At 43.2% G+C, this 142,111-nt stretch overlaps 6 protein-coding genes across 11 annotated transcripts in view; 3 read left to right on the forward strand and 3 right to left on the reverse strand.

Annotated features, from left to right (window-relative positions):
* TMEM114 (transmembrane protein 114) overlaps positions 1–11,849 on the reverse strand; it is a 13,834-nt gene extending 1,985 nt beyond the window's left edge. Inside the window, exons 1-3 of the mRNA XM_086622398.1 lie at positions 11,666–11,849; positions 10,449–10,529; positions 1,047–1,184 (exon numbers count right to left, since the gene is read on the reverse strand). Coding sequence (XP_086478524.1) covers positions 1,047–1,184; positions 10,449–10,529; positions 11,666–11,849 — 403 coding nt within the window. The remainder of the gene's footprint in view (positions 1–1,046; positions 1,185–10,448; positions 10,530–11,665) is intronic.
* A 12,956-nt stretch (positions 11,850–24,805) lies between these two features.
* METTL22 (methyltransferase 22, Kin17 lysine) lies at positions 24,806–33,711 on the forward strand. Its single transcript, XM_009984207.2, has 10 exons — positions 24,806–24,958; positions 27,472–27,822; positions 28,198–28,238; positions 28,324–28,468; positions 28,944–29,015; positions 29,627–29,680; positions 30,059–30,139; positions 31,126–31,228; positions 32,000–32,168; positions 33,673–33,711. The coding sequence occupies exons 1-10, from the start codon at positions 24,829–24,831 to the stop codon at positions 33,706–33,708; spliced, it is 1,182 nt and encodes a 393-aa protein (XP_009982509.2). The 5' UTR covers positions 24,806–24,828; the 3' UTR covers positions 33,709–33,711.
* Positions 33,712–64,224: 30,513 nt separating this feature from the next.
* Positions 64,225–96,482, forward strand: ABAT (4-aminobutyrate aminotransferase). 5 transcript variants are annotated; one of them, XM_086622028.1, is made up of 17 exons: positions 75,649–75,696; positions 76,011–76,040; positions 76,770–76,887; positions 80,568–80,593; positions 82,719–82,740; positions 83,344–83,359; positions 83,835–83,916; positions 86,598–86,678; positions 87,187–87,279; positions 87,673–87,735; positions 89,112–89,175; positions 89,874–90,022; positions 91,494–91,631; positions 92,990–93,157; positions 93,887–94,033; positions 95,003–95,114; positions 96,361–96,482. In XM_086622028.1, the coding sequence occupies exons 1-17, from the start codon at positions 75,664–75,666 to the stop codon at positions 96,480–96,482; spliced, it is 1,464 nt and encodes a 487-aa protein (XP_086478154.1). In that variant the 5' UTR covers positions 75,649–75,663. The 5 variants fall into 5 exon arrangements, with proteins under 5 accessions (XP_009980617.1, XP_086478154.1, XP_086478155.1 ...); XM_009982315.2 differs by lacking the exons at positions 80,568–80,593; positions 82,719–82,740; positions 83,344–83,359 and adding an exon at positions 64,225–64,294 and having other exon boundaries at positions 75,599–75,696; positions 83,867–83,916; XM_086622029.1 differs by lacking the exons at positions 80,568–80,593; positions 82,719–82,740; positions 83,344–83,359 and having other exon boundaries at positions 83,867–83,916; positions 91,533–91,631.
* A 2,961-nt stretch (positions 96,483–99,443) lies between these two features.
* Positions 99,444–101,567, reverse strand: TMEM186 (transmembrane protein 186). The gene has a single exon (XM_086622328.1). It carries the CDS (start codon positions 101,016–101,018, stop codon positions 100,317–100,319), a length of 702 nt encoding a protein of 233 aa, XP_086478454.1. The 5' UTR covers positions 101,019–101,567; the 3' UTR covers positions 99,444–100,316.
* A 703-nt stretch (positions 101,568–102,270) lies between these two features.
* PMM2 (phosphomannomutase 2) lies at positions 102,271–109,877 on the forward strand. Its single transcript, XM_086622025.1, has 8 exons — positions 102,271–102,339; positions 102,611–102,722; positions 103,682–103,758; positions 104,673–104,764; positions 105,471–105,570; positions 106,564–106,639; positions 107,816–107,931; positions 109,503–109,877. The coding sequence occupies exons 1-8, from the start codon at positions 102,271–102,273 to the stop codon at positions 109,605–109,607; spliced, it is 747 nt and encodes a 248-aa protein (XP_086478151.1). The 3' UTR covers positions 109,608–109,877.
* A 3,029-nt stretch (positions 109,878–112,906) lies between these two features.
* Positions 112,907–129,404, reverse strand: CARHSP1 (calcium regulated heat stable protein 1). 2 transcript variants are annotated; one of them, XM_086622303.1, is made up of 4 exons: positions 129,387–129,404; positions 127,271–127,452; positions 124,193–124,315; positions 112,907–113,147 (listed from the first exon to the last, which is right to left on the reverse strand). In XM_086622303.1, the coding sequence occupies exons 2-4, from the start codon at positions 127,441–127,443 to the stop codon at positions 112,985–112,987; spliced, it is 459 nt and encodes a 152-aa protein (XP_086478429.1). In that variant the 5' UTR covers positions 127,444–127,452; positions 129,387–129,404; the 3' UTR covers positions 112,907–112,984. The 2 variants fall into 2 exon arrangements, with proteins under 2 accessions (XP_086478429.1, XP_009981324.1); XM_009983022.2 differs by lacking the exon at positions 129,387–129,404 and having other exon boundaries at positions 127,271–127,443.
* Positions 129,405–142,111: the final 12,707 nt, after the last annotated feature.

The following is a 142,111-nucleotide window of genomic DNA, read 5'->3' on the forward strand; positions in this document are numbered from 1 at the left end:
TTTCACTTGCTATTTGGAGTAGTTTTCAAATAGCCTGTGCCTTTTCAGTGAATATAGCTTTCTGATGTTTCTAAGGAAACAGAACTTTCTTTTTCTTTGCAGAAGAAAATCATAATGGGAGATGATTTGTCTTTGTAAGAGCATTTCAGACTAAAAAGGTCAGTTAAGACTTTGAGACAGCAGCATTTGCTTCCAGCAATTTCTTAGCAATCTATTCTTAGAATAGGACTGTATGATCAGGTGATGAGGGCCAGTACTGAGGAACCCCTTTTCTATTGAGGAAAATTTCTGTTTCAAGTTACATTGTGAAATAGTACTGAAAATCTTTTGGAGAAGAAAATGGAGATGGACTTAAACCCCATTTTCCTACTTAGACAGAATGTTTTTAGTTTTAATTCATAAATTACTTTCTAAAACACAGAGGTTTTGGTTACAGCAAAAATGTAAAAATAATGTAAAAATTTTATTAGCTTCAAATTGAAATGCTACAGTTCACCTAAAATAACTCTTCGGGGTTTCTATTTGTGACCCACAGTTCGGGGACACCACTGTAGTTCCAATCAAGCAGTGAAGCTAACCCAGGAATGCCCAGCAAGACCCTTTTCATGAGCTCAACGCACACCCTTTGAAAAATGTCAGTTTTCTAATAGTTGTAAAATCTGTGCAAAGCTATCAAACTCTATGCTTTACTAATTCCAAAGTCACTTCTCCATTACTCCATTACCTTGTCTGTAAAGAATTTGGGCACTGTGCTGAGGAGGTATTAAATCTTTTGTGTTAAAGGGCACAGCGAACACGTGTTCAAAGCGTGACTCAGTCCACAAGGATGTATGGTTGTTGTGATTATCTGCTTTTCCTGATTCTTAAGTGGCAGCTTTCTATTCCAGAATCCTATGAGGAGCTGAGCAGACACCAAGTGAATGAACCCAGTGTTATTCTTAAAGAAAACACTTGCTCAGCTTCTTTCCCCTGAAAGACAAAGTGATGTTTCCCAGATATAACCTCCTATTATTGAACATCGTCAGGCCGGGAGTTTGATACAGTACCTCCAAAAAGAAAGAGCAGTCCTGTCATCAGAAGCAGCAGGTAGGCCCTGGCGATAATACTGATGAATCCAGTCATTCCTCCAAAAATCATCAATATCAGGCTGAGGGGCATCAGAATGACAAATGTTCCGTGCATATCTGAAGAAAAATGAAGAATGTTAGTATTTTAATATTTTATTATGATGTCATTGGATGTACTAACAATCATTGAGTGCAGAGACTCTGATCAGGATCAACTCTTTATTCTGTGCTGCACAAACAGGAGTTGGACAATCTCTTGGATTTTAAACTTATGTCAGCAGGACAAATATGGCATGGAGAAAAAGGTAACATACGAGCAAGCCCTTCACAGGATCACAGCTTGTGTTTCAAAGAGACCACGAATATAAAGGATATGTCTACAGGGGTATATTTAAGCAACTAAACTGTTCTCAGATTAAGCCTAGGTGATGCATTGCATATCAGGTAGTCACTGACAACTTTAATAAAAAGTAGTCCTGGTTATCTAAACCATACAGATGACAGTGAGTGGCACTGTTCTGTTTGGGTGGTGAAATCCAGCAGATGCTTTGGTTAAACACTTTATTTTCTGTCACATGTCCTCTGCTGAACTGATCTAGCAAATTGTTGACCTTTTCCTTTGTTGCAGCTGACCATCAACTAGAGGTAAATTTTCCCACACAGCTCTTACTCTGTGTCTGTCATTGTTTTCTACAGCAGCTTCACTAAGCACATTAACCTATGCTTGTTGCTTCCTCCCATGCTAAATGTTTTACATTAGTCTTTCTTGATGCCTACAACATTCTAATAGCTGTGTAAACAGAGGGTTGCTATGAATTTTTTCATATCACACTGCTTTTTCCATCATAAACCATCGTTGTGTCATTGTTCCCTCTCATACAATCTACCCACAACATTCAACCCAACCTTTTCTAGAATAATAACCAAAAGAAGGTAATTCCAGATTACAGTATGAATTTATTTCATACCAGAGTGAAGTGCAGAGTTAATGAGAAAGGAAAACTTAAAATCAATTTTCTCAAGGGCTCTAGGCTTCAGTGTCTCATTTAATTCCACAGAGGAACATTTAGTCCCATGTATGCCCACGGCAGGATCAGCTGATGCTCAGAAAGCACAAATTCAGCATTCTGCGTTGAAGCGAGTATTTTCTCTCCTTGCTTTTAAATCTGAGGATACTCCCTGGACTTTTCAGCAAAACTGGCCATGGCTGTTGCTGGCTAAGAAGCCCAAACCTATAGCAATTTTCAGATGCTAACAGTGAAATCAATCTTCGGCTCAACATGAATAACCAGTATGTCAAAACTGTTTGCAAATCTTAGTTGAATACCAAGAAGAGAAATAGCCATGGAACTCAGTTCAGGAGTTTTACATGGTTAGAAGTGGTTGCCAGGATGTGATGCGACATGATGTGACAGAAGAGAGAAGTGGCACACAATTTAGTTCTAATATTCTCGAGAGGCAGCAGGAACACGCTAGTCTTCCACCCCGCTTTTACTTCCTGAAGGTTATTAGGCCTGATTTGATCTCCCACCATTTTTCCATCTGTCTTGCATGTAGGAAGTGAAAGGCCTTGAGGGGATAAAATCTGATGCAATCAACATTTTAAAAGTAAGGATGTGAGAATGGTGCAACTCTGTCCTCAGACCTGGCTTTGCTGGGAGGGAAGAAACATAAACAAGCTCATCACTGAGCCTGGGCTTTGTGATTTTCCAGGTGTCCCTCGCTAGTCAAAGCTGCTGCTAACTATATCTCAAGACAGTAGCACCAAGAATTGCTATTTCTTTGACTTTCCTTTCACACTGCGATTTCAGCTACTGCAGCTAGGACCGTAACCTTAGCCAGGACCAGCATGGGTGGAGAAGATAAGGCTCTGATTGTAAGCTTTTGAAGTAAAGGGAAAACAAATCCATACCAGAGTATTTTCCTGGGGAGTGTCATAGATTACATTAATGACCTGTGACAGTTGTGCGCAACATCGGAATAACTCTGATTTTTACGCACTCATCATGAAAATTAAGGTTTTAGGGCTATCTCAGCTGAAACCCACAATCCCACTGTGACAGAGCCTTTCTTTTCCTACACACAGCTGGATCACATTTCTCATTAATCACCTGCAACTTTCTTAAAATCAATATTTAATGGATTGTATTTGGTTATACAGAACTTTCATCACCTCCAGTGTTCTAGTTCAATACCTAATACCCATTTGTCCTTCTTCTACGAAATCTGCAAATGCCTGGGAAACTTATTCTAAAATGCTGCCATGGAAACCACTCAGGAATCTGAATTCATGCTGTCTGGCGTATGATATTATGCCATTGTATTCCTTGATTAGAGGGATAGAATTAGTTTATAGAAGGACATGACTTAAAATATCTTTATTGTATTTCTGTCTTCAATAATCTGTCAAAGAAGTTAAAACATTAATTTTGCAGTCATTTTAGTGTCTTTTTGTTGTGTTGAAATATATATTTATGCATTACGTATTATACATATAACTGCCTAATTTTAATGAAATTACTATTGAAAAAAAACCTTAAGCACTTTGCACAGAAGAGGTACATGCCCTTTCTGTAAAACAGAATTCAGCTTCCCACATCTATTTCTCAATGCCTGAGTTCCCGGTCAGCCCAGCATGAAAGATCCAAGAGTTTAATCTTGAAAATACTGAAACAAACTGATGAACATTTAAAAAAACTTTTTTTTTTGTAGCAAAAATACTTTAATTGCCTGATCTGAGTTAATGAAGTTTTACATCAGCTAGCCAAAGCTATTTTACTAGAGGCCTGACCAAATGTCTGTAAGAATGACATCTGCAGTGCATGTCCCAGGTCTGTGAATTTAGCAGATGTTTCTAATTACCACCCAACACAGTTGTTGATAAGTTGTTTGCAACAGAAATCTGTGAATGAACTAGAAAAACTGAATGGTGTCACAAGTGACCAACTGCAGGTCTAGCAGTTTTTTTAATCATCTCCTGTTAATATGGTGGAGCTTAATTGTTTCAAACTAACTTTGGATTTGTTTGCACAGCTTATAATAGCAAATAGTCTCTAGAAATCTGTAATGGTCACCTCATGACAAATACTCCAAATGGCAGCAGCTCAGAAGAGCTTAATTAAGGACCTGTTTAACTTCCCCAGCAGTAACTAAATAGTCAGTTAGAAAGATAAAAGCTTTTAGCTGAAACAGAATGCTGGCAGTAGCTAAAACCAGTGGGGCTGCACTGGAAAGTCTTGGCAAAGCCAAGAAACAGTGCACTGAGAAAGTGTGACCTGCTTGCAAGGAAGGAAGGAAACAACTTAGAGAAACAACGAGCAACAGAAAATAACTGCTATCTGTAGCTAAATGTGCGACTTCTGGGCTTGAAGCCCAGGGACATGAAGGCCTGGATTCCCTCCTGTTCAGTAGAGAAAAGATCATGGCAGAGGAGAGCTCACAGGGTTAGGGTACCCCAGGATAATTAGCTAAGCCCCGGACTTTGTGTTACACCTTTTGGCTTTGGCTCTTCTCATGCAACAAGTCTCTGAGCTAAACTGGAAGACAAGTTGCAGATAGTAGAAATAAAATGATGCTAGACTTGGTACAGGTGGGCACTGACAAAAGCCATCAGCACTCGGAATGGGTAGAATGATAAACATAAGCTATGCACATTCTATTGCTACGACACCAATGAATTTGAAATGAGAACGTTTATCAGAAGTTGTCACTCAGTAGGCCTCAGCTACAGTGATGCTAAAGTTATCTTAGATTTCTGTATTTATTTATTGTAATATCTGCTCTAAGTACTGCAGCAAATGTTCACTGGAACCTCTTTGAAGGACCACTGCACTGTTGCTCAGAAACAAAGCAGATCCATTTAGGTATACATCTACCATGTAAATTAAGTTGGAATTTCTATGTACATCATTTGGGTCTTATTTCACTTGGCCTCTGAACTGGCTCTTGTCGGGTATTCCAGCCCTAGCTGTTTCCTTCTGATTAACTTAAAACCAAAAGGAAAAATTGTGAAGAACTGTAAATTCCCCAGGAAAAATGTAATGGCAGCCAAAGAATAAGGCATTCTGGGATTATATCATTATAAACATGTAACTTAGTAAAAATTAAGCAGGCCCAGAAAGAGTGGGGAGAAGTGTGAAAGCAGCTGCTCAGTGACTGTTACAGTGTCCACATGCTGCAAGGAAATCCAGTCTAGTTTAACCCTACAATTAAACAAATTTTGCTGAGGAAGAAACCAAGGCAGCTGTTACATTATAATAACTGAGGTATCAGTAACTGTCCCTACTGTTTCCCTACAGGAAGCACCAACTTGTCTGCAGCCTCATGGTTTCAGCTACATTGACATCTAAAAAAGGAAAAATAAAAATACTCTGGGGAGAATAATTTAAGCAGTTGTGCATGGGCAGCTGCACACTCCAGTCTTGGTTTATAACAAGAAAAACATTTTCTTCCAGCCATATATAAGTGGAAACCACATCCATTAACTGACCATCTCTGGATGGCTCAGGAATAGAGGAGAGCACTAAAAAGTGACTCGTAACAGGAAATCAATTGCTGCCATGATGTTCTTGTCACTAACAAAAAATTAGGATTGTCAGAGGTTAATCATACCTTGTAGGTACCTAATGCAGCTGGTTTGCCTGTCAGGGGCATTAGGACAGTAACTGTAATTCCTCTCATGTTATTTTTCATAACACCAGCTCCAGTTCTGTAGTGTAGATGGGACCCCACACCAGTTCGGGGTGCAAAGCTGAGATTCTGTTGGAGCAAGTCCAGAGGAGGCCACGAAGATGATCCGAGGGCTGAGCACCTCTGCTATGAAGAGAGGCTGAGAGAGTTGGGGCTGTTCAGCCTGGAGAAGAGAAGGCTCCGGGGTGATCTTATAGCAGCTTTCCAGTACCTGAAGGGGGCTTACAGGAAAAGCTGGAGAGGGGCTTTTTACAAGGGTGTGTAGTGATAGGACAAGGGGTAATGGCTTTAAACTGAAAGAGGGAGATTTAGATAAGAGATAAGGAAGAAATTTTTTACATTGAGGATGGTGAGGCAGTGGAACAGGTTGCCACAACACGAAGTTGTGGCTGCTCCATCCCTGGAAGTGTTCAAGGCCAGGTTGGATGAGGCTTTGGGCAACCTGGTGTAGTGAGGGTTTCCCTGGCCAGGGCAGGGGGGTGGGAACTAGATGATCTTTGATGTTCCTTCCAACCCTAACCATTCTATGATTCTATGATTTAAGACAAATGATCTGTTTTGTAATTTTGCATCTGTTTGCATCTTTGGGCCAAAATGACCTCCTATATTTTGGCCAAATAACACGTTATTGATGTTGCTTTGACGTGCCAAAAAAAAAAAAAAGCTTTGTGGCAATTTGGTTTTAAACTATTAAGAGGAGGGGGGGAAGTCACACAAAAAAAATTCTCCACATTTTAACAAATTTCACCATGCTTTGAAAAAAACTTAGCCACAGCTTTCTAGGATCAGCAAATCGTATATCATTTAGTTCAGAAGAATGCAGACGGAAGTAATTTTTATGATACCAAGCAGAGGGCACTATCCAGTTATAACTAAGGCACACAGGAACAGGTTACTTGAGTTTCCCAACAGTCAAGATCATAGAAGAGTTTTGACAGGATATATTAGTATCCAGCAAACACATTACTTTCTTCTTTTGAAAGCTCATCTGTCCTGCTAGAAGTACTTGACCCAAGTCCAGAGCACAAACTGCTTTTGATTAGAAATACTTACAAAACTGTTCATTTTGCAGGGATTACAGTGGTTCTATCTTAAACTAAATCTATACTGGTACTTATTAATTACTAACAATACAGACTTTGGTTTATGAAAAATATTTATATTACAGAAACACCCAAGAGTAACCTTTCCCCAGTGTAACTTGTCGGGTGTTTTTCTTTTTTTGAAAGACATTATTTTACAAAGCTGCAACTCTTGGGGAAAAGTTTTCAGTAGATTAAATCCTGCCATTCCTTCTACGCACCAGCTCCCCTCTCTCTGTATGTGATCCTCAATGTTTAGATGTGATTTTGAATGTTATGTTTCTTCTACTGGAAAGTGGCAAAGTTGCTCAGAATTCCTGATGCAGCTTCCTTTGAAGCCAGAGCAACATCCTTATTTTACCATTTCGTGAGAGAACGGATTCAGCTTGTCGTGAAAAAAGTTGCTCTTTCTGCTTGTCTCCCACAGCTGGCACAGGAGAATGCATGGCAAGACAAGATATCTGGCGTGTCTTTGCTGACAGATTTCAGTTTTAAAGGTGACTTTGAGAGAACTATCTTTAATCCTAGTGGTCACCAAGAGACCCTAATAACTGTCTGAATTGTGAAAAGTGACACTTTCGTTTTAATCCTGTATGGGACAGAGGAGAATGTAAATCTCCAGTAAAAAGTTGGGGTTTTTTTTGTAATTCAGAAATTTCAGAAAAGCTAGTGGTAGGTAGTCTAGTGGTATATTTCTTTAGACAGTGGCTGATGTTTTAAACAAATATATAACCATGCCATAAGGTAATACGTAGTAGGAAAACATTTTATACATTGTGGGTTTGAGGGAGAGATAGGGTATATGTCATATGTTCAGCTGGAGGGAGTGGTAAGAAAAGACATGGAAGCTTAATGTACAGAAGAAGACATGCTTGTGTCTAATCCGTTAGAGAAATTGCTCAAGAGTACTCCCGTGATGTAAAAATGCATCCTACTCCTAGGCTTAGCAAGGCCTACGTTGATTGCCTGAGTACTATTGCTGGTAGCAGAGAACTTTAGCTTGTACACTCAATTTTTTTTAATTTGCCAGGAGCTCTATTTGAAGTACACAATAAACCTAAAATGAATCTGCTGAGAATGAATAGGAGAGAGATTGGAAATGTGGAGGAAGGGAGTGCAAAGGCTTTTCATTCTCTAATGAAGAGTTTGTCTTCTGGCAGTGACCAGCACTTGTTTCCACTTAGACCCAGCTCTTCACACGGAAGTATAGACTTTCTCCCATCTTTTTTGCACTTCTGGTTAGTTAAGATATGCCAGGAAGAGAATGGGAACTCTAAAGAATGGGGGATGGGATTCACAATGTGATACTTAAGTGCCTGCCTTGGGAGACAGCCCTTCTAAATGTTTTTAGGAATAATCAGCAAGAAACGTGTTTGATCTTGCCAGAGCTCCTGAAATTCAGTCTGCCAATCAAACAGTGACAAATATGGTGTACAGCTAGACAGAATGAGATTAATTCCATGTGAATGTGCCTCACAGACACCTGCACAGGCACACATAGAGAAAAAAATAATTTTTTGAAGTAACTGATTAAGCTGAGCAATTAGCTTGTTTGCCTCATAGAGCAACACAAAGACTTTACTGTAACTGCACTGTAATCCACGATCCCAGAATTCTCCTCTAAAATTCTAGTTAAAATGTGTTGTAGATGAAGGTTTGTCCTGATCTGCCCAATCATGATAAAGTGACCACAGTCAGAAAATATTGAAGAACAAAATAGAAGGTGATTATCTCAGTACTTAACAAACCTACATATCACTGTATTTCCCAGAAGTAAGAAGTACTGACATGGCACTTCCCGCCTTCAGCTGCTGTTGCTGTGGGTCTGTAGCCTCATCACACTAAAACTGCATTGAAGCTGAACATCTAAAATATCAAAAACTTCACTCTGTAGGGCGTTCTAATCAAACCTAGTAGGTTCTTTCAGTGAAAGTATCTTTGATTTCTTATCTCATCATTTTTGGGCAGACTATGCCTGCTCATAATAAAATCTGCAAGTGTCTTTGCAGATCTGAAGACTTTGTCCAGGAACCTAAAAATAGCACTTGATATGACAGTGAGAGATAAAAAATTTCTCTGAGGCTCTGAAAAGTCTGTAAGCATAGTTATGCATCCAATTTTTATTCATATTCACTATTTTCTTACACTTCATGACTACCAAAGAGCTGTTCTTTGTCACCAAGCCAACATCATTTTTGCAACCAAAAGTTTCATATAGTGTCTGCTTTTGTTTTTGCAGAATTCAGCTTTCATTGAAGAGCTGTAATCTAAAGTCTCCTCACCTGAGAAAAATCACAGATGTATCTTCTGCAGATATGAACACAACTTTTGAAATGCGAATAATTTTATCCTGAAATTTTAGACGATCCCAAACATAATTGTTGAGGTGCCCACACTTAAAACGTGATCAGTCTGGTTAGGTTCAATTAACTGGGAACACTCAAAGGCTTAAGTGATCCGGTAGATGATCATTTTCACTGACCCTCACAGTCTTCAACAGTATCAAGCAGCTAAGGCCCCCTGTCTTAAGCAAAGAAAGTTAAAGAAATTATATCTTTCAATCTGAAAGCACAGAGAGACAATCTGTGCTGTTAGTTTTGAACCTGTCAATATGTCTGTACGGCTGTTTCAGCAGCCCACTGGGATCTTATTCCCATTTTAACTTCCCGGCTGCTGCTGCAACACAGCTACGTTAGCATCATTACCTCACCAGCTTTCTTCGACATGTTTGCTCTGCTTTTAGCTATATCATGAGATGCTTCTCCAAGAGACTAAAGACACTCTAAACCTCTCTGAAGGAGTGCTCAGGGAAGTGGTTGGTTTTGAGGGAAAGAGTACCATTTGAAGACACAGGACAAATGCATATATTCTGCTTGCAAGGGGAAAACAGCCAGAGAGAGAGAGGAGAGGTAGTAAACAAAAAATAAAAGAAAGCAAGCTCATATACAAGCATGTATGAGTGAAGCATTGTGCAGAATATGATGCAGAGGAGCTAACTCATCTTTTAGGAGAAGCCTAAAAGTATTTGAAAATGTTTAGTTTGGACTTCTGAAAACATTCTGACATTGACAAATTAATTTAAAGAAAAAGAAGCAAGTACCATCCAACACAGTTAGAAACTTAAAGTAATATTTTTGAACACAATGTTCTTCAAAGACTTTGAACACTGCTTTTAGTCCTGACTTTCTAAAATTCCTGCATATTTGAGGGTTTTTTCAGTGCAAGGAATCCCTCTGAAAGGGTGGATAAATAGCTGTCTTAAAGATTGGTTTAAATGTGTGCTTAAGCATTTTCAGTGATCAAACTCTTTTGAGGGGATTTAGAACATTTTTGCCTTTTAATTTTAACAATTGTGTACCTTCCTGAGCCATTCCAGGCAGAAACATCTTGCTCCTGTGGAAGAAATTAGCTGAACTTGACATCAAATAGATGGTTATTTTAACAGTAATCCCACTTACAGACCACATGCCGTGACAGATATTGTACAGAAGCACAGCCAAAACTCCATCTGAAAGAGCTCCCCCTCTGAATCAGAAACAGGACCTTGTAAGTGGCCAAGGAGGGAAGGAAGAGTGGATGGAAGTATAGAAAAAACATAAAAGTTACTCACACAAAAGCTGTCTGTGTGAATCAGTGATGTTTGCATTCTCATGCCAGAAAGGGTTCATCAAAGGGTAACACTCGCTCCTCACTGAGAGAAGGGAAAAGACATTGAGAAAAAATTAAGCTATCTTATTGCAATATATCTTTTTTTTTTCTGCATGTGCATATAATTCATATCTATTATCTACTTTAAAAACAGTCATTCCTAGATAAGGAAGGAAAGGAGGGGATTTTCAGTACCCAGCATTGGCCAACTTGTGCTCCCATGGGGCCTGACCACTGAAGTCAAGAGGGAAACATCTGCTCATTTCAGCAGGGCTCAGGGTACAGCAGTGGGGAGAATTCCATTAACCTGCTCCTTCTGCCTTGCTCCACTGGAAGTATCATCCTTTCTTGCCTATGATGAACATTACTTACTCCTTGTTTTTAATGGTGGAATCAAAACCAAAAGTAATATGCCTGGCATACAAATTAAACTAAATGGGGAAAATCCTGTAATATCCACATAGGGTTCATGGATCTTCCAATAAAATCCACAACTGTGAAATACCAAGCAAGATCAAACGTGGTACAATTACTTGGTGAACTTGGTGAGTCTTTGGTCATTTACCTTCAGTCTAGTTAGTACGGGATTAAGTCAATTTTACATATATTTATGTTATTTATAGATATACATTTCAAACTAATAATATTTATATTGATATAATTTATAGTAATATTACTTATTTATGTATATAAACTATATATTGTTTAATATTATTTATATTCTTTATATTATTATTATCATGTTAATGGCTTTAAACCAGAACTTTCACCCCTTAACTCCCCGAGTGAAACGAAGACATCTCTTTTCTTCTACATGGTCATTTACTAAATGACTTTGCATCACAAGTTGCTGGATGACTCCGTCACAGCCGCTATCCCCGTGCCTCCCTCGGCAGGCACAAGCGACACCCGACGGCGAACTGCCGATGGGCGCAGAGCCCGGGGGGGCCGGGCGCTGTTTTCCCGAACGAGCAACGCCGAAACTGCGCAGCTACCGCCGCCCGCGGAGCTGCCGCCCTGCAGCCGGGACGGCTCAAAGCCCGCGCCCGCTCCCGATCCCGCCCCGCCGCGGGCGGACACGCGTGGGGCGCGGGCGCTCCCCGGCGGGGGCGGGCGGCTCCCCGCGCCGCCGGCCCGCCCTGCCCTGCCCTGCCCTGCCCGCCCCGCCGCGCCACTCACCGCGGCACGTCCGCCACAGACCCGAGTGCGAGCTGAGCGCGCCCGTGCCGTTACGGGACGTCTCCAGCCTGGAGGCATCGATGATGTACCAGAAGTCCGTGGCGATGGCCACCACGAGGAAGACGAAGCTCGAAACTCCCACCAGGGCCGCCAAGAAGGAGAGGAAGCGCAAGTTCACCGTCATGCTGCCGCCCGCCGCCGCCCCGCCTCGGCCAGACCCCGCGGTCGCGCCCGCCGCGTCCCACAGCGGCCGGGCCAGCGCGGCCCGCCGCAGGTAGCCCGCCTCGAGCCCCGCCCCGGCCGGCTCCCGCCGCTCCTCGCCCGCCGCCGAGCGGGGGTCCGTGCGTGAGCGCGAGGGGCAGGGCGCGCGGAGCCTGCTGCCCTCCTAGGAAGAGACACCTGTTGGAAAATACGGGAGGGGAGTATCCCGATAGCTTTGAAACCCGCCGATGGTCTCGCTTCAGAAAGACAGAAGCTTCGTTGTTCCAAACACCACTGACGTTTAGCAGAGGAGGGAGACGAAGCCAAGGTCTGGGAGGGGTGAAGTGCTGGTGTTCCTACAGCCTTTCTGCTGTTGTCTGTATTTGTGAGAGATTTCCTCTTGTTCTTTGCCTTCCAGATGCTGACCGCAAAAGGACACATCTAACCTAATTTGAAAGGTGATGTGAGGGAAGGCAGTAGCACGGCAGTTGCTGCCTGATGTCTGTATCCTGCTCGGGATCGTTTTCCTGTCAAAGCATCACTGGGAAGGACACAAGCAGTATACTCTCTTCCAAAAACTTCAGAAGGACAGTTATGTAGTTTCCAAGGGCACACGTGTTCAGGTGTGAGCTCCGAAGCCACACTTCACCTAGCCTCCCGCTGATCTTCAGCCCACTGAAATCTGTTGGAAAACAAGGTAAATTGCAGTATCAGCCTTGTTTTTAAATCTGCGTGGCATTTACTATAGAGTTTTACTGCATCACTTCACTGGCATAAAGATGCTGTGCAGGTAGGGTCAATAAGGCCTCTTGGTTTCTTACCTGTAATTCACTTCAGGGCTTCCAGGGAATTGCTAAGTAACTCCTAGTCATTAAAAAAATCATTCTCATTTATTTTCTGGCATGGACACAGGGCAGAATGTGTGACATCATTACCTGTCCATGGCAACAGGCGATCCCTTGAGAGTGTTTATTTAAACATAGTAATCATCAGCACTACAGACCACATTTTGCTCTGTAAAAGTACTGAAAGGTGTATATTGCTAGGATTATAATAGACTTTCCACTCAGGAATACACTGTTAAGCAGCTGTGGCATTATTTTGAGCTTTTGCCATCTCTTTTTTACATCTCCAAGTTGTACTTGTAATACGTGAAAGTGCTTGTGTAATAGTACAAACTAAGCAGCTGTTTCCTTGTTGTAATTGTGATGATCGGGTAGCAGAAGCCGTACGGGGTTTGTGAAGCGAGGTGAAATGTTTTGTTAGACCAACTGATGCAGTAAGGAAAAATGAACGAGCTTTGGGGCACATGAGCCTTACCTGGGACCCCAATCTTGTCTGTTTTTTCCAACTATATTTGCAGAGCTACTTGAAAGTTTTACTTAGCCCCACAAACACCATGTGTTGAGCAGATGTTTTATCAGCTCCTGTCTCATAAATCTAAACCAGAGGCATTCATACATCTAAACCGTCCAGCCCCTGCAATGATCAGCCATTGTCATCTCCCAGTTAAGGGAAGGCAAAGGGTGGTAAACTGGAGGAACATTTAACCCAGTTGGGTCCAAGCTGTTAATCAGGTATTGTATGAAATGCTTACCAGTGATGATCTGTGTCCTGGACAGTTCTTGTCCTAATCTCGGGGCCCGCAAAGTTCTGGACACATGCTTATTTTTAGAAACATTATTAAATAATTTATTTTAGCCATTAAAACGTGGAGGTCCTTGTAGAATCTGTCTAGATTAACTTTACAGTAAATAAATTTAGTCTGCTAACCCCTGATTCTTTTGTGACCAAACTAATGACAGAAAAGTTTATGTCAAGAATAAATCAACTGTACATGGAGGTTTAATTTCCACATCAGTATAATCTATTTAAGCATTCATTCTCATGCTGAGGAAAAATTAATTCCTACCAAGTCAAAAAAACTAAAAAAGTAGAGTTCATCAAAACATCTTCATGTATTCATTAGGAAAGGTTAATCATGGAAGGAAAAAGCCAGTAATACAGATCAGCTTCTCCGGAGATTTAATTTCCAATTTACTGAGGTCTCTAAAAAGAACACAAGACTCTGAAAGTTAAACTGGGATTTTCAGTAGAAAAGATTCAAAACTTTAATCTAGACATCTTTGTGGAGAAGGAGTAATTCACTTTGCATAGCCAGACTAGATGTGGGTTAGATCTGCTAACATCAATCTGCTGCGCAAAATAGCAGAGATAATTCAGAAAATGCTCCCGAAGTTGCAGTCAATTATTAGTCCACAGAGTGCGATGCAGCAAAATTATCAGTCTTCCACTTGAGTGGAGCAGAGCTTGTGTAAGTAACTCTTACCCTGTCCTTTCTGCTTGCAAGATTACACGGGTGCTGAAGGATTCCGAGAGCATTGTGCTCCGGAAATCACCCAGTGTGGCTTCCCAGGACTCTTACTGCGTGAAATGCACCTGTAATACAGTTCCTCCTGAGTTGGTCTGAACCTGTACTGTACTGGTGTAGCAGAGGCCTCAGCCCAGGTATGTTTAATGACTGAGAGCTAAGATGAGATCCTTGAGGTAAAACTGCTGTGGAAATACTGTACTAATTGTGTTAATACTGGAAAGGAGTGAGTGAAAGCCAGAGAAAGTGGCACTTTGTGGTCAATCATTCTAAATGGTTTACTGAATATCAGTGCTCAGAGTAGGAAACAGCATGTCATTAATCCTGTTACAAACACGCTTGCTATCAGCAAAACATCCAACTTCTGCCTGGACTTAACTTCTGTCTGGATTTAAAAGAGCAATTCCTCTCATAGATCCAGTGTTTGTCTTTTCAAACTACATGAACTATCCATGTAAGTTCCATAAGCACGTGTACTTTTTAAGACGTTCATCAAAACCTTTCTTTTAAAAAAAGACTCTTCTTACAAGATCAGTTCCTCACTTTTCCCCAATGTTTATTTTATCTCATTTCTCCTGCTGTTTCTATATGTGAAAGAGGCGACTGAGTTTCTAAAAGTAAATTACATGTGAACTGAGGAAGGGAGAGATTCACACAACACTTACCTGCATGACTGCAGGAAAGTAAAAGCCAGGCAGCATAAATGTGCACCCATGACTGTAATTAATTGCTGCCACCGAAACAAGTACTATCACACCTGATGTCATTCACAGTCTTTTCCTGGGAAACATCAATTTTTTTCTCCTGTTCTTTTTTTTAAATAGAAAACCAGTTTACCATTCAGCATTCCAGTAAAACTAATTGGATTCAGAAATTTGTTGTTCCTTTAAACTATTAAAAGATTACCACAATTACTTCCCCTGTGGTTCAAAAGAGAAAAGCTGAAAGACAATGTACAATATTACAATTTTCAGATTTGCTGCCCTTTGAAATTACTAGCTTTTGGCTCGTCGATCTGAGGTTTGACCATTACTTCTCAGATTTAATCTTTTCATCATGCAGTTGTACCCAGCCATTTTTCGAACAGCCACAACCCGCACTGAATTTAAAGGACTGACCAGTCACAATTTATCTCTGACAAGAGAATACAGGGCATATATCACAATGTCCTGACTTTTACTCAGTATTACCTGATCTGCCAAAGAAACCCATGGACTGTAGATATGTCATATTGAATTAAAAGGGGAATTACAGGAGGGACATGCCTGAAGTACCCAGCACAGATTATCACAGCAAATTTTTTCAAGTCTTGTTTTAAATTGTTTTGATGGAGAACTAGTTGTTAAGGTTATAGTAGGAGGGATATCTCCTTTTGAGCCAGTTGGCTAGATTATATTCTGTGACCTTACTGCAACAAATTCCAGCAATTTCATTCTAGCAAATTACAGCAACAAAAAATTCTGTAGTAGCATCTATCATTTCACTTGCCATTTACCAGGGAAGAATCTTCTGTCTACACATACACAGCACCATCCGTTTCTAAATGTAGGTAGAATAATATCTCTACAGTGATGCTTGCATGGATAGCAAAGAATCCATGGTTAGTGTTCCATTTTCATTTGGATGGTCTGTTATTTTTTCCATGATGTTAAGTGTAAATGTTTTAGTCTCAGGTTTAGTTCCACTGTGATACAGGAGTGGCTTTTCTCCAAGGTCACTCAGGAAGTACGCTGCCAAGAACACCTAGGAAGGCTGATTTTAATAAAGTCATTGCTTTTAGGTAAAAATTGCTAGAACATGCCGTGGAAAAATGAAGAAATATAATTATCTGGCTTTCTGCTACAGAAAAGGAGATGACTATTTCTGGAGTATTAAAAGCAGTATTTTTGAATGGCACAAATCAAGTATGTGCTTTTCTTTACAAAGTTCAGGTTCTTAGCAATGTGCAGAGAGGTAAAGTACTGGAAATTTAAATGCTTTGTGCAGCAGCTGCTTGTCTTATTAGAAATAGACCCCACTCCATGAGGATTTTCTGCAAGCTGTGTAATCATCAGCAAGGGCTAGCATTTGATACGTATAGGAGCACTGGTGAATTCTTTGTGCAAGAGTTCGATTGGAATATTTAACAAACTGGAATTTAAATTTGTCTTGTATGTATCTGCTGGAGCTATAGCTCCTGTAATCCTCTAATCAAGGTCAGTTCTATGAAAAATATTAATCTCTAGGCAAAATCTAATATACTGTCAGAAACTAACTTTCCTACTCGGTTATATCAAACCTTCCTACTGGAGTCACAAAAATTGCAAAAAAGACTACTGTAGGCCATCTGCAGTCGCTGATCAATTGCTGCATCAGAATGCAGCTTAAAACTTTCTTCTTTAGTATTATGCCATGTTTACATCACAGTAATTTCCCAAAGGAAAAAACCCTGTTGATGTTACTATGGCATGTACATTGGATAAAGGCAAAGTTCTGGCAGAGCCATTCTGGGCTTTAGGATTATCTGGCAAAACTAAGGTATGTAGTTAAGTTACTGCTGCTGCATACAATGTAGGATTGTGTTTTGGTGCAAAAAAGGAAAAATATGCCAGTAAGTCCTGTAAATGCCATACTGGATCAGCTAAGAACATTAGCAATTTACAATGTGTGCCACAGGGTCTCAGGCAGTTGCTTTGACTGCATGTACCCAAACTTAGTATTTTGTTGTCTTTAGATGGTTTAGCTTTCATACAAGCCATAAGCAAAGCATATAAGGAGGGTTCAAAACATGCTGAATAAGCTTCCTTGGCATTCTTCCTTAATGTATTTGTTTCTGTATTTCGTCACATGACACCTAGGCTTCCTCCTTTGGACTGGGATGAACTGTAAGTCCCAAGTTTTCCTATTTTCGCTATGTGAGAATATACAGTGTGGGAAAGCTTTGATTATCCATGCTTTGTAGTTAAGATTTTCCAAATAGACAGTACAAAACACTCAATAGATTAGTCACATCTCATCCTTTTGAAAGTTCCTTTCTAGAGCCAAAAAAACCCCCAAAAGTTTATTTTTTAATCTAGCTTTTCTTTGAATAGGGAGCCAGTAGCTGTAAAGTATGCAATACAGTTAATCCAGTGCTCTGAACATACAAAGTGTTAGCTGAAGTATGTGAAAGAAAAGCTCCTGGTTTAGGCACTCTGCTTCTAATCCTACCTAATGACATCTGAAAATTATCTCAGTGGTGTTGTACTGACTATAAGATTTCCTAACATTTTCTTCTGGGCTTGATCTCCATTACCGTAAAACACCCCAAGATCAATGCTGTTCTTATGTGTCACTTTTCTCCATTAGTAATAAGGCCTCCAAGTCACCCACCTGGCAATACCCAGTGATAACGGCACTGTGTTTCACCATGGGGCATCCCAGCTCAAATACTGTATTTAAACATACCCCTAAAAAAGTAGCCTTAGCCTCACATCCCTCAGATACACAAGAGAGATGCCAGAGAAGAAAGAAATGAGTCCTGAAAGTAAAAAGCAACCGCTAGTCTCATTTCTCTTCTCTTGAAAGTTGTGCACTCTGGAAATTGATTTACAGAGCACTGGTTTGAATTCTGACATGGCTACATACAAAGAACTGCATAAAACTCTAAGAAGCATAATTTGATTTACTGGAAATTGCTGTAGGAAACACCGAGTAGAAAAGGAAGTTTGTGTTACTTAATCTTAGTCAAGCAAGTATTTATGCAGCATGTCAAGCAGAAGATGTATAGCTAATAAGAGTGTATTCAGCAGGTAGAACAGATGCTGATAAGCCAAACACTGGAAGTGACAGGCCTGGCAGGGACAAATACTGTTCAGAAAGACTAGGGAAAAGAGGGCACAACACCAAGGCAGTGGAGGAAAAACACAAAGGAACCAATCCACCCAGAACAGAAAGATCTGTGACTTGAAGAAGTATGTGGAAAAAAAAGAGCTTGAGACAAATTCCCTCTTAGTGTATCAGCACCCTGACTTGCAGGATGCATTTACTTTGGTCTCTAAGACCTATCAAGAAAAGAAAATGGAGCAAAGCAGCTTTTAAAATAGAGAAATTGTGTTAAAATTTGGCACTTTTATTTTCCACTTGCCCTCTGAGACTTTCACGGGGGGACCTTCTCCTTTTGCCGTGCCATGCAGCCACTGAAGCGGCCTCCTGCATTGTGACACTTCGCACAGCCTTGCCTGGGTCCCCAAGCCCCAAGTGTATCTCCCCATCAGCTCCGACACCCCACCAGGCTCTGTTCTCCATCCATACCTGGGTAGGAAGTTCCCCATGTGTGTCTTTCAGTTGCCGTTTGTCCAACCTATGTGATTCCCAGCTAAGCATGTCCATTTGGTCTCTGAAAGGCTGCAGTCTCCTGCTTCTTCCACAGGACCTAGTGGTGCATACATAGCGGGGAAAATCAGACAGACATGTAGCAACACTGAAACCTTCCTTCTTGGGCGTTATCCAGACATTAATTATCCAGGCATTTTTTTTTTAGATAATAAGGCCCCAAGTGCTTCACATATGGATGAGAATTGTAGGAGGATTAGCGAATAGCCTGATGTGAATCCCCAAATTGTGAACAAAGGTTGTATTAACAGCCTGCCTCTAAAACAGATAGGGAAGAAAGGAATGAGGTGGATGTGATACAAAAACTTTTCATAGTATCAAGGTCAATGGTGATGCTAAAATGCTCAGTTTAATAAAAGTGTCTCATTCCATTGCACAGTTATGATTTGTTACCAAGTGAAATACTGCCCACTTGAAACACATGATAAAGGTGACCTCGTCAGTATGACTGCTTCAGGGGGATTACGGGACACTCTTACAGTCTTAATGCCAGTAGACAAGATGGTGGATTGTATTAAGCAATAGAACAGTAGCATTTTTTGGCTAGCCCAGCTAGCTCAGAAGAGGGTATCTGCCACGGTATGAACAAGCAAAGACAGCGGAGATGCAATGAGAGGGAGGTGAGAAGTACAGGATGACAGAGAGGAGCAGGTCTAATGAGAATCTAAATTGAGATTAAATGACCCCTGATGATGATGTGAACAGCCTGTAATAAACTGCTGTATTATCTAATTATTACTCTCTCTTGAATAGGCCCAGTTTATCTGTAGCATAGACGTCTCGGGACTCAGTCAATGGATGAAATTGGCCCAATTTATCATTTAAAACAAGCAGTTAAACCTTTGTAAAGCTGTCTGGTGTGTGAGGTAAACTGAAGTCTGTACCTTCCTCTTTTTCATACACGACAGATCTAAGGCTGAGAAATGCCTGAGGCTGATTCGCTGCCTTCTTAGGCTGACGTGCTTGAACAAGTAATGAGAAGCAGTGCTGGGCAGAATGGACGGGTGGAACTTTCTCTTACTTTCTGAAGCACTGACCAATGGTAAAGTCTTTGCTAAAATTTTAAGAGAGCATTTGGTATAAAGCACATAAATACAAAATACCTTTCTGCAGTTCTTCACTGTAATCTAGAGATACTGATTTAAAAAACAATTGATGATCCCTGATTGCTGCTGAAGAATCTGAGTTAATTTTGAAGTTTGTGGATTTGATGTGCTTGGGAGTGAAGGAGGGCTTTTCATTTACCTTAAATTTGCTCCTTTTCTCCTGAATAAAGAGATTTTTTTGTTGATGTTTGCATTCATAGTCACTGGGTTAACATTGTTCTAAGAATCACCTGCAACATTACATACATGCCTCTCTTAGAAAAGTTTCTGTGCAAATCAGCCCATGTTGGACCTGAGAAGTCATGATGGGGTGATGTCAAAGGCATGCAAATTATCGTTCTTTATAAGCCCATGGAGAAAAATGCTACAGTCAAAGAGTGTGAATGTATCTGACTGATAAACAATCATAGAATAGTCAATGGAAAAGAAATCACCGTGGATTTTAGGTCTGTGCTGCTAATGTTAGTGCTTTGTAGTTCAGTTTTCTTGCTGGTGAGGCAGCATGATTCTTAGCTTCCCCTGGGAAGGAGCAATGGATATTCAGGAAATGTGGAGACAAAAAAGCTGACAGCTGCAGTTGCCGTTTTTAATTATTTTTCAATTATTCCTCTCATATACTTTTCAACTTCAAGCAGTTATTTAGGAATTTTCAACCTAGTGACCAAGACTGAGGTGCCATACATGCTTGGAGAGCAGAGCAAAATTCTTCACTGATTAATCATTTAGACCAAAAGTCCTTTAATTCGCTGCATTGTCCAACATTTCTCTGTGCTGTTTGATGGCTTAAGGAACTTGTTTCAAGTACTTTGCATACCAGCATACCAGTAAACAAGATGAAGTGAAAACTAGTTCACCATATCCCCTTTCAACAGCCTCAGGTACAGTAGGTATACATACAATGAAAGAAAAGAAGACAAGCAAGGAGACAGTACAGTGCTTACTGGAAAGATATCGTGAGCTATCAGGGATATACTACTGCACAGTGTAAGATCAGATATGTGGTGGTGTATTAACTCATCTAGTTATTCCTGTCATCTTAGTATCAGCTCTGTTCTCTTATCTATTCCTAAGGAATTAGATTTTCCCTGTGATTGAGACATGTTTTTCAGGGTTGTCTGTATAGTTTTTTTTCTTTTCGGAGCCTCCTGCTGCAGTGCTGATGTTTTAGAAGGCACCTTGTAAGGAATTACCATTTCTTTTAAATCCCTTAATTCCTGGTGTGATGTGACTAAGGGATATTCTTGGGTTGCTTTCTTTAAGCTAATTCCTAGCTCACGGGGCTGTGAAGAAGATAGGAAATGTAATTGATGCGCATCCTAAATTCTTTCAAAAATAGGTAGGTCTCAAGAATTTGCTGCCAAACCCCTCTTGTGGGTAGAACAGAAACTGCATCTCCAGAGCTGGATGGTCCCTAAACAACTATCATTAAGTTACCACCCACATTATAATGTCCACAGCCACCCTGGCTCCTTCTGCAGCCATAAGATATTCCTGCTTTGCCTAATGATATATATATGTGAAAGAAGGTAACTGCATTTTTTAGAAAAGAAATGATAGCAGCTCCATTTCTCATCTAGTGTACCCTCGTGTTTAAAAGATCCTGTGTAGTGTAGTAAACACCGAGCTTTTTAGCTACTCCTCTAATAATACTTAGTCTGCATACCAGTAAGTGTCTCTTGTTGCAAACTGGTAAGATTTTGTGACAAATATAATCTGCTTTGTCGGCATATTGTTAGCACTTTATAGCAGTGGGGAATACGCCAGCAGAGAGAGACTGCAGTAATAATTTATGTGGCAGCATATCACCACAGGAAGTAAAATAATATTCTGCTCTTTCACAAGAGCCAGATGAAAGGAAAACAAACCTCCAAAGCATTTTTGTCAGATGTTCATCCAATTGAATTCCCTACAGAAACTCCAATGAGAGATTCGAATGGCTCGCTGTGTTTTCCATTTCATTACCGCCCAACGTTCTAGACTGTAAAAACAGGGAAAGATTACTTTGTTCTCTTAATAATTCTTAGCCTTTATAGAAGGATGCAACTGATGAGAAACGGGCATCTAGAAATAAATTCAGACTATGCATTATATTCCAAGTTTTTTTTTCCAGCAGTAATTCTGTAATTCTTCCTTCCCCACAAGCATCCACTCAAGAAAAATGCAAGGATCATCTGTAGCAATTGACATTAGAATCACATAACAAATAATTAATATGTAAATGCCCGCTTTTGAACTGGATCCTCCTGCTGAAAGATATGGACAACTTGAATAGCCCTTGCAGACTGGCAGAGGAACCTCACTGAAATATAGATGGGAGTTTGGAGCATATCTATGCCTGTGATTTTGCACACAGAGGAGATTGCAGAGCTCTGGTCAGCCGCAGCGAGTCCAGCTGCTGTGGTGCACCGTGCCCGCACACCACCTGCGGCCTCCGGGCACCACGGCTGGGCTACACCGCCCCGCATCCAGTGCCAGGTCAGCAGCCAGCGCTCCACTGCGGATGAGCCCAGCTGTGTGATGACTACCTAAGGCACTGAGATCCAAAATGTAGATACTTCAGCCTGCTAGTCAGCTGTTGCCTAACTCTGCAAGTTGGATAAATTTCTATTATTGTTTCTCAAAGCACTTTGGTACGGTGTTCCTGCCCAACACCTAACTCAGTCTTATGTTTGTTTTACCTGGTTCATGATACCTGGTTAAAACCTGCAGAATTAGGCTGCCCTATCCCCAAAACAAGCCAGGAGATACTCCTATTGCTTCATCTAAGTGGTGGTAGAGTTCTTACGTTACCTGGGCTAAGGAAGAAATGCCCACTTGCCTCTGAGTAGGTTTGTTTTGAAGCTGTTTGGAGGTTTTTCATGGAATTACATATAAATTGAGATATGGTAGCTGAAACCGCGTAGTAAAAGAATGGAGTTAAGAAACGTGGCTTCAAACTCTGGGCGACTGCTGTGGATGCTCCCGTGGCTAAGCTAAACTTGGCTGCTGGCGTTTCCTCTTCCTGACTCCCTAGATAGGTTTTTACCTAGAGTCTGGAACTCGGTAGGGCTTAAACAAACACGAACCCCCCTAAGCACAGGGGGAAATCGCCAGCACCGCCTGCGGCACAGGGGGACGGCGGCCTGGCCGCACTCCGCCCCGGCGAACAACCGAGCAGCGGGCAGGGCGGGCGCTGGGCGCGGGCACGCCTGGCCCGGGCCTTCTGGTGGCTTCCGCGGGAGCAGCTCCCGAGCCCAGCGGCCTGCCGCGGCTGCCGAGGCGAGCAACGCGATCCCGGGGGCACAGGCCGCTGCCCGGCACCGGCCCGAGCCGCCCGCCCCTGCCCGGGCACGGCGGGGGCCGCCGGGGCGCGGGCGCGGCGTCAGCGGCGCGCCGGAAGGAGCCGCCGCCTCCGAAATGGCGGCGGGAGGCGCCCCGCGGCGGCAGGTGGGCGCTGAGGGCGAGGCGGGTCGCTCCATCGGGCCCGCCGCGGCCCCCCGCGGGGAAGCCCCCGCCTCGGCGTCTCGGTGCCGGCGCGCTCCGCTCCCCGCGGCCGTCCCTTCCCGGCAGAGCCGCTCCTCCCGCCCCGCCGGCCGGCCCCGGGGAGCAGGGGGCGGCTTCCTTCGGGAGCCCGCCGGTGCCGGCGCGGCGGGGGCTGCCCGCGGGCTGCGCGGGCGCTTCCCGAGCAGGAGGCGGCGGCCCCTCGGGAAGAGGCGGCTTTGGCTGCGGGGGCCGCGGCCTCGGGCCGAGCGCTGCCCGCGGAGCGGTGCCCCGCGTTCGGCTGGGAGCGCTGCGCTGGCGCGGCTGCTCCGCGGGGCGGGGGGAGACGGCGCGGTGTCGTGGCTCTGCATCGCGTCGGGATGCGCGCAGGCGGCTGCTGCTGCTGGGTGAGGTTTTGCAGAAGTTAATGGAACGTCATAGCGACAGTTACGAGGGCTGCCTGTGTAACTTGAAGCATTTTAAGCCTATATGTGTATGATTTTGTTCAAGCACAAGCAGATAATAAAAATGTAGCTTAATCTTCCAAGGTGTTAATGCCAACGTCGGAAATGGCATCAATAGTTTTTGCGTAAGGAGTACTAGGGGTGCTCATAGCTGGGGAGACCTGGGTGCCCTTGTTAACTAAATCATTCATGTGATGCTTGATGATTTTTGAGTGTGTGTGTGATCTAAGCTTGTCATTTCAGTTTTTAAAGTCATAAATTTTATTTTCAGATCTGTGGTTCATCAGTGTTTCACGTGCCCTTCACAAAATGTCAAGTTTTGTAGAGCATAGGAAAATAAATGTCCTCTTTATTTTTTCTGTTCGTAAGAGGTAATTCATTTGCTTCTGCCTTAGGGCTGAGGGACCTTGGACATTAGGTAATGAGGGTGATTTCAGGTGTTTGTTATTTTTTTCTGGGGAAGAACAAAGAGCACCAAAGACAGGAGATGTTAACTGCCCAATTAGTGGAGGCATATAAAAGGAGCTGAATTTTCTCCAGGAAGGACAGATAATCCTTTTACAAAATTTGGAGGACTAACTTACAATAATACGTTTGATAATTGTGTCCATTTCTGGGAAGATTCAGAGGCTTCTGTGAAGAACAAGATCCTTGAAAATGGTGAAGTTGTGCATACAAGGCCTTATGTTCCTTTGAAGACCTTGACTTAGCATTGTAGGTGTGTGTATTCATGGTAGCATCTGTTTTTTTTCAGGGAGAGTTTTTTTTTAACACAATCTAATTAGCTGTTCCTAAAATATGCGATGTCTGCCAGTGAGCTACTAGCAATTTTGTATTTGATGATCCTTTGGAGCATTGTGAAAGAGTGCACTAGAGCATTGCAACTTTATTGGACAGTATAATCTGATTTTTATCTTCTAAAATATTGCTCGAGCAGTGTTCGAACAGCGTCAGGATGTCACTGAAAGCTGTCTGTGTTTGGTTTTAGGTTGAACATCCTGATGCACAACTTGCTGTCTTACTGGAGCATGGTGGAGCTTGCATGATCACATCTTGCCTGAGGTCTTCTCAGAAACTATGTCATGAGGTTATCTTCCTGAGCAAAACTGTTACTTGATTCATGTTAATAGAAGAGTATTAAATTGCTTTGTGACAGCGCTTCATAGGGGACTGTTGGGGTACTCTAGATGTTCCTCTCACCAGCACATCATGGTAGATGTAACAGAGAAGGAGATGGATAACCCCACGTTTAAAAGTGACACTGTACTTTCTGATGTTCACTTACACTGTCCAAACAAAAGACATCTCATGGTACGATTGAATGCAGTTGGGCAACCAGGTAAAGTATGTTTAGACTGATGGAGCTGTGTTTTACTGTATTCATGTCTTTGTAATGTCTGAATCCTCCTTTGAATGGTCGATGTTGAAAGTTACATATTTTATTCCAGTTAGAAGCAAAATCACTTCCTACTCAATCTTTAGGAAGCGAGCTAGCTGGATTCTCGTGATGAAATTAACTACAGAAGTGAAAATTATTAATGTAGAGTTTGTAGACAGCCCGTCTTAAAAAAGCAATTTTAAATTACTTTCTGAGAAGAAGTAACTGAATTAACTTACTTGCAGGTTTAATTTAATTTATTTATTTGTTCATTTAGCTATGATCTCAATATAGCACTTTGGGAATCATGTTAAAAAGTAGGGATGTTTCTTGCATACAAACAAAAGGTGAGAAGCCAAGAATTTTAAATAGTCTAACTTAAATTTAAAATAAAAATGATCAGTAATTAATTTATGAATTTTTATACAATCTTTATGTGATGATTTACCATCTATTCCAGAGGAACCTAACAGCTTTGTTTGTTTTTTTTTCTTTTTTTTTTTTTTTAAATTGGTAACAAGAAAGCTGAGAATAGCAATGGTTTTGACTGATTTACATAATTTGAAGAGTCAAGGCTGTAGTGGAAATCAATTGGCAAATACTCTGACTCATTGCCAGCTTGTAGGTTTCTTGTAAGGTTGTCAAGGAAACTGACCTTGAAGCTGCTGGTAAAATGTTCTGTAGAAAAGTATTGCTCCTGCTGTCACAGAAGTGTTAATTGTGTTTTCAAACCCAGTTGTGATGTAAAAAGAGTAACTTCTGCAGCTGTTCTAGCATATGAAAATGTAAAAATTATAAATGTAGGCTTGAAAAAGAAGTAGATAATAGTTTTGACCCTGATCAGATAAAAAGCAGCTGTGGTGTGTCTTCATGCTGTTCAACATTTGTTTGCTGTGATTTTGCTTGATGCAAAGAACCTTTCAACAGCATGAAGTGATAGTATGTGCTACCTGCTCTGAATGTGCTGGGTCTGGGAAATTCCTTTATTTATTAAGACAAGAATTGGATTGTAGTACGACAGCTTTTACTCTAGTAAATACAATGACAGTCTACCACTGTCACTTTGCTGGATTTTAGGGATTTTTGCTTGTGGGGATTTGGTCTCTGCTGCTTTTGGTCAGTTTTACCTTACACCTTTTGAAATGCCATAGAACATGCAGAGGTTCAGAATGGACTTAGAGAACAAAAGCATTTCATTCATTGATGGCATCCTCTATGTTAAATACTCAAATCAGTTTAATCTGGTTGTCATGAAAACAGTAGATGACTTAAAAATTTCTCATGCTAGGATAGGCAATGAAGATTTTATTAGATCTAGCTGAAAATGGTCTCTCTAGAGAAGAACTTCTTTCAGGTTACAGTAGACCAACTTTGAATATCTTGCTTTCTAAAGAAACTGGAGTAGAACTCCATAAATTGTGAAATTGTTGAAAGCAGTGGTGGCAAACACTTAATCTCTTTCCTTTTGGTGTGAATGAACATAATTCTAAGATGTTCTTTTTAGAATCCTGCTAGTATTGACCTTTTTAGCTAGTCATATTCTTGGCTATCTTATCCTCAAGTCTCAACACATTGTGTGTGATTTTGCAGTAATAGTACCCAGCCAAAGATGTCTGCAAATACTGGTTTCTTACCAGAGTAGGTGAGTCAAATTCCATGGTTCTGTGTTCCATGATCAGACCGTTTAGCCAAGCACAGTGTGTAAACACTGCTGTAGACTTGAGATCAACAGTAGATGGAAGGACAAATGTTTGTTCTTCAGATGTTGTATACAGACAGTGCAGATTCCTATAATTAAAATTGCAAGGTCCATGTTTGGATAACGTACAATTTGTTGTAGTGCTGACATCACTGGATGATGGTTGCAAAAGGTTTTAATTAATTGGTTTATTGAAAACAGTGGCCTTATTCATTTAATCTGTTCAAAGATTCGGTTTCAAGACTTTAAAAAAAAGTGCCAGTATGTGCAGCTTCAGCAAGCTGTCTCCCATGAGCTTGTTTCTGGTCTCTCTTACTAAACTGATTTCAAGGCTTGAAGTTGCTTGAATTCCTAAAGACTTTTAAAACATTAAAAAAATTCTACTTGCTTTTTACTGGAACATGTTTGTTTCTTCAACTTGGTTTGAGCTTATCTCAACAGAAGATCTTTTGGAGCATGTAAGAAACCATCCCTTCTGCCGATTGTTAAAATAAGTGTTCCTAAATCCGATGAAAGTGTGCGTTGTGACTGCGTAAGTGCTGAGTCAGCCAGTACACTGCAGAAGTGCTTCGTTTATTTCTACTGACAGAACTTCATAACAGAAATATTTCTTTGTAGCAAATTGAACTGTATTTCAAATTACCCGAATAAGATTTTTATCCTCTAGATGTTGAATATGCGGAACGCACACCAAAATTTCATGCATGCGGAAGTTGCACATGTATTCTTTTCTTACCTGGTGTTTAAATTTTGTCTGCCCTCCGTGTTCTCACAGTATTCCTGTCGTATTTCAAACTCCTTTGGAGCACAGAAGATTTGGCATCTGAGAAACAAGTGAGAGAAGCTACAACAGAAAAAGAACACCAGTACAGAAGTGGAGATGAACTGTGTGCCAAGGACAGGAATAACGTAAAAAAAGAAAGAGAATTCAATAGTGAAGGAGTAGAAACTCTGCTGGACGATGACGGAGACTTGGACGTGGTCAGAAGACCTCAAAGTGCCTCTGATTTAGAAGTGGAGGATCTTTTGAGGGATAGAGTTTGTCCTGTAATTCTGATGAAAGGGAAAGAAGATGCTTTTGAAGATGAAGAACAAGAATGCACTGGCAGTAATGTTGTTAAAATAGGTAAATAGTAGGCTTACAGTTGAGGAGAAACAGAATAAATATGTTGTGTAAAACAAAAGAAAAGTAGCTTTCTTTAGAAATGGAACAGCAGTTGTTAAGTGAAAGGAGGTAATAAACCAAACGTAATACTGTGATACTGTAAATGTTTTTAAAAATTGACAGTTTTTCCTCCAGAAGTGATTTGGGCAATAACATACCATGGGAAACTCAGTGCTCCTTACTTAGGAGTCTGTCTAGTGTTATTACATAGAATGAAAAGTGTTTAGTTCTATATTTGAAAGGGAAGCATGACTTGGATTTCAGATTTGCTACTATGGAACTTGATTTGAGCAACATTTTGAGATAATGATTTCCGCTCTACTTTCACTTTCACAGAACATACTATGGCAACCCCCTTAGAAGATGTTGGTAAACAAGTATGTATTCTGCTTTGTAGTATCATGCTGTTCATGGATTGTGCTTCAGAATTTACTCAGTTTTAACTGCTGCTCTTATCCCCAGGTCTGGCGTGCAGCCTTTCTTCTTGCTGATTACATTCTGTTCAAACGGGAAACGTTCAGATGTTGCTCAGTGCTAGAGCTTGGAGGTGGCACTGGAATTACAAGCATTATCATGGGAACAGTTGCCAAGAGAGTTTATTGCACGGGTAAGATAGTTACTTTGAGTTAAATATTTTCATGAAGCTTCACGAAGCAGTGCTTTCATCCTAGCATTTTCATCCTCATCTGTTCAGTTTTAGTTAATAATTTTTTATTAATGCATATGAAGTTGTCGTTTATTGAAAATAACAAGAACTTTCTCAACAGATTGAAAAAGCAGTACTACTTTTAAGCACAAGAGTTTAAAAGCAAGATACATTGCTGTGAACTCAAGATTTTGTGTGCCTAGATTAAAGTAGGTGGTATAGGGATCTAACTTATTTCTTCAAGAATGGCTCAGAACGTAGTACTGAAAGACAAAAGCAAGAAGGATACTAGAGAAGCAATCATCAGTAGATAGAGTTGCTCTGAATTTTCCTTAATCTCTTCAGCTTGAGAGAGTCTTAGAGTTTTAGTCTGAGAGGTCAAGGTCATGCACAGCCTAGGCAAAATATTTTCTTATTCATTATCACTTTTTTCCAGATGTTGGTGAAGATGTTCTGGCCATGTGTGAGCGAAATGTTGCATTAAACAAACGCCTGATGGAGCCAGGAAGTAAGTGCTATACATTGAGTGTTTGTGCAATTGCCTATATATGGGATTATGCCTACTTTGGGATTAAACAGCACAGTCATTGGCTACCCAGCATATTCACAAGGAAAATTAAATTTTTGTCTTGGTTAAAAGTAACTCATTTAAAAAGAAAGATGCAAGATATCTACATGTGGTCCATAATGGGACAGCTTCCTTTTGAGTAAAGCGAAATACTTAACTGTTTCTCTGATCATCATTTAAGACTAGCTGTAGTTCTTACAGTCATTGTGTGAATTTCACTGAGGTACTTGGGAGGATCACAAATATCAAGGTGCCAGTGGTCACATAAACAGATTGTAAATGACAGAGGTAGAACTCTGGAAAGGAGAAGTATTTTGCAGGTGATACATGTAAAAGAGAACATAGGTTGTCTTTCCGACCCTTAAATTCATCCCGTTCTCTTGTGAGTGGGTAACTGGCTTTGTACGATAAATGATTTGATGTTCAACTTTACTTGTTTCATATGTCCTCATAATAGATCTTCATCACTTTTTTTCAGCGCAGACTTTACTTTTGCGTAGGTACTATCTGAAAGGCCATTTGTGACTGATGTGGTCTCTCTTCACCCACAGGAGGAGAAGTTAAAGTAAAAGAACTGGACTGGCTGAAAGATAAATTCTCCACTGGTAGGTGGTTATAATGGATCCTTTCAGATAGGTGTTGTATTTCGGTGTTTTTTCCTTCAGAGGCATCAAGAAAAGCTTATTCTGTTTATGAAGTAAGTCCACCAGCACATCCACCTCTGGATAAAGAGTTGGAAGTTCACATTTGTCTTTGGGTGCATCAGTGCCATGTGAGTGAGTAAGGAAGGGTTTACTGAGAGGTTGAGGATAGACAAGTGAGCGCTGTCCTTTACTTAGGTCAAAATCCAGAGGTGCAAACAGGATGTGTCTGTTATGTGGTGATGATGGAATCCAGGCACGAGTTAAGAAGTTTCTCTTTTCCAGCTGTCAGTCATTTGAGACAGTTAATCATGTACACCAAAGCCATATTCTTTGTTACAGATCCTGAAGCTCCTTATAGCTGGTCTGAAGAAGAGATTGCTGATTTGCATGACCACTGTACTGTGATAATGGCAGCTGATGGTAGGAAAATATAAACAGTAAGCTTTTAAATCAAACACTTGAGCATTATGAGTAATGATTTAAACATACCTAGGTTGCTTTTAAAATCTAATAGATTGGATCCTTACCTAATTTGCTCTGCCCTAAGTGTTTCTGCCTGTATTTTTTTTTTAAAAAAAAGGAGAACAGATGTTGAAAACTACTAGCTTTTTCTTTCCTTTGGTATGGTAATTTTTTTGTTTTGATTAAATAAATTACTCAACATAATCACGAGTAAGTGATGAATTTGACTTTCAGAAGAGTTTTGTTGTCCTACCTTTGTCTTGTGTCAGAGAACCTCTATGCAAATAATGATAAATAGGTGATGGGACTAATACATTCTATGATGTGAAAAACAGTTTCAAATGCTGCACTTGCCCATAGAGTCTATGCCTTTGGATACCTCTGTCTTTTGTTTCTACTCTTTTTCTTGCTTAAGTGAAAAACCTGAAAAATGACAGGCTGACGTATCTCTATAGGAAAATCGTTGTTGTTTTGATATATAAATAAAGGAGGATTGGGTTTAGTTATGATATTGAAAGGTGTTGCAAGACTGCTTTCCAAGGTATATTAGTTACTGCCTTTTTTGTATTTTTGTAAGAAATGAAGCCCTATACATTGTGGTATCCTTTCTTTTTTTAGCTTTGCAGTAAGATGTTTTCAGGCTGAGACAAATCTTGTTAAAGTTTTGCAAGTTGTCTGACAGAAGTGATTCTCACTGATACAAGAGAAATCTTACAGAAAGCTCAGTATAAATAGCAGCAGTGAACACTGTTACAGGATCAGTTGTTGCCGTTAAAAGTATACTTTGGGATTTAGTTAAAATAGTTTGATTAGAATAATCTAATTATTAGAATAATCTAATTATTAGAATAATCAAGCTAAGGCCTGTTGTTTTTTCATACCTGAGACTTAAGTAAGTAATACACTTAAACATATCCCATGCTCTTAATCTTTTTTTTTTGTAGTGTTCTATGATGATGACCTGACAGAAGCGTTGTTCAGAACGCTGTATAGAATCACACACAACTTGAGAAATTCTTGTACAGTTTACCTAGCATTAGAAAAGAGGTAAGTATTACCAAGAACTTAAAAAAAAAGCACTAAAGACTTTGTGATTTCTTTATTTGGAAGAAACATCTGATTTGATTGAAGGTCGGCTTCTGATTTTCATTGTGTTAGTTGATGACAGGCTGCAGTATATGCTCATGTCAAGCATTTGTTTTTATATGTGATTAATTTTTATGATTTCAGAATTTGACTTCCACAAGAGTTCACCTATTGTTGTCCTACCTTTGTCTTGCATCAGATAACCTCTGTGAAAAGAAGGATAAATAGGTGGCTAGACTGATGTATTTTACAATGCCTGACAACATTTGCTATGTATTTTTGAGGTCATAGAATGGAATGAAGGGACTTAGAATTAAAGTATATGTTTCCCAGTTTGAGTACCTCTATAACAATTTCTCTTGTATTTTCTTTCAAGGAATCCTTGAATGTTTTTAAGTAGTCATGTGTTGCTATAAATAGGCTTTGCATAAATCTCTGGAGATATGTAAGCAATAGCTTACAATAGCAATATGATTTGTTGCCAAGTGTTTGTCCAGGAAGCCAAGCCAATGATTCTGTTGCAGAGTACCTTAGAATCACCAGAAAGATTCATCCAGAAGTTATTGTGTATTGATGATAACATAAGTCTTGTCCGCTTTTCAGGAATAGCAGGGGGGTTTACTTTTTTTTGGCTATTGAAGTTAGTTAATTACACTGAGAAGACCCACATTTTTCATTAGCTGAGGAAAGTTACATAGCTATTTAAGATTAAATTAAATAATCTCTTGCCAGGCTGAACTTCACTTTAAGACATATGGATGTTACATGTGAAGCGTACAGTCATTTTAGAAGTACTCTAAGTGATTTGGAGAACCTCCAAGATGGAAAAATGAAATATACTGTGGAGCCCATTAAGCTTGATTTCTGCCAGTTTCTCGTTTATGAACGAATTGAGCAGTTGGTAAGTGACATTCATTAAAATAAATGTAATGTGTTGGGCTAATCGTCTCAAATTAGTTTTCAACTGTTTACTTAACATGAAGTAAGAACAGCAGAATAAGCATTACCTTCCATTTATTTCCATTTAGCTTTGTTGTTTGAAAATTATTCTTGTTTGTGTGTACATATCTGTACTAGATTGACATAACATACCATTTTCTGTCACGAGCAGTACAGTGGCTTAGATTGCACTTATTTCCCCAAAGGTCAAGAAACATTCTCCGTTACTTTGTAAAACACAGTTTTTAAAATTGACTGGGAAAATGGGACCGATATCTCTTCTCATTTATTTGCTTGTAGAAGAGCTTTCATTTCATAGTTTTAGTAACTCCTTTCCCAGTTCAGGGTTCAGGAAATAATGTTCTAATATCTATGAAGAAATGGATTAACTGTAAATGGCTGCTAATCAGAAACATCTCAGATATAATATTTGTAGTTATCTAATTACCTTCCAAGCACTTACCGTTCTCTTTCTGTATGTTTTTCCCAGTTGCCTGCTCTTGCAAATATTATGCAGGGTAGCTAATAGCTTGCTAGGCTATAGAACAATGCAATCTAAGAGATTTTTTTTAGAGAACTTGCAAATATTGTACTAGATTGAAAATCTGGTACCAAGAAATGATGTTCCTGTAGTCAACGTACTATTGCTGTGTCTTCTGTAGTATGTATGTTATGGGGACCCCAGTTACTTCATGAGATTGATTTATTTTGCTTAATGCTGATACCTTCAGGCATAGAACATGCATGCAGAACTTTAAAACAAGTTTTACAAGTATATAAATGTAACCTGGATTATACCTAAATGTATAAACTCATTCCCTAGCCTTATTGTGGAAAGCTACTGGTGTTTGAAATATATGCATTTTTAAAACACCTAAGGTTCAAGATGTCATGGTGAAGAGTATGCAGTAGTCTCCTTAATCTTTTTTATAGCAGACAAAGCATATACTAATTTATTCTACAAAAATAAAGTGATCAGTTTTTCATCTTCATTGTCCAACAAATTGAGGAGGGTATGTATGTTTGCGTAGACATGCATTTGTGAGACCTTGATTCCTCAGTAAATTGAGTATTTTTTCAGTTGTATTTTTGCTAGCATTATTGAAAGCATTTGTCAACACAGGCTAAGAAAAAGAGGAAGATTATCAGTAAAAATACTGCAGAAGGTCATGCAGAACAATGAAATGATTTTATAACAAATTATTTCAATTATAGTAAATTCTTATTTCAAAAAATCATGCTATAATAGTGAAGTAAACAATTCTATTGCTCTGTCTTAATGATAATTGGTGGTTATTCTAGGAGATTACATAGATGCATTTAGTGTCTGTCCAAAGATGGATGCTCTCTTTAGATGGAGGTATAGGGTGTGTCTTAAAACTTGTCTTCAAGTGGTCATGTTGAACTTTTTCATAATTGCAACCTACTGATCTGAGAAAATACTTGTATTTTTTCCACTTCTGCAGGAATTGTGGAAGATCATTGCTGAACAGCTAACATGACAGAGACATGAGAAAATAGAAGATCTTTATCCAAGGATAAAGGCTTTTTTGATCTTTTATTAAAAAAGGATTTTCATCCCAAGAAAAGCATTTTCCTGGTGCAACTATGTTCTCAGAAAGTATTGCTATGCAGATTTGCTTTACTTCAGTAAGTTTTGGTTTTGGCACTTACGACATGGTTTCTTTGATGCTTCTTTCACCAAACTGTTTAGTGCTGATCTTCAGAGTAGGTGCTGGATGCCATACCGTGGCAGTTAGACAGTGACTTGCTCTTTGGAATTGATGACTTAGGTTTTAGAGTCTGACAAAGAGGTATTTAACCTTTTCCATGTGGCTGATTTGCAGGCGTCATGCATTTTTCATTTTAGTTTTCTGAACATGAATGCTCTTCCTGGTCTTGTGCCAGTTTCATATTACTTGTATTTATGGACGTTTGCGAAACAGTCTTCTGGACAAGACCTGTTTGTCTTTCATGGACTTTTCTGTAAGCGATCTGTTTATGAAACTTAGTCCTTAATTTTCAGTTTGTCTACTCTGTTCTCTTCTGTCTTCTTCTCTTCTGTCTTCTTCTCTTCTGTCTTCTTCTCTTCTGTCTTCTTCTCTTCTGTCTTCTTCTCTTCTGTCTTCTTCTCTTCTGTCTTCTTCTCTTCTGTCTTCTTCTCTTCTGTCTTCTTCTCTTCTGTCTTCTTCTCTTCTGTCTTCTTCTCTTCTGTCTTCTTCTCTTCTGTCTTCTTCTCTTCTGTCTTCTTCTCTTCTGTCTTCTTCTCTTCTGTCTTCTTCTCTTCTGTCTTCTTCTCTTCTGTCTTCTTCTCTTCTACTCTATTCTATTCTATGTCTACTGTCTCAACTGAAAGGAAACAAGATGTGTTTTGTTTGAGTCTCTAAAAATACTCCACAGGGGTCTTGGAGCTATATTGTCCTGCTGGAATTTTAAGCTATTCTGTCCTTGCCAGGTTGAGGGTGGGAAGGTACCATGTGAAGTGATAAGCTACCAGTCTTTGAATATTCAGAATTCTGCCCAGCCTCACATGTATACGTTGAGGGTAGAAGGTGGTGATCAAGAATGTCTTGCCCATACAAATGAGGCCTTCAGTATCTTAGCTTTTGGATTAAAGTACAACGTGTTGATCAAATCTCTCCTGTGTTACTAAGAAAACTGAAAATCTGTTTGTACTTTTTATAAATTTTGTGTGTACTCTTATGTTTATATCACTTGCCCTATGTACACTGTCGTGGAAATTCTTGTGCCTGCTGGATTCTTTAGCATTACGAGAGTATCGGTGATGAAGCTGTTCCCACCTGTGCTGTTGGTGGGAGTGTGCATACGTTACATTAGAAGCATCTGGTTGGCTTCTCGAAAGTCTGGTTTACATTTGGTTTAGGTCAGTTATGAAATAACCTGCTTTCATGTATGAAGACATTTTTTGTGTTCTTGAATAAGAAGAAAGGTTATTAGATGATGATGGCCTTTTCCTGTGAGTATAGTCAAAGTAAAAATTACATTATGTTAGTATATATCTGCCTAGATTAATACAGAACTTCTCTCTCAGAACCCTCATTTGAACTTCAAAGATATAAAACCTTATTTTAATCCAAAGATTCCCAAACTAATGTTCTTTTTTGTTGGTCTGTTTGTTTTGTAATGTTATTAGCTTTGGCAGATTAAGTAAAAACAGCAGTTTTTTAATGTAGCTGCTTATTTAATTAGTAATTTTTTGAAGGCTGTAGCAAGAAATTAACTTGAACTGATGTGAAATAGCATGTGCAGTTAGAGAGGATTTTCACTTGTGCAGGACTTCTGAGAGTCATTGGAATGATAAACAGAAACTCATTTGGGTAGAGGAATACTGCAGATCTTTTAAATGTAGAATTCAGCCTTTTTACCACAGCTGGCTTAAATTAACATCTGAAAAATATTTTTGTACTTGTATCTTTGGTTGAGTAAATACCAACGTCATGGCTGCTTCGGAAGCAATCTGAAATAGAATTTCCTCCTCAGGAAACAAAGTTAATCTTTCTGTTGAGGGGAAACAACAGCTTTGAGGGTTCAGTGGCTGAGATCTAAAGGCCAGATTGCAAATTTGGATATGACTCTTTTCAGTGATGATAAGGAATAGTGAAAAATAGGCAACAATTCCAAGAACACAAGAGTCACAGGGAGTCTCACAATGGCTTAGCTTTGCGGTGTTGATGAGAGAGAACATAGCTGTCTTGCCGGAGAATTGTCCACTGCTACTTAAGAATATTAAGTACGAATTCCACCTTCTCCATTTTTACTGTAATCATACTTTAAATATGTCACACATGGTAGTTGTTTTCAGAACTCACCATGCTGTACACCTTTAGCAGTTCATTGTTTATTAAGATGATTAAAAGTGGGGAATTGTTTAGTCTTGAGCATACAGATTGTGATTGGAAATCAAGTTAGTGCCTTAAATGATGCTTTGAGCACATTATCCGTATTTATGTAATCAAGAAGGATTTTTTTCTAATAAAGCATGATTTAAAAAAGAGTATGCTCCTGTGGTGATGTATCTAAATTTTGAAAATTTGTAACCAGTAGTGGTGGTTTTTGGCAGTTCTGTCTTACACCTGGGGTTTTTTTTGCTGTGTGTTAGATGCAATTTGCTGTGATTTTTAGCTGGATGGGAAGCAGAGAAAATACGCTTGTGAGGGGGAAAAGATGTCGGTATGTATACAGCAGTCCAACATGAATTGCATGAGGTTTTCAATTCATATAACTTACAGAAAATTTAAGTAATTCAACATCAGGTTGGATGGTCTTGGACTTGTGAGCTACTGGGAAAGAGTTGCATGTTTTGTTGTAAAACGCTTGAGAACTCTGCTGGCCTATTCATGTACTTCTTTTTGATCACCTCGTAACTAGTAGGAAAAAAGGGGAATTAGTAAATGTTTCTAGTCAGTATTGCCCATTCTTGCAAGTCCTTTATTTCTGTGAAGGGGAAGGAAGAGAAGGTAGGTGCTCAATCTAAAATTTATTAATGTTTCTACTGTGCTGTGAAACCAAGGTTGGAAAGATTTCATTTGGAAAACTGACTTTCTCCTGCTGCTTTTATCTCCTCTTAAGAGGAACACGAATGACACAATCGTAGATATTGGTCAAAGGAAGAACTTGAACTTTTATATGACATTTGAATGAGCATTGCAAGCTGATTACATTTGTTTCTTTTCAGTCTTTGTTGATGTGAAACTTGGAGAGCTGCTTTGTTGTGAACTTTCGTTCATAAAAGTGAACCGTGTGTCATTTGGCAGTAGAAGGAAAAGTTGTTTCAGATAGTCAGTTGATGGGATACATTATGCATATTTCTTATCTCCGTGTGTTCTCGTATGTAGGTGGCTATTCATGGACCATACTTGTAGCTCCATCTGGTGTACAACACTTTGAGTCAAAACATTTTACAGTTTGTTAAACACCGTTTCTTTCTGTTTTAACAATATTGTGTTTTGAAGTAACAGTTTAGGTTGAATACGTAGTTCTGCATTTCTCCCCTAGACGTGCAGGTGTGTGTATTAGATAGGAAGTTACCGTTGAAATAATCTTGAAAAAAAAGTGATGTTTAATTGTCTACTTTTTAGTAGTAGTTTTAGGAGGCTGCCTCCAACAGTTTTGAATTTTCAGGAAACGTTCTAGGAAGAGTGTGTGTGTAGTAGGGACTTCTCATTCATTAGAATGTCAGGACTTAAACTGGATCTCAAAGTTTTATTGCAGATAATTGTCTGGTGAAAAAAAAAAAGTACTGGAGCTAGTGGTGTACGGAGAACTTCATGAGAACAGTCAAGGCAACAAACAGTCTCATGAGATTTAAGGGCTTTGTCCCCAGCAGTTGCATTTCTGTGAATTTTTTGTATGTTTGTTTTGTTTTTTCATTATCGTGGATATGTTAAACTTGAAGAAATAATTTTGTGTGTTTGAGATTTCTACTGTCTTTCGTGTCAAGATCAATAAGCCAATAGATTCCAGCATCTTTGGTTAAGGAACCAATATAATACTTGCCTATCTCTAGTGGAGTAGCACAATGAGCTTAAAGTAAATGATGAAATTGATTATTTCACAACAATTAAAGTGGCTAGAGTCAATTTCGGAAATACGTAGATGCACTTCATCAGTGACCTTGCAGTATTATGTGATTTTATGAACATTCATTACACTGTTTCTGAAGCACAGACCTGCATCTTGCTAGAGGCCTTAAATAGCATAAGGGGAAAAAAAAGTAAAGATTATTGTACTTTTCCTGGTGCTATACAAGTAAATCATATTAATTACAAGATAGAAAAGGGAGAAATCCTGAACAGGAAATGAGATTCCCTGAAAATGGCAGGGGTAGCGATCCATGGTGGTTCTATGGAGCAGCATGAGGAATTCCTGGAAACGCAGAGGGATTTGGAGGGGCAGGGGGATTCCTACAAAACTGAGGGAAATCCTAGGATTCTTCCTGCTGGGAAGAAGCTGTTTCTTTTCAGATTTTTCTGTGTCTAGTTACAAATCCTGCCTCTTCCTCGCTCTTCCCCTCTAAAGTGAAGATTATGCAGTGTTTTTTGTAGGACAAAGTATAAATTATTGATTAATGTGCTGACTGTTACCCGGACAGTTACACCAGACTGACCAGCCAAGCACAATGTGATGTGCGTAGCTAAAAGAAAGCAACGGAAGGAGACAAAAAGTCTTTGGAGGTTCAAGTCAGGTAGTCAAATTTGAAAATGAGCTACTTCTTGCTGCCAGGCTGTCACATGCTTTGGCATGTGACATAGGTCCAAAGGCTTGTATTTTCTTATAGACTTTGTCCTGGTTTTGGTTCACTCATCCTGACCCAAACTTTCTGTGTTCTCCTGTGCATCTGTGCTGAAAGTTGGTTTATTAACAGGGTAAAGGTTCATCCTGAAAAATACTGCCTCTTCAGGCTGGCAGCAGGGTGCAGCCAGATGTGTTGGTACCGCGTGTTGCCTCAGAGAGGCTTTCTTCCAGCAGATGGCACGTGGAGTTTCTTTTAACAATGCCAGCACCCAAATGGAGTAACCTATTATCTGCATACGTGTGTGTTTACAGATTGCTTGCCTCAGCCAGTCCCAGTAGTGTCAGGAAGAGGAGATGTGAAAGAACACCCCTAGCTTTTTCAGCCAGGTGAGTGTATTCTCTAATCTCCTGCTTCCTTTGTATGAGGGATTTTCATTTGTAATAGAGGTAGTGACAGCAACTTGTACTCTATACAAATTCTCTTTATTTGATGGATTTTGTTATCTGCAGTTTTGTATAACTAATAATGATTCCGAGAGAACACGAGTCTTGTTCTATGTTTATACCCCTAGGACTTGAGCTGATCAGGCAATGAAAACAATACGCTAGCACCAACTATAAAGACAATAAGTTCTTTGGAAAAGGAATGAGAGGAGTTTATTGTGGGAATATATGAACCAAAAATGTCTTTCCAGTCTTTGAGTGCAGTTTGGTGCTAGCACAAGTGACTATACCATGTAATCCCTTGGGAGCTTGTCAAGTGGGCCATTTCTTAAGAAACGCTGTTTTTTCCCTTTGAATACTGGGTGTATTTGATAGTGGATTAGAGAGTGATGAGTAAGATGTTATTCAATTATAATTAAAAAATAACATTAACTCCTACCTGAAAGATGAGGAAAAATACATATAATGAGTTAGGTGAGAAAGTTAACAGTGAGTTGGACAGAAGATACCATGAGAAAAGTAGAGTTTACTGTTCTGTAATGGCCCAAATCGATTCCTACGATGGGATATCAGTAGTAGGTTTACATTGTAGATTGATCAGAAAGGGCACCAAGAAATTATGTGCTCTATTTTCCTCTCAAGCAGAATCATACTCACCTGAGAATCCTGATGGTTGTCTCACTTCTTAGTAAAGCCTCTCACGATAGAGACCTTGTGTTTCTCCCAGTAATCTGTTCTAGTGCTTCAGTATCCTTTTGGCTACAAAGGTGTTCTTAACGGCTAAACCGCCACCTTTCTTGTAATTTTGGACCATTAAATCTTTCTTTTTGTAATAAACTGTGACAAATCTAAGAGTTCTACCCAGGATAAGTGGAAATAAAGAGGTATAGATGGCCCATCCTTGAGCGATGCACGCAGGGACATGCAGGGTCCTGTAACACCATCTGCCAATTGGTGATGTTTGCAGCAAAGGGAACAGCTTTGACAGCTCAGAGCCTGCAGAGCTCCTGCCTTGCTTGTGTCCTGTTCAGCTCTCCTGTCTAGTGGCCTCCAGCTACCTGCTCTGCCAGGATATCTGCCCCAGGATACTCCTTGGAGCCTTCAATGGAGGTACTTGAGGGCTGAGCAAGGTGTGACAGCTCCTTTTGCTTATGACTGAGTGTGCGTCTGTTGTGGATCCAGTGCAAGAGCTCTCCTGTGAAGTCATCTGAAAGGGGAGAGGATGCCTGCATGTTGGTCACAGGAGAGAGGAGGGAGGTATACATTTCAGAAGCTTCTTTTGGCCTTTTGCAAGCCAGGTCTTACAGCTTGAAGAAAACCAAGACCATGAATGAGACCTGGGATTCTGGGCGGTGCAAGCCAAGGCAAGATTCCTCATGCTCGCAATAGCTTCTGTTGCAGAGGAGATACATAATAATATTTATTATCGTGTGGGAGTTTCAAGGATAGTTTTGTGTCTGGAAATACCACATTGTTGTAGATGAACTAAGCAGTGATAAGAAGGGGTTGTTACTGCTTATAAACTATTGTGAAAGCTCAGTATGGGTGGGCAGTCCCACTCCCACACGATAGAGTTGATGGGTTGCTGATGCCTTCAGAGAGGATTGAATCCTGGCTATAAACTTATTGATGCATCAGCTCTGCCTCTGACTCGATCTCATCTGAATTCTGGACTGTTTCAGTAGGGACATACACGGTGTTGGGAAGGAAGATTCATGTGCCCTCTGCGTGTCACTGCCACGTGTGTTGCATCTGTCTGCTTTGATCCACTACTGTCTACAAGAAAAAGGTGTTTGTTCGAGGTCAGACTTAAGTATTAGTAAAGATTTCGATTTTAAACCTGGAGCTTGACATCAACACGAGGTTTAATTTGAGTTTCTAATCTGAGTTAAAGCCCAAATGACTTTCTGTGTTGCTGTGTTTGCTAAATTAAATATGTCCCAAGTGGCTGCAGGTAAATATTAGGAATTAATGAAAGCAGAGCTGGACTTTGTGAATCCGTAGTAGTGGAGACCCAGATTCCCATCACAATTAGTACATAGCCACGGCCGGCAGAGCTGACTGCAGCAGAGCAGTCCAAGAGAAGGGCTGGCAGCTCCTTTTTCTCCAGGAAATCAGCTGCTCGTGCCAGCCACAGCATTTTGGTTTCTCTTCCTTGCTCTCCCTGCCAGATGCGATAGGCAGCCAATGTGGGCCATCTCCGTTCTGACGGAGTGTGCCGTGACAGCGGTCGCAGGTCGGGTCCGTCGGTAGCGGTGCGCTCGGTCCATCAGCACGGTTCCAGCAGGCTCTGTCCATCCTTGGGAGGAGACAGTCCCTGCCGTCAGCCCGGCCAGTCCTCAGCCCCTCCGCCCCCCGGGCCGTGGCCCGCTCCGCGGGGATGCTCCCGGGGCGCCGGGCCCCGCCTCCCCGCGCCGCCGGGGCGAGCCCGAGCCGCGCGCCCCCATTGGCCGCGCTGGGCGCGGGGCTGCCGGCGGCGGCGCGGATTGGCTGCGGCGCGCGTGAGCCGGGCGGAGAGCGGCGGCGGAGCCGCGCAGGCAGCGGGCGGCGAGCGCGGGGGCTGCGGCGGAGCCGGCCCAGCCCAGCCCAGCCCGGCGCCACGGAGCGCGGCCGCCGGAGGAGACGCAGCCCCGCACCTTCCGGTGAGCGGCGGACCCGCGCGGGGCCGGCGGCCGCACGCTGGCCGCTCGGCGCGGGGGGCCTGCGTGAGCCCCCCGGCACTGCCCTCACGGCGACCCGCTCCGGCCTGACGAGCGGGGCTCCCGCGCGCGCTGCCGGGCCGCTGCAGCCCTGCGGGGCCGCCCGCTCACCGCCTCCATCGCCGCAGGCCGGGGGTGCGGGGCAGCCGAGCGCCGCCCTGCCGCTCGGCGTGCGGTGGGGAAGGACAGCAGGCTGCCCTCGCCCGCCCTGCCCGCGGCGAGAGGCTGCAGGATGTCCTTCCAGCGCCGTCCCCGCCGGGGCTTCCTGGGGGATCCGGCCGCGGCCGTGCGTGCTGAGCGGCAGCGCCGCAGGGGGCTGTGGTGCTCCCGCCTGCCTTCGGGGGATGGTGACATCCTCGGGGAGTCTTGGTTTTTTTTTTGGTCAGACCTGAGCGTGGTCTTGGACCCCGCAGGTGCCAGGCAGGGCGCAGCCGGCAGCCGTTCCCCTTGGGCTCGGGGGGCCATCCTGAACAGGAGGATTTGTTGTTACCCGCCGGTTTCGCCGCATTCGGAGGCGGTGTGTGTAACGTTACCCCCGTGCCACCGCGCTCTCCGTAGGGCTCGTGTCCGGCGGGCGGGACACGGACCCGCGGAAAGGAGAGGAGAAAAGGGAACGCGAGGGCACGGGACGCCTGAGAAAATACATGCATACTGTGGGGGAAACACGATTGGCTTTGCATATAGCTCTCCCTTTCTTAATATGTTGCAGCCGGCCGAGTGGGAATCTTCAGTGCTGGTGTTTACGGAGGCCTGCTGCTGCACTTACAGCTGCGATTCACCAGTTCTTTTCAATTTCCTGACCTCCAGCTAATGTTTGTGATGCAAAACCTGAGCCGCTACATCAGGCTTTGCCTTGGGACCTCCCAGACTTCCCTTACCTTCATTTGTGTTTTAAAGTACTGTGTGGCTGTTTAGCCAGAGCTTTGCCTTTGTCTAGCTTAGCTTTTGCCTCTGTGATTCTCCTTTTCCGTTTATAAAATATAGTGAAGGCAGTGATAGGCAAAGAAACTGAACTATTGTGAGAGATTTCCAAGTAATTTTGTAATCAGTAATGAATGTTCAAGCTTACAAAAACTGGATTTTGCCCTACAGTTCAAAGGCATGGCTCATGGGTGTGGGGTCTTAAAAGAGTCTTTGTTCCTATAAATCGAGGCAAGGAATTCAGTAAAGGATGAAAGCCAGCTGGTTAAAAGGAGAGCACTAGTAGGGTTACCTTCTAGAAGCTCTACAGAAAGGAAATTACCTATTGAATCCTATCGTATTCTGATTATTGTATTATAAATTGAATTAAGGACGTTATTTGCACCTCTTATTGCCTTTTTTTTTTTTTTTTTACTGTAATTGGTCTTTCTGTGTGTACTTCAGTAGTGTGAGTGTTGGGCAAATTGTGTCTGGGGTCAGTTTGTCTTCTCTGACTGGAGTTACATTTGCAGACTTGGAGGTCAGTGATTTAAATGCCGGATGATAGCTCACAGTACTAAAGCACAGCATATGCAAGGAAGGATAATATCTGGATGTTATAGTGTTGTACTGTGGTGTACTTCTTGGACTATCTGGGGTGCAAAAGACTGTGATGCAGATATCATCAGATAATGGAGACCCGAGTCTGTAAGTGTGTGGTGTTATTAGATAAGCTGACCATTTGTAAAACGCGTGGGGGAAAAAGGCAACAGAACTGCTTTCTCCAAAGCCCAGCCCTTTAGCCTTCTGCGGAATAACAGGCTTAGAGGTATACTGTACGGTGAGGTGCCTTGTCCATTCAGATACAAAGTAAACTGAAAAAAGTGGGTAAAATTGGATATTTATGCTCAGGAGGCAGTAAGCAAGCACAGCATGCAAATAAAGACCAAGCAAATCAGTAGGCGTCCTGCTGGCAGCTGTGCTGTCATTGGAAAATGTCCTGATCTGGAGTCTTTCAGAAGCAGAAGGGAATTAGGATGCTCACAGGCCATGCGTATATACATCCATACCAGCTCTTGCTGCACCTGCCAGTGGCTTAGAGGTCTCCAGGTGGTTCCCCTGGCCCTGTCTGGTTCGTATGGTGCTCAACAGTGAAGCTTCAGAACAGCTTGTACGATGCCTGGTATACCCTGTAGCTGTATTAATCAGCAGTCTAGCAGGAGCTGCCTGTGCGTTGAGGTCCAACTGCACAGATCTCAGCCCTGCCGCGTCTGCTGACAGGGATGGCTCCTGCCCTCAGAGGTGTAACTTCGACTGCAGAGTGTTCCTCCTGGTTTGCGCTCTGATCACTGGGCCTGAAGTAAAGCAGCTCGAGTTACCTCATGATGTATGCATGCCTCTACTACTGCTTAACTCCTGCTTTCAGGGGTTGTAATGTCAGGCTTCACGGAATTGGCAAGATGCTGCAGCTGATCTAGGACAAATTGCATCTGGTTCTTGGCTTCCCGGCTCTGTTTTATGACTTCTAGGATTGACAGTCCTTTCCAGAAACACCTTTTAAAAGTTTTAGCTGTTTTAAGTACAAATTAGGATTCCTCTCCTTTCTTAGCCTAATGAAAGCAGCTTATGGAAACGTCTCAGAAAAAAAGGGCTCTTTAGCAGCAGTACATGTATGTACTGCATGGATGGTATAGCATTCATTGTTTTTTTTTTTAAAAAAAACCAACCCTATTGTATCTTAAAACCTTACTATATTGGCTGTATACCAGAAACTTTTAATCAAATGATGACTCTGAACTTGGATGAATCTTCTTTGCTCATGGCTTTGCCTTTGCAAGAGTGAGCAGGGAGAAGGCAGACATATGTCTTGATGGGGTAATTCTCAGATTTCATGTAAGGCATTTCTCTTCTTTTTTCAAAGACTATTTGATTCCTTCTTGTGTGTTGCAAATTGTCAATCTGTGTGCACCATTTTTGTTCCAGTGGGCTTTTCCAGCAGTGCCTACTCTTCTTTTACAGTTCTTTATAAGCTGTTAAGAGTTTTTCAGACATAACGATAAGTCTGAATCAAATAGTGAGGTATCTTATCCTCTTTGAAAGAGTAAGTAACAGAAAAGAGCTGAATTCCATCAGGAGAGCAGCTAGTAGTGACGTGTAGGAAGCTGTGAAAGCACAGGTAAGTAATGCAGAAATGACACATCAGGAGCACTGCAGCTTAAAGACCACGAATACGCTACGCAGATAATTATCAATGTGGGCCTATCACTTCTGGAAGGATGGATATGCTTTAAAACTTACATAACAGATTTATCTTTCAGGAGGCTGAAACACTCTATTCTTTTTCCGGACTGATCTGCTTTCAAACTAATTTTCTTTATGGACAGAAGAGGTTGCCTTAGGGGTTGGAGCTGCTACCAAATTAAACTAGATAATTCTACCAGTCACTGCTCTGTGGCTTGAAAACCATACATCTCTGTTCTATGTTTGCTTCTGAATTTTGTGATCTGTTTTATCAGATCACAGTCCTGTTTCCTGAAATGACAGCTATGGGCCAGGAAAACAGAGGAAGTGATATTTTGTTAACCATATGGTGTTTGTGCAAAAATAACAGTATTCTGGGGTTTTTCCAAAGCACACAAAGTGTATAAAACAGAGAAAGTAGTCCTAAAATGTTTCTGTGGCTTTCAGTCTCTCTTCTGATTTATGGGAGTAGGTTCTGTACTGTGTCCTTGTATTAGATTGTTTGTCTTCCCTTTCGCAAAATATTTTACTGTTTATTTCCCGTCTCTTAGTTAAGCAGATCCTAGAAATTAGCAGAAGAATCAGGTAGGAAGCTTAGCTATGTGTTGCAGTTCTTGGTTATGTGGAAGAAGGTTGTCTCTCTTGCTGTCTAGTGGAGGTGTGTCTATTTGCAGAGAGAACATTTTCAGAGAGTATTATTTTCTTTTGAAAAGAAATCCCACTTTTTGCAGCATGAAGTTTATGTTCTTCCATCCTAGTTTGTGGATTTGGAGTATTATTGCGTTTTGTGTGTGGCAGCTTCTGCAGCTTCTTCAGTTGTAAATTCTGCTGAGGAAATGAATACATGTTCCAGCTTGGGCTGGATAGTCATTTAATTATTTTACTGCACCAGCTAGCAGCTGGTCTCACTAGCTGCCTTTGTGAAGGTATATTGCAGTCGTTTCTGAAAGCGTGACACCTGCAGTGTCAAGGACACTGGTCCGCCCTAGTGATGAACTTACTTTTTAAAAAATGATAAAGCTGCACTGTGCTGGTTGATGTGAGAGAGCACTAAAACCACCCAACTAAAAACACTGCCTTTAGTAAGCAAACGCTGCCAGCTCGAAGAACAGAGCTGGGAATGGGAACTTAGTTACTCGAACTGAAGTGATTCCCCTTTCTATTGTCTACTGCAATTATTTTGGTGACTCACTCAGTTTTAATGCAGGAAAAAAGCATTTGTGTAGATGAGTGCTTATATTGTACTGTATCAAACTCTTATTTTGGCCTCTGGCTGAGAGGCAGTGCACTGCATAGCTCTTTTGTGGCAAGGTGTAAGGCAATAAAGCTTCGGACTTGGTGAGTTTCCCGCTTAGATTTTATGATTTCACTGAAATACAGCTTGGCACTGGCAGGGAGCTGAGCTCTCTAAGAAGTGTTTATCTTCTTGTGACTCTTGTGAAACTGAGTAGTTTAAAAATTAAAATCTAATTCTGATGGTGTTTCTCAGGGCAGTTTAGAGTGATGCAGTTTGCTGAAAATTTTATGTAAAAAGGCAGTATGTCTCAAGTACACTCCAGGTGACAGGACAAAGGGCCAAACTACTGTTTTAGCTGTACAGCTGTAATTCTGAGAGCAAAACAACTTCTAAACCTGTCTGCAGTTTTCCTTATCTTAAACACTTAAAAATATTCCTTCTTCCAGATGGAATTTTCCTTGCCATCCCCAAGCAAAGTTCAGTTTTAGTTTTACAAGTGCAAATACATTGCTTTACAACTGCTGTACCCATATATAATTTTATTTTATGTGGGAACCTTTTAACAGTGTCCTTGAAATGCCTGGAGTTTGAAACCTGGCATAGTTCAAGTACTTTTTTTTTTTTAAATTTATTTTTTAATTTTTAAAATACATTCCTAGCTAGATCTGTGGCAGGAAATTGGCTGGATAACACCAGAGAGACCAAGTGATTACTCTTGGAGCAATTCTTACCTGCCACCTGCTGAAATACACCAGTAGAATTTAGCCTTGGCCTGTTTGGGATACGGCAACGTGCCCTTTCCCAGCCCGGCCCAGCAGGTGTGGGCAGCTGCTGGAAGCCCCTGCACGAGGGCGATGGTACTGGGAGCAGCACATCCCTGGAGTGTGGTCTTCCCGAGTGGAAAGCTGCTCCTTAGCCACAGGAGGAGATGGCTGTCGTGGAAGAAACCTGCGTGTGCTTCTTTCGGTTCATAGCGCGTTCATGTTTTATGCTGACTTCTTTATGACACTTTTTGCTGGATCAGCTGAGAGATCTGGGTTCAGGGTCCCGTGTCCAAGTCTGCTCTCCGTTCCCTGCTGACAGTGCTGCATTCGCAGCTGTCGGCCGTGCTCGTGAGCGTGGATCCTGGCGCCAGGGTGTGTGCCTCTTTCTCACGTTGCCTTTCATCTCTTCTGCCGTCCACGTGCAGTGAGCACCAGGTTTCTGTCCTGAAGCCTTTCAGCCTGCCCACAGTGACATACTCTCCATTTCTCCTGGTCTTCCCACGTAGCTTTCCAGCCCTTGTGTTTACTGTGTCGCAGATCTGTTTTAAGGAACTCCGTCCTACCTATCAGCTCTAAAAACAAATGCTTTTGGCTAGAAGACCTTTATAGCTCTGTGGGAGGTATAGCAGAATGTACGCTGGCCTGTTGGATAAAAGAGCTGCTGGTGTGCAAAGGGAAGCTGGAAGGATGGACAGAGTAAATTGAAAGAAAATGTGAGGAGAGGCACTGTCGTGCCAGCCATCTGAGCGGGCATGTCAGCCTGGAGCACACAGGTTACTGGGGCTGGTTGGATGGCTAGAAAGCACTGTGACATATTTATGGATGTGGAAGAGAGTGGATTTCCAGCATAACGTTTTCTTTCTAGTTGTTTGTTGAGAGGGAGAATTGAGGACTTGTTTTTTTGTTTTTCCTCCCCTTATAACCTTGGTTTCTTCACTGGGTTCTTTCTCACAGGACAAAACAGTGGGTGTTGGAAGAAGATGTAAATTAGTGATGATGTTTCATGATATCCTATTTCTGATGTTCGGCTCAATTTTTAAGTATCCAGCTTCCATTTGTAAGCCTCATACCAGGCAAAGCACAAGGCAGCAAGCTTTTCATGGAAATCTGTATGCTAGTGCTGGATGATTTCATGCTAGCTTGTAATCTTGGTATTAAATCACCCCTTCCTCTTCCTCTTCCCTACCCAGCCAATGAACAACCCTACAGGCTTCCTTGCAAGAGATGTCATCTCTTGCCCTCCAACGCTTTTCCTTTCTGAATGAAGCAATGCAAGACTGTAGGCTAGCAAAAGCTACTGAGGAAAACGGGAGGGAAAAAGTGTGTTGCAGGGAAAGGAAAGAATAATATCCCTCATTTGTATTTGTATAGCATCAAGCTCCATCTTGATTAAAGACTTCGAACATCACAACAGCGTGCCAATTCTGGCTTCCTCTTTTAGCAGAGGGTAGAGTGTGCAGAGGTTCTTGGCAGCATCCCTTGGCATTAAACACAACTGAAATCAACTCGTATGTTGCGAATTGATCTGGAAATAATACAAAAATGTGAATAAGCAATGTAAATAACATAAAAATTCAGTATTCTAAATAAGCTTGGTGTAACTTATTAGCAATCATATTTTTTGTTTGTGTTATGTTTCCTCCAAATCTATCTGTCAGGCTTTCTTCATGTTGGGTGCCAAATAACAGGAACCAGCCATCCTGCTCTTCCTGGTCACCTCTCTTTCCGCATCTGCATGAATGACGGATTTTTTGCCAGGTGCTTGCTCAGTACTACTGTCGCGATGTGCACCAAAAAAAATTAGGACACTGGAAGTAGGATGGAGGGAGTAAGTTTGCACTGAAGCATTTTAAACAGCTCACTGTATAAATCCGATGAGATAAATGATTGCCTTAGTGGGAATTAGAGAATGTGGCAGGTTAAAAAGCTGTTTAGAAACCAAAACAAACTGCTGTGGTGTGAGAGGACAGATTTCAGGCATAAGATGCTTCCTGGCAGCAGGCCAGAGCGTAACCCGACCATGCAGTGCTGAGGGCAGGCTGGAGGCCACGACCTGGATCCTTACGGGTTTCCTCATTTCGGGCGAAGCACGCCGCTAAGCGTACTGACGGTGACGGTCCCCAGATGACAGGCATGGAAGGATGTGGTTTACCTCTATGGACCATCCTGCCATCCGCCTTGGTGTTCTCTCCTCCCGGCTCCAGTATAAAACAAGCCTTGTTTTTTGCTCCACAGCTATTGCTGCAATGCAGCTTCCTGGAGAGGGAAATAGGATTACACAGTTGGAGTGTGCTGATGGAGGCAGGAAAGCAGAGGATAAGCTTGGCTCAGATGAACTCCATGCTTCTTGTTTGCAGCGCAGTTTTACCAGGTAATGGAGCTATGGGGGTGAAAATCTTCAGTTTGTTCCATGGTTTGGACAGCTGGTATTGTAAGGGGCTGCTGTAACTGCTGTAACGTGATGCTTCTGTCTTGGCTGTTGTAAAAAGCAGCTGATGAAAAACATAGAAAGGCCCAGCTTGTGTTACCGAGAGAGGGTGTAGATGGAGATAATGGAGATAAAGACAAGCAGTGCTAGGGGCTGGATTCATGATGTTGTGGAGTCTTTGACTGGGAAGAACTTTTGTGATCCCAGCAACCATCTGTGCATTGCAGTAACTATATCTAACAAATCTTGTGCTTTTTTTCTTCCAATTATGAAATCTAAAATGCCAGTTCTTTTACAAGTGCCTTTTAGCAGTAGATCAGTGACTACTTGCTTAAATTTTCATCAGTAATCTTTATTTTTACTTGGCCAAGAAGGTGATTGGAAGATACCTCTTCTGATGCAACCTGTAAGATTCCTGATGTTAATTTATTCAGAAAAGTTGGACCTTTACGTGATTGTGAATGAGTTCGGAGTTCATTCTTTTGCTTCTCTGTAGATTTTGGTGTAGCGGGACTTTGGTCAAAATGATAGGACTGATGATGAACATGAATTCATGGGTAGATGATGTTTCACCCGTGAGTCGAGTGTGGTAGCAACTCTGATTGGACCTCTTGTTCCTCACACTGCTTGATTGTTTCCTTTCACTGGTGTACCTCATTTTCTTTGAGCTGAACTCATGATTACACTGACGCTGCGAAGGGTTTGGTGATGTCTCTTCTCCAAACTGGGAATCTCTCTGGCATGGGTAGGAGACTGAGCCATGCAGGTGACAGGAGAGCTAGAGGAAAGTGGAGTTCTTCAGAAAAGAAGCTCGGGAAGATCTTGCTACCCTTGTAACCCAAGATCGGGTAGGTGACACCATACATAATTTCTGGATGCAACACTTGCATAAAGTTATTTTCTTTGCAGAAAATAAGCAAGGAAAATCATGTTCCAGCGTGATCTGATAAACTATGGGAAACAATTCACAGGTCCAGTTTTATTGTTCTGAATGGAAAAGGGAGGAGAAAGGGACTGTTTGTTACACCTGGTCAAAATCCACATGCCACCTTGCATAACTGATCCTCTGCTCTGGCTGGTAAGCAAGCTTTGCAGGCTTGCAGCCACGTTCCTCTCAGCTGTTGTGAACCTTCAACCTCTGGTTGCTGTCACTAGTTAACAGCAAAGAGGGAAAAGGGACAGCTTGAGAGAATACTGACACAGTGCTTCTACAGGCTAACAAAGCACGTGATTGAGTGACTTACATAAAGAATTACCTGATCACTGATAAATCCTGCAGTTGCATCTGTTCAGTGAAACGCTAAGTTTATGAAGGAGAAGAAATATTTGCCTGCCTTTTTTTTTCTTCTTCTTTTTCTGAGCTGCTGTAACAGTGCTGTCTTGGGGTCTCTCGAGAAGCAAAGGTTAAGTACCACTGAGGGAGGATGGAGGACAGCGCTCTGAAGGGAAGTGCTCCGCTGTCCCATTGTGCTAGCGCTGCTTACTTCCATGAGCTATCCTTAGAAAGAGAAATATTTCCATTAGCAGATTTCTGTTAAATAAATAAATAAGTTTAACCTAACTACGAGCTCCTTATTTCATACTGACTGTATTCATCCCTAGTGGGTAACTTTCAGATTTTTATAACCTTCAGTGGGCCTTCCAGTTACCAGTTTTTCTATCTTGCTTTTAATTCAACAGAGTGCTTTGGCTCATTCACAACTTCAGTTTCGTGAACGGGTCCCTTTCCCAATGAAGCCAAAGGGACCACTTGAGAAATGTGTACCTTCCTGAATCACATTGGCACTGGTTTCTTTGCCCATCTGGAGCTCAAAAATAATTTTCAAAACATACTATGGAATTTAGCCACAGAGTCTATTGATTAGCACTGTGCATGTATGTATATTCCCTAAACTGTTTTGAAAACTGCCCAGCTGCTGTTCTGCAACCTTTTGCCTGAATCAACAGGTAGTAATAGGACTTTTGAATAGCAGAAATCCATAGTAATTATGCTTAATAATTCCTATATCCCTTTCCTTTTCCTTCTTCTGAATGTGAACTTCTGATGTTAGTGGGAACTAAAGTAGTTGGCATCTGAAGAGCAAGGCAGGGTGATCCCAATCTCCCCCATGTCAGTGTAAGTTATACCAGTTCATAGAATCATAGAATGGTTAGGGCTGGAAGGGACCTTCAAAGGTCATCTAGTCCAACCCCCCTGCAAGGAACAGGGATATCTCCAACTAGATCAGGTTGCTCAGGGCCTTGTCCAACCTGGCCTTGAACGTCTCCAGGGATGGAGCATCTGCCACCTCTCTGGGCAACCTGTTCCAGTGTTCTACAACTCTCATGGTAAAAAATTTTTTCCTAATATCCAATCTGAATCTACCTCCCTCTATTTTAAAACCATTACCCCTTGTCCTATCACAACAGGCCCTCCTGAACAGCCTCTCCCCATCTTTCCTGTAGGCCCCCTTGAGGTACTGGAAGACCGCTATAAGGTCACCCCGGAGCCTCCTCTTCCTCAGTTACTCCTCTTCCTCACTTTTCCTCCTCCAGTTACTGATTTGCAAGTCATGCAGGTGGTGCAGTTCAGGTGTGCTCTTGTACACATGCAACCTCTGATTTTTAAGCTGAGCATCTGCCCACCAAAAGAAATGCTTGGATGTTAGTGGTATTGATTGCAGTGAATTCCACTCTGTTCATGAGGCTTTTTACTTCTTTCAAAGGAGAAAAACTACCTCTGTATGCTTAGTTACTGAAAGTGCTGGGGAAGGAAGCAGACTTCTGACTAGCCACAGGTTGGAAAAGCTGCAGTGTGCTGGGTTTATTTATATAGACTTACTTTATGTTTTCTTCCAACTGCATTAGAAGGATTTTTTTAATATATTTTGAAGTGAACTGAGTAATTACTGTTACTGTTTACAGTGCCTAAAGGTTGATTTGACACTCCAGTTAGTGTTTTATTCCTTCTCTAAACATGGCAAGACCTTGAGAGGGGTGTTGCTTTTCCTCCTCATGCAGGTTTTGGGTCCTGAGACCCTGCGTTTTAGTCTTGTGGCAACTCTCTTTTTTGAATGAGGACTAGGAATTGGTGCTGAGTATACTGGCGTGCCTTGCCCTCTGCTTTGTGATACTAATGCGTTGTGTTCTCATTTCTTGCAAGCATATATGACGTTTAGGATTTTGGCATCTCGTCTACACCCTAGAGCAGCTGTTTCTGGATACTGAATTTTTCTCAAGTACTGTAGCTCTGTGTCGATTGAAATGCTTTGTTTTTGCTAACAAATTGTAACAGATGCTTTCTGGAGTGTGAGGCAGGGATTAAGGAGGGCTATAGAGTTGCTTCTGGAGGAACTTGCCATCACTTGCAGTGAAATTCAGCAGTTGATAACATAGTTAAACCTTGTAGTGTTTTCCATAAAAACAAAATATCCTTTATACTAACCTTGTGCTTTTACTTAGTCTTGTGGACCAGTCTGGCGAGAATCAGATCCCCATTTTGCCTTGTATCATCATAATATATTTCAGAAGGGTGTAGGTAGCATTGATACATAAAAATATATCTAACAGTGGAAAGACATGCTTTTGATCTGCTAAAGCAGAAGATTATTTTCTATCAGTGAAAGATTGTGTAACAAGTCCTCCTTGGAAAATTGCTTGTCAGTGTAGATCATATACTTATTGTGGGTGCTTGGCAGTGTCCTCTCCAATGACAGACTATTCAACTAAGTCTTGGTACCAGTGTTCTGTTGATTAAATCAAATGGAAGTTCATGGCTTGTTACAATCCACAGGTTTGTGAACTACACATTTTTAGTACATCTTAAATAAGTGTTCAGCAGTTGCTTCAAATCACTGATATAAGAATGACTGAGACTTCTGCGTTCTTTGCCCTGCAGCAGGATTTACAGGAGTCATTGTCATCCCCTTTGTGCATCCGTCCTGCCAGGCAAGGTAATTATGGATGTGGAGGGGCTGCGCTGTGAGCGAAGGGGCTGAAAGCAACCACACGTAACGGCAAGAACTTTGCGTCCTACCTAGGAAGTGGCAGTTCAGTGTTGAGGTATTTGATGCAAGAGTTATAACAAAAAAAATCCACTGCAAATAAAAGTCTACTACTGAGTTAATCTCTCTCTGGAGGATGAGTTTCCAAGCCGTTGGAGACGACATGGCTTAGCATGATAGAGCTCGATGCTGACTGCTGTCTCTAAATGATGTTGTCATATAAATTGTTAGCACCACTGTAGCACTTCACAAAAAGAAGTACTTTTTGTCCAAGGTGATTTTATTTAATGAGTTTAGCTGCACATCATGTAAGGTAACACTCAGCAAAGGCACAGGAATGTCTTTGCCTTAGTTCAGTCTCCTCGGAGTGCACCCTTAGGAGCTGTAATCCTGATTATTCACTGAATAAGTGTAGTACTAAATTGCTGATATGAAGCATTGCTTTTGCATCCGATGTTTTATATATGATGTGTAAATACCTACAACTTTTCTCAGTCCTTCCCCCTCTACTTTGTGATGTGTCCCTGCACTAACCATCTATCTGAATAGGATTATTGCACTTTCTGTGGTAGAGTAGCTAGTTAATGAGTTCACTTTAGAGTCAGCAGTTGTTTCACTGTCTGGCACCAGTACAGGCCAGTTTAAATATGTCGTTTACAGTCTGTGTATGTAATTAGTAACAGATTTTAAATTATGAAGAAGGTGAAGGGTCAGCTTCAGTGTTTAATTCAGATCAAATCAACAGCTTGTTACTTAGGAGTAGTATGGTATCTGTCTCAGAAACAACTGCAGCCTGGGCTGCTTTCCTGACAGCGCTAATATGCACGTGGGATCCAAGGCCACAGTCTTATGGTGAAGGAGGGAACCAAATCAGGGTTAACCACACCTGATTTCCTTCCTTATTGGTGTTAACAGTGTTTTCATTAGCAGTTTGTCTGGATGGTGGTCACTTGTCCATTTCATGTAGAAGAGCTTTGGAGAGCAACACGGTGACTTCAAACCATGTACTCCTGCTTTGGGTATCAGTGAGTTGTGTGGGTGCTGGCATCGCGTCTGTCGCTGCGTAAATTATCTACGTCGGGATAATGTAACAACGGAGAGAGATGGCGGAGTGCGTTTGGTCTGCTGAGCGGCTTTCTGTCCCGTGTCGTTCCTGTATTGGCACGGTAATACCACAGCATCCACCCCAACCAAATAAATACTGCTGCTGCTGTTGTCACGCTGAGAGAAGGTGGAAGGAAAAGTGTGGTGCTGTAACAGCAGCACAGACTGGAGTCACTAAGTCCCAGGGACCTTGGCCGCCTCCTGTAAGCATTGCATCTTCTGTCTTTGTCACTGCTGCCAACGTCTGTCCTTCCCTCTGTCTGTCTCGGCCCCTTCCTTCTACCGCACGGTGCCTGTGCTGAGCCAAGGCAGCACAAGCCTCGCACCCGCTCTGGTTCCTCAAGGACCAGGCTGCTCCCTCGTCTTCCTCCGTGCAGCACGTGGGTGCAGGCACTTCGGCCGCAGCCCCTTGGACAGGCTTCACACGCTGCACCTAGGAACTCATCCTGCTGAAACATCACGTCCCACAGCTGGACCCTATGGGAGATAGAGCGTAAAGCAGGTCCCACATGAAGGATCCGTCCCCGGCTCCCTGCTGCAGTGCAGCCCTGCCTGTTGGGGGGCGTGGAGCACCCCCTCCTCGGCTCAAGTCGTGTTAATGCCCTGATTACTGAAGTGGGTAAGTCACCGTCTCACTTGTAATAATTACAGATTTCCTCTGTGATTTTTCACTCGTTGGTTGCCACAGCAACTGTGCGGTGGCTCGGCTGAAACTGAAGCGGCTCAGCCTTTTCCTGCGTTCTGGTGCATCTTCCCTCTTGCCCCTTGGTACCATGGCAACCTGGCCATGGCATCCCTGCCTTGGCCATGGCACCCCGTGCTCGCTTTCCCTGGCATCCCTGCCTCGGCCACAGTACCCCATGCTCACTTTCCCTGCGTCCGCCAGCCTGCAGGAATGCAGCAGCCGAGCTGCTGTCCTCTGTGCATGTCCTGTCCTCTGTGCGTATCTGCATCTCTCCCGCTCCCCGTCTGAGCGCCGCGCGGCAGGAGGTGCCGCTGGGATGTGCTGGCTGTTGTACCGCCTGCGCACGACCTGGAGGAACTGAGCCAAACCAAGGTTATTTTGTGATAGTCGTGTGCCCGGGTGTCACCCTCGGGATATTTGCAAACCAGAGTGAAATGAAGAGTTTTAAGGACAGAACCTGTTCTTCAGCTTCCACAGTTCTTGAAAACTAAGGGGCCGTTTCAAACGTTAATACACTGTGGCTCTGCATCTCAGGAATGTGTTTCAGAAACCTGCTGAGAAGGCATTCAGGTGAACTCCGACTTCCAGGGGTCCGAACCGATGGGCTACACCCACATGCCAGAGGTACTGGAGTCGCAACGGGCAGAGCCAGATGATCTCAGTTTGAGGCGAGTTGGGATTCTCTGCTGGGTTTGGCTGAGCACAGGAAACAGGTTTCGGGAGCTGGTTTCATTAACCTTCGTTACCTGGGGCATTCCCCCCAGCTGAGCTGCAAGGTCACGGCTCGGGGTTTGCTCCGGGTGATGTCCTCGCTGCCGGCAGTCGCGAGCGGCTGCTGGAGGGAGCTGGCAGCAGCAGCGTTTCTCCCGAATGTGGCCGCCAGCAGCCTGCTCTGAAGCGGAGGAGAGCGCGGCGTTTCCGAGCGGCGAGCCGGCTGCGGGGAGCTCTCCTGCACGCCGTGTAAGTGCCTGTGCCTCGTGTTGGGGTTGGCGCCGGCTCCGGCCGAGCCCGCAAGGGCCGCGCTCCCGTGCGCTCTGTTCAGGGGTGCTCGCGTGTGCCGGCGTGTGCGATGGTGAAACGTCGCTGTCATGAATGCACGTGGTTGGTTGTTCCTCGGTTCGTTTGCTGGACCCCTTATAAAAGAACTCTTCCGCGTGCATCCGCTGTTCCGAGTCTTCAGCTGAAATGGGGGTCACCTTGAGAAACCAGAGCACTCGCTCCCCTTTCAGCTGTTCCCTTGGTCTGGTGCAGGCTGCCTCCGAGTGAGCTAGTGTTGGACTTCAGGGAGCAGAAGAATAAATTGTGATTTTACAGTATGTTTTATTTGATGCTCTTTATGTATTTTTTTATCTCTATTTTATCTCTTTATCTATTATTTTTTTTCATGACCTCAGAGGAGGCAGTGGTAGGATGCTGAGGATTAAAATCTTGCAAGGAATATAATTGAATTTCCTCGGAGGAAGCTCCGCTTGAGGGCATTTTGCAATACTGTAATTTTTCCAAAATTACAGAATGCTTGTGGAGCAACTAATCCGAGGAGCACGCTGTGTCATGATTTAAGCTTTTTAACCCGTTGAGGGCTGGACTGTTTTGGTGTGGGAAATGCGTGCACATTAAGTGGCATCGTTTGGGTATGTCGTTGCCATCTGCATTTAAAATAATGAATTGAAAATAGACAGGCTTGAAGAGAGGTTCTTACGGATAGCTCACTAGTAAAGTTCACTGAAATATCAAAGTGTATTAAGGAATGAAAAACTTTAAAAAAATTATTTTTTTTCAGCTAACATTAATTAAGTTGTGCTTGTTTTTTACCAACATTTATGTACAGTTATGCCATTTATGTAGGTGTTTTTAACTGTGGATCTGGAACTTGCCCAATATCTAACAGATGCTTTTTAGACCCCTATTTTTTCTTTTCCTGACGCAATGTATTTCTTTCACAGGCAGGGTGTAGGCACATCTCATCCTAGCTTAGCTGGTCCAATAATTCTTGAATCAAAAATGAGCTGCTTAAAAGTTTGGTGGATCACCTGAATCCTGGTGTGCCATAATTGCAACATTCCCACCTGTTCTGACTCATTGGATTATGGACCAGGAGTCTTTTCTTTATCTGATATTTGTTGGAGAGGGGGGAAAACAGAGACACAAGGGCAGAAAGACTTAAAAAGGATATATTCATATTCAACCACCAAACCCTCTTAGAAGACATATAAGGAGGAGAACCTGTACACGTGAGTGTAATGACACTTCTGACTGTAGATTAGTTTTAGAACTTGATGGAGGATCTGAAGGTTTCTGTTGTGGCTTCAGTGTGGGTTCACTGTGACTTACTTGTTGGTTTCGTTAGGCAGGTGGGTATTGCCCTGTCGTGATGGGTACTGTAGTGCTGGCCAGCTTTGGACGTGAGGTTTTTGTCTCATGTGCTGCATCTTCCTTTGGTCTTTTGCTGCAGTTTTCAGAAAGAACTGACTTGAATGCCAGCTGAATGTGGATGGAGGTAGCTGTGCAAAAAGCTGGTTTATTAAGGAAGACTTATACTGTCACGTGCAATGTTTACTGTTTTGTCAAAACCTGAAAGACAAAACCAGTCTTCCCATTTCTGTTGTTCTTAGCAGTAGTGGGAGTGTTTGATCCTGTTGGTGTCCATAAATAAATAAGCAACCATGAATTACAGACACTTGAGCTTTCCTTGTAACTATGACAACTGTGTCCTTGACAACTTAAGTACAATCATGGAGTTTCCAATTACATCCTGTTCTACACAGAGCCGTTAAGGTTATTAGAGGAATAAACAGCAAAAGCAACTGTCAGCATATGAAGTGTTTTCTAGCAAAATCCATTTTGGTGGTAGATACACGTTTCCTTCACCTCTGCTTTTGAAGTACAAGGCTGTGGCCTTTGGGTGACCAAGTGGGGTGAAGAGCATCTCGTTTCTCTTTTCTGTGCCGTCTCGTGAGGATGGTGCTAGGTACTGTTCTTCCTGAAGTCGAGGGTTTAACTCTGTTTTGTGCTGAGTTTATATAGATGCTGGATGGAAAATCTAATGCCGGCCTTATGCAAACGCAACATTTTCTTGCAACTGCCTCTTAACAGGACTTTCCTGTTCCTATGATCTTTTGGGATAGCCTTAGTCTAACTATCACTAGAAATTCTTGGTGTTATGCTGACAAACTTCTCTTGCAAGTGCTGTTGTAAGGTAATTCAATTTTTTTTTTTTTTTCAGAAGTACACCTTTAAAAAAAAACCCTGTTGAGCCAAAAGGACCTGTTGATTTCCATTGTGTGCAGTCAGGCTTTCATAACTACATAGTCTACATTGAACTCGTAACTCTGCTTCTGGGACCAAGTGAATTGCAGTTAAATACATCAACATGCTGGCAGGCTTATTTGTTTATTTACTTGATTTGTTCTTTACTATATTTAAGTGGCTAAAGCAGTAAGTCAGGTTTTCTAATGTCACCCTGTCAATAACAACTTGTTAAGTCATTCACCTTTTTCCTGCTTCAGTCTATTGGATGTGGATATTCCTGGTCTCCCCAAGGGAAGGCGGGGTGGTACTTAATGATTGCAGTGCGTTTGCAAGCAGCAAGTGCTGTATACAGCGAATCTTTTTATGTAGGTACCATGATGCCATTAAGTTGGCCCATTCTTCCTCTTCTTTGTGTTTAATGGATGACAGCCTTGACTGTCTCTTCCACCTCACCCATGCTTAAATTTCTTTATGAAATTGCCGGGATATTCCAGACTCAGGGATCTTACTGAAGTGTTTTTAGGGGTAAAATACTTGAGCTGCATCACCTAAGTCATGAAAGATGATTGTTCATGAACACTGCAAACCAGGAGACTTGCCCCCTGTAACAGACAGCCTTAGATTTTTATTATTTTTTTGAGACAGGGCCTTTCAGCTGTCTTCTGTGGGCCCCAGGCACAGAACACTATCTGCCACAAGTTGGTGAAAACAATAAAAAATGAGTAATGAGATTTTCAAGAGTTTATGGGGTGCAGAATGTAGAAGGACTGGTTAAGATTTTTCCTTCTAACTTGTCATGCTGTTGCAGAGTAAGAGATGACAGGGCTTGGGCAGCATGAATGAGGCTGGAAAGCTTGTCCCTGTTCAGCTCAGAAGCTGCAGTCCCACCCAGCTCTGGTTTTGGCAACCTTTCTGTCTTTCCCCTCTTTCAGGACTCCTTATCTCGTCTCTGACTTACCGTATGGCAGTCACTGCTTAGGTGATGGTCTGTGACTCCCTCTTATTAGTGCCCATGTCCTGGCCCCATTATTCAAACTCTTTCCAGCTTTCCTCTGATACATTCCAGTCTGATTCTCTCCCAGAAAAGCTGTTTGAAGAGCCGTGATGTGCAGGTGTGGGAGCATTGTGGAGCTTAGAAAAGAAGAAATAAGAGCTTATGGAAGATAAACAACACAAAAAAATGGACCGCTAACACTTTATCATGTTTTGAGCCTTTGCAACGGTAGTTGGACTCACCATCCTGTGAAGCCAAGGAAATCAACTTTTAATTCCAAAAGAAAATCAGCTTTGCATTGCCTTCCCACTTCCAGCATGGCCATCTGAGGACTGCCAGGCTTTTCAACGTTGTTCTTTGTTTTAGTCACAGGAACCATAGCTAACTGCTTGGTCTCTCAATTTGCCATTTCTTCCACTGTTAAAAAGCAGACACAGAGAAGACGCAGTGTCAAAGCGTGCGGACCTGTGAACTGAGGAGCCTTCTCTCCGCTTTGAGAAACCCCCTCCTTGCAAACCGCCTGCACCAGCTCACCTCCAGGATGTCAGGGCAGGCTGGGGCGTGGGAAGGGTGGCTTTGCTTTCAGGCATAATGCTGGTGCTGCCCGTGGGCTCCTGACAGAGCAGGGCAACATCTGTCCTGTCCGCTGTCCGTGGGGTGGCAGAGCTTCAGGACTTTGGGCTGCTGCCCCACGCCCGCCAGCAGACCCTGCGCCGCCCCCAAAGTGAATAAGTCTTTCGCTGCTTTTCGCATCGAGATGGATCCAAGCAAAAGGAACTAAAAGATAGATTGAGATGTTTTAAATTTAAATTTTTTTTTTTTAAATTTCACAACAATTAAGACATAGCATGATGATACCCTCACTGCTGTGCGTCATAGAAAAGTCAAACGAAGGAAAACATCAAAAAAGGAATTTATTTGCCTTTACCTCCCCACTCCCCAAATACATATTGTGAAGGCTGGTGGAGTAATTGCAGTGTGCAGCTTGTGCTGCTGTTTCTAAACCACTTAATTGTTCCTGGTTAAATGGGTTTGGCGCAGCTGAGGGACAGATGAATGTGCCCCATGAATTTAAAACAGGCTTCTGTGTCTTTGGCACGAGTTGCAAGAAAGAGATGCAAATTTGCAGTGCTGACTTCTCATCCGTGTCTTGCAGTGTCTCTCTTTCACCTCTTACCTTTGCATCTATCCCGAGGATGCTTCCAGAGGCGGGTTTTTGCAAGCTGCAGCCTGAAACACGGACTTCATGCTGCATTAGCTTCTCTGCTAGCAAGCGAGAGTGTCATATGAACTCCTAGCTTCTGTATTTTTTCTCTTGTATCTGGATCAAGCCCCCGTGAATGCTGAGGTTTCTCTCTAATTTCTTTATTTTTCCAGGGTTTCCCCCTAAGAAACATAATCTTGTTAGCTCATAGAAACAATGCATCTTTCTATATTCACAATAGGCAACTGCTGCTGGATGACTGTTGTCGTTCCTAGTAACTAATTTTACCTTTCAGAAATAATCACTCAGTACAGAATTTTAAGGGCTGCTGTTTAAAAAATGCATCCAATTTGTGTGCGTTTGAAAAATCCATATATCCTTATGTTTCATGTGCTCAATGAACACTTCTGAGCTTCCTCTTTGAAAATAATTTTTCTTACTAAAAGAATGTGACTGTGACTTAAACTGTTTGCCAATGCATGTGGTTATGTAACAGAAAATCACACACAAAGGTATGTGCAAATATATTTGCAATATTAACACATTGAACATTCACTTCAGACCAGCTGTTTTGTACAGTCATCTGTAACGATGGCCTTCCCCAGCTCGGACCATTCCCATTAGGGGAAAAATATTTAGAGGGGGCTTTTATGGGTGTCTTTTTCTAGAAGATTCTCACTTCTTTGAGGTCTAAGGTAGTTAGCATTTCATCATCAATCTAATCCAAGCATTGTCCTTCACAACCCCTTTACAGTCCGATATCCGACACTGGTGGATATATTTTGCCTGGATTTTTAAAGGATCCGAAACTGTGCGCAGTTGCTCTGAAGCAGCAGCGGTGATGGAGCGTGGCGTTGCTGCGGTTTTGGCACGTGCACGAGAGCTGATTTCTGCTGGCTTGCAAACTGCTGCTGCCACTCGCGGTGCAAGAACAGACTGGGCCAGTGGGAATTGAGCAAGAAATGGATTATAGAGGCAAAATTCAATTGGTTATTACGATAACCAAATAACATGTGCTTAGACAAATATACCGATCACTTGTGAGAATTTGTGTGCATAATGGAGACGGAAAAGTTCATTTTAGTTGTAGTCACATGTGATGTTACATGATTTATTCTGACTCTGGACTCGAAAAAGGTAAAACTTTTTATGTAACAACTGTCAAGGAAAATTAGGGCTAAGCTGCTTTATTTTTAAACCTCTTGCAATGATTTTTTTCTACAAGTTTTTCAGAAAGCCTATACCATTTCCAAATATTTTTTTGAGCCTTTTTTGAATACTATATCTTAACCATTAAAGAACTTATACAATAAATATAAATAAAAGATAAAATAACCTTCTGGGAGCAAAGACATGGGAGTAGTTCACCTATGGAAGGAAAAGTAGGTACTGCTGAACGGAAACCTGGACACTGGTGGGTACAACCATGTAGTGTGACTGGAAGGTGTGCTTGACTTGTATGTGAAGAGGCATCTCATCGTTGTGGGGAAGGTGGGTTAGTCAACTGGTGGAAAACACCCATGGGAGGTGACTGAAGGGGATTAGAACGACAAAGTGAACCCCGGAGGGTTGTTTTAGCCTTCTGTTGTAGGTAGGTTTGCACTGCTCCGTTTGTCAGTTCCTGCAAAGCTTTGTTCGCGTTAGCTTTTAACAGGCTCCTGGAGACTCTTAAATTAAAAGTAGTACTTTGCAGAGCAAACTGAAGGAGAGAATCACATCTTGCAGAAGTACAGACCAGATAAATGCTCCGAGCAGAGGGCATCAATCAAGGTGGTTAATCATTGTGAGAGGTGCAGGGCTGATTCACCCTTCAGCAGCTTTTTTCCACAGTGGTAGCCTCACTGGCTTAGACTCGCATTTGTTTTCTGCTAGAGAATGGTCATGAGATAAGAAATTTATGGCATTGGGATATTTCTTTACACATTAATTATGCAGAAGTTAGCACAACTAAAGAAAGAAGCTGAGAGTGAAAAAATAATGAACAAGACAATTATTCTTGTCTTGTAAGTGAAGTTACTCTTTACTGAAAAAAACCACAACAACCGGTTCCCTCTATGCTTCTGACCCAAAACCTTAGGAACCTCATCTAGCTTTTTCCAGCGCACGCACAAATGTTGTGCAAGTGTTTGCTCACCTTGGCAGATTTCAAAATACCTTGAATTTTAAATTGAACTCAGAGCAAACTAAGTGAAACCAAGTGCTATGTCAATTGTGTGGGAAGGCACAGGGAATTTTCTTTGTACCTGAGCTTTACTAAGTCCATGAATGAATAGATCTCTGTAGGCAAGGATTTTTCTGTTTTCTTTTGCCAATTCTGAAAAAGCTCAAGCGCAAAGGAAAATAAATGATATCTTGGCTAAAGATAATACAGAAATTAAATTTTTGATATGATAGTGTTGGGTAAGAGATACTTCCTCTCATGGTAGCTATAGATAAACTGCTTCCCTGCATCTAGTCATCAACATCTGTTTGCATGTTTTATTGATGGCTTAGACATGATGTAAGCAGTGAGCTGTGATCTCTTTCTGCTGGAAGATCAGGTTCATTCTCAGAGTATATTTGTTAAACGTCCCAGAAAGAACTCTGTTTATGGGTAATAGTGCCATTTCCTTTGGACTGCAAGCCTTGGTCCATTGCTACTAGATGGTCTACACCCACTGGGGGTGGAGGGGCATCCAGTGAGGTGAAAAATGCCAGCTTAGTCTCTGTACAGGCAAAGACCACCTCTAGTGTGCTACATATAACACAGGCTACCACACTTCTACGTGTAAAGTTTGAATTTAACCTATATCCTGGATAATAATTCAATGACCTGTTTTATCTGTCTATGACTTCCAGCTAGACTTTCTGCACAGGTGATCCAGAGTGAAAAGGAGTCATATTATTGTCATGCTACTTGACTTTACAGGGTCATTTACATTTAACCAGCTGAGGTAGAATCACTGAGTGGTTGAGGTGGGAAGGGACCTCTGGAGATCACCTGGTCCAACACTCTGCTTAAGCAGCGTCACCTAAAGCAGGCTGCTCAGGGCCGTGTCATGTTTTAAATATTTTCAAACATGGTGACTGCACACCATCTCTGGGGGGACCTGTCCAGGATATTTCCTGTGTTTAGATGGAGATTACTCTATTTCAGTTAGTGCCCATTGCCTCTTATCCAGTCACTGGACACCACTGAGAAGACCCTGGCTCTTTCTTTACTCCTTCCCGTGAGGCATTTATTACACATTGATGGGATGCAACCTGAGCCTTCTTCAGGCTGAACAATCCCAGCTCTCACAGTCGCTCTTACAGAGATATGATTAATTGGTAGGAACTGTTTTTTCAGGGGATCGATTTTCTTTTATTTCCTAATGCTTGTCTTACTGTCTTTTTGTATTAGATGAGATTTTTCTCGTAAACTCAGGTCGAATCAAAATATCAGATTGGCTTGAGAGACTGACTGGAAACAATTTTTTAAAAATTCAACATGGTCCACATAGAGAAAGTAGAAAAGAAGAGCAAGGGAAAATAGGTAATAATCTTTACCCCCTGGCACCGCTAAAGCTGAGAGATACAGATTTAGCCTAGAAATCATTTGCCTCAACAAGACCTAGCATCACACTTGGGTCTCAATCCTCGTACTGCTCTGAACATCGGCATCAATCCATCAAAGCATGCTTTCTGTTTCTTCGGAGTGAGATTAGTGAAAGGGGAAGTTGAAATGAATGACACAGTAATAGTTGCTGGATCCACAGGGACATGAATAAGTGTTTGCTTTTCTTTTTTTCAGAACGTCAGCCAGAAAGAAATCTCTCAAGATTGACTCTTTTTGAGTAAAGACAAGATAAAATGGCGTCAATGTTGCTTAGTCGACAGCTGAACTGTTGCCTGCAGCAAAACTCCAGACTTCTTGTATTTGGTAAGTTGGTTTTTATGTTTTCTTGGTTTGTATTTGGTAAGCGTTCACTTTACACTAGTGGACAAAATTCCAATCTGAACATTGCTGGGGTTTCTCCGGCAGTGTTGAATCTTTCAAAACTTGAAGAATATGACGTTCTCCATCTTGGATAACGATGCAGTTGTAGTCCAGAAGTGGCCCACAAAGGTGCTGTGTGTTTTTTTTTTTTATTCTGCAAACAAGAACTCATTTAGTTAACTTGTGTTGTAAATATGCTAACTGAAACAAAGCTCTTCAACTCTTGGAACTCTCCTCTTACTTTCTGATGCTACGTGGTGAGAGGTGAAACAACCATCCGTCAAAATCAGCCGTTTTTTTCTTTGCGCCATGTGAAATGACCCTGCCTGTCTTCCCTTTCGGAGAGGATTTCTGTGACTGACATGAAGAGGTGGCTCTCGCTGGGGATGTGTGTTTCTGCCTGGAGTGAGCTCTAGTGTGAAATAAAAGCGATACAGCACCAAACTACTTTCTCCTACACGTATAATGGCAAGTTCTTGCCTGGCCCTGGCTCGTAATTTAGCACAAGCATGTGTGTACTAAACCTGCAATCTCTCTGAAATACATATAAAAACTAAATTTCTGTTGGCTTTGTTGGACAAAGCAGTGTAGAATCTAAGATCTGGCATCTGTTTTGTGTGCTGTTATTCTGAATAACACTGAATATGGTATGGCTGAATGGCTTTTTCTGTGACTGAGTGTTTCTTCTCTCCTCCAGCCCTCCTTCTGCAGTTCCACCCTGCTCCTTCTGCCACTGCCAGGCAAACACAGAACCCTTCTGTTTGCTCAGAAACTTGAACATGATTGATTTCCTTTTAAATAATACACTTTGGGGAGCAACTGACCTTTGGCTAAAGAACATAAAGTCTAGTCTTGTAACTATTGGAAAAGTATTAGGTCAGTGTTTCAGTCCAGGATGGGAGTGACGCACTGATGATCTGCACTGTGCAGATCGTTTGGTCGATAGTGGGCAATGGAAAGTGCTTGCAGCAACCAGCCCTGCGTTAGTTGTCAGTCCTGTGAGCTAATCCATCATTATCATCATCTCACTATGACTTAGTGCTCCCTGTCCCCCCAGTGTCTTGCACACTTCTATGCTGCTTCCCAACCGGAAAGACAAATATATTGCAGTTCTGCAAGGTACTTGAGGTCACTGGAGGGCAGATGGGCTAAATCCCTCTTCGTTTCTCACCACTGCAATGAGGGCATGTAGATCTTCGGTAAGAAAGGAAAGCAACTCCGGGCTCCATTAATCCATCCTTGCTTTCAAGAAACTTGTAAGTGGCAAAGCCTGCTAAAATACTGAAGCAAAGAACAGAGGGGCTTGGCTGCAGGTTGTATAACAAACCTGTGGCCTTTGGGAATGAATGCTTTGTGTGTGTGTGTCCAGAGGTTAGAAAAGGTGGAGCAAGAGGACAACCCCTCACCAGAAGGAACTGTGTCCTGACAGCTTTTAGCCTGCAGCGTTCCTGGCTAACAGAGTAGTCAGGAGGCTCTGATGCTTATAGCAAAACTAGAAGCTTCAGGCCATTTTTCTGGTGAGCCCCAGCTAAGGTTGCAGTGCCACTGGTTTCTGCTGGCTTTTAGGGAAATGCTGAGGGTGACGTCCAGAAGCTCTTTGCTCTAGAGTGCTCTCCTCTGAGGTATTTTTGAGCACTCAAGTTCAGAACTTTACTGACTGAAAAAGAGACTTGTACATTACTCCCACAAAAATCCTGCGGTGACATTTGGTCTGCTGATTTTTCTTCTGTGGATACTGAAATGACAGGGTTTGCAAAGGGGGGATGGAGGTGGAGAGGAGGAGAGAATAGAATGCCTCTTGGTAGAAGTCTCTACGTCAGTGGGCTGTCAGGTTTCAGTTGTGTGTGTACATTAAGTGCAATAACGCTGGTTGCTGACAAAAAGGGCATGTGGAAAGGCAGGGTGTTAGCAAGTTTGCATTCACTGCAGCAAAGAATTACGTGCACGTTTGCTGTTGTAAAACACATGGGAACTAAGCTTTATATTAAAATATTTCCAGGAACATTTTCTCTACTTGTATGTGGTGGATAGTGTTGAATTCTAATTAAGATGGATTTCAAGCCCTCCATCTTGTTCCAACATGGAACAAAAGATAAGCATCTGGCTGGAGAATCTTTTTAACTTAACCATTTCTTGTAGTGTTCTCATTACATTGCTAGCCTGTGGCAAGCTAACTAGAAAGGGAAAATGAAAATAATTTAAATTGATCAAAATGCAGAAGCTAAGCAAAATATATGAAAGCAATATGTGACTTAAACCTTACCCAAAAATGTGAAGCCTGTAAGTATTTGGAGTCCTTATGTCTTCCTTAAAAATAAACCTTAATCAGGTATGGTTTTATTTTCCTTAAGTATTTGATCGACTTGATAGTTTGGCCTCAAAGCTAAAGTTCACTAGAATTTGAAGGGTGGCAGAAGAACGTCAGCAGAGCGAGTAGCTGGCCCAATCTTTCTGTACGAAAACTCCTGGGTAGTGCTGTCGATACGGAGACAGCCAGGCAAATCTGGGAGAGGCAGCAGATGTTGGAGAAATGGCGACGTACCTCGGCGTTGTCTTACCTCAGGTGAGTTCTGTTGCTGCTGTCAGCTCACTGTGCTGCACGGTGATCACAACTGGTAGTCTGAACATAAATACTCCGCTTTGTGCCAGCTCTGGCTTGATCGGCTGTGCCACTGTAGTAGGAAAGTTGTTCCATTTCCATGCTTTGGAGGCAGATGAAGATGCAGTTGGTTGTTAGCTGGCAGGGTCGTTCCACAATTGGGAGGACAGGCTGGGACTCCAGAGATCTAGGTTCAGTTTCCTACCGATTACCCTAAGGGGTTGAATTCATCTTTGAATCTGGAACGGGAAAGCGTGCCAAAAGGTTAGTCTTCTGCCTTAAGGTAACATCAGTTTGCATTAGTGTGTGCCCATGCCCTTCCAGGATGCTGACCTGTTCTTAAAGGCTCCCAGTGGTGCGGCTTCTGCAGCCTCCCCAGGCAATCTGCTGTATTGCTGAACTGACCTTACCTTTAAAACTTTTTTCTAATATTTAACCTGAGTTTCAAAGCAGGAAAAAAAATAAAATCCTTACTATTTGTCCTGCCCTCAAAGGACCTGGAAGCTGGAATGTTTATTTTTTCTTTGCAGCAGCCTTTTACGTATTTGAAGCCTATTACCTCCCCCAAGACCTCATACTTTTTTCTCAACTGGTCTAAATACTGTTTCAGTCTCTCCTCATAGCTCCAGTTTTTCCCTTCCAGATTCTCTGCACTTTTATTGCAGTGCCCTAAATGGACTAACTCTGGTTGAGGCTGTACCTCACCTATCTCTGTTTCCAGTCTCTCCACAGAGGAAGATAATGTTTTATTTCACAGGTATGCTCCAGTAAAGTCTGAGAGATGGTCATATTATTGACTTGTCCCCATCACAGTTACTGGAAAGAGGTTGGAAAGCGATGAGAAAAATTTGCTCTCAGTCCTATTTTTTTCCAGTATTAATCCTTGCTAAGACTTTTTACTTTTTTTTTATTCAGTTTATACATTAGAAGCTTCTTCATCAGAGAGAACAACTGGGATGTGTGGGAGAAGCAAGGATCAGTTCCCTTCTCTGGGTTGTCGAGAACATGGACTTGAGGTCAGCTTCAGCTGATGCCCTGGGAACTGGCCATTTGACTCTAGAGTGCAACCTCTCCCACTGGACTGAGGAACCTTGGCTTTTCTGTATGATCAAACGTTCCCACAAAAAGCTGAGATATATAAAAATGTTCATATAAAAACCTGTTGTTGGAAGGAGGCTCTACTACAAGGCTAAATTTGGACATCAGTTCTCAGTTCCTTGAGTGAACGTAAGGCCTTTGATGTTCCTATCTAATTGTCTTGTTCTCTCTGTGCCGCACAGGGTGGCTGTGGCAATGCTGACCTCTGTTTTCCCACCTGCACGTTCCCTGTGGCTGTTCATCTCTAGAGGTGTTCTGATGGGCTCTCATAGCTCTTACTCTGGTCCGTTGGGCTGCAAATGAGGAAGGATGTTATGACTGATTCAGATCACAAGATCTACAAGAAAATCAGCAGTTGAATGCTCCTGTAACTCTGCCGAAGAGTTGATTTGGGATTATGCTTTGATGGGGAGGGGGAACTGTTCTTACTCTTTATTATGGGAGGTTCCACTTCCGTACAACCTGTTTGGTATCGGATTTTTCCTTCATCTTTGGAGAATCCTGTTCTGATAAAATCTCCAGTGTGTACGTGGGAGTACTGAAACACAGACAATCTCATGTGAACAGCTTCTGATTTTACAGTGTAAGCACTCTGTAAATAGCAATCTCAGTTTTCACAATATTATGCAATAGCAATATTCGTTTTCCAAACATCTCTAGCTAGCCTGGCCTTTTGCCATTCCCTTTCAAGATCTGTTAGTAACAGATTCTACTTGCAAGACCTAAAAGAGGACTTGGGGGAAATTGCAGTCCTCCTACTTTGGCTGTCAGGGCCTCCACACTCTAAAAATTCTGTCTGGAAGGTGGTTTGATAGACAGTGTGGAGCAGAAATTGGAGGCATGCATGGAAGAGTACCCTTCTGCGCTTGCCCAGGGCAGCGGTGCTATGGCACGTGCAGCATGCCTCCCTGGGGACTGGGGAGCTTTCCCTTCATGCTCTTTCACAGCAAAACCCTTGCATTTGAGAGATCTGGTACACCAGCATTTATTTTCACTTACCTTTTTTTTTCCTTGGGGTAGTTCCTCCTCTTAATTACACTGATGTCCTTTCAGCACCTCCACTGGAGTTTCTCCCAGCTGGTATCCAGTTGTTGTACGCTCAGGAACTGTGATGACATGAGTGTTACTTGTGGTCAAACATATCAGAGGTTTAAGCACTTTCCTTTTGAGGCCTGTGTTGAACCTAGCTCTTGTTAGCAGAGATCACTGCCTAGCACAGAGACCTGCCAACAGTAGTGCTCTTTGTGACTAGTCGCATCACAAAATGTTAGAGGGGGGCACTTAAATTAATTATGTTGCTATAGCAATGTGGTACTTTGTTAAAAATTGCTGAGTGAGACACCTGGTGAGTGATAAGGGCAGCATGGAAAAGAGAAGTTGGAAAATGAGCTTTTCCATCTGCTAGCAAATGATGATATCCTGTTGGATGAAAAGGAAGGATGTGATAATTTTCTGATGTTACTCAAGTGTTTAGAAAGATTATGTGTGTTGCATAGAGTTTGAGAAGTCTGCAAGAAAAGTAGAATTTAACTTATTGTACCCACCCTCTTTAAATGAGATGAGTAGAAAATTCTCAACAAATCGTTTGGCCAATGTGCTCTCTGATAATTAGGCTCATTAATAGTACATCCATTTGGTTTTTGACTTTTGCCACGATGAGGATAGCTTTGTTTACCAGGGAAAAGAGGGTGCTCTTCTCAGGCATATTGGCTAAATGTGATTTAAGAGCTTTCTTAATGCTTCTTCAGAGATGGACAGCCTGCTGTAGCCCATTACCTCCACACGCTTTTAAGATGAGAGCTGAGGTCATGTCCTTGGGTCCTGTTCTTAAGTTGAGCTAATATAAGACAAGAAGCCCTTTTTCTGTTGCAGTTTGATCACAGACCTCAACAGAGTTGGTAGATTGACTTGGTCCATTGGCTCAAGTGCATAACTTTAAACATCTAGGTACTGATTTACATACATAGCATAATATGAATTTAAGAATATTAAGATAAAAATATACTTTAAAAAAATCCACGAGAATCTTTAGGCCAATAAGGTATTTTTTGCTGAGCGTCCACCTTTTCTTTTGAAGATATTTTAAAAGAAAAAGGCCACTTGGCCACCAGGCTGTCTGCATGGGGGAGTTAGAGCAGGCAGGTACATTGCTGTCAACAGTGACAGGTTATCGTGAGCATATGCCGTCAGTCCATCAGAGACAACATCACAATAAACACGCACTGTCGGGTTTGTTGGAGAGTTTCAGCTCCCCCGTTTGGGAAATACGGGTCTCACGTGATCCTTGTGGCATTTTCTGCGTTCTAAATCTTTTCTTACAAAGGTAGTGCTGTTAGTTCACTGAAGGACCAGCCAGCAGGGATTCTTAATTCTTGAAAATACCTTGCTTGGACATAATCAGAATCTCAGTTTTCATCTGTCCCATCTCTACTGGCTTTTGGAGAGGCAAAGTGCAGTGTTCAAAACCAAGACCTGAAGTGCAGGATGAGTCTAAACTCATCCGTATCAAATTGGAGTAGCCCGAGCGACAGGGTGACTTCAGGGTTTCTGTTGCAGAGTAAGTTGATGTTAAAAAGTAGGAATAATTTGGGCTAGGTTGTAAAGTACATTGAGTACCTTCGAGACAGAAGTGCCAACCGAGCAGAACAGGCTGCCATTTCGTAGGGGGTGACACGCTGCGGTGGGTGATGTGATGTGCTCGCGGTTACTCGCATCGTTAGGAGAACGTGGTACTGATACTGTGGGTGGGGGCAAGCCAGAGAGACAGAGCGTGGCCTCTGGGCTGAAATCCTCCTCAGGGCAGAACAAAACACGTATTGATGCGGCTGTCCGTACGCAGTGTCCAAGAGCTCAGGAAAGTCTTGGCAGGAGCATGAGCTTCCTGCCGGCGCTGTGCTGCGCACAAGGCCCGGGCACAGGGAGCCAGAGGCAGCACCCCAGCCCGAGGGCAGCGTGGTGCACAGTACCGGGGCAAGGGATGCTGAGAAGCTGAGCAGTCATCATGCAGGGGGCGGCCAGACCGCTTTCACAGGCTGTGACTGGTGTCTGTGCCTCTTGAGCGTGGTGTGAGCTCCACGCTCGGGCCGTACAGCGAGGGCAGCCCGCCAGGCAGCCGTGGAAGGGCGGCAGTGCTGCGGCGGTGCCGCTGTTTCCTCAGCTCCGCAGTGCCAGGCTCAGCGGAGCCCTTCCCAGTAAGAACCGCTGCGCTTCCTGAGCGGAGCCCTTCGCAGTAAGAACCGCTGCGCTTCCTGAGCGGAGCCCTTCGCAGTAAGAACCGCTGTGCTTCCTGAGCGGAGCCCTTCCCAGTAAGAACCGCTGCGCTTCCCTTCGCTGCGTTTTCGCGGGCGTTTGGGCAGGTCCCTGAGCACGGAGGTAGCGCTGGGCTCCAGGAGCCTTCAGCCGTGTGGCAGTGGGGCGGTTCGTTTTCTCGCTGTTAAGATGGGTTTAGATGAGGGCAGCTCTTCACATGTGAGCGCCAGTGGCTTGCTCAGCCTGCGTGCGCTGGTACAAGTCACGCAGAGGCTGAGCTCTGCAGGAGCTGGCCATTTAGACTGCCAAAAATTTCTGATCAGAGTCCCAATTTACTTGAGTAAGAGTAGGGGAAGAAAAAAAGAGTTAAAAAGAGGGAAGCAGGGGAACCATGTTTTTGTGTTCTTAAAATTTGGGTTGTTTTATTTTTAACCAAATAGGCATATCTGATGAGTGGGTTATTTGGAATAAATCTGTGGACCTTGCTAGAAATTGTGTGAGTTTGCCAGTCATTTCTGTTACACTCTCAAAGGGAGAAGAGCTTAATTAAAAAATAATTTTGAGGATGAACTCCACGTTAGTTTTAGCTTTTGCTATCAAAGGCTTTGTTAGTATAATGAGGTTTAGGGTTTTTAAGGGTTTTGTTCTAGCCAGTATTGTTCATCCTCTACCTACAGGGGAAAAACTTTTCAAAATCCTTTGTTCTGGTAACACAGAGCATTTCCATTGTATTTATGGCAAGCTATTCCTTCAAATTCAAACCATAACGTTTGCCTGAACTAGGAGATGGAATGACTCTTTGGCAAGTGTAAGGACCAATAAATCAGTACAGCTGCCGTTATACCAGTGGTAATAAAATGAGATACTCTGTGGGATCCTGAAAACAAGTATATAAAATTAAATTTGTATCAGTGAATCAGCCTAGAAATCGCTTGCTTGTAGAGCGTGGTGACGTGCAGCGTGCTTTAGGAGGTTACAAGCAAATGAAGGGAAACCTTTCACTTGTGTTTTTCATTTCTTAGATGGCGCTGGTTCGCCAACTTAATGAAAATGATTGTGGTTTGGATAAGCTACTCCTGAAGCTGTTGTTTCAAAAAACAATGTCTCACAAATTGACCAACATTACTAATTTGACAAAAATTATCTTTCAAGCAACTCTTCTGCTGGGAAGACCTGTATGTTTTAGTTTCACTTGATCAGCCTTTGCTGTGTGTGATAGACACGAGCTGTGCCAGCGTGACTTAGTGCCGCACTGCACAGCCAAGTGCTGTTTGTTTTTAATGGCTCGTAGGAGCCCTTAGCAAATATCCGGTATAACACACCTATGCAAAAGAGTCTGTGGCATAAACAGTAGCAAAACGATGATGATGATGATGTATGGAGCAGGCTGACCGGTTTTGGTCTTTGTTTGTTACATAGCCTGGCGGATGGAAGCAACCTCCTCTTGACTTGTGTGTTAAACAAGTTAGGACAACAGTAAAATACTCTCCAAATGAATTCCCAGTTGTACAGCTCTAAATATGTGGGTTTTCATAGGGAAGACTGTGCCCTTTGCAATATCCACAACAGAACTTTCTGAGAGAAAGAATTAAATTTGTGTTTAATTTAGAACCCTCATTTGTTAAAATGTTTTACAGATTGTTCTTTAGGAAAGTGGAAGTGGAAAAATGTTATCCACACCTCAGAGGCGATGGCTGGGAAATCTTTGACTCTTGGTCTCAGTTTGGGAGCCGGGCAGTCGGGCATCTTGCAGGTTTGCAGGAGCGGCTTGGCTGTAAGAGAAGAGGAGATCTTTACGTGCTCCGAACAAGTGCATTTTTATGAGAACTCTGTGAAAAAGACTAAGGAAGGCAGCGTGCCTGCGTGAGCTGCTGCTCCGGATGGGAGGACCCTGGGGGATGGACGGAGGGGACGCGGCAGCACAGGGTGTCTGGCCGCAGAGCATCAGGCAGGGCTGGGGAGGAGGAGGAGGACCATGCATGTGGGTTGTAGTTCACCTGTCTGAAGTTCATAGCTGTGTCAAACAATTCCAAGTATGCTGCTGGTTTTCCGTGTCTTTCCTGTTACTGCTGACTACCAAAATGTCCTACATGTTCTGTGCCTCCCTTGGTGCTTTCCCCTTTATCATTTCAAGTAGTACCCAGAGCCTGTGGGGAGGGAGAGGACACAGGAGAAGGAGAAATGTTTGATGCTGGTTTGCTGTGGTCTCCACTGGGGAAGGAGCAGGGGGCACAGAAGGGTTAGTTTGGTCTCTTTTCCCCTTTTAGACTTCATAGCATGTCTACTAAGGCTGCTCCACTAAACCTGCAGCTTAATTGGTTATGAATTGTGTTGCTTTTGATCTTTCATATGCAGTAGCTTTTCTTTCCCAGTGCAGCAGTTGTCACGCAGTCCCCAATTTCCATGAACACTAAACAGAATGACACAGAAATGAAGTGGCATTGCTACAACGAAACCTATTAATAGCTTTGCAGAGAGGTGCTGACGCATCTCGGATGTAACACTTGGAATTAAAGCTGGGGCGAATAATCATCTCTGCAGACTAAGTTTTCCCAAAATGAGCAATGAATTTAAGTGCTCAGTTAGAGATGCTTTCAAAGGGCTGTGATTTTTCAATAAAGTTTCTCAAAATCAGGCTTGAGACATCTCAACTTGGGCTGACACAAACAGGCAAATGTCTCTAATGGCTGTGGGAAATTTTGGCTGAATGGCTGTGTTCCAAACGCTGCCGAGCAGGATCAATACCATACCTTCCATTTTGCTTGATAAATATTTATTTGACAACTATTGTTGCCAAACAAAAACTGGTTTCAGTACCTTTCTGAAAATAAACCCTGGCAGTGAGCAGTGGGTGCGGACGGCCGCGCAGCGGGGCCGGTGCTGGCTGGGCTTCCCGGCGGTGCGGCTGCCCCCGGCGCTTTTCCTGTGCGTGGGTGCCGACCCGCCGGCCTCTCCACGCCTCTCCCTTCCGCGCCTCTGCCGGGCTGGGGTGCGTTCTGTCGGTTTGGCATCTGGCAGGGCTGCCCTGGCACGGTGCCATGCTAGCAGATGGTGGCTACCTGTGCTGCGTGGAATCCACCCAGGCCAGAGCTGGTATCGCCTGACTTCGGGGCGAGCGAGGCGCTCCGAACTGCCGCTTGGCTTTCCGCTGGTGGGAAGGAGAGCTGAGGATCTTCCTTCTGGGCTGTCCAAATTGCACCGACTAAAAATGTCTATCACAGACTAAAACAAGTTATGCCCTCCTCTTTCAGGTGTTCATCTGGTCCAAGGGTGATACCTCTAAATTAAGCGTATTCAGATTAATTTGCTGTTGATATGAAAATATGTTGTTGCTGGGTAGAAGCTTGCAGGTGCTCCATTACAAAAATGGAATTGTCAAGAACGTTAGTTCAGTTCAACACTTAACCACAATGGACAGAGCAAGCTCATAGTCTCTTGCTGATCACCTTAGTAGAGCTCGAGTCTGTTCTTCCTTTGTTGCAAACGTACAACTCCCATATTATCCTGTAATCCCCTTAATGGAATATACACATATTTGGAACGTATGCTTACCAGAACTGCCTCTGTCATGTGAAGTATGCCTAAACCCTGCATTTTGAAATGGAAGCAGAGCTTGTTACTGATGAAGCACAGGAGATTTTTGCCTTTTCGTTTCATTAAGATGTTGAATTTATTACAATTCCCCAATTATACACATGGGTAAAGACAAGCAAAGTCAGAGGCTGGATCAGAGGAAAAACTGTCACTATTTTTGATGCAGATTTCAGAGCTGCACTGCAAGATGCTGAATTCATGTGAGATTTTGAATTTGGTTTAAACATAGCCATTTACCTTTCTGAGAACAAATCTTTCCTAAATGGTGTTCTTCGAGCTATTGCAGAACATCACAACATTTTTTACCTGGGAGCTCCATCAGGTTTTTCAATCATTACTGATAGTGAACAAAACCAGCTCAGCATAGGAGTGGGGAATTCATGGCAAAGGGTTGCTCAAGGCGTAACGGACAGACTCACCAACAGAGATGGAAACAGATGTGCTCTTGGTCCTCCTGTCCTTTACAGCAGGATTTGCCTCTGTTTCTCTAGGGTTGCCTTGTCATTTTGCTTGGCTTTTTTTAAAGCCACCTCTCTGCTATTAGTTTTAACACTTGTCAAAGATGAGATATTTAGTTCACTTCAGACAGTACAATGTAATTGGTCTCATCTGTCAAGTGTTCTCAGTCAGGTAAGGTATGGATATTTATTCTGCGAGGAGAGCACAAAAAATATGGTCTGTACTCAGGTTTTCATTATTTCTTGCAGGGCACAGATATATCAGTCAAGCTGCAGCTAAAATCGATGTGGATTTTGATTATGATGGACCTCTAATGAAGACAGAAGTTCCTGGACCACGATCTAGAGTAAGTTCTGATTTCTCTCTTGGTTTCTCAGTTCAGTTGGCCAACATAGAAAAGGCAGCTTTCCCTTTCTGGAGCTTTACAATTAAACTGTGCATGCAGCTCATGCAGCTCTGCATGCCACAGTTAAGAGTTTTAACTGTCATATTTGCAAGATGAACTTTGAAAGTTCACGTGGCAAGTAGAGTTGCCTGGTAAGCACATAGGACTGCAAGTTTTGCATATGATTTATGTGATCATAAAAAAGTAACATACATTCTTCTTCAGTATTTGGTAATTACATACCTGAGACTCCTTGATGTGTGTTTTTTTTACAGGAATTAATGAAGCAGCTGAATGGAATTCAGGTAATTTGTCAAGTTTTCTGAGTTTGGGGAGTGTTAATACTGTGATTTCAAAACTCGTTTTAAAATCTGGTTTTGTATGTTTAATTCTATACTGAAAAAAAAGGCGAAACACTGACTCTAGGTTTGCATACTGAGCATATTATGTATGCTATATGTGTGCATTTGGATAAAATCTTTTTTACTGTATTTTGAATACTGGAGAATTGCTTTGTTAGGACCAGTGTTTTTTCTTTATACGCTACATGTGCCCTTTGAGTTGTTAAGAAGAGGCCAGTGAAAACGTCAGTGTAGTTGAGCTTACAAGTCTGTCAGCCTAAGGGCATACTGCCTTCCCAGGATGGGCAATTCTTCAAAGTCTGTGCTTTATTTCTGTAGAAAAAGTGCATACTTGCCCTTTTAATGGTCCCTCTTTATAAAAATAGCTCTACCATTAATTCCCATGCAATGAATATAATCATAGAATAGTTTGGGTTCGAAGGGACCTTTAAAGGTCCTCTAGTGCAAGCCCCCTGCAATGAGCAGGGACATCCTCAACTAGATCGGGTTCCTCAGAGCCCTATCCAACCAGACCTTGAACGTTTCCAGGGATGGGGCATCAACCACCTCTCTGGACAATGTGTCTTCGTATCTTATCATTAGATATTTTTGTCAGATTTTGCTGTACAACCATTAGTTGCACCTTCCTACACACTGCTGCATTTTAAAGCATTGTTTCTTTTTTCCTTTCAGAATGCAGAAGCAGTACACTTTTTTTGCAATTACGAAGAGAGCCGGGGGAACTACCTAGTAGATGTAGATGGCAATCGCATGCTGGATCTCTACTCTCAGATTTCATCCATCCCGATAGGTAGGAGACAGCTGTACCAGAACTTTCTGCTTTGTCCTCAAGCTGTTGTTTTCTTATCTTAGCCACTACCAGAGAAGTTGGTTGATTAACTAAAAAAATCAAAGCTGACCTAATATATGCATTATTGGGATCAGGGTACACCTCACTGCTGTCTGTTATGCTGTGTTAGTTTTGAATACTGAAGAAACTACAAATTCCATATTTATAGCTCACTTGAAGTACATATTGGTACCTGAAAGAAACTCTAGGATTAATCTTAGTTTGGATACTCAAGTTCCACAACTTAGGTTGTCTTTATTTGCTTGGATTCGTGTACTTTGTGATTCTGTAACAGTATGCTACTGTTTTAAACATTAACAAACATAACTTAAACATTTTAACATTAAATCATGGGCTTTAGTTAACTTTTCTATCTCAAAAGAACTGAAAAAAGGAGTTGGCCATGAGCACTCCAGTAGGGTGAAATAAGACCAAACACTGAACTGTGGTGCTGAGTGAAAGCAAAGGTGGCAGGTCACTTGGGCTGAGGGACAGGACAAGGGACTTGTCAAGTGCTTGAGAAAGTCCATTGCCCTTTTTTTTTTTCTTTTTTTTTTTTTTAAGCATTTCAAGAAGCAAAAGGAGCAAGGCAGAGATGCAGGCCCCAACTGCCAGGAATGTAGGTTTCAGTAGGGGTTCAGTTTGTTTGTTCCTCGTGCATGGTTCCTCTCAGTTGCTTAAAAATATATTTCCGCAGAAGCAAAAAGAGCAGAAGTGCTGGGGTAATTTAAAAGGTGGATGTTGTGCTATGTATAGAAACAGTGGGGACTCAAAATCATCCCTACAGGCCTCTCTGATTGGGAAACAGAATTTAGTGATGCTCAGGTCATTACCAAATTTTTGGCATCTAAGACCTTGTGACTGCAATGGGGGTTCAGTTATCCTAATCCTTTTTGCAGACAGTATTTTTGCTCTCATGTAGCACCTCCATAAATGTGTAATCATTCCAGAACTCTTCAATGTTTGTAGCTTATTTTCATCAACACAAGTTCTAGATACTTTTTAGCTTTTAGAGGCTGCACTGAGATAACTTTGTCACCACTAATGTGGAAAATAGGAGTGAGACAAAGGAGCTCAATGCTTGTGTGCCAGTGCTCGCCTAACTCAAATAGGATTGGATTTTAGGTTTCTAGAAAAGGAAGTGCATTTAGTGTTCAAGACCTCCTGTTCTTCACACAAGAGATGATTTGGAGAAACTCGTGTGTGATCGTGTAGTTGAAAGAAAGCCAGTGCATATACCAAAAGAATGAAATCAAGGTTGTATAGACAGTGCACTGAGACTTTCTGAGCCTGAAGTGCTTGGTGGCGAAAGCATACTCTTGATGTGGTTTTTGTGTATAAAATAGTTAAGTATTAGAGGGGAAATATTTTTTCAATAGGCTGAAATTTTTTAAAAAATAGGTTCAGCCATTTATTAACAGCTGAGCAATTTCAGTGTTCATGCATCCAAAATGCCATATAGCTTTCTCTGACCTTTTTTAGCACAATGGTATGTTGAAGGAGCTGATGGCTAACTTTGTGGGGCGTTTTCACCATTTTTCTCCCATTGTTTAAATGACAGTTAACTTCTCCTGCAGTTGTTGGTGAACAGGATCTGTGCTATAACCAGGATCAGACTAAGATACTGGCTCCTGGATGGCCACCTCTGTTTTGTTTGGCCTTTCTCGTTTCTTCTCTAGCTCGTATTGACTGCCACCCTTGTGCCAAAAGTTCGCTGTTCTTTGTAGGTTCTGTGATAGCATCTCCTGTTGGGGTTTGGACATGTTTGTGTCACCTTTCTGAGAACGCCTCCACCACTATTCTGACTCATGATAGCAACCACGAAATGATTTATTTCTGTTAACTTATTGTAGCTTTCTGATGATGGAAAACGTGTGTAAAAGGAGCTTGATTGAATGGATGCCAGCCACAAATATGAACTGTAGCCAACTCGTTATAACAGTCTTGGCTGGAAAAATGAGTGAGATTTCACGATCTGGTCATTCAAACCAAGAGGTGAAGCTGCTTGATACGTTCACTCTAACATCCTATCACATACTAAGGCATGGGCCAGTGGTGAGTTTCAGAGTTTGAAAGGAGTGGAAAATTGAGTAGACAAAGTTCATGTATCTGAAATAATTTTCCAGGCTATTTAGCTAGTTGTATGAATTTATTTTTTCTTAAATCCTGTGATTTAAAATAGGATTTTGACAGTTTGCTTAATTCCTTATCTCCCAAGGATAGCTAAACTTTTATCAAGGCAAATATTCAGGAAAGCTACTTGAAATACATTCTGGGTGCTGACAGAAAGGGTAATTCTCAGGAATGCAATATGCAGTTTTATTGTCAGTTGCTGCTGATAATATAATGTAACTTATAAGTGAATTAAGTATTGTAGAAAAGATGCTTTGTGCTGCTTCATGCCAGGTGTTGAGAGACGTGTGACCTCTGCTTGCAGCAAAGGCAGCAAAATTGCAGTTCCTGCTAACGTTTGCTTCAGGTGTGAATCAGAGAGGGGCTGAATTTGTACTGTCTGCATACTTTCATTCCCAGATGGCTCTTCCCAAGCCATGGAAATGAGAATGCAGCTTCTTAGCTTATAATGCTGAATTCAGTGAGCGTGAATTTCAAAAGTACGTGGATATATTGCCTGCAGGATAGTTAATATAACCCTTAACTGTTTAAATTGAACCTGCAATCAATTGCAGTTGGTCTAAGAGATCTCTTAGTTTCTTGGAACCATATGTAATCATGTTTGATTTGGTTAAAATTGTCTAAAAACCTGATTGTTCATATTTGTAGTGCTATTAGATGTGCTCCTAATGTTGTATGTGACCATAACTGAACTGAGATCTATTACGTCTCTTGAGGTACATGTACTAGCCATGGGATACAATACCAGAGTACTGCAGTTTACTTTCTCTCGTTGATTTAAACTGGTGACATAGATACAAGGCTCCAGTACCTATAACTGATCCTTGGCTAAGCTGTCCAGTTCCTCCTTCACGTGTGGCAATGCCTTCTAGAGGATAAGCTGGGTTTTTTTGTCCTAGAGGACATGTCCCTCAGTCACAAAGGAACTACAGAACAGTGCTTCATACAGCTGCTCAGATAATGGCTCTGTGATGTGAAGCAACAAGAAATAAATGGAAATTTAATACTTACGGGCTGACCTAAATCTAACTGAACACACAGCATTGATTTAGTCTTTTTGAGTTGTACTGAATGACAAGACTGACTCTCGGAAGCTGCAGAGGTTGCTAATAACGTCCTTCTTGGTGACAGAGTTAGGGTCTAGACTGGGACACCAAAACAAGATCACAAGGTGCTTGCTGGTCGTCTGTGCTTATCTCTCTGCAAGTAAATCCAATAAAACCTTTTATGAATCTGTCAGGACTCCCCAAGATTTAATAACGATCTGCTACACTAGAATATATTTATCTGCAGTGGCTGAGACGTCATAAGTGCCTGTGCAGAGAGATAAGAATTAAAGTATACAAAAACCCTCTAGATAAAGATGTTCTGGGCTGCTTCTTGCTGAAAACCAAAAATTAGAACAATTTTTTATCACATGATTTGTGGGAAGTTGCAGCACAACATGGTCCTTTGAACATGTATCTAATCTGCCTCACAGTTAGAAACCCCGTGGAGGCAAACACAAGAGGGGATTCTGTCGATGTGTTTACTAGCAAACATCCCGGGGGGGAAAATGGAACAATCTGTTTTCATTGCTGGGAAGGTCTGGTTTTGTTTGGGGAGATGCAGAGAGGTGTAGTTTGGTGCTGTTGACAGCAGCCTGCTGCTCAGTTCAAATGGATTCTTTCAGCTTTCTCCATCCCATTATTTTAGCAGCCTGCAGTTTTTTCCTTTTGCAGACAGGCACACTCGTGAGCCTGGAGGACGCGTATTTCCTGTGGCGTTGATCCAGACTCACAGCAGGAGTGATGAAGCAGGTGCCCTTCTCCTCAGAGCCAGCTCCATCACTTCTTACCGGAATGTATCTGAGAGTGGGTTCGTACAGCTGCAAACTCCTGCATTGGTCATGGCAACCAAACAAGTTGCTGTCTGTTTGCCAGCTCAGCCTAGAGCTTTTTGACTTTGCCTACCATGGTTATTTAACCATTTAGTTCCTTCTGGTGTTAGTTTTATGACTATAAACCCACATACTAGGGGTTTTTTACAGGCAGACCTGCTCTTTCAGAAGGAGTCAGGCTTTTACGGGTTCTCTTGTATCGCCCTGGGGCCTGTTTAAGGATGCACTGGCGGAACAGGGAGTGTTGGAAGACTGGGCCACTCGGCCTCAAGAGAAGAGAGTGGGAGAGACATTTTGTGTGGGTGGGAAAGGATAAGTTATGGGTAATAGAAGGCTTGAATTTGTGTTACATAAGAGAAGATACAAAGATCTCTGTGTTCTTCGTGCATCTTAACACCAGCAACAGAATGACACATTTTTACAAGCAATACCAGAGTCAACGGTTAAGCTTCCTAAGCACAGGCAGCTATTTATAACAAACGTCTGTAAGGTTTAGTCTGGAGAGTTCTGAAACAGTAGATGCACTCTCAAAGGTGCTCCCAGTGACACAGCTTTCAACTGTGTCATTCCCTCTAGCCTAGCAGCAGTTCTTCCCATGACAGCAGATGCAATGCAGATTTAGCTGTCTATGTCCCAAATAACCACTTGTATCATCTTCATAATAATTTTATCAGATACTTTGCAGCATGACGCGCAGTTAAAACAATCTGGATATTTCCTTGTTTTGAACTAAAATGTTCAAAACGGAATTTATAATTGATTTCTTAATGCAGTGGCCTAATGCGCCATTGCTCAAACAGGATAATCAGGGCTATTGTCATTCAACTAGAGTGAGGAGTTCAGAAGCATGATAAGCCTTTATGATAAAATTAGAGCAGTCTGACTTCTTGAGCAGTAGGGAAGATGAGGTTTCCAACTGTTTCAACAAGGGAATATAAAGATGGTGTTAATATGTGGCTTTGGCATTTCATACATTAGAAATCAGACTCAAAATCAAATTTTCTGGGCTCCTTTGGTGAAGATTTTTTTTTTACATCAGATACATTGGCTTACCTCTAAGCAAGTTAGCCTATAGAAAGTCAATGAGTATAAATTAAGCGCTTTCGTTGTGTTAAACCTGAAGCATCCTTAGTACTTTGATGTTTCTGGGTAAAAAGGACAAATTATTGCCTCTTTTTCCAACTGGAGAGTTGTTGTCAAAGTTGTCAAAGTTGGAAAAAGATAGTTGGATAAAGAGAGTTGTCAAAGTAAGGAAAATGGGAAGGAAAAAAAAAAGCTGGTCATGAGAGAAAGTGAAAAGTGCAGAATCTCCTTTAATACTAGACAGCAGTTTATTAAATGTTTGTTTTTATGGTGATGCACAGCTGAGGTATGTAAATCTATGGCTGAGAAGGAAAGACTTCCAGACAGATGTCTTGGAATAACTAATGGCTTGTGGTGGGTTAGGGATTTGGGTGCTTATTAGTCCATGAGTTTCAAGTGTATGGCTGTCTGTGTAGACAGCCCCTTCCTTCTGGGAGGATTGCTGATGATGCCTAAACATCTGCAGTATGCAGGGGTAGAATCTGCATCTTCAGGCGTGCAAAAAATGTGAGTGTGTGTTAAGTGAAAGCCTAGATAACATGGAGGCCAGTGCATGCCTGTTTCCAAACAAGCTTGGCAGCATTTTGCACACAGAGAGCGTTTAAATGGCATTGCAGAGGACAACAGTGATGAACACCATCCAACCGCGACAGATGTCAAGGAGTGCTGTCAAGCCATTGGCAAAATTCTGCTGGAGTCCCAGGGCTTATCCCTGCTGGGTCTGGCAAAACATGTGCTCGTTGCACGCATCAGCAATGAAAAACTGTCTGAGAACAGCACTGCTGTGCTAGTAAGGTTACCCCGCACCATCCAGCTGTGTCTGCTGAGGAACAAAAAGCCCTTGCTGATATTTTGTTACTACATTATAATGCACCAAAATTACAATTGCTAAATGAGCTTCCTTTGGGAAATTGGTACATAAGTGGATTTTTACTTGTCTATGTCTTACGGTCAGCTGCCAAAGACCGGGGAACTGCACGGCCGAAAAGCGTAAAGAGGAGGATATATGTTTCTAAGCTGATTTTGCAATGAGGAAAAATCCCATCAGTTAAAAAGCACAGCATGGGGAAAACAGCTCTGTTCCTGCGATAGGAATAATCAGCCTGACATTCAGGCAGGGTGACAATTGCTGTGAGACTGGAAGTGTAGCACCAGCTGCTGTAAAGGGACGCAGCCGCATGGGGAGCTTCCCTCTGTGGTTCCGTGTCAGGAGCCGTTCTGAAACGCGCGTTGGGTGCTCGGTGCTCCACCGAAGCCCAGCGGATCCGGGCTACGGAGGGCGAGAACGGCAAGCAGCCTGCTTCAGGCAGGAGAAACGGGAGACGCTTCCATACCGCAGCTAAATGGTGACTAACAGAAACATCGGCTTGTGGGCTGCACTGGCAGAAAGTGATTTCTGCCCTTAACTGAGGAAGAGGAGAGGCTCACACGTTGTACTGTGGAGAAACCAAATACACGTGGGACGCCGAGAAAGGAGAGCGAGCAAACATTTAATAGTGCCAGGCACGTAATGTTTGGTAGAAACTATGATGTTTCAGTTAGGCCCCATCAGGCAAAAGATCTATTCATCCTCGTTTCTTTTTTGTGTTCAATTTTTACCTTTCAGTACTAAAACATGTTTTGCTATTGCCTGACACCAGATTTGTGCCAAAGTTCCAGACAGTAATATTTTGTACAAGGAGAGGTTTGTCCTGCTTTGAAAGAAGTTCTGTTATAAACAGGTAAAACATACACCAGTTACAGAAACAATTAAGCATCAGAATAAGGTTATTCTCTAGGTCACTCTTTACGCTAGTTTACTGAAACCAGAAAGAACTGTTTTCTTTCGTTGTTCTTTTTTATTAGGTTACAGCCATCCCTCTCTGATGAAGCTTCTACAGCAGCCACAGAACTTGGTAAGTGAATTAAAACATTAAGTACTTGAAAGTCTTTTCCCTCCTTGTGGTGGTCTGTCTTGTTTTTTCTTACACTAATAATGAATGCTTAATGACTCCATTTAAAGTATGGTAGGATCTGCTTGCTTTATTTCTCACTAGATGAAAAGAGCCTGGTAGTGTTTCAGAAGACACCAAAACCTCTGTGAAGCTTTACAAGCAGTAAACACTTGGGTGATGCAAGCACTTGATGTGTTTGCAGCCAGTCTTAAATCACAGTTCAAGCGTGGCGTTTCCAATTTATCATTTTAGCAATGTTCTTGAGTGAAGGTTTTTGAGCCTGAAAGCAAGCACAAGTCCCTCGAGAGAGAATATAGTTTTTTTGAACATGAAGTAGTGCCCTAAATCTGGAATGCTGTGGGTGGCTTTGGTTGGTTTTGGTTTGGGTTGGTGGGTTTTTTCTGGGGGGTGTGGGGGCGGGCGTGCATAGTACCCAGTGCCCACGCATAGTGGCTGGTTCCCATCTGCTAAGTGCCAAGTTGACTAAACTGCTGACACGTCCTTGAAAAAGTAAAATAAATAGACTAGAGCAACAGCATTATTTCAAAACAGAGTACCTGCTTCTCAAAGTAATGAAGTACCTTCCTATTTTCCCTAACAGTATACTGATAGTGATTGGAAATAACCTGGATTAAATAATGGAAATTGTTGAAATGAAGTTGCATTCTATTTCAAGCTTCATTTTTTCACTGCTTGGACAGAAGTTTTGGATTCCATAGTGATTTTGTGCAATTTTTTAAACCATAACTTTTTTTGGCACAATAGCTTATGTATATAGTACGTGGGTAAACTGAGCTCACTGGCTTTTGACTGCATGTCAGTGGAGCTGTGAAGAGACAGAACTTGTGCAAATCTGGCTGCAGACAGGAGAGTGTGTGGGGTCTGACTGGAGATGAAGTGCCAGCTTTATTGTAAAAGTACTTTTTTTTGAGTAATACACACTGAGGCAGGGCCCTTGTTTAATGTTAACGATGGGATTTTTTGTTCCGTTTGTGTCTGATGCTCCACGTACCCTCTTTACAGCCAGCTATAAAGAACAGAATATGCATCTGCTCACTGGGGACCAGAGCAGCTTGATGTCGATGTTCTGTTTTTCTCAGTACTGAGCATCTCATTAACAACAAAATAAAAATACACTTTCCTGCTTAATGGCAGACGTTGTCAATTGACTGTGACAGCCCATAATCAAGTTCAATGGCGTGATCTTGCAGGTACAGTGTGGTGACTTCACCTCTTGCCGCGGTCCACACATCTGAGTAACTGAGCACCTGTATTGAGGAAACAGACTGAAGGTTGCTGATAAATGTGCAAGCTCGGGCTGCACTGAAAATGTGAATGTTTTGGGGGAGGCAGCATGTCCCCTCTGGAGACCCATATAGACTTAAGTCATCGAAGCTCAGCCTTTAATTTCAAAGATGACTTGTTACAACAACAACCAAACAAAAAAAGGGCAAATAATGCTACTTTGCCGTTGGCAAATTTATCGAGCTTGTCCTTTTCTGAGCAAATTCAATTTAAAATAAAAAGTAGCACATTGTGAATCAAACAAGATTACCTACAAAGACTAGGAGCAATGATGAATCAATTTTAATCCACGATACTTAATTTAAATTAATTGCATAAACATGACAAATTCATCTCCATTAGTGGACTGGGGAGATCACAGCAGGTTTTCCAGAGCTGCTCTATGGAACATCTGTGTGGGCAGCAGGCTCAGCTTCCCCACCAGCTGCTGTTCACTGACACCACAATCACCTTTCTGAAAGATGTGAATCCTGATGTGGCCAGTTCATAGGATCAACAGGACAGTTCCAGTTGGAAGGGGCCTCAGGTAGTCTCTTGCCCAACTTCCTGCTCAAAGAGGGTCGGCTGTGAGATCAGACCAGGTTGCTCAGGGCTTTATCTGGGATCTTGAAAACCTCCAAGGGGGGAGCCTGCACAGCCTCTTCGGGCAACCTGTTCCACTGCTTCACTGTTCTCTTGGTGAAAAAGCTTTTCCTTATACCCAAGTCAGTACCTCTCATGTTTTGATTTATGCCTGCTGCTTCTCATCTTCCCACTGAAGAGCCTGGAGCCTGGCTCCATCTTCTCAGTAACCTCCACATACGTTTGGGAAGGCTGCGTTATCTTTCTCAGAAGTAGCCCCAATCCTTTAGGTGTAACTTTGTTTTGTTCCCCTAAATCCCACTGTAATAGTATCTGGAAGATACTTATAACCACAACCTTCTGAAATGGTCTGTCCTGAAACTCAGTAAGGAAGAAAGCGCTGCTATCCTAATTGAATTCAGATTTCGCTACTCAAACTGAAGGCAAGTAATTAAGATTTTAAAGTGTATTTCCTGTGGAAATGGAGGAAAACGGAGATTGAACAACTAAAGTGGCAATATTGAAGAAGAAATGTCAGTGTCAGTTAGCGTGCACCTTTTCTAAGGTACCCTGCAAGAATAAAGTACTAAGGATTAGATAGAAAAACATACTCCAAGACATGAATATTATTCCCTGGTTTTAAAACTCCTTGTGCCATGATTACAAATTTCTAGCTGTTAATTGTAATTAGAATAAAATGTAACTGCCTTGATATCAACATGATATTTTTCATGTGATAGTAAAACCTAACAATTTCTCTTCCTTTGTCTTTGTAGAGCACTTTTATCAACAGACCTGCCCTAGGGATTTTACCTCCAGAGAACATTGCGGAAAGACTGAAGGAATCTTTGTTATCAGTAAGTGTGAGATAGCAGTGATGAGTTCTCTGTGTTTAGAGACACGGGCGTATCAAGGGACATTATGGATTTTAATGGGGAACATGCCAGATTGGCTGTTTGTCCACCTGCCTTCCCACTGCCAAGTAATGGGATTGAACCTTTGTCCCTGACTTGACAGCCAAATGTGAGAGGGTGCTGTGCCTGCTCTGCACAGATACCGCCTCTCTCGGTTGGGATTCAGGAACCGATGAGAAAACACATTTTCACTAACTCTGTTCAGTGTGCTTTCACAAGAGGTAGCGGAATAAGCAGCTTCTGTTTGTCTTGATTTAAATGTGAAGATCCTTGGGACTGAAACTGACTCGAGCGCTCTCAGCTGCGGCTGAAATTGGCTTTCCTCATCACAGGCACAGTTGGTCTGCCTTTACAGTGAAGTTCCTGATGTTAAGGACTGATCAGAATTATCGTCACTTTGCATTATATTTGCGCTTAATACTTTGGAGTAATTGTCTCTCTTCGTTGACAGGTGGCTCCTAAGGGCCTGCCACAGGTGATCACCATGTCTTGTGGATCCTGCTCTAATGAAAATGCCTTTAAAGCAATATTTATGTGGTACAGAGTGAGTAAAATATTAAGTTTGGGGTTTTTTTGTAGGTTTAGAAGTAGAAATGAGTATTTATTCATCATCAGAACTGTTAACGTAAAAGAAACCAAGGCTTGGAGGTTGTCTTGTTCATGGTGTTACTTAAATTCAACTTAGTATAAAATCTTCATTAAAAAGTCTTCATCTGAGCTCTCACTTCATATTGACACAACTCCAGAAATTATGAAGAAAAGGAAATAAAGAAAACGCAGATTGCAGTCAGTATGTAAGAGCCACACTCGGTGTCACTGGCTCTAGTTTGGAACACCAGCATTACTCATTTGTGGTTCAGCCATAAATGCGTCGGTTACAACTAAAGGAAAACTATCTTTGGGGTTGTTGATTGTTTTTGTGGGGTTTTTTTTGCAGAACAAGGAGAGGGGCCATAATAATGTCACAAAAGAGGAACTGGAATCTTGCATGATTAACCAGGTAACATTTGTTCTTTACCACACCTACAGATGTACCATTAGCTTGGGTTTGTAAGGGAAGACTGGGAGGAAAAATTGGTTTTACTGTCTCTGAGGTGGAATCTCAGTTTTGTAAATTTAGGAAACGGTGAAATACAAATTGCTCCCAACAAATGTCAAGACCTGTTGCTTGTATTCTTCTGCATCCTTCTTTGAGATAAACATGTTAGAAATTAATAACCTGCTGATCCCAGTCTGATCTTTGGCACTTCTGTAGTGATAAGAATTCAATTCATTCACACAGGATTAGGGAACTCATTTGGCTTTAAAAATGAGGCGGATTCTTTTAGGGGTTTTTTTGTTTTATTTGTCTTTATAATTATTTTTTAAGTTCTGTGATGTTGCTCACAGCATGGTCAGACAGATGGCTGTGCCAATACAAGTAAGAGGATGGCACATCATGACCTGAAGGAACAGGAATTTTATAAGATGACCAGACTTGTAAAACTAATGATCACTTTTTGTCCAGGTCTAGCTATCTAAAAATTAGGATTTCTCTTCAAGCTAATTGTCTGAGTTCTCTTTACAGCTGGGGGAGGATTTGAGAGGGCAACTCCATCCCCCTTTTGGGGGGGATCCTGCAGAATCCAGTTACAAATATTGCAGCCTTGACCCTGTTGCCAAGTATGGGGTACAAGACTAAAGGTGTAAATGCAGCATGTTAGTGGGGCCATCCTGTCACTTGCAGGATGACAGAGAGGCATAAAGAGAGAGAATTTGTATTTTTAGAGGGGCAGTGTGTTAGCCCAATGCTCTTATTAAATTCCAGATGGTATACAGTTTGCATGTCTTTTGTCATGGTTCCTTCTCATTCTTGGTGCTGTGAGTCATCAGGAACACACAGGGCATCTGGCACGGGGCAGCCCCGGCCTCTCCTGGCAGAACCTCCGCAGCCCCGATGCCACACCTGGGCACAGCCACAGCACAGCCACCCTGCACACACGTGCTCGTAGTTTGTACAACAAGGGGCTGATTGTGCTGAATGTTCAGCCCTTCAGTGAGCTCACGTGTGAGGTGATACTGTGATACAGTATAAATGGGCAATTGCTCATGAGTATTAATGACGTATTTTAGGTCAGGCAGTTTGTAGGGGACAACAAATGTGTTTGTTAAATGGGTAAATGTAACAATTTGCGGTGCCTCGTGGTTGGAGAGGAAACTGATCAGCTGCAGCGAGAGGCAGCAGCTCGGATCCAGCCCTCCTGCCGCGCTCCGGCCGCGGGTTTGTGGCTGGGTCGCGTAGGTGCCCGCAGCGGCGTGGCCAGCAGGGCCACCTGCCAGCAGGGCCACCTGCCAGGAGCACCGTGCTGACCGCCCGCCTGTCTGCTCTGCTTCCAGCCCCCCGGCTGCCCCGACTACGCCATGCTCTCCTTCATGGGCAGCTTCCACGGAAGGACCATGGGTAAGCACAGCACTGCCCGCAGCACCCCCCTTTCCTCTGCCCCCTCCCGCGGCAGCAAGCCTCATCTCACTGTAGTTTCTGGAAAGTGTTTTTGCCCTTAGATGAACAGTACCAGTGGAGAAGCTGTGGGTTTACTGAAGGCTTGCTTTGGAAGCCCCACTGGTACTGAAACAGAATACTTGGGTGACAGTGGGAATTAATTTTATGTTTTTTGAAAACTTCTTTTCAGAAGGTCCCTTATTTTCATTCTGAATCCAAGGTTTCCTGTCTACACTAGTAAAAATCTAACTCCTGGGGTAAAATTACCACAATACGCAAACGAGATGTCACTCATTTTTACCATTTTACATTGGCTCAATCCCCGTTCTAAATGTGTTACCCAGGAGTGCTGTAACTCTGAGCTTTGCAACCAGTTGTCTTTGGACACGTGAAACCCATCTCAGCCTGCTCAGATCGACAGAGGTTCTCCTGTTCTTCTGGAACTGCGCATGTGGAAAACTGATGCTTAAAAGCTAGAGCAATCCACTTGAGCTTGACTAAATCCAATTACTCAGTATTTCAGAAAATAAAGTAAAAATGTAGAGCAGTTAAGAGAATTCTACAGTCCTGGTGTCAGGCAATCTTTTACCTCTTGGTAGCTTTTCTCCTGTATTGTTCCTAGTCAGGTATTGTTTTAATTTTTGCTTTTCTGGGTTTAGGTTGCTTAGCTACAACTCACTCTAAAGCAATTCACAAATTGGACATTCCATCGCTGGACTGGCCTATTGCTCCATTTCCAAGGCTCAAGTATCCCCTGGAAGACTTTGTGAAAGAGAATCAACAGGAAGAAGCCCGTTGTTTAGAGGAGGTAAAAAATTAACTGGCAGCTTTCTGTTGTTTTTGTTTTGAAAAAATGAATAGTGTTAGCAGGATTAGCTGCTTTTCACTAAAAGAATGTTTTCAGAGATTGGAACAGCATGTGATTAAAACAGCATTCGGTGTTGTTTACAGTCAGAAGCTTGCCCCTGCCTTTCAGAAGAACAGCCAGCTTTCTGTGAATTAGAGGTCTACACGGATCATACCAAAGTGAAATTTCACAGGCAGGAAAAGTTCGTTATACCAGTGAACTTGTCTGCCAGATCTTGCAAAGGGACATGGACTAAGAGGAGCACAGTGTGTATGATCCTCTGCAAAGAGAACCTGTAACAATACTTCAAGTTTTTCAGCTTTTTTGCAAGTAGCCTTCTGCCATAAAGCTCTGATCCTGCCTGCAGCTGCGGGGAGTCAGGGACTCTGTGCCTTCCCTAGCCCGGGAGGAAGGGAGGGTGGGCAGCACAGAGCCTAAAGGAGGCAAACTGTCTCCAGGAGCATGGGATTCCCTGTTGGGCTCACTGCGATCCAGGATCTGTCACTTGCGAGGGCTCACTTGAGAGGTGGTGGTGGGGAGCAAGGCACGGTGTGCCCTGTGACTGGAACCAAGATCAGGCGCAATCTGGAGCACCGTAACTGACTGTGGGGGGGAGCGCTGAGCGGAGCACAGCAGCGCTCTGAGAGAGACTGCTTATTCACACCTGCCTAAATTCAGAGAAAACAGAAAGCATGGAAAATTGCTTCCCTGCGTTTGCTCCACAATAGCTTGGTGGGGGGGAGATGGAATTGTGATGCAAAAAAATCAATCCACAGACTTGAAGCCATTATTTAAAAAAACAAAACAAAACCAAAAACCCACCAACAAAATAAAAAGCTGAATGCTTTCTTTGAAAGCAAGCTTACTGGTGCCCTTTGGAAACCATTGCGTTACACAGCTGTGGGCCCTGAGAGCTGGGTGGTGCTTCAAGCACAGCTGACGCTACTGAGCACAGCAACTGGCACGACAAGGTTAATGAAAACTTCTCTGTAAGCCCCTTGTCAGCAACAGGATTTCTGCACTGTTTAATCTGATTAATTTTAAAGTATCTGAAGTGGGTGACTAGGAAAAGCAAATTTAGCAGATTACCTTCTTTAATACGTTAGCTGAGTTTTGTTTTCTGATGCAAAACCTGTTTTCCTCTGTTTTGCTTAGGTGGAATGACAGGAATACTTCTGGCTGAAATTTGCTAGAGCTTTCACGCACCATGGTGGACAAATGCACAATAGTTACAATGTGGTTAGGATATGATTTAAATTGTTATTCAGGAACAAGAGGGCAGCATTAAATTCTGGAGGAACTACTTCCTGACACCTTTCTAAACAGGAATGTCTATGAAAAGTTGAAATCCTGTTGCTGAGATTTAATCTTTCTGGGAGGAAATGTGCGAACGTCCTGAAAGGAGAATATACCGTAAATGTTTGACTTACAGGTGGAAGACCTGATTGTAAAGTACAGGAAAAAGAAGAAGATTGTGGCTGGAATCGTTATAGAACCAATACAGTCAGAGGGTGGGGACAATCATGCTTCAGATGACTTCTTCAGAAAGCTACGAGATATTGCCAGAAAGGTAATCAAATATTTCACTGGTCACTCAGCGGTGGCTAAAGATGCAAATGCTTCTTGGTGACTCCGCAGGCCTTTCCCCCAGCCCCAGGCACTCCGAGAGCTTCAGGGGCCTCCTCAGCAGCAGTGGGGGCAGTTGTGTGCGTGTACTCAGATACAAGCAAACCCCTGTCAGCACAGTACTTTCTCTTCCATTTGATGCACGCCTACGGGTCTCCTCAGTCCAATACATTTTCTTTTAAGTAAGAGAGAAATTGCTTCGATCCATTAACTGTGGATTTTGCAGCAGTGTTCTTTAAATGGTAATGCCAGTTTGTTGAGGGGCTTCAAACAATTTCAGAAGAGGTAGGTTTGGAAAAGGGCAATTTTTGGTTGACATACTTGTTTTTAATAGCAAAGAAAGCTGAAACAAATTGAGTCCAACCGTAAGTGCTGATGTTCCGACAAAACAATTAAAAGGACATACGTCTTGATACTTGGAATGTGAAGTTACCTGTTTGGAAGTGATGACCCTTAATAAGACCTACTGCTTTTTTCACCCTCCAGACATTTGTGTGCTTATAGAGAAGAGCATGGGTGACATTTGGAAAATTCTGTTCTGCCACGAGAAGCAGCAGCCTTTCCCCTTGTTAACAGCTGCTCATGCAAGGGTGATATAGTAGATAAGGTGAAATGAAAAGGTTTGCCTTGTCTAAAATAAGATGCTGCCAAAAGTACTTACCAGTTGTTTTTTATTACAATAAATCATGCTATAGCTTGATCTCCCTGTCCCAAAGTTTCAACAAAATAGTCCTTCACATAAAAAAAAACCCACACTGCCAGCTAAAATGAGTAGCTCTTTCAACAGACTCATTGGAAGAGGCAGCTCTTCCAGGATCATTTTAGGCCCCTAGACTGAACACAGCATGCTGCTGGTGTTGCCTTTGTGCCACAAACGCCCGACTCACATAGGAGGCAGAGACTTCCTATTTAAAACAAACAAAACTCCTCAAAACGAGTCTCCTTCCCTCAGAGGCTTTGAAAATGTCACCCAGACTCCTCTCAGATGTTTTCAGGTATCCTCTAGAAATGTTCAAGAGTATATAAAAAAGCATAGATTATATAAAAACATGTACTTTTATGAATTTAGGTAGAAAATATGTTTCCATTGTCCTTATGAAAAAATAGCTGAATTTTTAGTTGTGAAATGCAATGCACAGTGAGTGGCATCGGTGTGGGGTAGAGGGGACGTTCAGAATGGTGCAGGGAGAGGAAGGAGGGATGTTGCACGTAATTGGCTTGTATTTCTCTGTTCACTAAGGGAGGAATTTTTGTTTTGGAAATGCGACTCACATTCCCTGCTCTTTGCATCTGTCTCCCCAGCATGGCTGTGCGTTCTTGGTGGATGAGGTGCAGACGGGAGGCGGCTGCACAGGAAAATTCTGGGCACATGAACACTGGGGCCTGGATGACCCAGCCGATGTGGTATCATTCAGTAAGAAGATGCTGACGGGAGGATTTTTCCATAAAGAGGAGTTCAGGCCAAATGCTGTAAGATTTTCAGTGAAACTTGGACTCTGTACTAGTTGGTGTCCCGTTCATGAGTAACTGTCATGTCCATGGCAGAGACAAGCTCTCCTTCAGTAACGCAGGTCCAGCTAGATGGGGCTGCTGCTTCATAGATACTTGCTTTGTGCTTACACAAAAGTTGTCATCACTTCAGTTTATTCCAGTTGCTGTCAGTCACAAATCTCATAAAGGTGGTGGAAGGGAGTGGAGAACTGGGGTTAGCCTAGTGAACTAACCTCCAGTACAAAATCCAACCACAAGCTGACACCTTTGCTGAAGGGCAGTGTGGTATCTTCAGAGCTCGGATGTCAGCATTACAGATTCTGTCAGCAAGATTTCTTCTTCCCATTAATGACATTTTAGAGGTAATAAATGAAAACAAAAAAATTAAGGATGCTAACATTAGGCTTGAATGTAAAACCTGTATAGATGATGCTGATTTCCGTGTCATCTGTAGCCACATTTCAATGAGATGTCAAAGCAGCAAGACAGAATGCACCAAGTTTGTGATATGAAGTAGTTGCCCTTTGTTTCTGCTCAGCAGGGCAGTCATATTTTGCTCTCACAACAAAAAAAGGGGGTTGGTGACATTAGTGCATGCTTTTTCATACATCAGACAGTTGCATTACCCGTTTGAGGGCTTGCTTTTCTGTATTATAGTCATCTGCCTGTTAACATGTTCCACAACACTCTCTCCACTCTTTTCCCAAGCCCTATCGGATTTTTAATACCTGGCTTGGAGATCCAGCTAAGAACCTTATGCTTGCCGAAGTCATTAAGGTTATTAAAAGAGAAGACCTTCTAAACAATGCAACCCACGCTGGGAAAGCACTACTGACTGGACTGCTGGATTTACAGGTAAACATCTGGAAGGATTATAGATACAGACAAATTTGTTGAGCAGTTAGGATCTGACCTAATCCAGTTTAAACACTTGGACTGAGGAACTCCAGCTGGGAGCTAGTCCGTAATCATAACTTGCTGGTTTAGGTATGTCAATGCAAGCCTGAATAACTGCTTCCCATTTTGAAATGAAGTGAACTTTCTTTTACTGACTTAAGGATGCTGCTTTTGTATAGCTTAATCCAAAATGAAGGGTGATTCTCAGAATATCTGAAGGTATGAAGTTAAATTATTTTGCTAGAAGTCTCTGTTTTCACAAGCAGCGAGCATGTCATTGTTCCAAAAGTTGTTTCTAAAGGAAAGTGCGTTTATATTTTGTTACAATTCTGTTGGGCTGTTGAAGCAAGAAAATTGCAGCTTTCCCTCCCTTGACGAAGGGAAATTCCTTCGCAGCTTCAATGACGGATCCCCACGCGTTTATATTTTGTTACAATTCTGTTGGGCTGTTGAAGCAAGAAAATTGCAGCTTTCCCTCCCTTGACGAAGGGAAATTCCTTCGCAGCTTCAATGACGGATCCCCACCTGAGACGGAAAGGGAGCGAGGCGCTTCAGGGCACGCTTGCTCACCTCTCAAAAGGCACTTTGTGCACCGGTGGCGCAGGCTAAGCCCAAGCAGTCTGCGCTCTCTCAACTTCAAGGCAGAGCAGGCGCGAGAACACAAAAAATCATAATCTTTGTACTTCAAAAAGTACTGGTATAAAAGGTGAGGATTGTAATTGACAGTAAGCAGAACCAATCATACTCACAAGCATCTTAGTGCAGCGTAAGAACAAGCTGCTTTCTAGCTCCATTCCAGAGCATTTATGTTCAAGTTTTCCTGGAGTGCATTTTAGATGCCAGGTGTCTTGCACTCGCTCCAAGTGCAAGCAAAGCTTGCTACCAGGTGCCCTCCTGCCATGCACCCTTCCTCACCTCTCTTTGCAGGCTCGTTACCCCCATCTTATCAGCAGAGTGAGAGGAAGAGGAACATTCTGTTCGTTTGACGCTCCAAACGATGCGACTAGAAACAAGTTAATTACAATAGCCAGAAACAAAGGTAAGCAGGTTTGTATGTGGATCAGCTTCAAGTGAGTAGCATATGTAACACTTCAGCATTTTGCTTTTGGTGTGGTGTATGACACTACAACATCAGAGGACAGAAGTGAAACAATCAACAAAGCTGGATTTAGACTTTTCTGTAAACACGTGTATTTTCAGAGACATCAGACCAGTTGGTTATATGGTGTGTAGGTGTAACGTTACTGGAAGCAACCTATGTAGGGCACGAGTTTTTGTGATATCACTTTCATATTCCTCTGCAGTGACCTTAGGTGCACCTAGGCATCGCTTACTTCTAGAAACAGATCAGGAAAATTAGAAGAAACTTAACTGTCACTCAGGAAAACACAGGGAGAAAAACTACTCGTTTTATGGAACACCTAATAATGAAATATAACAAGTTGCCTAAAATGGGCATAAATGTACAGCTACATCCCTGTTTTACTACAGAACTCCCACCCAGCTGAAGACAAGCCCAGGCATCAGGAGGGGACATTCTTGTGAATCTCACTGTGTGGGTCCAGGGTTTGCTGCCATCAGGTTTTGCTGTTACTCATGTCTGTTGAAAGCAGCAGACTCAATGCATCTAACTATTGTGAAACCAAAATTTTAGCGTATAAAGGACATTGATATTTTTTGTTCTTGGAAACGAAGCCAGCAGGGAGAGAATGCAAGCGGTTTGTGTCACAGTAAACCAAGGCTGTGCTTAGAGGCAAGGTAAGCTCAGCTCAATGGTACAGACTTGTGCTGCCCACAAATGTTTCAAAGAATTAATTGATTTCAGGGTAGAAAGACACCCTGCATTTAAAGTACTGCGGGGAGAAGTTTGCCAGCAGTATTTTAACTTACTGTAATTAAAAACAAAAAGAAGTTTAAAAACAAAATTGCAAAGAAACCTACTGTGTCTTGTTCTGGGATTGAGGTATTATTGCAGCTTTGAGGTCTCAGTTGCTGTTTGAATTCTGTGCTGGATGGTGGCTTTCCACCGATGTTGGGATTAGTCTCAACATTCCAAGTGTTTTACAGAACAACTACAGGCACTGGCAGTGTTCTTCTGAGTTGCTGTGAAGCTTGAGGTGCCTTTGCACCACTGACTGTGTGCTGTGTCATTGTGTGGTTCGCAGTGATCTGGGGAGCTTCTGTTGGCCCTCCACAGAGGGGTGAACCTCATTCCGAGACCTGCATTGTCTGGATATTTGGCAAAGAAGGAGATGACTAGAGGACCTATTTTGTTCTCCTTTTAGGTGTCGTGCTGGGAGGCTGTGGCGACCGATCGATTCGTTTTCGTCCAACACTGATCTTCAGGGATCATCATGCACACCTCTTTCTGAACATTTTCAGTGACATCTTAGCGAACTTCAAGTAAAAAGCAGTTCCCTTGCACTGAACAGCTGATGATGAAATTAGTTTGCATTAATTCATGTCTGCTCTACTTACAAGTGTAAAGTCATAACCTGAGGTTTGTGTCCTGTCCATAACCCTGCCCAAGGCAAGCTGCTCCATGCGAACTCAGCCCAGGCACAGCATTGGCACTTGTTGCCAGCAGGTACATGCCGCTGTCCCACACTGTGCATTTGTAGAACCTGTGGCCCTCCATCTTCTGGCTCAGGTCATATTAATTGCAGAGTCCTCTCTACGTTTATGGCCCTGAGTATCTGATTGTCTAAATGTGACCTGGTACAGTCCATTTTCACAGGTAGTCCCAGTAGACGTACTCTTGCGTCCAGAAGCAGCAACCAGTATGGCGTAACACCTAAAGCCACACACCTGCCATACAGAAAGTGCCATTCTCTAATGGTAGCTGGAATAAAATAGGAGTTTCAAGGAAAGCTCTGCTTTCCGCCACTGCCAAGTACAGTATTTTACAGAATAACTTCCAGCTTTATTCCCCTGACTACAGAGCCTGCCACACCAGCTGGCTCCGGATCCGTGAGCTGCTCTGTGCCCAGCCTGCACACAGCGCTCCAGGGGCACTAACGCACCGAGCCACAGGGCAGCGCTGTCTGTGGAACTGAAGTACTTGTGCTCTTCTCCCCTTATCCTGGATTTTAAAACTTCTGACTTCTCTTACCATCAGACTTGCACAGAGAAATCTATGCCCTGAAGTATGTAGTTTGACAAGGCTTAGAGCATCACGTGAAGCCCGTTATTTCCACCTCTGTCAGCCATCTAGAATGATTTGCTGTTACCAGTTACGCAGTAGCCATTAATTTACCTACTGCAAGTTGGACAGGGATACTTGAGGTACTTTGTACAACGCAGCAGAGCTGCGTGACCGTAGCCACTACAGTGAAGGCCTAGTCCTAACTGCACACTTATAATGCAAAGTAATTCTATTTTTGTTCTAATAGTTAATTCTAAGTCATTGATACTTTAGAGATCTTCTAGAAAGCTACAGGATCAAAAAGTGTCAACAGTTCATGAATTTGTTTCTCTTCAGAGAATCGTTCTGGATGTCTCTTTACTATGTGTGCTGTTTGCTTAAGGCTGACTGGAATTATGTCTGGTGCCTTTTTTTTTTTCTTTTTCTTGGCTAGCAAGCCAGCTGGATTTTGCTTATTACTAAGTTTAACTTTCTGTTTTGCACCAGAAACCAGGGACCACAGTGGACGTTACAGTTGCCCTATTAGGATCTGACCACAATTTTTAAGTACAGAGTAAGCGACAGAGCAGTTAGAAGATTTACAGGTTTAACACAGCTACCAAAATGTGAAAGGTTTCTTACCTGCTTTGAGAAGTGTTAAACATGGTTTTCCCATTCCTAATACCAGCACTCAAAAAACAGAATCTCAAGCACACTCACTTCTGTTAGCTTAAAAATAAGGGGATTTCTGTAAACCTCTCTACAAAAACCAGAATTCTGGTACCAGCTGCCCAGAACCTGAGCAGGTTTTTGCACAGAGGTTACAGAAATGCGGGCAAGGACTGCTGGACTGGTGTTCCACAAACATCATTGTCATCGCTGTCCTCATAAGCATATTATCAGCAAGAGGAAAGTCAAAGCAAGAACTGCATTTGACAGCATTTTGGGAATTAGTTTGTTCAACATATCAGTGCAGTAGTTTTAGTAAATGTCTCTAGCAAGTCTCGTACTTTTACAGAAGCAAAGGTCCAGTAATTTGAAGTCTTACCACATCTTCACTTTTATGATGAATACTCTAGGTGTTTTTATAATTTTTACTGACACTCAGTAACTGTATAACTGTGTACAACACGTTGATGAACTCACGTTAGACAACACGTAGGAAGCACTGCAGCTGAAGCGTACAACGTTGTTATTGTTTACAGCATACTGTGGACAGTGCCAAATAAATGTTTAAACAACTCCTTAACTGCACTTCATGGTGTAACTAGTAACTGTACACAGATTCATAAGAAATGACATCTCATGTGTAATCAATATTCTTAAATAAAATATTTATAACTGAACAACTCCAAGGCTTTTCATTTACACCTAAACTTTTATATGTAAACGGACTCATTAGTGCATGTTAAATTCTTATGGAGATAAGCCTCCAGAACCCATGCTGTATGCCTACAGTCCGCTGTATTTTTCTGCCATGATGTTTTAAGACAAGGAATATTTCTCTTTTCCTTTTGATGCTGCTGTACCACACAGTATCAGCCAAAATTTAAAATAACAGAGCCCCCATTAGGAAAAGGTCAACACGAATAAACAGTAAATCAGGGTTACACCGTGCATTGAAATGGCGATTTTACTTGCCTGCAATTGCTGATCCACCAAGAGACAGATTTCCATACGAGTGAGGAAGAAACAGGGAAAAGAACACTCCAAATTGCTCCACTGGCGACGGTCACTTTTTTGCCGTTGTTTCAAATGAAGTAACAGCCAAAAGAGCACTGGAAGGAGTTAACTTGCTTCTGACGATTCAGAAAAAGTTTTACATGTCACAAGTGATCAGGTTTGATTCTGTGTCAGGTTTAACTACTGCTCCTCATTCCTACTGAGATGCTGGGCTTGGAAAAGGAAGAATCATACTAACACTACAGAATAAGACCACTGTCCTTCATGGACACAGATGCTGAGGTGACCAACCTTCAAGTTCAACAGAAGACAAAGTACACGTGTTTTCACCCTTAATTCAACACAGTCGTTAGGTGTCTGACCATTTTTTCATTTGAGGTAAACCCAGACTGGAGGGGTGGGGAGTGGAAAGGGCAGCTGGCAACAGGGCTTTTGATGTTCAAATACACCCAAATCAGTAAACACATCAAGGGACACAAATGACTTGTTTCCCAGGCTAAATGGTAATTGTCACAGAAGACTGCTTAAGTTACACAGTCTAAGATAATTTTGGCAGCATTTACTGAAGTTTTTGCAACTCAAGTGTTACAGCATTGATAAAACGTCATTCGTACACAAAAAGCAAACACAAACATGAATATATGCAAAGACAAGTAGTTCCAAATTTTCAGATACTCATTAGGATCCAAACTGAACAAAGGATCACACACTGTCCCTGTAATCCACAGCACCATAGTTCTGGTAGGTTCTTCGCTTATTCTAATGGGAAAGCAGTTTCTGTGAGAGGCTCCTGAAATGCTGTCCCAGTCTTCAACCCTTACAGCTGAACAGTCAGTGTGTCTTGCAACGTGCACCCTTGTTTCCCCCAGTTACATTCACCTCCTGGAAGACCTTGCCACGAGACCCCACACAGCGTTACCCATCGCTCTTCCTAGTTGCCTCTGTTTCATTAACGCGTGAGCACGTCGCTCTGACATCCCAGCATTACTCAGCGTACGTGTGTATGAGAAGTTTGAATTTCAAGAGGCTTCCTAGTCAACCTAAAACGCACCACGAGAAACAACGAATTCAACATGAGGGTGCTCTGGCAGAGTCACTGCGTTTCCCTTGGAGAGTTCTTCCTGTTTAAAAACAGCCTAAGAGGCCAGCTGAAACAGTCAGGGTCAGCAGCAGTCATTCCATGCAGATTTAGAACTGCACATCACCATATCCAAGACAGAAGAGACGCTGCTCGCACCTTAAACAAGCTGCAAAGACATGTAATCCAGTGGATTGTTCTTTACCATTTCTACTTTCTACACCGAGTGCGCTTACTCACAGGCACTGCACAGGAAAATGACAGAAGCAGTCAGTTTGGTAAAATAATTAAACTTCACGGAAGAATAAGCACAATGAACATGCAACAAGGAAAATCACTGGAAATCAGCTGCTGTATCACTCAAGTTCTCCAAATATTTGAGTAAACTTCTGTCTGTCTACGATCTGGCCATACTTGAGCGTAAAATATAAAATATCTGTACTATTATACCGTTTGAACTGGAGAAGTAGCTCCCCCTTGCTGTCTCCAACTTCATCCAAAGTTATCACTGTCTCCACGGGACAGTAAATGTCGTTCCGTCTTCCCCAGAACGTCAAGTGGGCCACTCTGACAGTACGGCCGGTGTCACTTACATAGATTAATCCAATAATCCGTCTGAAAAAGTAGCTCATACCATACAACATTGCGCCAGCAAAGAGCGCAATGCCAGTTGTATACAAGAGGATGTTCTGAGAAACCTGGTCTTGCAGATAGAGGTAGCAGATGGGAGGCATCATGACCATGGTGGTGGCAGTCTGTAACAGCTTCAACCTGGACAGCATCCTGCAGTACTTAATCCCCGGAAACCTGTAGACCAGTGTGAACTTTTCTGTTTTCTCATCCACAGCCTTTTGCCAGAGAGCAGCAGGGGCTGAATGGCATAGGGACACAGATGGCACTTGCTGTCTCCCAAGATAATTATTAACACCATTAACTCGCCAGTTTTGTGACTCCAAACACTCCCACGTACAAAAAAAACAGCGTGGGCGAGCATCTTCCTTTTTCCATGATCTTGTCCAGAGCTCATTTTGTAGACATCTCCCAAAAGATGGTGCCATGCAGACTTTAGTCCTAATTCTGCAGAGCTTAGCCTATAAGGAAACATTCCCACAGGTCACCATTTGAGTCTCCTGTACGACCGAAGCACGTTTAGCTCAGCACCTGTTCCCCATGCACGTGAGGGCAGTTCGCGCACACCCGCCTGCCCCAGCTCACTGCTACCCTGTGCTTAAAATCGGTGCTGCGTTAGGAAAGGGGTGCTCCTGCTTGCATCCCTCCCTGCAGGTGAGGAGGGACAGTACTTCTGATAACACCGCTGACCCCGAAGTCAGCTCACCCAACGTGACCTCACGGCGTCCCCTGCCTCGCTCTTTTTTGAGCCGCATCACAGTGAAGCCACCAGCGCTACGCAGCTTCTCGGCAACGGCGGTAGCAGAACCCGGGGCTGCTTGCCCGTGATCAGCGAAGCGCTAAACAACCACTTCGGTAACGACTTTGGGGACTCGGAAACACGTGGAGAAAGCCGCGTAACGGGGAGGAGAGCACGAGTAACACCGGAAGCGGGACGGGACAACAGGAACGTGCAGGACAACAGAAGATGAAAGGAGGTCGGGGAACCTCCGTGCCGCCCTCCTGCCGCTACACCCGCGCGGGCGTTCGTGCCGCACAGGGCGCGTAACTGAGCGGACAGCAGCGGCCACGGACCGGGCCACGGGAGCTCCCGCTCGAGAGCCCGCCCCGGCGGGGGCCAGCGGGTGAACGCGGCGAGAGAACGCGCCGCCTCCCCCGGCGCCCCGCGACCCTCCGGCCCCTGCGGCGGCGGCGCCTCCTCCGCGCCCGGCCTCGGCGTCAGAACGGCGCTGCCGCGGGGCGGCCTGACCCCACCCGGGCCGTTACCAGCCGTTCGGTGCCGCGCGTGACCCTTCCCCCGGGCCGTTACCGGCCGTCAGGTGCCGCGCGCGGACGCCTCCCGCTCCCCACTGAGGCAGCCGCAGCCGCTCGCGGCCCAGACGCGCTGCCGCCGCCTCACGGGCGCACCCCTCACCCGCGCCCGGCCCCGGCGCAGGGAAGGAGATGACGGGACACACCTTCTCCCGGCGGGGCCGCCGCGCCCCCTCCCCGGCGACAGAGCCCGCCATGTGCCGTGCCGCTCACTCACCGCCGCCGCCATGGCGCCGCCGTCCCGGAGCGCGGCTGCGCCGCAACGCCCACCCGCCGCGCGGGAAGGCGGGAAAGGGCGGCACCCCCCGCGTCCCGGCGTGCCCCGCGGCGGCAGCGCGCGGCTGCGGTTCCGCTCCCCGGCCGGGCGTCATGGCGCCGCCGCAGGGCGCCGCGCTCTGCCTCTTCGACGTGGACGGCACCCTCACGGCCCCGCGCCAGGCGAGTCCCGGGGGCGGCGGGACGGGGCTGGGGGGCGCCCGTGCGGCTGCGCCCGCCCCGGGCGGCGCGGTGCGGGGCTGCCTGCTGAGCTGCGCCGTGCCGCCGGCTCCCGCTCGGGCTGTCCGCCGGGCTGCGGCCCCGGAGCGCTCCGGCACCGGGCGGGCGCCGGCGCCTGTTTGGGGGCGGTCAGGCCGCGTAGGCACGCGGCAGCCCGCATCCGCGTGCGGGCCGAGGGTTCTGACAAACCCAACTCGTCTCTTTCGGCACGCAGAAAATCACCGCGGAGATGGCCGCGTTTCTGCAGGAGCTGCGTCGGAAGGTGAAGGTCGGGGTCGTGGGCGGTTCCGACTTCGAGAAGATCAAGGAGCAGCTGGGCGATGACGGTGAGCAGGGCGCTGATGCAATGCCGCGCGCCGAGTCGCTTCCAAGGAAGCTGTGAAGGTTAAATGTCGGCTGAGCCCTTCCATTTTCCTCCTTCCTTGCTTTTAGCTTCTTCCTGGTTCCGTTGCGCCGCACTCAGCTGTGAGCACCGGCTTACAGGCGTTGGGAAGCTGCAGCCCGCGTTCGCGTTCTGCAGAGTCCCGGTGCCTTAGTGAGGGGCAGCGAGCAGTGAAATCCTGACTTTGGGACAGTACCGTAGGAGGGAATTCTAACGTTGTCTTTTTAAAATGGAACGAGGTACCCACCATACACGTATGCAGGCTGCTCAGTGGTCAAACGCATCCCTGAAGGATCTGATTTTATTAACTGTGGGGTTTCAATGACTCTTGCTTTAGTCCTTGGAGAGGCATTTCCTTTTCTGTGTAAAAGAATGTATTTAGTGGTCTTTACTTAGTTGATGCCACTGATAGCCTTCTGCAACGCCCAAGTCAGTCAGAACTTGTTTGGTTTACAGGTGTTCCCCAGTAAGCCTTATCTTATCATCCTGCACTGTAGTAAGGTTCTCGCAGCTCTCGGCGCCTGCTGTAGGTCAGTACCACCGAGAGAACGACCGTAACAGCAGTGCGAGTCGCTCTCCAGCCGCTGCGCGCCAGGCTTTGCAGTGGTTTCAGTGTTCGGTCACTCCTTGCAGTTACTGCAAAGAGACATATGTGCGGGAGAGGAAGAGCCTTCAGGCAAAAATACAGGTAACTTATCTGAAAGACTTCATGTGATTTGAAGCATGTGTTAATCTTGGAGAGAAACGAGGGTGTTTGGATCTGGTGCTCAGTGTTACGCTGCTGAATCTTTCATGCTTTACGATCTAATGCTTGCTGTGTTTTAACGTATTAAATGTGTAGGAGGCTTCTGCATTAAACATGCAGGGGAAACCATCAGTTACTTTCTTTTTGTTTGGTTACAGTGGTTGAAAAATTTGACTACGTTTTTTCAGAAAATGGGCTTGTAGCATACAAAGACGGGAAATTCTTAAGCAAACAGGTAAGTGTGAAATTTCCAGTAAAATGAGATTTTCCTTGTTGCTGCAGTGCAGTCCTCTATATCACCCTTCTGACTAGGGCCAAAATAGCTGCTGTTTTCGTCTGTTGCTTCTGTAACAGGTCATTCATTTGGTGCTCTGATTCACGTATGACACTCTGCACCTTAAACTTTATTCTTTGGGGTTTCCTCAACACCAAAAGCTATTGGAGCCTGGAGTGTCTAATCGAATAAGAACACTGAAAATCCTGGAACAGCCTTTCCCTAAGCTTATCCGTAGGAAACACGGCCAAGCCCTCTGCTCTTGGAGGTGCTATGGAATATGGCATTTCATAGCTGATGTCTGTTGGGCTTTAGGGTTCGGCAAGCTTCTTGCAGATCTCTTGTAGTTGCTTTTTAGTATTAATTCAGAGTGCACATTCTGATATGTTGCACATAGAAGGTAAATAGTCTGAATTAATATAAACGTACATCTGATTTTAGATACCCTAATCACCTTCATTGGTTCAACATAAGTAATGGAGATGAAAAATTTAAAAGAGATCCTGGCTGAAATTGCTGACTGGAGCAGTGGTTTCCAGTTTACTGCAGTAACGACCTGCATTTCTTCACGCTTGGCTACAGTAGACATTAACAGGAATTTTTTTTTAGGTCTGCTGTCTTTGGCCCACAGAGTTTCCTTCTAAAGCAGGTACTAGTAGGGAGCATATTAAATGAGAGTTTAAAAAAGCCAAAGTAAACAAAAACAAGAGCCTTTAGTTAGTACCATGTGTGCATCAACTGAGACTTACTTCTTGAAGGCGTGTTTCTTTGTGGTATTAATCGTGCCTGATTCTCCAATGTCTGTGTTTTCCATGTGACCTCTTTTTAGAATCTCAAGTTCTGGACCCTTGGTTGAATGGTATTTATTTTGTTAGAACATTCAGGGTCACCTGGGTGAGGACATACTTCAAGATCTAATCAACTACTGCCTGAGTTACATCGCGAAGATTAAACTGCCAAAGAAGAGGTGTGTGCATAGATGAGTCTCAGTGTCGCCATATGCTCCGTGTTACAGTGTTGAGCATCAACGTGTAAAGCAGGCTGCTGGGCAAAAAACAGACAATTTTTGTTTTAGGAACACACTATACATGAAACAGAGCTCAATCCAAGCTTCCAGCTGGAACACAGGATTTGAAATACTGATTGAGCACTTTATTGAAGAGGGAAGGAAGTTCCCTTTTGAAGTAGGTGTATTTCCTTGGCATGTTTGGAATTCAGCAGCATAGTGTTTTCCAGAGATGAGAAGTGTGCAGTAAGATCAGTTCTATGTCACATCTGACGGTGCCGCTGCTCAAGGCATTAATATGTACCATGTGTGAGGCCAGCGAGAAATACTGCCAAAGTTGCTCGAAATTTTTCTGCTTCACCCCAAAGCTGATGGACTGGCCTGTCAGTGTCTGAGATTTGGGTTGACAGAATGCTCCAGTCATACTTTTAAGACCAAATCATACTTGTAAAAGTCAGTAGGGATGATGTTGAGGTTGCCAGATTCAGATAAATGTCTGGTGCCAGAGGTATTGGTTCCTACACGTCATTTTTTATGCATACAGTGAGACACTGAAGGAGACATCTGAGTCCCATTTCTTCAGAATTAAACAAAAGTTCTTAGTGATATTCCATGTTTTAAGCAATTTTTCATCTATTTTCTGTCTCATTAATCAATTCTTTTTCAGGGGCACTTTTATTGAGTTCCGAAATGGGATGTTAAATGTGTCCCCCATTGGAAGAAGCTGCAGCCAGGAAGAACGAGTTGAGTTCTATGAACTTGATAAAGTGAGTTACAACTCTTGAAAAATATCCAACACTTCTGGAAGAGGCAGTTATGGCCAGGTTATGATTTTTAAAAAGCTTTTATACTTTGTGAAGTCTTTTTCATTCTAATCCTTTCCATGTGGGTTAACTAACTTCCTAGTTCAGACTTAAGGAAATATACAAGAGGCTTTTTGTTGCAATAGTTAACAATCATTACTTGCAGAAGGGATGGCTTTGGCTCATGTTTATTTTAACCCTATATCCAGAGTACCAAACAGGTACTCAACAGGAACACACAGGGTTCCTCAAAAACCCTGTCGTAGACGAAACCATACTTACCTGGAGTGCTCTTTAGTATACCAGCCTATATCCATTTAAATCAATAAAACTACTCCTTTTCTTGTCAACTCTTTAAAGCCTTCTAAAGCAAAATTTAAAAGCTGACATCAAACCATTCACCATTTATTTTCCTTTGTACACAGCTCATGCAAGGCTGAAATGAATCTGAGCCACAGTATCAGAGTTCTGTTCCCTGCTACGCCGTAACAACTGTTTCTGACCTGATACAAAACCTGAAATGTAGTTCTTCAAAAGCAGCCTTTGCCTGAGACTCAGTTAAGGGATGCTGACAGATACCTAAGCCCAAGCCATCCTGAAAATACCCTTTTTTGGAGTATATGGCAGCAGAAGATTAGCACGTTTTGAGACTCTTTCTGTTAAGCCTTAGCGTCCCCATTTGTGAAGCTGATTTTTACCAGGAGTTGAAGCAGCATACTGCCTTGGTATTCTAAGATTTTTAGATAGAAACGCAGATGTCACGGCATGTATGTGAAGTTTTGCTCTCATTTTTTACAAGCTGGTAACAGATTAAAGTGGCAATATTCTCAGCGTGCTTTCCATAATATAGCTGTATCACACTAGTCCTCGTGCTCAGAACTTTGGATGTTTTGGGGGTTATTTGTTTTGTTGATGAATTAGCACAGCACATAAGTGATTTTTTTTTTTTTTTAACAGAAGGAACATATAAGAGAGAAATTTGTAGCTGATTTACGAAGAGAATTTGCAGGAAAAGGCCTCACATTTTCTATAGGTATCACATTTAAAAGAATTTAATTTAAAACATTTCTTTTAAATCTCACTTAAATCATATCCTCATATGGATGTGACGTATCCTATCTCATTTGTGTGACAGTAATCTCTCTAGGGGTGGTTGCAGTCACTGCATGCATGTTTTCCTCTTAGGCTTTCATTTGGTATATTTTAATTGAAATCCATCAACAAAGAGAACTTTATTGCTTGTCATCAGTTCATTGTCTTAATGTCAGTTGTGTGACTGATGCTGCTCATTTTGAAATACATTACATGCCTCTGATTAGTCAGAGTTGTTTCTGTGAATCAATTTTGATCAGAAATACTACATCAGGGCTGTTCAATAGTCCTTGGTTCTTCAGTTCTGTAGCTGCGTTGTGTGGGAGGAAGGAGAGGAAAGAAAATCCAAAAGCAAGTGCAAGCTTAAAGAGAAAAGTGGTAATAAGGGGGAATTAATTTTTCCATGCATTTTTTCCCCTGCCCCCCACTATATTACCAAATTCTTGCCTTTTATTATTTTCAAAATTGTAAGAAAGTACACGTCCCATTAGCGCTGTGGTATTGAAACACTTAAGGCAAAAACAAGCTGCAATACAGCTCTCCGAAAGCGCGTTGTAAATACCTTTTTGAAACCCACTTCAGCTGAGAATCACACTTTCATGTATGGGTAAAGGGCAGAGATTTGGAAATGGAACATTTTGTCCCAGTCTTTGACATTAAAAAATATAAAGACAGATGTAATCTCGAGATAGGGTTGATAATAATGAAGTAAAAATTGTTGTCCTGTTAGGATGTGTTAAAAGGGCCAACTTTCTCCTTTTTCTATTCTGAAATCTTTAGACAGTCTTTTGCACAAGATTTCATGGCTGTACATACACCAATGGCTGTACTAATTCATGTAGTTTTTTCCTAAAAGTGAAAAGATGAAACGTAATTTTTAAAAAAAGGTTCAGTTTGTTGGAGAGCAGTCAGAGGTTGGGAATGTGCCAAGACTTTCATATTTGTTTAATGGGTAAATAGTAATCTGTAAATCACAACTGTATTAACTTCAGGGACTCGTAACATTTCTGCAAAGCTCCCTCTACCAAAAATGTCACCCTGTTTAGTTTTTCCTCACTTACTCTCCTCTCAGAAATGTGCTCTTGTAATAAGTTGGCTTGGTTCATGTCTGTCCTAGGGGGCCAGATAAGCTTCGATGTGTTCCCAGATGGCTGGGATAAGAGGTACTGCTTAGGAATCATTGCCAACGATGGATACAAGACCATCTATTTCTTTGGAGATAAGACTATGCCAGTGAGTATATTGTTTTGTGTATACATTTCAGAGCTGCTGTTTTCAGCCACAGTAGGGTCTAATCAGTTGCCTTACACCTGACAGGAACTGAAGTCAGAATATAAACGTGATCACGTGTCTGTGTTTAACTGGCTGTGCCATACTGGTCAGCATAATGCTGGCAGATAGCCACGAGCATAGCTTTTTCTTTTGTTTCCTGACGTGAACACAGTGTTCTTGACAGACTTAATACTGGAATATGTTTTTAAATTGCACTTCTATAATTGTGTTAAAAACCTAGGTGACACGGCTATATAAAGCTCATTATCTTGTTTGGTTATTGTAGATAGATGCTTCTTGTTGGCTGGTGATTATTAAATGTATTTATTTTCCATTTAATTTAATACTGTTCCTTTGCCAACCACTCTGTCTCCACATGAAGGAACTGAAATTATATATAATCCCTGTCTCTAGTCATTGGAGAGAGCTAAACAACTCTGCAGGATGATTCAGAGGCTTTTGAAAATACTGAGCAGAGACCTGACTAGAGCTAGTGAGGGCAACAGCGAGCACAAGCACTTGGATGAAATTAAGGCTGTGTGAACATGGCCAAGGGACAGTGTCAGCAAGAAAAGGCTTAGTTTTATAAGAACTTAAGAGTTATAAAACTTTAAGTTACAAAGAACTTTAGTTTTATAAACTTAAACAGGCTAAGTTTTAGAAGAAAAAGACAAGTTTTAAATGAAACAAGTTTTTTTTCCCCTTGACACCAGCTGCAAAGTAATCACCTGCCCCTCTGGCACAGAATTTATGGACAGTTGACCTTAAACGCTGTAATTGGCAGTGCAGCGTTTTCAGAGTTCTGAAGTAGCAGGAGTTGTTGCTGACCCTCTGGAAAGCAGCGTGGCCGACAACGTCCACAAATCAGGCACTGCTTCCTGTAGTGCACGAAGCTGTGGCTTTGAGGGACCTCTGCTCATGCTGGCAGCCAGCTGTGACAGGACCTTTCCTGACTTTCTGGTGATCAGAAACCAGTCACAAATATCCCATCAGGCCAGTAGCTAGCAAGGCCAAAACACTACTGCAATAGCAAAGGATCAATAGTATTAACAATGATTTAACTGAAAGGAAGAAAACCAAGTTGGACGGAAGAGGATAATGCAAATAAGTTACAAATACCACGTGCTGGTATCGTGTTCTGCAACAAGCTTTACACCTTAGTATTAACAAGTAGACAATTTTTAAAAGCCAATACTGGGTTGCTATACTAAGCTAAATACATGGCTAAGCTTATACTGGGAGTTCTGCTCTTTCATGAGCAATTTTAACATGCAGGTTCAGGAAGTTCTCATGCAAGTGTTTGTGGTGTTCAGCAGAAGTTTCAGCACAGGTGTACTATAAACACACTGTGCAAAATCTCAGAATGGTGGCTTGCAGTTTTTTAGCTTTCTGGAAGATCTCAGTCATGACTGTGATGTCCCTTTTTTTCTGTAGTTTTCTTTATGTGTCCCTTTTCCACCCCTAGACTGTGACTATACGTTAAGTTAAATAAATTTAAATGCTCTTCTGCTTTTTTCTTTTTCTCTTTTCAGGGGGGGAATGACTATGAAATTTTTACAGACTCCAGAACAGAAGGCCACAGCGTCACATCTCCACAGGATACAAGAAGAATCTGTGAAGAGCTCTTTTTTAAATAAGACTTTTAGAATTCACACTTACGAAACGGTTAAGCCAGCTTAATAACTGAAAATATCTTCCTTCATTCTATATTGCTTTTTGGTTATTGGAAATGAACAGCAAGTGCTTTGCAGGTCAGTCATTACTGAAGGGAAATGTTTGAGGAGAACCTTGCTGACTGGTAGCATACAGCAGAGCTCATTTAGTGCCATCTTTTCTCTGTTTCGATTTGCACAAGTACTTTTTTTTTGTTGTGGTTTTTGGGTTGTTTTGGTTTGTTGGGTTTTTTTTTTTTGGGGGGGGGGGGTGGGTTTTTTAGGTTTTTAAGTCATCAGTAAACTTTCTTAGCTAATCAATTACATTGGCGGGGGTTGTGGGATAATCTGCCTGTAGTTGATTTATGGTCTCAAAATTGGCCTGCAAGGCTTTATCCCTAGTATTTATTTGGAAACTGCCATTTAAAAGATGAACTTTTTAGAGTTGTTTTGTTAAAATGCTACCCTTGTGCTATAAAGACATGAATTATACAACAGTTGATATTTTCTTGTTTATAACTGGAAGATGAATAAAAGAGGTTTTATTTCTCTCTGAGGGTGGGAAGGTAGAACTGAGCCAGAAGTCTCTGACCTCATACATGTTCCAGTGCATGGTCAGAAGGTGCCACCACTGGAAAGGCTGGACCAACTGGTGCTAAAGTTACCTCCTCAGTACAGTTGTGGTGCCAATGCACGCACAGTACGGTTCGTGGTACCTACACTTTTTGCAGGCTGTTTTTAAATCTAAAAAATAAGAAAAATTATAAAATTTAATTAAAACAACTTGAACATAGTAGCAAAATATATTTCTGTCACTCATTACCTTTCTGATTTTCCTAGTAAGACGCTAACAGTAGATGAGATTTTAATACTAAGAAAAATCACCTAACTGTTTCTATTAAAATTAAGTTGAAGCATTACAATCAGTGTAACTGTTAATATGACTTTTATCATCTGGCATTAGGAAAGTAATCTTGCGTATGAATAGTTTAATTTAGTAAAGCAGAATAAAATACCACTTTATCATGAAGAATTACTATTTCAGTTTGTCATTTTTTCACTACAGTCATGTGTGTGCACATACCTGCGTACGTTCAAATCTGAAAAGCTTGCTCGTCAGTCGTGCACAGCCATTGCCAACAGCTAAGGTTTGTCTTCCGCCTCTCATGCCAACAGATGAGAACAAACACTCTGAGGGGAGAAAAAAGCAGAAAGGAAAGCAACCCACAGTGTCTAAAACCTTGCTTCCAGCTTACTTTCTCTGTTTAAACAAACAGGGCAGGTACAATCCTTCCTCTTGGGTCCCCTTCCCTGAAGCCTGAGCTCTGCTGCAACATTTTTGAAGACTGGCTGCCCTGGCTCAGGAGCCCCTTCTGAGATGTTCTGGCCTTCCTCCCCCAGGTTTCAGTTGAAATGACCAGGCTTATGCTATCCTTCTCTGTCCTCCCTGCTGTATGTTAATAATAGCTAGTGTTAATTATTATATAGAGAAAATAAATGTATTTACAGAAGTAGTAGTATCTGTTACATGCTAACCTATTAAACAGCTAGAAAACTTGCTGAATTACTCTCTAATTGTTCTGGTAATGCCAGTCTGTTGATATTACAATGCTTTTTAAAAAAACTTTTAAATATCATCATACAGGCACCTCCCTGCTCTGTCTTTAATGCTAATCATCTTCAACGCCGACTACGCAGAGAGCAAACTGGAGACATATGTTAAAGCATTACAATGGTTGCATTTATTGTAAAGGAAGCAGTGTGTGACATTCCAAGAAGCTGGATAGCGTTAAATCCACCACTACTAAGTCTTACGGCTAATAAAAACCAAACAAAAACCCCAAACCCCGCTACAGGCTGGTCATGATGGTACAGTACAGTGTAATACAGGCACAGCTAAGGTAAAAGGAGCCATCACAGCAGTTACTAACCTCCAAACATCTGCTCTCCCAGGTCAGACCTTGGAACAGATCCTCTGCTGTGAAAGTCTGGAGAGATTTCATGACAGTGAGCACCTATTGTTAAAACTGCAAATAGGCAACTGAAGTTACACTGTTTCACACAACTAACAGAAGAGCATCATGGCATCTTTTTTATTTTTTTTTTTATTTGCAAAGTCAATAAAAATCCACTGTTAGGAACATAATAGAGAAAAATGCTTCATTTAAAAAAAAAAAAAGACATGGAAAGCAAATAGGAACAGAACTAATTTAGTTGCAGTACAACCACATGAAACCTTGCAGGCACAGAAAAGTCAGGGCAAAGGTGACCATATCACATCCTACCAAGCAAGTTTTCCAGGGAAAGAGCTACAGAATCGGACAGCTGAGCCTTTTAAGTAACTCGCACAGTATTCTATACACGGTCGCCTGAACGGCATGTAACTCGCTTTTCAGAAGTGCAGTTACTCTGCCTGCCCCGTGAAACGCCACGGCAGACGTTCCGCTGTCCGCAACCACGGAGGTACAGCTTCAGCTTTGTCTAAATTCAGACACAGCCGGAGGCGATGAAGTATCCGCTACTCTACAGCTTTCTACCACTTACCTTGAAGCAATTTTTTTTTTTCATTTCAGTTTTCTTTTGTGTGGGTTTTTTGTTTGTTTGTTTTAATACTGGCCTGTAAAATCTGTTGCTAATCAACCATCAAGGCACCCAAGTAAATTCACAAACAATCCAGGCTTTAAACCCACAATATTCCGCACATACGCAGACGCGCCGTTTGCCAACGGCGCACCTGAAGGGCACCCAGCCGCGGCCATTGGAGCGTAACTACCAGATGGAGATTTTCCACCCTGCGGCAGCAGCTCCGTCTGTGAACTTCCTTCTCCGAGGAAAACAAATGGCAGCAATGAACACCCCTCTCTCTCCAGCCAAGGCATTGGGGCAGTGTTATCAGCAGTAAGTGTACTCCAGCCCTTACGGGAGGGCAGCAGCTCAAGGGAACGCAGAGCTCACGCACCTCCTGGGCCTTTGAGTCGCGCCTCTGCTGCGGCCGCCTGCACTGAAACGCTCTCCTTCTTCAAACCTCTCCCCGATTCCCCTGGGCATTCACTGGAATCAGTTCACAAATAAAAGAAAAACCAAACCTCCCCCCCCTCCACCAAGCACACAAACTAGGTCTCTCTAAAATACGTTTTTTTTTTGTAAACGCATTACGCTAGATTTTTTTTCATTAGCATTTGAATTGCTTTTTTTTCTCCCCCAGGTCAGCTATAAAAATGGCAATTTTGGCCTGCTTCTGCTTTATTGACAACGCAGTATTTCCTCCCACACGATACACAGAATATTCTTAGGACAGGTTCCCTGCAGCCAGTTGTTGAGCAGTGACCATGCAGGCAGCAGCTGCGCTCCCCCAGGATGCCTCAGGAGCTGACGACGTGGCCGGACCAGGTCTCGTGCTTGGTTCCAGGAGCCAGGTGAGTAATCACCACCTCCACCGCCTGGAGCTTCTCGTTCTTCGGAGGGATGGTGCACATCTTGTAGGTGACCTCGTCGCCTGCCACAGGAACATACTCACCTTCAATACTGTGGAAGAGAAACTTCAGTTAATCATAAATGACAAATACTCTTACTCTCTTGCAGCTTATCTAAGTTTTTATCACAATTATTATCTCTGGTGCTCAAGACACTTCAGGGTGGTTTTTTTTTTTGAACCCATCAGCTACTAAAGCTTGAGGTTGATTCTGCTTGTCTTGCAGCAAAATGCTATGAAAACACTATAAACACCGCCACCACCTCTCTAAAAAAAAGCCAAGCAAAAACAAACACCAAAAAATCCACACTCTGATATGCCTTAAAAAACAACCAGCTGAGCGCAGCCTTGGACAACATTGCTGTGAACCATACAACCACCTCTTCCTCGCGGGCAGCACTAGAGGGCAGGGCTGACACTGTGACACTGTTTGGCACTTCTTTTGAGGGTTTGTTTTTTTAAACTGTAAGTTGATCTTTTTTATTTTTTCTCCTTCTCTCACACTTCTGAAGCTACACACACACACACACACACACACCACCCTTTTTCTTTTTTTAAAGAAGAATTGTACCATGTCAGTCATTGATTTTACCTTTAGGTTGTTTCACCATAACATAGTTCATCTGAGCTATGAAATAAAAAAAAGAGCCCAAGTAAAACACAGTGTGAAATACTTCAGAATTACTCTGCAAAAAGGGAGAGTTCTGTGATTCTGATGTGTTACACCACAGAAACTCTTCCAGCATCCAGCACTTTGGAAGATTTCCAAGAGTTGCTCACTCCTACCTAGCCTCTACCAGCACGATGACATGGGATGCTGGAGGACTCACACCGTGCATTTGTTACTGCAAGTGAGTCCTTACCTGGAAACAGTGGGAAATGGCAAAAGGGCTGTCATCTTCTGTCCAGAACTATGTACTGATGTAACAGAGAACTGCAAAGGGTAACAGCCTTCTTCGCTTCTACCGCTGCGTTCAAGATGAAAGCTTTTCAATAAAAATCCCAGCATGTGCCAAAGACAGGCAGAGACATCCTCTAGCCTGCATTGCATGATTCTCTGACGGTAGAAAGGATGCTACTTCACCTTTTTTTAAACATAGCAACACGATCTCATGCTCAAATTCCGCTTTTCTGACAACCTGGGCTCAAGATTTCTTGTTGTTTCAGGTTTTTTTCAGTGTTTCGCAGCAGCAGTTGTATTTACGAACAGATAAACACCACTGAGTTTGTTATTTGCCTTCACTGAGAGCGTACTGGGAGCATGCTCACACCACCCAGGAATTTTACCCTAATAACGTTTCTCTTATTGCAGGGACCTAAGATTTTAGCAGTGCCCTTCATATCCATTCTCATCTTGTGACCTATTATTGTTATGGCTTTTCTATTGCAGGAAAGACTGGCAGGACTGATAGGAAGTAAATATACTGTCACTTACTGCCAGTTGTACCTTCACAGCAGATACTGCCTCTTCCCCTATTTCTGCAAAATTGCTTCAGCTTTATGTACTTCTCAAGTCCTGCACTGCCCTTCCCCCTTTAAGGGCTGCCTCAGCTTCTGCTCTCCTCCGACTTGTGCATCACAACTGCTGCTCAGGGAGCTGGTGCATCGGGCTGTGGCTGAGCAGAAGCAGCTTGTACTCAGAGATGAGACGGGGTAAGCAGGCATGTACAGGGGAAGCTAAAACTAACCCATAAATTACAACTTCTCCCATGGGAAATTGAGAAGAAAAATCATTGTTTGCTAACTGATTGTATCAACACGATACTGAAAGTGCTCCTGTATCTAAATATGGATCTAAAACCTGCTATGAGGAGTTAAAGGCATTCCCAAGGCCTCTGGCTCAAAAAGCACGTCCTTCAGACTTTATTTCCCTGAGCTAAACCCCTTCTCCAGAGCTGCCTTTGACGGCAGGAATCAGACTCAAGAGGGCATGTCCTAAGCTGAACTCTTCAGAGCAGTGCCTGGGAAAATGGCTGTAAATTGAAGGCAGAAAAAATATTTACAGAAAAGTCAAGATAAAGCTTCCTTCATCAGACCTGACAGCCCTTTCCTCCACACCCAGGCTGATCCCACTGACCTTTACTACTTTCGAAGTCTCCAGGCCAACCTGTCAGCCCAGTCCTGTATTACACTGGACAGACCATGTTCAAGCTCGCACATCTAGACTCCTGCTGTGGCTGTCCTCTTCAGTCATTGCCATCACTTATACCACACCTCCCCCATTTCTAACAGGTTTAAGAATTCTTCAGGTGTGAAGGGCCCAGTACGTACTGCCCTTCAGGAGCAGAGATTAGTTCACCTTTTTTACTGCCAAAGGAATCGGCCACCAACTCGTCTGCCCCTTACCGTAACTTTGAAACGGAGGATTTCAAGCAAGGATGAGAAGATGCTACTTGTACTGTCTCAGAGCCTGACAAGTAGACATGAAGTCCCAAGAAGAGACACAAGAGAGGGTCAAACTATGAGTGAAAATAAGAATGCCATGTAAAAAAATGACATCATCTTTCCCACTTGAATCTCTTGAACGATCCCTTGTTTCCAAGAACATTGTTGCTATTGAGCTAAAACCACATTGCCATGGGCAGAAACTCCCAACACAATCCATGCAGGATGGCAGTCCCACCTGAGGAAGGTAGCATCTTTCAGCGAAAGGCAATACAGCACAGGCATTTTATCCGCACAAAGGAACACGGGACTAGCAAAACACACTGAGCACAAACATTTCCCAGCTCAGACGTAATGAACATAGACAATACGGACTGAAGTGGAAAGTCTACATTGACTCGAGTACAGCTGAGCCACTGGAACAAGTTGTGATGAAACATGTTTCTTCACGTGGCCTCGAGCACCAGGACCAGCTGTGGACAGTGTTTCAGGGAGCACAGGCAGAGCAGTTAACGTCGGGCTGGAGCTAAAGCAGCTGTAACTTAACATTACAGCCGCCCACTCCACAGCCCCAGGTACTCCCTTTGATTCCTGCACAGAGGAGGAACACACACAGCGAGCAGTAAGCTCAGAATCACCACTTTGCAGGCATCAAATGAAACGGATGCCCTGCCCAGGAAAGAGTCTCACATTTGGCTGAAAGGGTTTTTGATGAACAGGAACCTTACAAGTTATTTAAAAGCTCCTGTAAAACAGGATGAGACGCAGTTAGCAAAATAAACACTCGAAATCTGCAAAAGATATCAGTAGGTATGGTTAATGTGGAAGGAAAGTGGATTCACATCATCTCCTTGGGTTTAAAATTGAAATATGAATATATACCAAGACGGGTTCTGGTAACAAAGAGGTTGTAGGTATACTGGTAACCAAAGTGGTCCTGTTTTTTCAAGAAATTAATAACAAGTGAACCAGTACACCCAGAAATGGTATGTCTAACACATGATGGGCTGCAGCCAGGGAGAGGAGAAGCACAGGGACTGACCCAGGCTGGAGGCCACACTGTCAGCTGTCTCAGAGCCAGGGTACCCCCCAGCACTTGCTGGGTGACTGGCTGGAGTACTGTCTACAGCCCCTGGTCTGCGCAGGGAGAGAATAAACCAAACCAAACCAAACCACTTGCTGACCCAAATTCCTTATGCTTTAATCATGAGGTTAATTACTCCTGTTCCTTCTTCTAAACAGACCACATTAGACTCAAAATCTGTACCAGAAAGGTACACTCTTCTCCACCAGAAAGCACTTCTTAACAGGATCAAGCACTATGCTGACAGCATCAGACCATTTATCATTTTCTTTCCTTACGCAAACTGACACTACAAGAGACTGAAGCTTGTGACAAAACCTCGTTCAACCCCAATATGGCTTCTTCTTATCCCCCAGTTTGTCTTATTGCTTTCCTCGCTTGTTGAGGTGACCTTATCTCATCAAGACCAGGCCTGCCTTTTGCACAGCTGTTTAAAAAGGTTGTGGCCACACAAACAGCTTGAATTTCATTTTCTGCTTCTGGCCTTTACACTTTTCTCCCACAGATCAGACATTCTTTTATTTCCTGCAGCTTTCTGATTACCAGTTACTCTTGGTGCCTACCAAATATGAGATTATTAATGCATTGCCTCCAGTGCACATGAAAAGCAAGAGGACAAAGGTCTTACTTTGCAGCCTGAGTAAACCTGTTTGTGAACAGTGTTCCCAGCACAGTGTTTGCTCATCAAATTCTGCTTCTGGGATAGACACAGACTTACTCCGGCATCATTATCGCTACGTGATGCTTAGAAGCAGGAACAAAAACCATCCAGATTGTGCAGTACTTCTGGTGGTGTCAAGAAAGAACAATACAGTGGCACTTGAAAGGTGATGAGATGGTATGGCACTGGAGGCGTAGCCCTACGCAAAGCTGCAAGAAGATCCTCCAACAGGAAGCAATTGCCTTAAGCACTGGGAGGGAAATGAACTGGAAAAGATCAGAGAAGGTAAACAGAGCTCTTGGAACAGATGCAGCCTCCAACAGCCACTCTATATACAAGTTACCTGAATAATTTGGTAGAGGAAGTTAAACCTGGACTTTTGTAATGTTATATATCGATTAAATACTTTCAGATCTGTATTTTTTACTTTTACCCTAACTATACATTAAACATTGATAAAGAGGAAGGTGGACATTTTCACTGCTACTTAAGAGATTGTTATGCATGTTCCATTCAAAATAATGGATATCCGTGTCCAGGAACTTTAAGACACGCCAACAAATTAAGCTAAAAATAGGAAATGCTTAGTGTCAGAGTGAGACACAATAGAGGGAGTTTTAGATTATCCAGCAACTCCCATTTCCCAGCTCAGCGCCAGTGTGGTACAGTGGAGCATTTTATCCTGCACTATTTTTAGGGAACTGGGAGGTTATTAGGAAATTACCTAAATAAGGAATGTTCTAGTTCTTCTTTCTCACAGCTGCTATTCATATTCCAGGGCTCTAGTTAAACCTCTTGGGACAAAGACTAAGTCACATGGAAACATTTTTGAACCAGAGTTTTCAGTGAATTCAGAGCCTTGCTGGTCAAGAAGCCTGCCAAGGATCGCGCCACGTAGCTGCTTCCCGTAGATCAGTGGGCTGTATGATCTCACAGGCTTCTCAAAGCTCATTTAACACCTCAGCACACATCCCAGGTGTTTTTGTTGAGATGCAGCAGCAGAACAGGACAGTGTCCCCAGCTGGGAGCCCACTGAGAGATCACTGCTGTTCTGTTCAGCACTCCTGAGTTCTGGGCACTATAAAAGCATAATCTCCTGAGATCGCAACACAACGCACGAGCAAAGCACAGCAAACTCACCATCTCTCCAGGGACCCAAGGGCGCTGCACGTCAACGTCCTAGGGGAAGTTGAGCACCAATTCTCCAAAGCCCTCATTAAACATGGGGTCAGGAATCCAGCCTGAAGGACAGCCTGAAGGCCTCTCCGCAATGCAGCACTTTCCCCTTCAGAACCAAGTACTAGCAAACTGCAGAGAACCCACAAGCACTGCACGTTTTTTCCATTCCATCAAATCAGCTACTTTTGAAAAATAAAATCTTGGAAAAAAACAAGAGTGTGGTCATTCATTTGTCACTGCTCTCTGGTGAACTACCTCCTTGCCTTGCCCTTGCAGCTACACAGGCTTCAGGCCAAACCCAATCAAAAGCAAAAGCCTGGAGAATAACAAGTAGCCATCACGTGCCCACTCCCCAAATACACTAGGAAAGCAGAAGACTGAGATCCTTATGCAGTGCTCTAAAGCACATCATTTGAACTGCCACTACAGGCACCCACATCCCATCTCCCCCTTTGGCTATGCCCTCAGGACCCCCGTTCGGAAGGTGAGCTGATATGAACCTGTCTGTACAGGCAGCCACCCTCAGCACAAGGTGAGGGACCTCAACAGCCAGTACTGCAGGGATTCCCCGGCTGTTCTCCGGAAACATGCCACGTCTACAGGAAGAGTGGCAAGAGAGTGAAACTGAAGCCACCAGAGCCGTTACATTCCGTAACAAGAGAACTGGCTTGTATTTGAGAGAGCTGCCTTGCTCCCACTACGAAACAACAGCCCAGGAGGTAAGATGAGGGAGGTAAGATATCAAGGAGGATACCGTTCTCAGCACTGACGCTCCAGTAACCCCACCAATTCGGTGACAGTGGATCATGATACAGGCTGGTGGAAATGAAAGCGTTAACAGTACGCATCACTATTAAAAATGTAATTAAGGGCTTTTTAAAAATTTCACTGCAGGTAAATGAATTTGCTTCCAGCTTTCCAGAGACGTTATCAGGAAATACCATCTCAGCAGCTCCTTTATCCCCATGGTTGCCAGTTAAGGTTTTACACTCACTACCAGCACGCACATTTCGTTTTCTGTCCTAGAGAAGGGCAAAGCATTAAACAGAGAAAAACAAAATCTCACAGCATGCAACAAGCTGTAATGTTTTCCTAGCACAGTTGTTTATATCAACTTGAGAACTGTTTCCAATAAATACACGGGAGCAGGACTCACATGAACGCAATGCATAAAGCAGCAGCAAACCCGTGGCTGGGTGGCCGGGGTGCGACAGCTTCTCGCTGTGCCCGGCCACGCGTCTGCAGGCAGGAACGGCCACTCGGGCCAGTGTGCATGAGCTGACTGATCTGTCCGTCTCGAGCGCCGATGGTGTTGCAGTTGTGGCGCAGGGTTTCAGCTGCAGATGCTTTATCTGCAGACCAGCCCAAGAAGGTGCCACGAGCACTGCCAGGAAGCTGCCACCCCCTGCAGTGACTGTTACCAGTGCTGCCACCATGCCTCTACCTGCTGCAGGAGGACAGCTCAAAAGGAAACGCCACTCCCTACGAGCATCAGCATTTCCAGAGAACTCCAGGCTGCCCTGCTTCATGATACAATTTTGTACATTTGTACCTCAGCAGTTAAAAAGGAGAACTGGCTCCACACAAGTGTTATCAAAGCCTAAATCAAATCTTCTCTGCAGTCTTCAGAGCCACTCGTTAGAACAGAAAAAAACATCTTTCAAACCTGCATTTCAAACTGGTGTCTCTTACACTGCGTATCTACCCGCACCTGGCACGTTCAACTTCACAGTAACACAGCTTTGCTGCAAGTTCCACTCATATAACACGTCCACATGTCCACATTCCTCTTCAACTCTTGCACAGATACTGAAATTGAAAGTTTCGCAGATGCCAAGTGAGGCAGCTTTTGAATGCCACGTATTTGACCTTATTTTTAGGCTAATGCTCACTTATGGAAACAGAAATGACATGGTAAGTGTTATTATCTTACAAAAATAAATGGAAAGCTATGGGAAACAGGCATCTCATTTTATGGAAGACATTCTCATTGCAGTGTAGCCTTACAGCTCCCCAAAGCTTAGAGAAGAAAAAATTCAATTCCTCAAATTAAATTTTTATGTTTAAAGTCATATTAATCTGTAAGACAGGCAGCTGGTCCCAACGCTCAAAACTTTCACTAATCATCACAGCTTAGCGATGAACACAGAGGAACAGTCTATCTTGCTGAATCCAAACGCGTATCATTTTATCCACATTTATTTATGAAATAAATAAACATTTATTTAAATGTTTATTTTGTTATTATAAATCCACATTTATTTATGAAATCCTAGGTTTCAGGCAGAACTGACTCAGGAGAAACAATCCTCTTTCATTTAACAAGTAGATGCCTGTACCGCACTGAGACAGTGAACAGGTTGATGTCTCTCTCACATTCAAGTTTAACCAAGTAAAAGGTAAAAGAGAATCACATGACAAACATAAGCAACATCTCAAAACTCACACTACAAACCAGAGTCATTGGAGTCCCCTGAGCCACAGTGATGGTTACAGAATGTTGCTGCAATAAGTAATTCCCATTAATAGAGAGCAATGTTTCTAATTCACTGTGAAATAAACTGAAATGAAAGGCACTATTAATTTGTCTCTCCAGTGTTGCCTTGCATCAGAATTAAACCAGTGATACCATCACCCTCTAGCACTGAAGGCTGTTTCCAACAACTCAAATAACACTCAGAGTAATTACAGAACACAATGTGCTGAAATCTTCAGTACATTAATAATAGCACTTTCTACTAACAGGTTGAGGCAGAAACATCAGCTGGTTTTGAAAGTAAGTTCTGAGACAGCACCTACATAAGAAACATTTAAAAGTGGCCCAGTCTTGGTTCAATAGAAAGAAAAAATCCAGTTGGCTTCAAAGTAGCAGATCTGAGCCTAGAAAACTTGTATTAAGCACATCCTTCAGTCATATGAAATACATACAAACTAACTTTGCTAAAATGTTTCTCAAAGAGCAAGGAAAAACAGTCTTTGAACACATACGTGACTGGCTTCCAGAGGAAAGGCATCATTTACCTGCCATGGAGATGGAAGGAGGAGTGAAGGGCCATAATGAAAGCAAGGGAGATGTCAGTTAAACATCAGAAACAATTAAGAGTCAGGTCTGTTAATTACAGGAAGAGACAGACCAGGGAGACAGTGGATCCCGAGCACCGGAATTGTTAAGAGTGTGCTGGGTAAAGCATTTGCCATAAAGGCACAGGCACCTTCCAGCAGCAGACATTTAGAGGAGGTCCTCTCCAGTCTTCTCATCTACAGTAAACTGAAGAGAGCTGCCATACTGGAGAAAACCTGCAGTAAAACTGCAGTGTGCTGCAGCACGGCATATGCAGACAGTTCCCCACTCACGGGACCATTAGATGGAAACGAAGTAACTACAAACCAAGAAAAGCAGCCCGGACCAGCAGGTAGAATGCCAAGTTGAGACCTGGCAAGTCAGAGCTCAGGCTGAAGGTTGTACCTGAGTGGGCCAGAGCCCGTCACTCCCCTGCCCATGCAGCTCTACCCCTCCAGTTTTCCCCCGCAGGGGCGGGTTTGAGGGCACAGCGAGGTGAGGGTGAGAGCAAGCAGAGAACCTGATACACAGCAGCAAAATAAACATGCTGAAAATACACCAAGAAGTGTGGTTGCCCACAAACTTTTACAACCTTGGTGACTCGTTCAATAGTGTTTTTAGGATAGATGGAGCAGGTGGAAGAAAGGGTAGGGTGGCAAGCCACATTCAAGGCACAATTACTCAAATATAGCTTATTGATGGCTCACAGACAAAGCATTTTGAATTCACACGGGATCGATACGCCAACTAGCACAGCCCACGAGAGGGGACTCCTGTGAGAGGGGGCCTCTCGCACAGACCACCAAAATCATAGCTGATGGGCAGGGGATGGAGGGTAGGAGCAGTTAGTGTACCCAGAATCAAGTACTGGGTTTGGGCCCAGAAAGACAGATGTGTTGGGCCACAGGATGGGAATCAGGGAACACCTGAAGGATTAGTTCACATTTTCTACAGACAAAGGGCAGTCTCAATCAAAAAGATATCTCTAGGGTTTTAAATGGGTTAACTTCACATAACTGAAGAAAATTTATCAAACTAATTGGAAGAGAAAATGTAGAGGAAAAAAAAACAAGATAGTTCTTTAAAAAGAATTCATTAAAAGGCTGAGAATTCATGTTTCTGTGAGAGGGCTGTTTTAATTAAACCCTTGCTGATCAGTAACTGCAGAGGTCAGATAGATGTTCACGGTAAAATTTTTCAATTGTTATATAAGAAATGTTATTTTTAAGTTATTCAGGAAATAAGGAGAAAGGGTGCATTTGTATTAGCTGAAAGAAAAAGAAGATATTCCTTCGGTTGAAGACATAAGTCAGACCACTCAGCCCATTTCCACCCACAAGTCCTAAAAAGCTTTGGCTTGCCATCGCCCATCATGCAGTAACATTTCAGAAAACTGGAAGAAGGCCAATGCACTCCTTCTCCAAGGACACATGCTGCACACACAAGCCAGAAAAATAGCTGGGGGAATGCGAATAACTTTGGTAAGGCTTTGGTTGACTTACCTCTGGGTAACCACCCCAAACAACAAATAAGGATTATACAGCTTCAACACTGAAAACAACAGGTAGACTTAAAAACTGATGATGAATCTGAAAGCGGCTACTGGAGAATAAGTATTGAGCAATCTTAAGATACGCCCTCAGAGACCAGTTTCAGCCCCCACACTGGTCAACATCTCAATCACAAAACGGCCTATTAAACCTTGCAGATTAGCCAAGCCATAAATAACAAAGTACAGTCACGGAGCGTGGTCTGGATCCCTTGGCAGGCAGGGGCTATTCAAGTAAGATGTGCTGCAGTGCAACCAAAAATTAAGTCATACATCTTGGAACGAGGAATGCAAACACTGCTGTTGGGGATGCCAGACTGTACCTAAGACTGCACCAAACTTTGATGCTGCAAAGGATGCAGAGGTCAGAGCAGATAAGCAACTCAGCAAAAGACTAGGGATGAGAAGGCTAAGGCAATCATGGGATGTACAGAAAGAGAAAAGAAGCAGGAGTCTTGTGATTTTATCTCCATATACTGTATGTGTGCAGTGTATTGTTGTAAAATGACATTTCAGTTCTACAGCACACTTAAAGAGACTGGAAAGACTGCTTTAGACTGGAGAAAAAATTCTCAGTGAGGGACTTGAAAAGCTTAATCTGTTTAGTTTATCAAAAGGTGGATTCAGAGGTGATGGTTCCCAGTGTGTTCACAGCAAAAAAGTGGAGGTACTAATGAATCCTTTAAGGGAGAAAAGGAGAAAGCTTTAGCCATAAACTGCTCAAAACTGAAGCTAGATAAATTTAAGGAAGTAATAAAGTATGACTTTTCTTAACAGTAAGGGCAATTAACCTTTATTTTAATAATGGTACAAACAGTGCAAAGTAAAAGTAGCGAATTCTCAGTGTTATAAATCTTTAAAGTAAAACTGGATACTGCATAGATTATTTGCTTCAGGTAAATGCAGGTTTCTGGGTCTGAGTGAAACTGCACTTTCTTATCTCTTAGCTTATTCTAAGAGATTTGACAGGATCATCTTCTAGCTTTTAACTCAGCAGATTTATAGTAATACAGGAAAAGAACAGCATGATCTATCACTGCCAGTACCATCTGCATAACCCCTCTTTGCTGAGGTAAGGGTGACAGATTATAAATCATCCTCATATCTGAAATGTCAAAAGCGTTCAGTAATGACGCCAAAGCAAAGCTCCAGCCTTTCTCGGCCACCCAGATGACTTACTCAGAGATGTGCACAAAGATGTCGGGCCCTCCATCTGCAGGGGTAATGAAGCCATGGCCTTTGGAGCGGCAGAAGCATTTACAGACACCTTTGTAGATGGGACCCTCCGATGCTCTCACAGTTCTGCAGAAGAAAGCACAAAAAGAGTGGTTCAATGCTGAGCACGGGTGCAACAGCTTCCAGGTGTGTCAGCCACAGCACATTAAGCAAATGGGCACAACGGCCCAAATACTCTCAGTGAGTATAGTCCTCTGTAGCAACTGCATAATAACTGAGTTTCATATACTGCACATTTTGCCTTTCTAAAGGAGATGAAGATGATGAAGGTGTTTGCCAGCATTATAATCCATCAGCTGTATTGCCCTGCCAAATTTTTCTTTTGGACACTATACTAAACGTAAGCATCTTATACCTTTCATGAGTTCCAGAGTACCAATGTGCACCTAGGTGTAGCCTGCACTTTCACAAATCTAACAGTAAGTGTGTGCATGTAGTATGAAGAGAATGCAGCACATAGAGATATGTATAAATGTGCACATGTCTATACATGTACATGTACATATGCAACTTCTGCACGCAAGTCTATCATTATCCTGCCAGACTAGGATCCAGTGAAGTCAACATTTCACCTCCAAACAACTCCAGCAGGATACAAAGCCCAACTGGCATGCATAACAGCAAGACTCAGGACTGATGTCCTCCTCCACTGCCATGGCACCTGTATTTTAAAACGAGATAGTCTGAAGACAAATCTTTAGGATGACTTACTGCCATCAAGAAAAATGACTTGCATGAACTATGACCCATCCTGAAAATTGCATGATTAAATACTTTTCCCTGTCAAATATGCTGAATTGAATCTCCAGGGATCCAAACTCACTCGAACACTTTCATTAATGAAGCCAACTCCTTTAGACACCTTACAGGATTTTACACAGAGGAGTTAATAGATCAGGACCTTCTCATGCCACGACTGTTCAGTAGGTTGCTTCTGTTAGAAGAGAATTTTGGTATGATTCTTCAAACTCAGTAAGTGATTGTGTTGCCATTTGGTTACATGCATCATGGCAATTTTGACATCACTTTCCCAAAAGTTTAAAGTTTACTGAAGTCTAAATAAAATCATTAAAAAAACGTGGTAACAGCTCTGCTTCTTGAGTCAAACTAACACTAAAGAAACGCAGTTGAAAGTGTTAAAGAAAGAAGAAATCTCCATTACATCACTTCATTTTCAGCTCTATAAAACTGTCAACACACCTGACCCCAGAAGTGCTTGTTACACAGAAAAGCACTCACTGTCCTAACTAAGCCATTAAAGTCCAACTGCATCTTTCAAGGAGATAAAGCACTGTGGGGGATAAGGCCCCATACTTGCAATGAACCAAAACTAAACAATCCCACTGAATAAGCAGCCACTGCCTGTCACATTCATCTTTTCCATACAACTGTGGGGCCAGAGCTCACCTAGAACTCCTCTTGTTTAAAGAAGACACTAAAAAAAAATAATAAAAGTTTAGAGCTATTTTGATTTTCAGGGCAAACAAATACAGTAAGATCCCTACACTAATTAATGGTTAAAGAACTGTGGAAGCCAAATAACAAATTCTTTAGTTTTGTAAGAATCAGACTAGGATTAGCATCTGAGAAGAATTACAAAGAGTTTATTATTAACACAGCACTGGAGCAAGCTAGCTTGGAATTGCTTCTCAAGGGCAACCCCAATTACCAAGTCAATTATGTTCCTTTTACCAATCAACTTCCATTACAAAGTTTAGGGCATTTGAAGGCCTTTGGAACTGACAACATAAAAATTTTTCTTCTGCTGCTGTTCTTTTTTGCCTCATTTTGAACACAGAAGCAATAACACAAAGCATTATTGAGATCGAAGCTATTTAAATCTGCCAGGATAACTCAAAGGAAAGAGCTGGGTAACACTGCAAGAAGTAAAAACGAAAAAGCATGCCAACTAGATTAAGCAGCACAAAACAGGCTAGCTGTGAGTTTGAGATCTTGCTTCCACGGTGTTTAACTTGGCACTGCCAGACCTCCCTTACACAGAAGCAATTGCAAGACTGTGGCAGAAGTGCAATGGACTGACCACAGCTCCACGTTATACCCTCAGCCCCTGACTCAAAGGCCACTGAGATTAACAAAGAAGCCCACGTTGCCTTCTGCAGGTCAGCACCTCACGGCAAGACCCATCACAGGCACTGGGAATTTTTCGCAATGGCCAAACCTTGCAATACCATCCTCTGATGCTGTGCTGCGGAGGAGTCCCCTTTGGGCCAGGGGCTCCCAGGAGCCTGCACAGAACCACAGGGCCACAAGAAAGCTCAGGAAAAGCCAGCTCTGCTGTAGGATCACTATCTCAAGTAACTACAAACAGCAACAAACTTCATCTCATTTTATGGAAAACCTCATATAATCTTACAGAATCCAAGAGATCAAGGTTCATACCTTGAAAACCAACATATTCTTTTACAGGTCTACTTGAGCAGTCTTAAGAGGGAGATCTGAAAGCCAAATAGGAAAAGGAAACAAGCCTTCTGAAGAGTGACAGGGTCATGGACCATCCCTAAAATGTAACCTGGCTGATGGTAGCACACATGTCAGGAGTGACAGAACTAAAACCTTCAGCAAGGTCTGGTCCAGTGCTTCAGGAGCAGTGAGAAGAGAGGTCGTGCCAAAGGAAGAGATGGAGCTGATCAAGAAACACGCACAGGAACTGGTCCCAAGAGCCACAACCCTGTCTGATGCAAAGCAAAGCTTCAGACAATAAACTCTGTTTTGAAAAATCTCAGTGTACGTTCCCCTCCTTGTAAAACTCTGGTCTTGAAAACTGGAAAAGACTTTGAACATCCTTTATGAAAACAGAGTATGGAAAAACTACAGGCTATTTGGACTACAAGTCTAGTGGCATCAGAATTTATTGGAGAAGCAATAACAGTAAAATACTCAATTATATTCCAGATACAACCGCGTCCCCTTGACTCCCTTCACCTCAGCAGGGGGCCAATCATTCTGCCCAAAGACAATCATCTGGTTGTGTCTACAAAACGCAGGTTTCCCAGTACTCACGCTGAAAACGTCCTCGTCCGTCGGGTGGGCAGCGGACTAGGGATGAGGTACCCTCTCATGGGCGACGGGGAGCGATCTCTTGCCCTGCGGTTTTCAGGCAGATGGAGAGAACTGGGTGAGGGTGGAGAAGCGGAGGACTGCTGCGAGGCAGACGAAGTGGGCTCGGAAGACATTCTTGATGCCTGAGAAAAACCTAGAGAGAGGAAGAGATCTGACTTAGTCCAAAATGGGAATTGTCATAGAAGTCACAAATTCTTCAGCTGACGATTTCGTAAGAATATGACTCACTTCCTGCAGACGTACACGCGGACACAGTTGCACCAAAAGCTCCTGCTCTGTGTCAGTGAGTTCATTTTTTTAAGTTTATTTTTAAACCTCACAGCTTTTGTAAGCTGTACTAGGAAGCTCCACTGAAACAGATTATTCCACAACTAACACGTATTTGCTTACTCTGGCCTCACTCACAGGCAATGGCTCCTGAAGCAGAGCTCAGCCCCAACACTAGGTATCGGTGTGCCCCACATGCTCCCAGACAGATGGGGTTTGACCATTGTCAGCACAGAGGAGCCTCCTGCATCTGCACACAAACACACGTTACAAGAAAGAAACACTAGAAGAAATGCTGAAATAAAGGCTGCACCTCCTGCTGGAGGTTAGCTTCGCCGCGCAGTCATCGACGTGAACTCAGCTATTAGCACAGCTCTGTCAGAGCTCCTAACACCTTCAGCTTAACTGCACGCAGAAAGTCATATGAGTTCAGACAGAGGTAAACCATTTTCTCTGCCAAGGACAAGAACACAGACAAAGTTAGGAGGCAGTGGCTGACCACAAGGCGGGGACCCCCCCAGCCTGTGGAGATCTGCCAGGCCCAGCAGTCCCCTTTGGTAGGTCTCAGTCTGCCACAACCTTCCAGCAATTTGGAAGCCAAGTCCACCCCCAGCGGCTCACCTCAGATTTGCTCTTATTCATGTTCTACAGCAGAGGAGGAAGAAGGTCCCTTTCTCAGCACACCAACAGCAATACATGTCTCATCGTACAGCAAGCAAAACTCACAGAATCCACGGAAAGAAAAGAACTGATAAGAAACAGCAGCACTTCCACGTACACGAATGAATGGCTTTCAAGTGCAGCCGTGACAGAAAGAAGAGAAATCAATCAGCACTGCTCTGGTATTACTGTGCAAGTCCCTATCTGCATAGGAAGGGGAATAAGGTGTACAAAAATAATCAATAATCCACCACACACTTACTTCAGAAAATCTAAAAATATCTGGATATCTGGATGAGTTAGCAAAAAGTGTAGTGATCTGGGTCAAGAAAAGCTGCCTTTAAGGCCAATAGTTTCACTGAACTGAAATCTCTCATATCCATTAAGCATCCTCCTTTTGACGCCCACACTCCCTAGCCCATGAATTATGGAGTGGATCCTTCACATGACATTTGAGAGATGCAGCCTTCTTGTCAATGACAAATTCCCATTATTTCTTCCTGAAACTAAGGACTAAAATTAAAAAGGCCTCTTAAGAATGAAGTCACCACGGAACAAAGGCTTTTGTATTTAAATGCTCAGGGTGCTGAGGAGGTAGAAGTGGATAGTCATGTTCCCTCGTGCACCAGCTTGAGCTTTCAAAACTGTTCTCAAGAGCAACAACTCAGCTGAAAACAAAACCACAGCTTTGCGTATGGTGTTTCAAATACAGATGGCAATTGCTACCCACAAGCTAATGTCCTGCCCCGTGTCACGGCATAGTGTTCAGCTGAGACAGAGATGATAAGACCAAAGGGACGGGATTTTCCAAACTTCATCTTCCTCCAAAGAGACCCGCTGGCTGGTACTGAGGAAGGCTCCTTGGATTTCAGAAGACTTCTTGTTTGGGTGCCTTGCTTTCAAGGAACGCATGTTTGACATAGCAGGACTATAAAAAGTCAAAGGAAAAATAAGAGCAAACAATTAAAACCTCATTCTGATAACTCAGCACAATGGTCTGGGCTTTGCACAAGTGAAAGCACAGCTTTCAGAATCGTACACTTTCTCTCCTAACCTAAATATAAACCAGGTTGTCAGGTCACAAGCGGAACACAGAGCTATTCACCCATCCACAGCAATACAGGAGAGCCAGCCACAAGGTACTGCCCATCCCCTTCCTCAAACAAGGGTAGAGAGGCAGGAGAGTTACCCCTTCTTTCTCTAAAAAGACAGATGAACCACAAAAATATTTACAAATAAAGAAGGCTAAACAGAGTTAGAAGTGTGCTAACATACGTTATTGTTCCCGTTTATGTAATTTTTGTGCCCTCTGATCTGTAAACATAACATAAAACAGTGATGTAGAACATTCAGTGCCATTTCACTGCACAAATACCCTTTTTGTTCTCTGCCCACAGCCAGAGTAGATGAATGGCCACGACTCTCACAATTTCTATTACACAAGTACTAAATCGTGATGAGAGCTCAGCGAGAGCTGACACGTAAATGCACGCAGCTGGAGGCAGCCAGGAGCAGCTACGCTCAGCTTCACACCCGCTGCAGCAAGCGAGTGCAGCTCAGAAGAGGAGGGGATGCAATCAAGATGCAATAGGAAGCGTGTGGCTATGCTACAGCTCAGCAACATTCTATTGGCATGCATGTTGTGTCACTACGTGGGCAAGTGCACCAGCACATCGACTTGCCTCTTAGGCTTCTCCTACAATCATAAAGATCGGACGCAATGAAAAAGATTAGACACTGAATCACCAAGTTTTACCGTTTGCACTGCATACAGTGGGATGACAGCAGCTCCTGCCTCCAGAGAACCTCCGCTCAGCTTGCTTAGTGCAGAAGATCACTTCATCCGAGCCTTTTTGAAGACAAAGGTGGAGTTTAGCTATTTCAGTTTGTTGTGGCGCGGCCACTGTCTTGACATTGTTGATACAAGGATTAACTCACGTCCACTGGCAGCACTCTGGAAGGAGCAGAAGTGCTGTCCCCACTCGTACGTGCAGCTGGAGGCACTCCGAGGCTGGGCGGTGTTTACGCAGGAAGCCTACAGCAAACACTCAAACCGAAACCCCACGCCCCAGCCCTCCCAGCCTTCCTTTCGCACAGGTTTCGCCTTCCAAATGCGGTTACTGGCAGCCTTCAAAGATGCTTTTCAGAAGTTACCCTGGGTTCTGAACTGACCCTCTGCAAATCAAGATCACCTTTGGGACTCAGACGGCTGCCTACCAGTCCCTCCTCAGCAGCCACAAATACCTTCCCCTTTGTGCCTTGCTGAACAAACCGACTGTCTTACATCTCCAGCCCACCACCTCCTGCCCTGTTTCCATTTCTCCTGTCCCTCCAGTCCAGCCAACACTCTGCCCTTTCCCATGTCGAGGGGGACATCCCACGAACCCCAGACTGCGCCAACGGAGCACCCACCCGAGCTCCCCGCCAGCATCCCACTTCTGTGCCTTGTGAAGGCAGCCAGTACTTCACAGCCGCAAATCCCAGCCACGGAAAGCCCAGGAGCGTGAGAGTCCAGCTACGACAGAGATGAGGGACAACACAGACAGCGTTTCTCTTCTGCTTGAGCCAGCAAAATACTGAGCCTTCGGGGATTTACAGATGAATGTAACATGACGTAAGGTGGTGATATTTTCAGGCTTTTTAGGAAACTCCAACCACGTGCCATCTTACCCTTAAATCTGCCCATATTTCAACATGCATCATCTATCTTTCACCAACATGACTTTTTAATATTTTTTTCAGAGTGTAGGTATGCACCAAACTCAAATATAAATAAAATAAATCACAGAAGCACCATGGAAATAATAGATTAATTTAACATTTCAAAGGAAAATATATGTATCTTTTTACCATACTTTTTTCAGAACAACTGGCCAATGCATACACAAAAAGACCCCAAAATTTCTTCTGTAACAGGTGGCCTACAAAGCACCAAGTGCAATACATGCTGGAGAAATTTCTGAAATTCTCCATAAAATACTACCAAAAAAAAAATCTATTGAAGTAATTAAGGTTGGGAGTATGTAAACGCTACAATCATTTCTCTATATATCTATACATTCTTTTTCTATTCTTCTTTAAGTCTACCCCATACCTCTAAAAATACTTTAAAAACCGCAGCTTTGGGGAAGTTACGCATTCTGAGCGGCACAACACTACCACGGAAATCTAGTCTCACTTGTAATTAAAGGAAACGCCTGGAAAAAAAGTCAAAACGGATAGGGCAGGGTGACAGACTCCAGGAAACGTCTCCCTCTTCCAAATGCTCTCTTTTTCACACAACAGACAATGCAACAGTTTCAGCAGGCACGGAGCTCGCCCCTGGGAAGCAATGCTCTGCAGGCTTCAGCACTCCAGCAAAGGGAAAGAAGCTTTCTAGCCACCCTGGCCTGGAAACGACACGGACCAGAGGAGCTGCTTTCGGAAGGTACCATGACGGTCTATGAACTGGACAGCACTGGCCACACATGCCTGGATAACCAGGCCCTTCCTCAAAGGGAGCACAAGGTTTCTGTATGCCAAGAGCAGCCACATTCAGCTGGGTTTTGCTGGAACTTAGCTCTTTCATTTCAAACTCTAAGAGGAACGTGGACATCTGAAAATTTGTTTTCTGGCCTCTCCTTGGTTTAAGGAACAACATCAAAAACTCTTTTAAAGTTACTCACTTTTAAATGTCCTGGTTTCCAAGTTTTTCTACACACCTACCTTTCTTTTCTTCTTTAAGGAAGCCGTGCAGATAACCCCCTGAGCTTTGCCTGCTCTTCCACACACAGCTACAAGCTCTTCTCAGCAAGAGAAAACACACAGCTCAACGGCACACAGTGAGCACTACAGAGATCGAGTCTGTTCCACAGCACCCTTTCCCAACAGTATCTCCCTTGCTCTCATCTACTGGAAGAGCGCAGGCACCAGGACCCTCTGCTCCTTGCGTTACCTTGCCCTGACGAAGGAGGGGAACCGGGGGTGCTTGGCTCCCAAGGGTGCCATCAGTTCTTCCGAAGCAGCTCCCAGCCCCCTGGCACCTCTGTAAGGCATCTGAGCCCCCACTCGCCCTGAGCATCAGGCCACAGTACTGCTCCCACCTGCAGTCTCTTTCCAAAGCACTCTCTGGCACACGGACACACGCAAGGATCCCAGTGCCACAGAGCATCGCAGCACTCCTCCTGCATCACAGTTAAGCACCTAACGAAACACATGCAGCTACGAAGAAGCTGGTTCAAAAAGCTTCCTCTTCCAGCTTAGTTTGCATGACTAGCTTTCCACAATTAACACTGAAACTTGGAGGAGTTGCGACATGCGTGTGACGTGTCAACACATCACACTCAGAGGCTGCAGAGAAGTGCCAATGTACTGCAGTGATTCGGCAGTTAATGGAGACCAGGACACTGCCCAACTGTCTCCACGTCCCATAAAAGCCTAATTACAAGGTAAGCAAAGTATAACAAGGAAAATTCCTATTGCTTGTCTGTGCATACAAATTAATTCAGATTAAACAGGGTTGAGTTTAAGCTGCAAGAGCTATTTCCAAGCAGTCTCAGCAGTGAACACCTTTTCCCCAAACACTGTGGCTGCTCTTCTGCTCCTCTAGCAGTTTTGCTGTGCTTGAAGGCAACGCTGCCTGAGCAGCACAAACCAGCCCGCATAGCGGAGACCACGGAAAGCAGTGGGAGAGGAACCAAGTCATCAGCAACCTATAAAGTACATGGATAAAGAGGAGGAATTCTTACAGTGCAGTATTTTCCACTGTTCGTGTAAGCTGCCAGATGCACTTCAAAAAATGCATTTAGGTTAAGGAACAGAGCGGAGAGTTAGAGTAGGTACATATTTCAACTGGTTTATGGTTATGCTGAAGGATACGTAGTGATATCCTGTGGCTCATTCTACCAAAAATACAGAGGAATCAAGATTCACTCTTGCTAGAAATCAGGTGTTTTCCGGGATTGATGCTGCATAAACTTCTTGCTCCCAATTGCCCAGAACAGAGTTAGCCAGGGTCCTGCGCTTGTAGGCAAACACAGGAGGCCATACCCAGCTGCAGTGTGTCGCTGCCACAGGTGACAGCATTCACTAGGATTTGCCTAAAGGCCAAGCGTGTACAGTAATTCAAGGAGGCCCATATTTCATCTACACCCTGTCGAAAAGTGTTTCAGTGGAAGCAGAACTCAACAGCACCCAGCAGTAAGGGAGCTTCCTCGGGATGATGCTGGGCAGCAGTCACCGAGCTGGGAATGGCACAGAGCTGTCCCGAGACCAGCACACCTCTCCTCACGCTCTCTTACAGCACAAGCCCAAGACTTCAGCCTGCTTACAAAATGTCACTTATCTAGTTCTTTTTGCTTAAAGAACGGATTAAAAAGAGATGGAAAACTCTCAGCAGCTCATGGCCAGCCAGGACAAGCAACAACAGGCCTCAGGCAAGCATCCTCCTCTGCAAGCTATTCCCAAGCAAGGATGAAGATGACGGCTGAGGATAATGCTGATAATTAGTACATGCCATTCAGGTGCAAGCGTTGCCCAGTGACTTAAGTTCCTGTGCAGGTATGTTATTGGCTAATGTCATCAAGTATTTAAATGACCATCACCTGCAAGGCTGTCCACCTTGCTTTGGTTATCTCTAGCAGAAGCTGAAAAGTCCACACAAGGCAGGGACAGCAGGAACAGGAAGGATTCTCATAAGCACCCGCCATGCCCATGCTATTACAGCTGCAGGCTCAAGGCCATGAGAACAGTACGAGACAGCCATGGAAACAGTGAGGGAAAAGTGCTGGCACAGCGGCTCTGGGAAATCCTGCCCTATCAGCGCGGGGAACAGCCTGTGGTGCTGCGAAGAGTGGGCCCGTAGCGCTGCTGAGACTACAGCTGGATCACCGAGCTGTGCTCCACACCAGAGCTGCCGCCTGCATGGCACTAGCCTGTCCTGTGCACCGAAACCCGCTCCCACAGGGTCAGCACGGGCATCTCCAGCACCAAGCCACTTCGTGCAGCGGAGACGTAACCTGACCTGAAACGTAAGCCCACAGTAAGTCTAAAGACTGGCCGTATAGCTTCGCTTCCTCGCTCGTGCAAACGTGCGGGTTACAGAGCATCATGCTTGAAATAAGTCTGGGAGATAGACTGAACATCAGCCCTTGCATTGCCTGCATCTGGGCAGAACACAGCAGCCCCTCACTGACCAAATACGGTGGGACCAGGTGGGAGTCACCTCCATGGGGACAAGCTGTAACACCCACCCAGGCACTGCTGGGGCAGCTAACGGCCCAGACCTGAGCCAGTTCAAGGCACAGCCACAGGCAGATCATGAATCATCACTCCTGGACTAGCAAGATCATGATGCTGAGCCATCACAAGCCTGAGGTGTGACACCCGGCATCTTGCCTTATGTTCAGTCTGCCAACTGCTTTCTGCATAAACTGCCAGTCTACAAACTCGGCTGTTTCTGTAGCAGCACAGTGACACTGTGTCGCAGCGCTGCCCAGCTGCTTAGAAAATCACTGCCAGAACCAGGAGCAGAAGCACAAGCACATACGCCAGCTCTCAAAGCTGTGCTCCAAGCGCTCTTTCCCTGGAGCCAAGTACACAACACGTCACCTCCAGTAGCAAGTGCTGGCTTCCCTAGATATAAGTTAGTCTTCACCTGTTCCAGGGGGGCTGTAACAAAGGGACAGGGAAGAGTGAAAGGAGACCACAAAAAGACCTTTGCAGTGTAACACGAGAAAATCATAATGACTTTACTCAGCCTGACACTGGTAGCCAGATGTGGCTGCCTAGGTCAGAGTTAAGTGTAAAGTGAGCACACAGTGGTGCTTACCCTCAACATCTTTGCAGTTTAAATAAATGTCAAACTAAAGGTTGCATAGTGGTATTTAATAAATTACTATGAGTTCTTTCAGGCCCTTCCTGAGCCCATATAATCTTTCAGCACCCACAGTATCCTGTAGCAAGGAGTCCCACAGCTTAACTGTCACGTGAAAAAAAACAACACCACTCCTTTTAGTGGACAGTGAGGAGCAGCCCTTTTTGCAGAGATATTAAGAAAAGACAGCGAGATCAAAAGACAGAGCATAGCGAATAAGGTAAGAAAAGGAAAGGGAACAGTGTAATACGCAGGGACCAAACAGGAAAGCAGCATTAGCTCAGAGGACATAGGGAAGGGTGCAGGCTTATTTGTAAATGAAACCTTAAATTTTCAACTAGAAGTGACATAAACAGGATAGAGAGCAAGAGCAGCTACAAGCTTCTTTCTGATGTTCCGCCTCTCCACCCCCTTTTAAATTTCTAAGTACAAAAGAAAACTCTTACATCTTTTTAAAATACATCTTAGTATTTCTAAATCACTCTCCTCATTTGACACTTCAACAGCTGTCATTACTCTTACTTTGACAATAAACCCTACTAGTATCAAATATGTCAATTTAGCTTGTCAATAAGTTCGCTGGTTTTGGCCAGAAACCAGATATTATGTATTGAATGTTTTCTGTATTGAATTTTTTCACACAACCCTGGTACGGATCACTCCAGATTCCCGCTCCCTTCATCACACCTCCATTAGCTAAGGCTGGGAACCCTGTTCTTGGATAGCAGAGGCAACATTTAATACATTTCATCGTGTTCTTGCTAAACAGACGCAATCACAGGAAGCTTACCTATTTCCCAGATGAAGCATAATATATGGCTGAACAAGCTGTCCCTTCCAGAGCTTGCTCTTGAGCTCTGCAACCCAGCTCTTCCTTCAGTGCTTTTGCAAGCCTGAAGCTCTCCCTCTGACACATGCTGGCACATCCTCTTCCCTGCTGGCACATCCCATGTGAATTTATTCCAGGATTTATTTCATTTTGGCAGAAAATATTTATACCAAAACATGAGAAACATCTCATGTGTCTTGTGTCAAAGTGTTTAAGGGCTCATCTACAAGGCAAATGGGCTTATACAGCGTCATACTATTATAAAGAATAGTTATACGTATGTAAATCCCTAGGCACTTTTGAAAAGTTCTCCCTTTTTCAGCCTCCTCTCACATCACAAAACTTCATCCACGATTATGGGTAAGTTTGTTCATGTGCAACTTTGAGACTTTTAAGGCTACTGAAATCCCCTGAAATATTTATGTGGCTCAAGTGTTGCTCAGAACAATTAGTTCATTGTGTTTCCTCCCTAATCAACATTTTCAACAAGGGAAAACATCACAGATCTATAACCACAGAAATTTATGAGGCATACAACTATTGGCAAAGGAAAAAATAATCCTCTGAGGATACTTCGTCTGCCAGTGTTACAGCAAGAGGCAGATGGCAAGGTGCAGAGTCAGAAACCACTCACAAACAACTTGATCCTCACACTAGTGCCACGAGGCACCCACAGACCCCAGACTTCTTTTTACCAGGCCTGGCTCTACTTTCTGGCTATCCCAATGCACAGGCCATCTCCCAGTCTCACTGCCTGACACCTCCTATACATACGTTTAAGCATCCAAGTCTAATAATTTGAGTGTATTTCAATTAGATATCTCAGAAATCAACTAAACAAAAGGTTTGTGATGAGATGTCATTAGGAACCTGCATCAATATCACTTAATGACCAACAGATACACAACTTACTGAAATAATTTAGGAAACAGAAGATCCTCTGTACCTGACACAAGAGCAAAGAAAATCCTCACTTTTTATTGAGTAACAAAGAAACGCTGTTGATTTCCATTAAAGCCTCCTCCTGTCCTATCCTGTCCCAGTTTCCTACCTGCATCCTACTTCCCAGGCTCCAGGACCACAACTACTCCCTACACCCAAGATAGGATTTCCTAACACAGCAAAGTTTTAAAACCACATTCCACCTGCAAAAAACGTTAGCAACCGGCTTCATCACTTCAACAAAGATGGCGTGACGAAACGCATATTCATCCTGTGCTAACCGACGGAGCACTCAGAGGTGTAGAAATGCACATTCCTTTAAAAACAAGAGGGAATATTTTTACACATACAAACTTAAAGACAGGAGATGAGATGACAGACCTAAATTTTCACAGAGAAAGTTCATATATATATGCTTATAGATCACTGGCTCATTTAACAATTGCATTTCTGTTTTTGTTCTTCCCTTCACCATATTTCTCAACCCAATTTACAGTATATCTCACCATGCTGTACACAAGCTTGTGCTTGTGACCCTGAGATCCCCCCTCAGCATCCTCATTTCCTCAGCTCTAAAGCGAAGAAAACAACATCCTTCACAGCAGCATGGTGAGGACCAGTCACGTCCATACCTTGGGATACAAAACCCTGACTAAGCCGCAGAGGTTCATCAGGCTGACGATAGCCAGCCTTGCTTCCCTGCTCAAATCTGGAGTCGTTCTCATCCCTATTGGATCATACTGCTGGAGAGGAACAAGACCTGAAAACAGACTTCTTGCAAACCAGCTTAACAGAGGGAGGCAACTGCGCTGTGCCTCCTCAGCCTGCGTCCCAATTGCAGCAAGGCTTCATCCCTGCTGAGCCTGTCCCAGCACCTGCCCCTCCTGAGGCTGACGTCTCTGTCCCACAGCAGCAAGCCTGTCACAAGACAAAAAAAATCTCCCAGCACGAAGTTCCATTTTACTTTTGATGAAAGGAGACTGAAGCAATGGATCTTCACACTCTGCATCCGAGAACGCCACTCACAAGCAAAAGTCATGCTTAAGCTCGACCGGGAGGCAAGTGCTCAACAATATAAAATTAACCGTTACCTCTTGACTCTCAAGCTGAAACTGTCTTGATTATTTAACTAAAGTCTATAGGACAAGCACTACATAAATATACACGTGGCACAAATCTGGGTTTTCTTACATAATCAAACCACTTGCGAAACAGAAGACGTTGCCATTTTACCTTACATCTCGTTAGACTTCTCAGCTCAGTCTTGGCAGCACAACTATCCCCACTGTGAGATGCTGACTTAGATAGATCTGTGTTGGCTACTGCCCTGATAAACAGGGAGTCCCTATATGGTGTCACCAAATCTGTGATTGCGTGAAGAGTAATACAGTCAAAGCACACGCTCACAGCCTTCAGAAGTGCTTCAGAAACAGCAGCCACTTCAATAAACACTCTGAACCCTTTGGAAACTACACATTATACAAACCCTCCATCACATCCTCTTAGGTGGCAGTTGGGAAAACATTACTGATAATACACTTCAGGCTTCTAGGAAAAAAACGCTTTTTAGTCTCAAAAAAGGCTTACAATACCAATAGTCGAGCAAGTCTACTGTAGGTGACGCATCGTTCTTAGCCAACTAGTAGGAAAATGGACCTACAGGGAGTTTGATTGCTTTCCCCAGCTACCATGTGTGCACAAACTGGTCTTTCTTGCTCAGCACATCCACTCCCTGTGTTCGGAGCCAGTTAAATGGCAAAAGGAGTCGCATTATGTTCTACCGCCTGCGAAACCGCAGCGCCAGCACAGGCGCGTGTGCAAGGCTGGATTTCGCGCCTACTTACACATCAACAAAACCATTTACCCCGCTGTGATTTCCAGAGCTGCGGCTCCAGTGATGTGCTGGACGTGCACAGAAGAGGACAGAGCTGTCCAGAAGCACAGATGCTGTCGCTGTTATTTCTCTCTACTATGTTAATGCTCAAAAGCCAACACAGACCAAAGCAAGGAAACAGGCAACACAAGCTTTTCAGGGAAGGAAAAATTCAACTGTTATAGTTGAAAAAAAGCAGACGAATCTTGAAGTATTTATGTTTTTCAGGTATAAAACTAAAAATCAACATAGAAGCACATGTTCAATAGAAAAATTGTACTAAGCATTGTATTACAGCAGTCACTACCCCAAATAGCTGTACCTGCTTCAATTGCAAACACAGAGGGAATGGGACACACAAGCAGAGCAATCATCACACACAGCCGTGGTGGGGAGTGCCTTTATGAAAGATTATTTTGATTCACTTTACCTGTTTGGCCACGTGCTAATAGTTACATGACCTTAAGGAGTTAACGTTTTCCATATTTGCTCACTGGGAGCTGATAGCAGCCTCACGCGTGCACGTAGCCACACACCAGCAGCACAACAGGGTAACCAGACTGACCAGTGCCAGGGCTCCTGCACCAAGCCTGGGGGAAAGAGTCAAGAAAACAGCCAAACCTATTACCTCGTATGTACTGAGGGCAGGGTGCAGGCAAGCAGGGGGGCACTGACAGCCAGCTGGCAGTCTTGACACCGAGGAATGAAACGCAAAAGCAAGCTGGGTTTCTTGCCTGCCACACACCCCCAGAGTGCAGGGTGAGCAGTCCAGCTGGGAACAAGCCCCAGGCACACACCACGGGACGTGCCAAGGATGGAGATGCATCTTCAGCGCACTCTCTCACATAGGGAGCTCTGGGGAAGTGTTTTCATATAGCCAAGATCCGCAACAAAACACCATAGTCCGGGAGCTAGGACCCACAGCTTCTCCTGCCAAAAGCAGGCAGGAGTTATGCTTGCAGCCAGGAGGAAAGGGCTGCTGGGGTGCTCCTTCCTCCAGCAGCCCCACACACACAGTACTGGGTGCAGTCCTTCCCATGGGGGTTTAACACAACGCACGAAGGGCCTATACAGGAGTGACACGGAGCTGAAACAGACCCACAGCCGAGACAGATTTGAGACGAGCAAGAAAAAGAAGGCAGGGAGACGTGTAACGGTGCCTTTGCTATTTTTATCTAGATCGATGTTTTGCGTGAAACCAGGTGTTAAACATCTAAGAAGTCTCAGGTAAGCTTGTCCACCCGCCTCAGGAGCACACGTAGTCCAGAATAAGTCATGCCGTGGCACTGGGAAACCAGGTGCATGCACAGCTCCACATCAGTGGGGTACCAGAAAGAGAGCTCATCCTCAGGATCTGTGCCAGGGAAGAGGCAGCACTGAAGCCCTGCCACACTAAAATGTTTAAGAACAAACCTGATTAGGATCTCAGATTCCAATTAGACCAGCCTAGCAAGGGTCCAGCAAAGACACTTCTCCCCATGGGGTTGTGATAAATGCCAAGACAGCTCTGCATTATCTTTGCTTCTTATTTTATTCCTCTGGGAGGATTTTCAGAAGATGTTTGGCTATATGGAAAGCCTGAGGGACAGAAGGGTGGGAAAGGTCAGCATGTGAAAAACTGACAGCGCAGGCAGCAGAATGACGACACTGTGACCCTGGGATGCTGCCAGCAATGCCTGTGCAGCAGCTCTGCCAGATTCAGCCTGGCCTGGCTCCAGCAGCAAGTTTCTTTCCTGAAGCCCCTGCTACTGTGGGTAAAAGACGCTGCAGTGCATCTCATGTTCCCATGAAGAGAGACCTTGCTTGCCTAAACCTGGTACTGGGGAAAAGTAAAAATAAAATTTTAAAAAACAATATATCAGAAGACAGTGGAGTTGCACAGATGTATATGAAGATACATTTTTCTCCTCTAGAACATCTGTTCTAAACATCTGTGAGTAATTTTTAGGGTTCTGCCAGAGTTCTTGGGATAAGGAAAAGCAGACTTTCTGCATGGAAACTAAGTGCATGTTTATTCAGAAACTGAGACTTGTGTAAGATCAGACTTTTCAGACACGCTTTCCGTAACACCACAAAGCAGAAAGTAAATACAAATATTCACTCTATTCACTCTCTCCCCTACCAGTAAAATGAAAAACCATACAGAAATACTCTGTAATACTTTAAGAACTCCTCCTACCAGTCTCCATCACAAAGAGGCTCTTTGAAAAGGCTATCACCACGTTTCGTAATCCCCGTTACTAGATTTTCTCCAAATATTGGAGGAAATGGAGTCACACTCTATACAGCCGAGTAAATTCTGCCTTTCCCAGCTGCCATCAGCACGGCTCCCGGTCTGGACATGTTGCTGCACAGATAAGCACTGCCTTGCTGCGCTGGTGAAAAAGTCTGAATCATTTATTTACACCTCAGTAACAGGTGTACGTTTTCTAAACAGGAAATTCTCTACCTTTCTTTTTGTCAATTTCATTTACTCTTTGAAGTAATTGTCAAAAAGTTGCAACCATGACTGTGGTTTAAGTAATTGACATAACTGAAAACAAGCAAATGCCTTTGACCAGCCCTCTGAAATCATATTATGAAGTCCCCAAACTACAATCACTGAGAAGACAGACACTCATAAAACAATATAATCCCTATCGCTACAGCGCCTTGGTCAACCTGACTGGCTGTGCAGTGCAAACAAATCAAACATTAAACAAGTACTAACATAAAAAGAAAATCCCTCCCTAGCCGGACAGGCAAGATTAAATGCTTATTTCCTGGACACAGACTACTCTTTGTCTGGGCAGCCTCTGAAATAGCAAGTGGCAAAGAATTTGAAAGTTTGGGAAAGGCAGCGCTCCTGGAAAGGTTTTAAGATGCAGAGCTGTGCCTGAAGGAAAGCAGCGTGACTCCCCAGGGCAGAGCTGCCGTGACAGAACACATGCATCCCTCCCACCCTGCCCAAATCCAGCACTGGGAAGGCAAGCTGAACATCAGATGTTAGGTCTGCTACAAACCTCCCTACTCCTTATCCCAACAGCCAACTGCGTAAACAGCCTTTTGAAAGCAGAGGTGAACACTCTGATTCTCAGAAATTACGTTTTTTTCTGTTAGTCACGAAAAAGCTGCAGTTGCAGCAGGCAGCTGTGTCTCCACACCAACTGGCAGTCTGTCCTCCACCACGGGACACATAGCCCACTGCTGATGCGACATGCAGCACGCTACATGCAGCTGAGCAAGACAGAGACCCATTGCTATGGGCTCCTACAGTGCCACGTGGAAGCACTCATCATGCTGGCCATGCTCCGCTGGTGCCTCATGGCTGCAGCACCATCAACGCTTGATCCACCTTGGCTTCCCACCCCAATTTTG

Source organism: Tauraco erythrolophus, chromosome 17, assembly GCF_009769465.1.
Source record: "Tauraco erythrolophus isolate bTauEry1 chromosome 17, bTauEry1.pri, whole genome shotgun sequence".
NCBI lineage: Eukaryota > Metazoa > Chordata > Aves > Musophagiformes > Musophagidae > Tauraco > Tauraco erythrolophus.

Bases quoted from the DNA above. Each gene is read 5' to 3' on its own strand.
- PMM2 (XM_086622025.1), top strand. From the start codon at position 102,271: ATGGCGCCGCCGCAGGGCGCCGCGCTCTGCCTCTTCGACGTGGACGGC. The intron at 102,340-102,610 runs GCGAGTCCCGGG...TTCGGCACGCAG, and splicing joins CCCTCACGGCCCCGCGCCAG to AAAATCACCGCGGAGATGGC. The intron at 103,759-104,672 runs GTAAGTGTGAAA...TTATTTTGTTAG, and splicing joins GGAAATTCTTAAGCAAACAG to AACATTCAGGGTCACCTGGG.
- METTL22 (XM_009984207.2), top strand. From the start codon at position 24,829: ATGGTAGATGTAACAGAGAAGGAGATGGATAACCCCACGTTTAAAAGT. The intron at 27,823-28,197 runs GTAAATAGTAGG...TCACTTTCACAG, and splicing joins CAGTAATGTTGTTAAAATAG to AACATACTATGGCAACCCCC. The intron at 28,239-28,323 runs GTATGTATTCTG...TCTTATCCCCAG, and splicing joins TAGAAGATGTTGGTAAACAA to GTCTGGCGTGCAGCCTTTCT.
- CARHSP1 (XM_086622303.1), bottom strand. From the start codon at position 127,443: ATGTCTTCCGAGCCCACTTCGTCTGCCTCGCAGCAGTCCTCCGCTTCT. The intron at 124,316-127,270 runs GTGAGTACTGGG...TTTCTTCTGCAG, and splicing joins CGGACGAGGACGTTTTCAGC to AACTGTGAGAGCATCGGAGG. The intron at 113,148-124,192 runs GTAAGTCATCTG...TCTCTTCCACAG, and splicing joins ATCTTTGTGCACATCTCTGA to TATTGAAGGTGAGTATGTTC.
- TMEM186 (XM_086622328.1), bottom strand. From the start codon at position 101,018: ATGGCACCATCTTTTGGGAGATGTCTACAAAATGAGCTCTGGACAAGA.
- ABAT (XM_009982315.2), top strand. From the start codon at position 64,225: ATGGCGTCAATGTTGCTTAGTCGACAGCTGAACTGTTGCCTGCAGCAA. The intron at 76,888-83,866 runs GTAGGAGACAGC...CTTTTTTATTAG, and splicing joins GATTTCATCCATCCCGATAG to GTTACAGCCATCCCTCTCTG. The intron at 94,034-95,002 runs GTAAACATCTGG...CTCTCTTTGCAG, and splicing joins CTGGACTGCTGGATTTACAG to GCTCGTTACCCCCATCTTAT.